General features: G+C 32.1%; 1 protein-coding gene, 13 long non-coding RNA genes and 1 other non-coding gene across 16 annotated transcripts in view; 2 read left to right on the top strand and 13 right to left on the bottom strand.

The window, feature by feature from the left end:
* The window catches only part of LOC136271709 (uncharacterized), a 12,837-nt gene extending 6,515 nt beyond the window's left edge, over positions 1-6,322 (bottom strand). The window contains exons 1-4 of the long non-coding RNA XR_010709655.1: positions 6,195-6,322; positions 5,870-5,947; positions 3,107-5,716; positions 2,922-2,986 (exon numbers count right to left, since the gene is read on the bottom strand). This is a non-coding gene — a long non-coding RNA (uncharacterized lncRNA). The remainder of the gene's footprint in view (positions 1-2,921; positions 2,987-3,106; positions 5,717-5,869; positions 5,948-6,194) is intronic.
* An 897-nt stretch (positions 6,323-7,219) lies between these two features.
* On the bottom strand, positions 7,220-8,544 carry LOC136271949 (uncharacterized). The gene is made up of 3 exons (XR_010709871.1): positions 8,478-8,544; positions 8,276-8,347; positions 7,220-7,770 (listed from the first exon to the last, which is right to left on the bottom strand). It is a non-coding gene; the product is annotated as an uncharacterized lncRNA (long non-coding RNA).
* Positions 8,545-15,053: 6,509 nt separating this feature from the next.
* Positions 15,054-15,961, bottom strand: LOC136271508 (uncharacterized). Its single transcript, XR_010709390.1, has 3 exons — positions 15,861-15,961; positions 15,637-15,774; positions 15,054-15,223 (listed from the first exon to the last, which is right to left on the bottom strand). It is a non-coding gene; the product is annotated as an uncharacterized lncRNA (long non-coding RNA).
* A 1,655-nt stretch (positions 15,962-17,616) lies between these two features.
* LOC117691056 (uncharacterized) lies at positions 17,617-21,269 on the bottom strand. The gene is made up of 5 exons (XR_010709770.1): positions 21,101-21,269; positions 18,955-19,019; positions 18,730-18,870; positions 18,263-18,331; positions 17,617-18,013 (listed from the first exon to the last, which is right to left on the bottom strand). It is a non-coding gene; the product is annotated as an uncharacterized lncRNA (long non-coding RNA).
* Positions 21,270-38,028: 16,759 nt separating this feature from the next.
* On the bottom strand, positions 38,029-40,302 carry LOC105319116 (uncharacterized). The gene is made up of 4 exons (XR_010709389.1): positions 39,797-40,302; positions 39,441-39,502; positions 39,213-39,350; positions 38,029-38,784 (listed from the first exon to the last, which is right to left on the bottom strand). It is a non-coding gene; the product is annotated as an uncharacterized protein (transcript).
* Positions 40,303-49,209: 8,907 nt separating this feature from the next.
* Positions 49,210-55,269, bottom strand: LOC136271833 (uncharacterized). Its single transcript, XR_010709819.1, has 7 exons — positions 54,184-55,269; positions 54,028-54,085; positions 53,780-53,905; positions 53,578-53,648; positions 50,413-50,477; positions 50,195-50,335; positions 49,210-49,372 (listed from the first exon to the last, which is right to left on the bottom strand). It is a non-coding gene; the product is annotated as an uncharacterized lncRNA (long non-coding RNA).
* An 8,319-nt stretch (positions 55,270-63,588) lies between these two features.
* On the bottom strand, positions 63,589-65,816 carry LOC105323469 (uncharacterized). Of its 2 annotated transcripts, XR_010709647.1 has the most exons (6): positions 65,208-65,816; positions 65,024-65,088; positions 64,776-64,901; positions 64,573-64,644; positions 64,177-64,252; positions 63,589-63,987 (listed from the first exon to the last, which is right to left on the bottom strand). It is a non-coding gene; the product is annotated as an uncharacterized lncRNA (long non-coding RNA). The 2 variants fall into 2 exon arrangements; XR_010709648.1 differs by lacking the exon at positions 64,177-64,252 and having other exon boundaries at positions 65,208-65,811.
* A 13,171-nt stretch (positions 65,817-78,987) lies between these two features.
* Positions 78,988-81,065, top strand: LOC117681800 (uncharacterized protein KIAA1958-like). The gene is made up of 2 exons (XM_034447778.2): positions 78,988-80,127; positions 80,507-81,065. Exons 1-2 carry the CDS (start codon positions 79,119-79,121, stop codon positions 81,022-81,024), a joined length of 1,527 nt encoding a protein of 508 aa, XP_034303669.2. The 5' UTR covers positions 78,988-79,118; the 3' UTR covers positions 81,025-81,065.
* A 4,071-nt stretch (positions 81,066-85,136) lies between these two features.
* Positions 85,137-87,315, bottom strand: LOC136271857 (uncharacterized). Its single transcript, XR_010709852.1, has 3 exons — positions 87,195-87,315; positions 86,993-87,064; positions 85,137-86,443 (listed from the first exon to the last, which is right to left on the bottom strand). It is a non-coding gene; the product is annotated as an uncharacterized lncRNA (long non-coding RNA).
* An 8,746-nt stretch (positions 87,316-96,061) lies between these two features.
* Positions 96,062-100,506, bottom strand: LOC105343677 (uncharacterized). The gene is made up of 5 exons (XR_010709766.1): positions 100,372-100,506; positions 97,229-97,293; positions 96,999-97,139; positions 96,666-96,743; positions 96,062-96,521 (listed from the first exon to the last, which is right to left on the bottom strand). It is a non-coding gene; the product is annotated as an uncharacterized lncRNA (long non-coding RNA).
* A 375-nt stretch (positions 100,507-100,881) lies between these two features.
* On the bottom strand, positions 100,882-102,327 carry LOC136271948 (uncharacterized). The gene is made up of 5 exons (XR_010709870.1): positions 102,206-102,327; positions 101,951-102,015; positions 101,803-101,850; positions 101,601-101,672; positions 100,882-101,124 (listed from the first exon to the last, which is right to left on the bottom strand). It is a non-coding gene; the product is annotated as an uncharacterized lncRNA (long non-coding RNA).
* Positions 102,328-109,620: 7,293 nt separating this feature from the next.
* On the top strand, positions 109,621-118,167 carry LOC117692131 (uncharacterized). The gene is made up of 3 exons (XR_010709660.1): positions 109,621-109,812; positions 112,259-113,125; positions 117,045-118,167. It is a non-coding gene; the product is annotated as an uncharacterized lncRNA (long non-coding RNA).
* A 1,227-nt stretch (positions 118,168-119,394) lies between these two features.
* On the bottom strand, positions 119,395-121,220 carry LOC136271713 (uncharacterized). The gene is made up of 3 exons (XR_010709661.1): positions 121,132-121,220; positions 120,603-120,689; positions 119,395-119,985 (listed from the first exon to the last, which is right to left on the bottom strand). It is a non-coding gene; the product is annotated as an uncharacterized lncRNA (long non-coding RNA).
* A 4,216-nt stretch (positions 121,221-125,436) lies between these two features.
* On the bottom strand, positions 125,437-128,043 carry LOC105341179 (uncharacterized). Its single transcript, XR_010709642.1, has 4 exons — positions 127,843-128,043; positions 127,649-127,713; positions 126,551-126,631; positions 125,437-125,956 (listed from the first exon to the last, which is right to left on the bottom strand). It is a non-coding gene; the product is annotated as an uncharacterized lncRNA (long non-coding RNA).
* Positions 128,044-136,618: 8,575 nt separating this feature from the next.
* LOC136271705 (uncharacterized) lies at positions 136,619-138,640 on the bottom strand. The gene is made up of 3 exons (XR_010709644.1): positions 138,389-138,640; positions 138,185-138,252; positions 136,619-137,418 (listed from the first exon to the last, which is right to left on the bottom strand). It is a non-coding gene; the product is annotated as an uncharacterized lncRNA (long non-coding RNA).
* Between the last annotated feature and the right edge of the window lie 5,539 nt (positions 138,641-144,179).

Raw genomic sequence — 144,179 nt, 5'->3', positions numbered from 1 at the left:
ATTCTCGAGATTTTGGGCTCCAAAGTTCTGAAGCGAGAGTCCGCGTAGCTCAGTCGTTAGAGTGGTGGACTTGTGTCCAGGCGACCCGGGTTCAGTCCCCGAGTGCCGATTATTTTTTCTTGCTTAACTGTGTTTTGTTTAACGATTTTATCTTTATAATGATGGATTTGAATGTTTTCCGTTTTCTTTTTGTCATAAATAAAATAATAGCGGCTTTTTTCAGTACAAATATAGAGCTCTTTTCTGTCAACTACTCGCTAAATTCGGACGATTGTCGCATTGCCGGCATCAAAGACATGCCGCCGTAGCACCCCTGCAGTTCGACCGCATTAGAGTTCACTGGATCGCTTTGTCGGCATCAAAGAAATGCCGCCATTTCAATGATTGTATACACACAACATTTAGCAATACACCAACGTTTTTAGTATTTCACATGGCTTAAAAAGAAAGGTTGTTTTGTATTTATTCAAACATTTAGATATGTACATGTATGCATGTATACATGCGTTTATTGACAAATGTTGCGTTTATATTGAATTCCTGAACACTAAAATCTCTCTCTCTCTCTCTCTCTCTCTCTCTCTCTCTTTCTCTCTCTCTCTCTCTCTCTCTCTCTCTCTCTCTCTCTCTCTCTCTCTCTCTCTCTCTCTCTCTCTCTCTCTCTCTCTCTCTCTCTCTCTCTCTCTCTCTCTCTCTCAAAGATCTACTACAGGTAACATGGAGTAATGAGGCTAGAGGCTAATGTACATTTGACGTCAAAAAAGTAAATACGTATTTTTTTCTAGTTACGGGATATTGTCTACGGATGTTATTTTTTGAAATTCACTGTTCAATGATTTAATAACAAATCTATTGACTGTCTGGGATTAAAAAAAACCGATTTTTATTATCAACTGAATGCTTAACATTGGTCATTTAGACATAACACTTGGGTATCGTTTGGATTCGGGAAAATGGGGAATAAATAATCATACTATATTTTTAATGATGTAGGTTATTTTATTTGCTGACTTACCAGAATTTTTTTATTATGCAGTTATTGTCGGCAAAGAAAAACTTGAGAAAAAAAAGAAATATAATTCATATGAAAAAGCAGATAAAACAATTATAAATTTCTTTATCAAATCAGAGACGTAAATGTTATTTATGTCTCTGATCAAATCGATTTCTGATTAATCTCTCTCTCTCTCTCTCTCTCTCTCTCTCTCTCTCTCTCTCTCTCTCTCTCTCTCTCTCTCTCTCTCTCTCTCTCTCTCTCGTCATACATATGTAGTGTTTAGCATGTAAATGTTATGGCATTTTATATATTTTATTTGTGAAAACTTTAAAAGTAAAAAGTAAATCCATAAATTGCGTTTGATGTAAGATTTTAAAAGATTATTGCAAATGTTTCTCGACTTGTTGCAATACTGCTGTTGTCATAGGCAAAATCCCATCGTGAGCTCTGGACCGGTAAATGTCCGAGTAAAAATAAACTGGCGACTTCGAGAGAATAATGCGTATATCTCCCCTATTGTAAGACCCATCAACTTAAAATTCGGCAGGAGTGTATCTCAGACATTACTTTTATGAAAAATACATGCACGTTGCGAGTGTTTTAAAGATTAATTGATTTTTTAGGATTTTGAAGCGAGCTGGTAGTTTTCTATCTGGGTCAGAGTTCGACCTCTTTCTTTATTTATGGTTTCATTGAAATTAATGTTGAAATGGACTTGGCCCCTGTGCAGCCGCGTAATATTTCTGTTGCATGTATATTTCTTTTTTTCCGTTTAGTCTGAATCTACGATAGCGTGTGAACTACTTATGAATGTTAGAACTGTGGAAATTACTGCATCAAATTTTTACCGAATAAATTTACGTGTTACTGATTTCGTTTTTTCTATTTTTATAAAGATTCTATCAATCCTGCTGAAATAAAACAGTCAAACATAATAGTAAACGACACGAACAAAAATTCTCAACACTGAAATACATTGGTAAACTGCATCAGTCATTGTTTTAGGACTTCCCCTAATAGTTGTTACACGAATCCGAGATCCACACCTCAAAATTCTATTTTCGATTTATTTACGACGAAAATCAAGCTCGGGTCTTTTCACCCCCCTCCAGACAAAAACACGCGTCAATATTTCAAATGACCTCGCACTGTTACCAAACCTAAATAGTCAGACATCTTACACTTTGTTTTTCATCTCATACAAAAACTCAGCTCTTCTCCCGGGCGAAAACGCCCCAAATTCAAACACAAATTCGGGAATTATTTCGCGTCAGCCATGTTTTGAGACACCTGCAAAGGCTGTGTGTTCTAATCTCGCCGGAGCCAAGATTTGTTCTTTCTCTCTATTTCTTTCTCTGCTATTTATTTAATTTTCTAACTAAAATAATCAACATAAAAGGGTTGTTGGACTGTAGTACAAGTTGAAAAACACTCTTCAATTAAGATTTAGACAAAAACAGTCTTTTATTATTAGGGTCTTCCGTCTTCAGCGGAAGACCCTTCTATTCTTATTGTTATTAGGGTCTTCCGTTAACAAAGGAAGGCCCTCTTTTTTTCTTCGGTTTCTTTTAATTACAGGTTATTAGACCTGTTATTAAGTCAAAAGACCTCTTATTTAATATGAAATAAAATGGGACTGGTCCTTAAAATTAAGGATCCTACAGGTGTATAATCCTTCATCCATCGCTCTTTTAGATCACATCTGCATTTCCTGATATGTTTCGTTGATGATGATAAAAGGCAAGGTCATTTCCTGTTCTAAAAATCGGACGGAAGACCTCCTCGTTGCTCGCAACGAGATCGTGTCTAGTTAAGATTGATATTTACACGAGGAAAGATGCATGATTTTTATGTTCATTTGTTTAAAAACAACATTTGGAATTTGGATTTAAAAGATATGTTAAATATATTACATAAAACTGACCTATGCATCTATTTTCTATTTTATTCCAGAAATACCCAGGACAACACTCAACAATTCCTCCCGTACTGATAAAAAAGAAAAAGAAAAACAGTGTTGGTATATCTTTTCATATATGTACATGCATGCATATATTCAGTAACAGTTGTTTAAATTACAATTTGAAATTTCAAAAATATATATCTCACCTTCTGCAGACATTCGCATGTAAGGTATCAATACACAAGAAAATAAACTGCACTACTTTCATTACCAGTACAGACGACTTCATAGTTTCGTTCAAGACAAGATAAAAAAAAATTAATTCCCTGCAACATATTATCAAGTGAGTAACTTTCTGTAATTTATTTCAAAGTTTTTCATATGTCCTGTTCACTTCCTTTTCTACATAGATCGTCAAAGTAGATGTCAATGATACGATTTCCTGAACATATTCAGTTGTATACCGAAATCAGCTTACAGCATATTAGGGGGAATAAATTATGCAAATTACTGACGCCAGAGTCGATCAAAATCACTCGATCTGAAAAGTGTTTTATTAGTAAACGATCCTATCCATTACAAGTACATTTCAAGTTCCCCAAAGTTGTTGCATACTTCCCATTCCTTTCCAATTAATTGAATAAATTTCCATAACGCTCCAGCGCATTAGAAGGAAACCAGCGCTTTATTTAAACGAATCGATTTGAAACCTTGAACATTTATATGATATATTACATAATTTGAAGTTACATTGTATAACGAAAAACAAAACATATTTCATTTTGTAAAAGTTTTCTAACCATTTGTTTTTTGTGGGTAAAATCGTTTTTTCCTGTTGTATACCAGAATGAAAGTTGAGCAAATAGGAAAATTGCTGAGCAGTAATAGCATACCATGTTAAGTAAAGTAACAGCAGAAATGTTTGAAGCAGAACTTGATCAGAGTAGTCAGGAACTTAAACACATTAAAACTATTTATGGAAAGCGAAGAAAGTGACAAGGAGTTAACTTCTTCTCTGCAAAATTCCGAAATTTCGTAAAATCGTTTTTCTACTGTCGTTTAGTAGATCAAAGTTCTTTCTTTTCTACATGGTCTAACTAAACGTAAAACATTTCAAACATACTAATTATATGAGTGTGATTTCGACATTAATCGCAAGCAGATATGCATGTAATCGACTGTCGACTCAATGTGGCAAATTTGAATAAATTAAAAAAAGACAGCTTAACACAAAGTGTCTTGTTCGAAATAAAAAAGAAAAACAAACTTAAAACAATGTATACAAGAGATGTTTTATAATGCTAGTGTCACATTTTATATTTGCACAAAATGTGTAACATCTGAGCCTAGGTTCGTAAAATCCATAAAAAATATCGGCTCGGAAGCGATTAATTGTAAAGTAAAATATTTGTATTTCAATAAAATTTAACCAAATTAATCGCTCCTAATTACAGTGTGCTCGTCAAACATATCAGCGGTTTGCTTAAAATTTGGAAACAGATGAAAGCTGGTTGTTGATTTTGCTCATTACCGGCCTCTAGATGGCGGTCGGTTAAAAAAAGTAGCTGTGCGTTTCTGTAGAGGCATTGATTACGAAAGTCTCGGTCAGTATCATAACGGAAATTCTATAGAAAATGATTAAAATACATGCGTTATATTCGTAGATAGCGTGTGTTTATGTTCATGGAAAAATGTGTTATTAAATCCAGTGATGAGCCTGTCGACGCCGGGTCAGAAGAATAGGTAAAATGCTACTACTGACCAAGGTGCGTCAGATCATTAGTATGCCCTTGATCGCATTTACTAGTTAGGAGGAAAATGTTGTAGCGCAGTGTCCGTGCGCATAAAATTGGGGTGCGGGAAACACACATCTCCGATAGTAATCTGGAAGCTATCTTCCTGCCTCCTCTTTTTATACAGGTAAGATAAATTATAACGCTTGCGCACATTCTTAAAAGTAAGTTTAATAGATTTAAAGGGTTCAAATAAAACTTTATTTTCTGAGCTTTTTGTAATAAATATTAATGTTGATAAATGTCATTGTAATTAATATTGATATTTATTGTTAAAATGTCATATCAAATTGTTATATCTGAATGAAAGTGTAGTCATTCGGAAGCTGTCTTTCTGCCTCCTTCTTTTATACAGACTGGGACACGGGCTACTCCCCATGTAGAGGAGACATTATGGAAACACTTTGGCTAGGGCACCCGCCAGGAGTGGGCATGGTGGAACAGAGATCTCGAGGATCTACATGTATATGGAATAGTACTGGTGTCGTTATGATATCGTCTTGACTTATTGCCCCGAGAAGCGTGTGGTAAAATTATGAACATTTTCTTCTAAAAATTAAATTAAAATAAAATGTTTGTGAAGATATTGTTAGATTGTATTTCTTTATATTAAAGCATTTTTAAAACCATGCAGAAATCACATAAAAGGGAAGATTTTCCCTTTTTTGCATCATGATTACTTTTTGAGTACATGTAAGTATGTAACGTGTAACATGTTAATTATATATAAAAAATGTAATATACTTATGTCTAAAACTTACAAAATGAAGTATCTCGTTTTCCACCAAAAGTTAATTACAATTATAATTTTAATTTTCATGTAAAAATAATCAATGTACACATGTAAGCATATGTACGTTTAATCTTAATATTTAGAATATAAAAACAAAACGATGTACAATGCGAGAAGAAAAGCTGCAATAAACACAAGACTAACAATAGCATAATACATGACAAGTAGTGATGAGGAATTACCAAGTTGTTTTGATTTGTTTTCTGTGGAAACAGCGTTGGATGTATTATCTGTAAAATATAAAGAAAACTCGTTAATCTTCTTTCGTACTGATTCCTGAAATAATATACTTAAGATTATATTTGTATTATTCAGTTTAATTTATAGCTTTAAAGGTTTTGTTTTTTTCCTTCCTAAGACCAAAAACCTGTAGCAATATTTACCAATTACTTTAGATGTTGACGATTTGATGGTTAAAACTCGAATCGTTTTCGATGGTAAAATAGGTAGACTCATTATGCCTAAAACATAAAAACTTCAAAACAAAAGGAATTTAACCAATAAAACAGTTACTGTAAAACCCACCGAAAATCCTAATCTCTGTTAAGATCATCGAGTTGTTTAACATTTAAGAATCATCCAAATACTAGCAATTTAAATCGCTACAGCTGTTCAGTTAAGACAATAATTTTTTTTACAAATACAGAAACCATGTCCTATCATTTGTACCAAAATATAAAAGGTATACACAATGAATAAAAACCATACCTTCTGATGAAGACTTTGAACATCCAGCTATATGATTGCATTGATCTTTGGTACAATCGCATTTTAGTCGACATCCTTGACCATAGTGCAGTCCAGGACACTTTGTACTACAGTGTTTCCTATATAACCATCATTGCAGGCTTATAAAGCGGAGAATAAATGCTCATTATCAAAATCTTTAATTTGAAAAATGTTGATTACATCAAAGGTTAAAAAAAAACTTGTTAGTACCTGAACATTTTCCAAGAGTCTCATTCCAAACATATCCCAGACAACACGTTGTTGTTTTGTCTTGTCTAAATATAAAAATATTAATTTTTACAACGACGTCGACTTTCTGTTAATGAATGACAATTAAAGTGTTTTTATCATATATAATATGGGTTGTTTCACAGATATTGATGAAAGCCTCCAGCGTCGATTTCATTATATATACTGTCAAAGAGTCCTTTTAACAAATCAACAACCTTGAAAAAAGGCCAACATTAATTTAGACTGATATATTGTAATATATATCAAAAGCTAAATCCCCTCCTATGAAATTACATGTGTGCATGTATATGTGTCCGTGTTTCATAAGGTATGGGGGGGGGACTCATCCAAAAAACAATTTGACTTAAAAAAAATTAAAGTGAAAAAAAGTCAAATTCGATATTCATGAAACGTCTAATTCGTCGGGATGGGAGGGGGCAGGAAGAAAGTAAGTATACCCATAACTTCAATTTCACTCTTCATTTAAGTATATCAAATTTGTACATGCTTTAAAGGGGGATTAATTGTTTCTATGTAAATGCAAGAAAAATGTTTGCTGTGAGAAAAAGTGTCAACGTTTTTTTAACACGTACTACGTGTCTGCTACGTTATCAAATAAATCCTTCTATTTTTTTTTTTTTACAAAAAAGTATACAAATGTTATGATTCGTATCAAAACTTACTTACCCTAAACATAATTTAGAATATGCTGGAACAACGCAAAAAGAAAACAATGCTGAGTATAACAAAATCATCGTGTGTAGCAAATAAATAATGGACTATTCTTTCCTTATTTTCATAATTTACATGTAGATACATGTAATAAAATGTAAATGTCATCTACAAACAGGAAATCTTTTAAAAAATAATCCATGATGCGTTTCCGTGTTCTTATTTATTTATAGAACATACAATTGATTAGATCATCATGCCTTTTTAATACACATGTTTTTCGTGATACCGGAGGACTACTTAATGCTCGTTGTTTTAAAAGTTTATTACCATATAACAAAATTGTGGTATCAACATTATCATAAACAATGTCAAATCGATAAATAAATCTACAATGACTACAATTATACTGTAATACAATAAGTTTTATTTGTTGATAAATGACCACTTATTGTGTACTTTGTTTTGTAACGAACTAATACTATGTATATAATAAACATGAAAATTGCCAGAAAGAAGAGACTGACAACCGCATCGCGCATGTTCCTTGAAAGGGGGGAGTCTACATGCTTCTTGGTTTCTTCCACTCGACAAGTGTCGTCGCCATTGTTAGAGTTAGTAGTAGGTGCATCCTTTGTGATCAAATCAAGATCTGTAAGGAAATTATACATACATGTAGTTACATGTATATACTGTTAACAGGACATTCGATAAATGTTCACATGTAACTAACGAGGAAATTAGTAAAACAAATTACTGTTTCCCATACACAGGGTAGTATATTCTTTTTTTAGAAACTTAGATGGTTTATTATGTTACAGCATACAATTTTAATTGCAATTAAAAAATTCAATATCAAAATCTATGAAAAATTGAAATTCAAAAAGCCAGTAATTCAGTTGCGTATGTTATCGTTTTTGTTATGACCGACCAATATTCATTTCTATATATGCAATACATTGTATTACTGCAATGACAGGAGACTGGATATGTAAAAAATAATGTCACACTGTCACGGTCTTTTGGTTTCTTATGAATATAATTTTCATTGGATTTGAAAATATTATTATAATTCTAAATCGAAATAGAAATAGCGCAATCAAAGCAATTTTAGGAAATTTATTTTAAAATGATAAAAGGGGTAAATAAATGCTTACCATCATTTTTATTTACTGATGACATAAATGTGCTGGTCATCACTGAAGAAGTTGCCGATTTACTGGTCCAGTCTAAAGGAATCAAACAATATTTCATGCAAAATGTAGTCGTCACTGATTTTATACTACATAACCACTAAATATAAGGTATTAAAACTGTTTTTAAAGTCATCAACAAACTTGTGTAACTAGTTTTACTTACCGGGACAACCTTCAGCGGATTTACAGTCATCTTTGCTGCAGGGACATTCTAAAATGCAAAGAATTCGAATTCGCGGGAAGAAATATGCATGTACATTATAAGCCAAGAAGAAGTAGTAAGTTTGCATTTGCAAATATATGTATTCCAAATATTTTTTTTAAAACTAACTTGTACATCTATTCTCTATTCTATTCCAGTAATATCCGAGGCAACAATTAAGACTTCCATCATAACTGTTACATGCACATGTAAAAGAACAAAACATGTCGCTCAATTATATACTTTAGCATTTTTGTACATTATACATACACAAGTACATAAATATTATATTCGGTAATATTAACATGTTGCTGTTTTTTTTTTCCAATTACTATTGCCGTTTTCTGTTGGTAATGTCTAAATAAAATGTGCTTAAAATTCAAAACGTATAATATCTCACCTTGGGCAAACATTTGCATGTAAAGTTCCAATATATAAGAAAAGGAAAGGAAATACCCACAGTACCAATACCAATAGCTTTATATTTTTGAATACGTCAAAACTGAAACAAGTTACCAGCAGCAACAAATCAACAAGTTGATAACTTTCATAAAACTATTTTAAGTAAAAAATATATTTACGATCACTTCCTTTCTAAATAGAAGGTCGTATTTAGCTGTAGGACAACGTGCTATCAGAAGATATATATAGTATTTGACAAGGATAATAACTTCATTTTAGTCACCGATTTGTTTCATGGCATTGTTCAGATGTGTCTCTGCATATCCAATTTTACAAACAAACATTTACGGGAATCTCTCTTTATTTTAATAATGCTTGATAGCAAAAGTAAATATAATAGTAAATGTTAAGAAAACAGTTTTTTGACCATAGCAAAACCCTTTTAAATATTTTTTGATTACATATCTATCTATCTATTCGGTCCTTATTTTATTCTTTTCTTTAACCGACGTATCTTTAAAAATTTAACATACTTTTGAGTAGATAGAGAAAAGGTAGTGCTACAAGTAAGGGGATCATAAATTTGATTATTATACTTTCATGTTAAATACTGAAATCTGATTGGTTTACACGCAGTTGATAATGCGTTCTATTACCCTCAGCGTTAGCAACACACTTGGCAATGGGTGACACAACGAATTGTTGCATGCACGTAAATTTTACGCATACGGTTCGCCATAAATATCACCCTATTTGTATAAAGAGCAGCAATAATTTCTCTAAAAATGATGCAATGCATTCAGTATGATAAAATAAATAGTGCCTGTTTGGGAGGATAACAATTGAAATTGACAACCCCTCAAAAACAGTTGTCAACCTCCGCTTCGCATTGGTTGACAATAGTTTTCTCGGGTTATCAATTTCGACTGTTACATGTACCCTCCAAAACAGGCATTATTTATGTAGTGCAAAATGAACCACGGTAACCCAATACATGTAGTGTAACAACAATCAAAACTGTTAGTTCCGCTAAGTCAATGAAAATAAAATAAAAGAGTCAACCAAAACTTTTATGCATGGTAGAGATATAGTTAGAACTGACATATCAGCTGCAACAATACTTATTGAACTTGCTGATAAATACGCATCAAGTTCAACTTGTTGCAAGATTTGTTTGACCCAACGGTCAGTCGGTCAGTTAGTCAGTTAGATAGTCTGTCCTACCTTTTTTGCCAGTGCAACTCGTCTTAAACCGACGCAGAACCCTTGTGACAAAAAAGGATTATAAGAATATTCAGTAAAATATGCAGGAAATTCTGATTTTACTTTTTTCTTTATAATTGCGACTCTGTTATTTGTTCAGTTTTACTTACAAGTTAAAACATTAAATAAACTGATAAAATAGTGTTTATGTGCAACTCCCCTGATTATATCTTCAATATTTTTGTGGGGTTTTTTTACGCTAACATTTTTAGTGTCAATATTTACAAGAAATTCCGATCACTGTTTTGTCCTTAAAATGTTCCGTAAAATCCTACATAGTAATAAATATTTAAAGGAAATTCCTGGTTTTTTTGTGTGTGAAATCTTCCTTAAAAACTGAAAAGATGCAAAGTTTTTGTATATTATTGAAAAATAGTCAGTCAAATTGAAACGAATTTCTAAGCACGTATTTTAAAGAGACAAGTTACAATCATCTTTAAGTTGAAACTTTAATTAAGGTATTCTTGCATAAAAGTATTTATGTATCTTTTTAAAAATACCTATTCGTTTTCTGAGAAATGAAGAGCTTAATTTATCTTCTCAGTACCTGTGTATTACATTAAACATTGCATATGCTTAAACCCAAAGAGAAATAAACAAGAATAATTTCATCGTCAGATAAAACGAATCCAATGCTTAAAAAGCAAAAGTAAATTAAATCTATTTCCTTATTAGTATGATCTATACATAATTGCTGTACATGCAGATGGCCCTTGTACCATTAAGTAACATATTTTAAAATATTATTATAAATATATCATTTTCGATAGTATATACGAGTGGAAATCAAAGCGGATTGTGCTTTGCAAAACGACATGACAAGAACACGGGTGATAATATCATAAATTGTGCGAGGAGCTTGGGGAATTTCTTAATAAATTAAACATACACTAGACTTTGACTAGTGCGAGCACGGGTTGACAATGCATGTGATATCGGACATTTACGAAATAGATACATCAACACACCGTATTGTTGACATTTACATAATCAAGCTTTAAGCCTACAATAATACTTAATCTATAAATTTCACTACACTATGCTTAGTTAGAACAAACTTACTGTGTCTCGGGACAGGCCATCGCCACAGTTAAAATGCCTCCCATATACCCGTAATGTAGCAAAAAAATGCAGAATCACTCCAAATCGATTTTGGAGTAAATTAATGAAGCTGCATTGAAAATAACATAACAAACCATTTTGAGGCTGTAAATATCTTTCATCCAAAAATTTAATTTATATCAATGAAGAATTCAACACTTTTTCATCAACGTTTATTACTAGCTTCGATTTTACATATGATGTTGACATTCAAAATTCTCGGGTTTTTTCATATCAAATGCACGTAGTAAGGGTTATCTCCCGTATTTTCTTTTATGAACAGAATGTATGACAGATTTTCAATGAAAATTTACATGTATTTGTAATATAGTTTCTGAGTTTATCCATGTTAATGTGATATTGTGGAAACATAATGGAAACATAAACTATAGAGCTCCCGTGATCTAGCGTGAATGTAATGCGCATGCGTATTACATGAGAACAAATAAAAAACAAATTGGTAATCTTCAAGTACCAATGATGTTTAAATTTTATAAAACAAAAGACAGTACTCTTCCAAATTCTCGGTATTAAAGCCCAAAAATTCGAGTTTATTATTTTAATATAGTAGTATCGATAGATATACTCCCATTATACGTACATTTTTGTAGGAAACATATTTTTGTTCCTGTGAAAGGTTCGTTTTCCGGGGAAAAAGAGGGGAAGTGTTAAAGGCAAATCTAAGAACGTTTGCCTTTATTAGTTATCCCCTCGCACAACCTGTTGCAAAGGGGATATAGCATCACTACCGTACGTGTGTGTGTTCGTATGTGTGTGTGTGTGTGTGTGTGTGTGTGTGTGTGTGTGTGTGTGTGTGTGTGTGTGTGTGTGTGTGTGTGTGCGTGCGTGCGTGCGTGCGTGCGTGCGTGCGTGCGTGCGTGCGTGCGTGCGTGCGTGCGTGCGTGCGTGCGTGCGTGCGTGCGTGCGTGCGTGCGTGCACTCCATTTCAATTTTCTAGTAAATTGAAAAAGAACCTTCCAAAAGAATTTCCTAAACCATTGCACAAATATGCCTCATTGTAAAAGATTAAAACAAATGCAATGTCATATTAATTAGTCAAGTTTTTATGCAAAAACTTGGATAAAGTTACACCATTGTAAAGGAGGGGGGTATACATTGTACATTGTTACAAATTTCGTTCAAAACTAAAAATATTTATCATAGATTGCACACTTCTGTAAAATAACAAATAAAAAATGCATACGCCTTTCCAAACCATTAATACTATTACAAATTATTATTTCATTAAATCAATGTCATAATCAACTTTGTATACGAATTATCAACCGAAATTTCTGAGTAAGAGTTATCAATCACCCAGAGCGAAAGTAGCGTGACAGAACAATGATACGGTGAGTTAAAATAACACAATTTTTTCAAATTTTATATGACTTGACTTTAACTACTTCTGCGTCTCTTCTGTGAAACCAAAGTGAAAGTATGCAGTTTAAATCAACAACGTGAAATTTTTTGAATTTAGATCGAGTACAGTTAAAGAAAAAGTAGTTTTTGTAGTAATGGAGGGTTAGTAGAATGTGGTCTGCCATTTATATAACTATATATTCCTAAACAATGCATCCCCCACACAATAACTTTTGTCGCGAGGGGATGCTCCGCTTAGCGGTGCCCTTGTTTTAATTGTTTTACGATGACAGATATGTGTTTTTATTAAGAAAATCAACGAAAAGTGATTGAAATAGTTATATTGTACACATTATTATATTGTATTTTCATGATTTCATATAGTATTGAAACCAGGAAAACATGGACAATGATTAGAAATTTTTTATACAGTAGATGTTAATTAAATGAATAATTGTACTACATAATTATAGTTTCTTACCATTTAAAAAGAGATGGGATGTTGTATGAATGTTCTAGATTTTGTTATTAAGGTATCTCACTGCTCACATATTTATTTCATAGCGCAAATGTCCATAATATTTTAATGGAATATGATTTTATTAATTTAAACCTCACATAAAGATCATCATTTCATAATTTAACATTATTCATAAAGAAAATATATTTGATTTCAATCAACAATCAAGTTTTGGGGGAACTATTTTTGTGTGCGGAAGGTAGTCTAAGATGTTGGATACAAGCAATTTTATGAATTTTCAATATACTTTTCTTTTATTATACTTTATTCAATATTAACATTTTTAACATCTGATAGGTTTGTGACATGTTTTTTAGGTCCTATGTGACTTGTACAAAACTAAATTTTGAGAGAATGATAGATGTGTATCATAAAATCATGCATATATATATAAGTATTGTCTGAATTTTTTTAGCGAAATTTTGCAAAAATTCTACCTTTGAAGCAATATATCTAAAATTTGACATCACTGACCTCCATGTTTTATTATGTCAAAATGATGCTGAATACTTATCTAGGCAAACCTGATTAATCTTATAAAGTTCTTGATATTCAAAATGATTTTATTCAAGTTAAATTGTAAATAATATAGAAAGTGTCTATTTTAAGTGCAAAAAGGTCACACAAAAATTTATGCAGATTCGTGAAAATTCTTGTCGTAATCTTCTATTCAATGTGACCATTGTGCATTATTAAAAACAATACCTCAAGAAAAAAGTTTGCTTAATCAAAAATACTGACAAGAAATCACAATCAGGCTGAAATAGCATTTTGGGTTCAAAGAGGTAAAATTAAATTGGCCATAAATCAGAGGGCTGAAAACTGACATCTCTTTATCTTTGTATTTTTTAAGTATGTTTTGTCGTCAGATTTCAATGATATACTTCTCAAGAAATTCTTGATACACGAACATTGAGGAGTGGGATACCTTAATAAATGAAGACTAATTTATGGCAAATAAACTCTTTTTACCTTTCCTTACTTGAAAATTCTAGCATTCTGAATACGTGTTTTGTCACTTCTGTTTTGTTTATCCTATATCATGGAAATGTTGTTGATATTAAATGTAACAGAATTTTGTTCTTAGTTTACATAATGATGTCGTATTGTTACATACCTTGTTTGGATATTTATTACAATTTGGTGCCATTAAAAAAATGTTTTTCATAGAAACAATTTAACAACACAAATTATGATGTTATAAGTTGTTTGTGACTTTATAGTGTTTAGTATTTCTGAAATGAGAGGTTTATACATGGTATATACATGTATGACGTAGGTTATTTATGACATCATATGCATCCCAATTTGGTCAAAATAAGATTATTTGGTCCGTATATTTACTTTATGAATTGATCAAACATTAAATAACTTAACATAATATGTATCAATATAATTCACATCTCTTTTTTCTAATCAAAACTATTTAAGTAATAAACAGCTCTAGCAATGGGCTGTAATATCTGCTATGACATGCAAACTGTCCAGTTGTTTTGGTTAAACAGCTATGTAGACATTCAAGTGCATTGTTTACAATTGACTAGTATAATTGCCTATATATTAATATCTTTTACATATAGTACCCTCATTGAGTTACAAATAATCTAAAGTGAAATTTAACACACGAATCTAAAATTATATATTAGAAAATTCCGGTTTCTATAACATCATCTTAATCTTATTTTGAACAAAATGTAAGTGTTCGTTCTGATGTATCATTAGCGGAAAGCGCTTGTTTACGATAATTAAAACCTTAGAGATGTCTTTTTAACGTTGCCACGTTTATTGCTTACAAGTGCACCTACAGGTACCGGTATATTAAAAGATACATGTATTAATGAAGACTACACTCATACACATTGCTGTATATGAAACGAATTTATTAGTTCTTACAAAGCTTGTCGCAAATCTACATATTGTTTCATTCTGAATCTGATGTACACATATGAAGTGAAACAGATTACAGATATGATCAACAGACAAACTACTGCAGCACACATAAGAGAAGTGACACTTGGGTGTTTCTCTGGTTTTAGCTTTGTTTTTTGACAGGCATCACCTGCAGGATAAATATTTTTAAACACTTTGTTTATTACCTTAAATATAAAACTATATGGATATTGAATTTTCAGAACAATAATGAAATAAAAAACAAAATTTTATGAGCGAGATATACGGAAGTTTCTAATATACTTGGAAGTAAAAATATATGCTACTTTTGATAGTGGTTTTTATCAACAATTGTAAAATAAAAAGAATCGTGGATTTCGTTGTTGAGTTTATTCACGAAATTAAATGTAAGTAAACGTTGTGATGCAATTTCTAATAAAATATGTATTGCTGGAATTATTGGCAGAGTATCCTTAAAACTGTGATTTTCGATTTATCCACAAAAATTAATGCCCACGAATATAAGTGAAATCATAACAGTATGTAGAAAAAGGGGAAGGATCATCATTCCGTGACATTTACCTTGTGGTTGTATACATCCATGTACGTGATGACAATACTGGTTATCAGTACAGTTGCACGTTGACGCACACTCCTGACCATAATATGGAGGAGGACAAGGGTCACTACAGTTGTGTCCAATATATCCTTTGTCACATGCTGTACATTAAAACAAATAGATATGAGCGACAGTGAATATGCATGCAAATACATATTGAATATCCAGAGTCTGAGTTAAAACTTACGAATACATCTGTTCTCTATCTTGTTCAAAATATATCCAAGGCAGCATTCCAGAACTCCGGATCTTAATGAAATTATTTTTCACGTTATATGTTGAAATATTGGACAGCATATAAACAACAATAATATACTGAACGTTTCGATAAAAAGTTATAATTATATACTGGGTATGTAAAATACAATGTAGGCGGTTGATGTTGTAAAATACAGGTGAAATTTGTATAACAATTAAAGACGCATTAATGCTAATTCGTTAAATGAAATGTGCGCAATTTTTTATATTAAATTGTTTTACTATAATCGATAAGCAGATAAACAAACGATTCAATTAAACAGATGATAATAACATACAATAATTACCTATCGCAAAGCTTTGAATTGGAAAATCCAAGATGAAAAATGAATATGATCATTGTTATGACCATTTTTTCTCCACACATTTTGAAAACTCATCAAATTTAGTAGATGAAATTCCCATCACGTGTTATTATTAATGAATTTGCCTTGTTGAGTCTATTGCCCGTCTGATGGCCACATAACACTGATTTTCTTCCGTGTAAAAATATCAAATGTCTCCTTCCGGTGGAGCAGAGCATTGCAATTAGGTTCATTTAGCACGTCATTATGTCTTTCACGCTTGGATAGTAAACACTTTTTAATTTCAAGATTACGAATTTATAACTCATAAAAAGGCAGTTAGTCGCCAGTGAAATCAGTTAAACCAACAGTTACGAGCACGTTTCATAACTCAACAACTCGGTATTTCCAGTGCCACTAAAATTCATTGATCAAATGTTATCAAGAAATAACCGTACACAGATATAAGCTCTGTCATTCAGTCAACCTTCTGAGTTTAAACACAAACCGTCATTTTATTATATTTTGACACCTTTAAAATCCCTGATTTGATGAACATGAAGTGACCTTTGGACCTCTTACTTAGTGAAATATTGTATTTCCAACAATTCCGATATTAGTTATATTGATTTGTGATATTCAGTAGTATATTCTCACTATATAACTCTACATAGACGAATAGGCAATAATTGTAATATTAGCTCGTCAAAAAAAAAAATTGACCGGTTGATATTTTTTTTTATATTGACCGGCTAGGAATAATATCTAGAGAACATTCCCTCTATCTCAAATTATCGCCTCTGATTTGTTGATTTGTAAACAATGACGTAAATACCTTTCGCGACTCCAAAACAAGGTGACGTCATAAAAGACAGTCAGTCAAGGCAAGTAAAAAAAACCGACGCGCAATGCGACGGTTTGCTATCATAACGGATATAAGGATTTCCGAATTACTGTGAGGGAAAATCAGGTAGAACAGCTGTATGCTAATTCGTACGGTCGGCGGAATATCACCAGTCACTGTTTGATAATTAGGATATTTTGGAAATGAACTTTGCACAAAATTGAATTCGTGAATTTTTTGTTGAGCTGAAAAAGTTACGGCGATCTGTTTTCAATTACTTTCTTAAATTTTAGTTTTTTTCTTCATATAACAAACCAAATGTTGACTGTGTTTTTCAGGCAACATTGGTTATATTAGCCCCCTTTGCACAAAAATATTGCCCTCCGCTTCGCGTCGGGCAATATTTCGTCCCTGGGGGGCTAATATAATCAATGTTGCCCTCAACCCCAGTCAATATTTGTATAAAATTGAACAACAATTACAAAAATAAATATCTTGCTTTTTCAAAAATGATTTATTACAATGAAAAAAAGGCAATAACAAACTGTGAACCGTCTCAAAAATCTATATAGCGAAATATAAATTATATTAAAGTAAATCCGGATCTCTAAAAAGATAGAGATGGGATCCGTTGCCTAGGAGGAGTTCATGATTGAATTGATAACTTGGATTTTGATTGATCAATGTAAAAACTTTAGCACATTTAACTTCAACGTTTAGCTAAATAAAACAAAGCTATATATAACACGGCAAAAAGAGCTGCAACACTCACAAGACTAAAAACAGCATAGTACATGTCCTGTATTAGTGATGAAAAACCAAGTTCTTTAGTTTTCTCTCCTGTGCAAAGGTTAAATTCTGTGGAAATGGGGGTTGATACATTACCTATCCCTTTAGATGTTGATGACGAAGTTCGATTTGTTTTCGATGGTGAAGTGACATTGCTCATCGTTCCTACATAAAGCATAACCCAAAACAAACTGAGTTATATAGAATAGCTGAAAATAAAAACCACCGAATCATAAAAAAAAACAAGTTGTGAAAATTTAAGAGTAATGCAAAGTATTTTTACTCTAGAAACTGGGTTTTTAGAAGGAAAAATATTGCATGATACTTCAATTACAAAAAAACCCACAACATTTTATTCAATTTTCTTTCCTGTGCAAAGGTTAAATTCTGTGGAAATGGGTGTAGATATAATACCTATCACTTTAGATGTTGATAACGAAGTTCGATTTGTTTTCGTTGGTGAAGTGACATTGCTCATCGTTCCTACATAAAACATAACCCAAAACAAACTGAGTTATATAGAATAGCTGAAAATAAAAACCACCGAATCTTGAAAAAAAAAAAAGTTTTGAAAATTTAAGAGTAATGCAAAGTATTTTTACTCGGTTTTTAGAAGGAAAAATATTGCGTGATACTACAATTACAGAAAAACCACACCATTTTATTCAATTTAACAACGTATTTGAATCACACACCACCCGACAAAATATTTTTGTTTTTATGGAAAGAAATATACATGTAAAATTGATTTTAAAAAGAAAAAATCTGATTGCGGTACAGGTTCCGAATTATGTCGTCAATATGTTTTTATTATTACTATATCATATTAAATGCCAATCGTACCAACATAATAAAGTTAAGCTTTGATAAAAAAAAAATACCTTCTGATACAGACTTTGAACATCCAGCTACATGATTGCATTGCTCTTGTGTACAATTGCATTTAAGTCGACATTCTTGACCATAGTACAGTGCAGGACACGTTACAGTACAGTTTTCCCCAATAAAACCATCATTGCAGGCTTAAAAAATAAAATAAACGCTCATTATCAAGAAACATGGAAAATGTTCATAATGTCAAAAGTAAACAAAAAGCTTGTAAGTACCTAAGCATTCTCCAAGAGTCTCATTCCAAATATATCCCAGACAACACTTTGTTGTTTCGTCATGTCTAAATTTAGAAATTGTTGTTAATTGTAAGGAAGCTTTCATTAAATGAATGACTGTTTTATTTCAAAACATATGATTTGGAATGTCGTCGAAGAGATTTGATAGAGATTTTGATGCGATTTCAGTGTCTAAGAATAAATGTTGAAACCCATTGATTAAAATAATATTCACAATCTGCATAATTCATTCATGAATATAAATAATAAAATATATTAATTTGGATAATAATGCCTTCAGGTCAAATTCTAGTAAACGATTTCATAGTGTGTTTTCGGTGCTAAAACTATCATTACGTCATAATTGATTTGAAGATGTTTTCCCCCGTACTTTATGGCTTAAAAGGCTTTATGTAGAAAACTAAATAATTTCCTAAATTATTTGTTAAATCATGAGAAAAGTAATCCCGATACTCTATTTGACAACATTTTAAAGAGGAGTCAAAAGCATCTTTATTTCCTTTTTTGGGGAGACTGTAGGCATTCTAGACGTATTTTATTAGCAAAAAATGGACAAAACTCCTAAATTTGTGCCTCAATTCCTTTATATTTCATTGAAAATAACAGTTTATAACATGATTGTTCATTGTGTTTACCAAACATTTTAGCCCCGGTACACCCTATCAAACAAAGCTATTGTTACATGTATGAACAAAATCTATATCTTGAATTTTATGAACCTGTAGGCAACTTTCATTTACTAGATCTTGACCTTAATTACTGATTTATTAAATCTAATGTTTGAAAAAAATGCAACTCCAAAAACAAGATCTTTACACTTCCACTAATAAGTAACAATTTTTAAAGTAAAATTCAAAATCTAGTAAATTTTATCATTTTTTTTATATGGAAAGTCTAACAAATAATTTGAAGCGTTTTCATGGGCATATTGTGCAAGAAATAACATTTCCACTGAAAGTTGCAACGTTGTCATGTATCATTTCCAAGACCCTGTTTATAGTGTATGTGGTGAATTCACGGGCCGCCCTTTTTAAAATTGGCAATTCACAAAATTAGCCCTCACAATTTTCAATATACATGTACCTACGGTATAAATAAAAAGCTTAATTTGACTTTCGTGTACTTATTTCCGTATGTTGTTCCATGTTTTCTTGTGCAGTTGTATAGTTTAGAGATATCACTTTTAGTTGATATTTGAAATCTGCTTAAACGTATAAATATGGATGTAAATATCATATCTCTGTACTTTTGTTCTGAATTTGAAGACTAGGAATACCAATTGTATTGGTTGCTTTTATTCTCTTGAACGATTCTCATTAGCATTACATTTACGTCAGTGATAAAAGAACTGCACGATAAAGGAAGTACATAATCAACTAAACAAACGAGAACATTCAAGTACTTACACGAATATTGTAAAACTAAGAATAAGAGAATATAGTGCACCGTGCAAATGAAAAAGTAGCAAGCCTAATACGTTGAGATGAAATAAAAATTGTGGCTTAGGCGACACATATTTGATTTCTTGGTCGCCAAATCCGTGCGCACGTGCAGAAGGGCTTTCCAAAAAATAATACTAGAAAATAAATCCTGCACCCGGAAATTTCTGCTCTGTTTCCCGCTACATTTTTGGTTCTTTTTATTTGCTATGATTGTGCTTAATTGATTTTTTTTACATTGGTTTTACCAAAAATTTTCCGGTAAATTGTGAGCAAGGTTTACAAGTAATTAATGCCTGTATGTGTGGATAGAATTAGCGATCAGGAGGGGTCTGGTACAATGACGAATACAGTCATCAACTTTTTACTTCTTTTTGCTTGTATTTCAAGGTAAAAATGATATCTTAAAATAAAATGTAATTGCTCGCCTCTATTTTTTTTCTATGTGGCTTCAACATTTTCAAACTTTCTTTTATTTTAATTTTAAAGTTATTAAATCGTTCGCTCGCCCCAAATATTTTTCTGCCTAGGATCCGAAGACCAAGAATTCAAATGTGATCATAATTTTTTTTACAAAGTTTTATCTGTCTGTACATTTAAACTTACTCAAGTCGATTGTTGTAATTTTATTATTTTGACATAAAAGTATGAATATGTTATCAAAGTTAACATCAAAGCTAACTTACCTTTTACATATCTGCGAACAAGATGAAACACCACAATAAGAAAAAATTAATGAACATAACAGAATCATTGTTTGCAGTAATTCACGATCAATTATATGAAACAAATATTTCACTTTTTCCTTATTATTACGTTTCAAAAAAAGTGCACATGTAAATGGCACTTTCAAACGGGAAACAACTAAGGCTATGTATTTCAAAAATACGTAGTACTTTTCCTCGTTTTCACTTTATTTTTACAAAACCAGATGTTTAGGAAATTATAACTTGTAAGGAAATTGAATCAATGAATTTTGTAAATAATTTGTCGTATTACATCACAAAAGGAGTACATTTTTTACGTTTGTACTTATTGTTTTTAATTAACATTCCAATTCAAGTGGATTTTTATTAATTTATAGAATTTATTGATGTTGGATGGCTTACTGATACATGTATACGTTTCGAAGGGTTTTCGTGGGTGCCCCACATTATCAACGAAATATAACATTCCCAAAGAAAGTTGCAACATTGTCATGTATATTTTACACGAACTCGTTTTTATTACGTGTGGCAAATCCACAAAATACCATCCCAACAACCATTGAAAAAAGATACTTAACAATAATTTGCCGATACAAATTAAATTGATCTACAACATGACTCAAAAGCTTATTTTACTTCCTAGTAATTATATATGTCTGTTATTCCGTGTTTTGTTATGAAATTTTCTAGCTCTCGTTTAAAGTCATCTTTTTGTAAGTTCTACGGTCAATACGATGTAGACATTAATAACATTTTCATACCTTTGGATAAAAATACATAATAGCAACAATCTACTTGAGTAAGCTTTATCCTTAAAAACATTTAATTTGGGAGGAAATATATCTTTAGAGAGCCGTTATCTATTTTAACGGTTTTAGGCTTGGTACTTACTGAAACATTTGCTCTGTTGTGTTTATAATTATTACATTTGCTAATTCACTAATTTTTACAGCATTTCTAATGATATTTAAGTTGTTTGTATACAGTGTAATCTGTACTTCTTTTTTCGTGAAGTTCATAGATTAGGGAACATGTTATGCTAATAGTCTTAGTTTGGAAAAGAAAAGCAAACTTAAAGCCATCAAACTCAGCGCAGAAAATATCAAGAGTAGATTAGTATTTCTTAAAGATTTCAAAAATCAACAAAAAGTGATTTCTCTTAATAAAAAAAAAGACAAGAACAAACTGTCAGCCATCTCAAAAATCTATAAAACGAAATGCAAAGTCAAAGCAGAGCAACAAGGACCTCTAAAAAGATTGAGGTAGGATAAGGTGCCATGGAGGAGTGAGCATCCTCTGCTGACTGGTCACTCCCGCCGTGTGCTCTTTGTCGTAATCGGTGGAAAAAACGGAAAACTCCGTAGACAATAAGGTGATTAGTTACGGTCTAACAATTAGTTTGAAAAACGACAGTCAGCATGCGATCCAGTGGAGTACATGTATTGTATTTGCTGACAAGGTCATAAAGACTAATCATGTCGTTAGACACATGCTGTTACAATATTAGGCTTACTTGTATCCTTGAAAACCGTTTAAAACAGTTTTATCACTATCAGTTACGGGTACATTTCAAGTTCGCCAAATTAAAGTTGTTGCATACTTCCAATTCCTTTCCAATCAATTGAAGAAATTTCCACAACGCCTTAGCGCATTCGGAGGAAACCAGCGCTTGAATCAATTTGAAACCTTAACCCCCTTCCCGCAGTAACGCTCTTTAACGCATATACCGTTGCCCCACAATTACGCATATTGACACACATACATTTTCCCTGCAATCACGCAATTTAACGCACTTTTCGTTGTTGACTGTTAAGGCTCCGATAACTCGTAATTATTGTTTTATTTATCAAAATATATTGATGGTTTTATAATAAAAGCTTAATGTAATAAAGTTATGTCATTTAATTTCGAAATCTTTTGCAAATGATATTTTTTTTAATTCTTGAAATGTCATAGTTGCCGGATTAGTTCGCACACTTCGCGTGACAAAAGTTTTGATGGCGGCGAGTGAAGTTGATTATTCACACAGAGAAAACTTACCCCAAAACATATTATGTTTAAAGATTTATTTGGCGAGTATTGGCCGTGGCATAAATAAAATGTGGGATGCCATTGACAACACCTGGGCAAACCCACTCAAACAAAAGTCACAACAAATATTCATCAACAATCAACATATCATCAATATTACAGTTTGAAATTGACCACCCCAGGTTTACCGCGGATGGTCACCTATTTAAGTACTTTAAACTTATTTAATTATATGTTGAATTATTGTTAAATGAAAATTATATAATAAGACAAGTACAACTTTACACAATTCACTGGTTCAACAGTTCAGCAACTTCACATGCACAAATCAATTGTCACAATGTTTTTCAATAAGTCAGCACAACAATACGTAGGCATCAGTTGATTTGGTGCGCGCGAACGCCACATGGCTGCAAATTGCCTGAGGAAACTCGCAGTCATCCCACACTTGGGGGGGGGGGGGGGGAGCCACCAATCAACTGACCCACGACCAATCTCGCCTATTCAGAATTCGTTAGGATAAACATGTCCCATTTTCAGAGCAAAATACTCTAGTCCCCCCTGAATGTTGTTCAGAAAAAGTTTATAACCCAACTGAGTGAGATGAACCCCATCAGATCTCAAAAACTGATTAATGTCTTTCAACAAGTTTGGGTATTTGATGTAGCAACCCCCTAATGCTAAAACTTTCAGAGCAGCTGCTCTGTTAACTCGTACACGGGACCTGTTCATTGCCTGAACATCCTGCGAATACCTCCAAGTTTTACGTGGAAGTATCTGAGACCAAACCAATACTGAATTAGGAAATCGTTGCTTAATAATTTCTAAGTGATCACAAACAATCTCAATCAACTCGTATAATGGAATACGTTTAAGACCAATATCGTTACCCCCAGCATGCATTACCAGGAAGTCTGGAGCAGCTTCAATTTCTCTGAGTAAATGCAGCTTGCTCTTAAGATGTAGAAATTTCAATCCAGAATAAATGCATGTTTGATGATTGACGAACCAACACACCAGACCTTAACATCAATTTCTGCAATACTTTAGAAAGTTAATATGGAGTTTTGTTTTTTTTTTAATTTTTTTTTTTTATTATTTATTATTTTTTTTTTAGCAATGAAAACATGTAATCTTACTAATGCGATATCCTTTTCTCTCTTAATGCTACTTAGCAGCTATTGACATGAATCCAAGACTGGACAACGAATATATGATTTGTACACCTTAGATTTCCAGCGACCTGCTTCCATTATAGCTTCTGGAGAACAACCAGCCTCAAATGCAGCTGTAGCTGCCCAAATTCTAAAGGAGTGAGCCTTAAACCTTCCTTGTATCCCAAGGGTGTTCAACGCCTTTTCCAACACGGAAGAAAACTGATACATAGTTAAAGCCCTGCCTCCTGAACATGCTGAATGGATGAACAGTGGGCCATCACTTTTGCCTCTAACTAACAAGAAAGCATTTAAACACCCAACTGGACATAAAATACCACCAATCTTATTTATTGCCACTGTTACACCTCTGCTATGTTGATCAGACTTTGAACTTCTTATTCTGATACAGACGCTAAAGAAATTCAACTCAAACTGTACATCAGATACTTGAAGAATTGAATGTACGCTGTTGCCTACTGACAAAGAAAATTCTCCAACCCTAAAGAACCCATGGAAGGCTAATACATACGCAGCTCTAAATAACCTTATTTCATAGGAATTATAACAAATTGCTGGCAAAATCTGAAAAATTTTTGTAAGCAAAGACAATGTAATTGGTAGCCGTGAATCAACGCTTTTCTTAATTCTTTTCATACCCTCGAGAAGCTTACTCACTATAAAGTTTTTTGTAATGTCTGCAATATTGTGAATTTTACTCTGAAAACTAATAGCCGATACATAGGCCCTGGCTGTAGAATAAGTGTTATCTTTACAGGATAAATATGCAATAAACTGCACTACATGATCAAGGGGTGGAGGCCAGATTTGCTGGTACCCAAGGTCAAGGCGGAAATTTTCAAAAGCTGTCAATCCAGTTTCATATGACTTCTTTGTGCTTTTTGAAATAGATGCCGCCAATTGTTTATTTGAAGTTGTAGATCATGCTGACTAATGGTCTTGGTATTGGCTCTGGAAAATTGTTTCCGCTTGGTGCCAACTTCCTGAATTGCTGCCACTGCTTGCGAGAGAGAGAGAGAGTCTGCAATGTTATTGTCAATACTAGCTATGTGTTTATCTTTAAATAGGACATTGTGCAACATTAGTCTATACACGAAATGTCTAACTAATCCATGACCCGCTTATTTTTTGAAGACTGCTTATTAATAACACTAACAAATGATAGGTTATCTACTCTGAATGAAACTTTTTTATTCTGTAAATCATGACCCCTATAACTCTATTGCTATTACCACTGGGATAAGCTCTAAAAATGTCAGGTCCCTCATAATATCCTGATCTTTCCAATGGTTAGGCCAAGGGAGAAAAAACCATCTACCCTGAAAATATGCCCCACATCCCATGTCAATTGATCCAGCACTATCAGTAAAAAATTCTAAAATGTTTAAATCACACCAATCTGTCTCTGGAAAATATGTTATGCCATTAAAACTATTTAAAAACATAAGCCACATCTTGAGGTCACTTTGAGGCAGTTTTGTCTTCAGCTAATGGTACTCCAATTTCATTGGTCAGTGATGTAAACTGTGTCATCAGAATTGCACAGTCCGGACTTCCCCCCTTACCAGCAAAAATAAAATTATCTAAATAAGGATCTAAAGTATCTAATCCTGTCTTATACTGTGTTAGCCAATGCAAATGTCTCCCATTTTAACAACTTATAGCGCAGCCCATAGGAAGACATTTATCCACATAATAAAGCCCATCAATTGAAAAAACCTAATAGATCAAAGTCTGCTGGATCAACAGGAATGAGACGAAATGCACTCTTGACGTCTAGTTTTCCTAATGAGGCCCCACTTCCCAATTTTGATATCATATCAACAACCCCAACAAATGAAGCATATTGGACCGTACATAATTCAGGGTCTATAAAAAAGTTTATTCCACCCGAGTCTGGGTATGATAAATGAGTAATCATACGCCACCCCCATCTGATTTTGGAACAACTCCTACTGGTGACAAGTGTAAATTGGCTAATGGTAATTTATCAAATGGACCCATTATACGACCAAGTTCTATTTCTTTACAAACCTTATCTAGTAATTCATCATGATGTTGTAAAGCTGACTTTAATTTTTTTGATGTGACATGTAACCGAGGTCCAGTGTAATTTAACTGAAACCCTTTTGCAAAACCATTCCTGAGAAAACATGCTGCCCTAACATCTGGGTACTCATCCAAGTATTTTGAAAGGTTTTGAACCCTAATAGGTGTTCTTCCTAGTGCCTATAAATCTTTGGGGTCGAAAAGTTAGCCGAAATGAGGTAGAGATGGGGAGGGGAGGCTGAAAACGGGGTCGACTCTGTCCTATAAAATGTGGTGGATGGGTCCCCCTTTGGGCTTGAAAGCTAGAACTTGACAGGGGGCAAGAGTATTGAGGATGACCCTCCCCACATCTGATGCATTTATGCATGTATTGACAGCCTAGCCTATCGCAGTTACCTTGGAAATTAAAATTGTAGCATTTGTTGTGAGTGGCATTTGTAAGACTAGTGATTGTACGGGGTTGAGTACTGTGTTGCATAAACATCAACCATAATTCATAATCTATTTTTGACCAGGAGATTGATGTATCAACACTTCGCCTTAGCCTAAACTGCTCATCATACTTTTTTTAACCATTGTCCCCCTCATTACATCGCGAGGCCCCTAATCTGACATCATGCATGTATTTAAGTAGTCCTTGAAATGAATTTGGGTGGGCAGTAGTGTATATACAGCTGTATAAAATAAAAGCATCTGTCCACTTGCTAATTGAGTTGGTCTTAGCATTAGCCTTGGAATACCCTTTTGTAATCAATTCCCCTTTTTCATTGAAACATATTTGTTTTTCAGCATCCTCATGGAGGGATGTATTGTCGAGAAGCAGGGACAAGTCAATATAAGCAGAACTGATAATCTTGGCTTTGAGACTTTGAGAAACATTGCTAGAGAGATTGGAATTAAAACTCTCTATTGGCAAGGGACAATTTTGTAATGCAACATTTAGAGCACATGCATTCATACATGTACCTGTTTCTTGTCCTGCCGGCGTCCCTGGTACATTGTGACTTTGGGGTGGCCCCGGTACATTGTGACTTTGGGATGGCCCTGGTACGTTGTAACTTTGGGATGGCCCCGGTACATTGTGACTTTGGGATGGCCCCGGTACGTTGTAACATTGGGATGGCCCTGGTACATTGTGACTTTTGGATTGCCCGGGTACACTGTGACTTTGGGATGGCCCCGGTATGTTGAAACTTTGGGATGGCCCCGGTACATTGTGACTTTGGGATGGCCCCGGTACGTTGTAACTTTGAGATGGCCCCGGTACATTGTAACTTTGAGATGGCCCCGGTACGTTGTAACTTTGGGATGGCCCAGGTACATTGTGACTTTGGGATGGCCCCTGTACGTTGCAACTTTGAGATGGCCCCGGTACATTGTGACTTTGGGATGGCCTCGCCTGGCGAGAGGGACTAGGTTGTTGTACACGGTTCTCAGCATCCTAGGATAGTCCGTGCTGCGCTTCTATCCCTTTCCTCTTGGGCCGCGTGGTTCCGGTTGTCCATGACCCTATCGGCCCCGCTTGGTTCCTCTTTTTAGGTCACCTGAGTCACTCAGGTGACCTATTGCAATTGGTCTTCGTCCGTCGTCGTGCGTCTGTGCGTCGTGCGTGAACAATTTTACATTTTTAATTTCTTCTTGAAAACTACCAGGCCAATCGTTATCATTTTTGGTGTGAAGCATTTCTATGGTAAGAAGAATCAAAATTGTGAAATTCATGGCTCTACCACCCTTGGGGTGCCACGGGCGGGGCCAAATATGCAAAAAAAGCCAAATTTTCAAAAATCTTCTTCTCTACTCCCACGCATGTGAGGAAAAAACCAGTGGCATGGTTATGATGTCCATGAAGCCCTCTACCAAAATTGTGAAATTTATGGCCCCAGTGACAGGGGTTCTGGCTCTAGGGTGGGGCCAATATGGCCATATAGTAAAAATATATTAAATCTTAGAAAATCTTCTTCTTTACTATCATATATATTTTAAAAAAACTAAATGCATGATTATGATATCCATGAAGCCCTCTACCTAAATTGTGAAAAGTATGACCCCTGGGTCAGGGGTCCAGGATCTAGGGTGGGGCCAATATGGCCAAATAGTAAAAATGTATTAAATCTTAGAAAATCTTCTTCTCTACTCCCATATATATTTGTTAAAAACTAAATGCATGATTATGATGTCCATGAGGCCGTCTATCAAAATTATGAAATTCATGACCCCTGGGTCAGGGGTTCAGGCTCTAGGGTGGGGCCAATGTGGCCAAATAGTAAAAATGTATTAAATCTTAGAAAATCTTCTTCTCTACTCCCATATATATTTGTTAAAAACTAAATGCATGATTATGATGTCCATGAGGCCCTCTATTAACAGTATGAAATTCATGACCCCTGGGTCAGGGGTTCAGGCTCTAGGGTGGGGCCAATGTGGCCAAATAGTAAAAATGTATTAAATCTTAGAAAATCTTCTTCTCTACTTCCATATATATTTTTTAAAAACTAAATGCATGGTTATGATGTCCAAGAGGCCCTCTACCAAAATTGTAAAATTCATGACCCCTTTGTTAGATGTTCAGGCTCTAGAGGGGGGGGGGGCAATATGGCCATATAGTAAAACTGTTTTAAATCTTAAAAATCTTCTTCTCTACTCCCACACACGTGAGCAAAAAACTGAATACATGGTTATGATGTCCATGAGGGCCTCTACTAAAACTGTGAAATTCATGACCCCTTTGTTAGGTGTTCAGGCTCTAGGGTGGGGCCAATATGGCCATATAGTAAAAGTGTTTTAAATCTTAAAAAATCTTCTTCTCTACTCCCACACATGTGGGCAAAAAACTGAATACATGGTTATGATATCCACAATCTCCTTTACCTAAATTGTGAAATTCATGGCCCCTTGGTCAGGGGTTCAGGACATGAAAGGGGGGGAGGGGGGCAATATGGCAATATAGTGTTAATGCATATATAATTTTCTTCTCTATTCTCTCACATCTGTATTAAAAAAACTGACTAATAATTATGTTTACCAGGAAGTCCTCTACTGAAATTTTAATTTTCATGTCCCCTCAAGGATGGGTTTTGACTCTAGGACAGGGCCAAAATGGATGTATAGATGTTAATGCATATAACATTAAAAAATTATCTTCTTTACTCTCACACACCTGAAAGGAAAACTGAATTCATGATTGTGTAGACCAGATCTTAGTTTTTCACCAAAATTATAGGTTTCACAGTTCTTTTTCAAATGTGGTCGTCATTACAAATTTATAATTTTTCTACTCCAGTATGAAACCTAATTAATTAGATGCATATATGAGGCTCCGTGACAAGTTTGTGTATGGGATGTATGCTACTCAGGTGACCGTTAAGGCCAATTGGCCTCTTGTTCTTAGGTGGCATCTCTCGCTCATAAACATGTTTTAAAATATCTATAATTAAAATATATTTTATATTTTTCTAAAATTTCAATATTTTGTCACTTTTTGTATGCCGTCATGAGCATGCATACGAACTGTAGCCTAATCTACATTTGTGCAATCCAAACCATCCTCATCAACAATTTGCTTTACGTATCAAACTTTTATGAAATATGTATAGAAATAAGGTTAATTTAATATGTTACACTATAATTTTTTTTTTTACAGATGCATAAAATGAGCTTAATTTTTTGGAAAATACATTGCCCGCCTTTTTTGGATGTTTTCATCCAAGAGTGATGATTTGAAAGGACGAACCCGATCCCAATAAGTTGTAAAGGGGGGGGGGACCCCAACCGATCCCGATTTTATTTATGTTTTGCATACAATATACAGTAATTCAAATATTTTCTCGTGAAATAAAGGCACCTATTTTCTATGGAAGAAAATAAATGCTATTATTTTAACATTAGCAATGGTAAAGAGGTCTTCATACAGCTCCCTTTAAACAGCTGGTTTCTCAAATGACGTCTGCATTAGTCACTCTGGTAATATCCTTATTTAAATTTGACAACCCCCTCAATTTACAACGTAAGGCAAATGAGAAAAAAAATCATTGAGTTGTTTCTCGATGAAGATTGATCAAGAATATATAAATACAGACAATTTTAACAAATCTTCAATACAATGTTGAGATCTTTGATTTTATTATTGTGATATTTTTAATGATGAATTAAATTCTAGTATTAATATTGATCCCGTTAAAGAAATTGTTAATCAATTTGATTATAATACTACAAAATGTATATGTGTTTACTTACTTTGATTCCATTTTTACTGTATACCAACATGGTGATGTCAATAAACCATTGAATTGAATAAATATTACCATGCTTCTGAATTGAATTAATATTACCATGCTACTGAAACAAAATGTGTCACATCCACGCCTAGGTTCGTAAAACTCATAAGAAAGTATAAGCCTGGCGGTGATTAAACGTAAAGTAAAATATTTGTATTCCCATAAAATTAAACCAAATTAATAAGGCATTGATTACGAAAGTTTAGGTCAGTTTAACGCTTTGTTAAGGCAACGCAGCCTTGCTCAGAGAGAGCGTGTGGTTAAATTATGAACATTTTATTTTAAAAAAAGTTTAGTGAAAGTATATTGTTTCTTTGCATTTAAGCATTTTTAAACCAGAATTTAAATATATATATATATATATATATATATATATATATATATATATATATATAATAAGCACAAACATTGCAATAACTCTCAAACTGACATGTACCTGCCCATTGTGAATGATATATATATATATATATATATATATATATATATATATATATATAAAGCACAGAGAAATTCACTTTTGTTGGAGCTCCACCTTCCGCTCCGACCGAGGCTTGAACTCACGACCTCTGGAACCCATTCTCCCAGCAGTGAGCCACCGCGCTCCCCACTCGACTATCTAGGCAAGACAAAAAATTTTGCTTTCGATAACAAACGAAACCTAGCGTTCATTATTTGAAGATCCAGATATAGTTAAAGTTCTGCAGCTAATCCAGATACACTTCCGATAAATCCACATGCACCCCCCCCCCCCCAACCTAGATAAATAGATAGATAAGGGATATTTAAAGAAAACAAATATCAACTTCTCCCCAACCTTTAAATGCATCAAAGTTATTTAAGCTGCAGAGAGGCAAATTTACAAACATGTAACAAACAAAGATAAAGATTGTCAAATTCAATTCATATGTTTCCACAATTTTGGGGCATACACGAGTTTCTTTTCAAAAGGAGAAATGTTCATTCATTTTGATCAACCTTTTGCGCGGAAAATCGCTTATTTACCGATATTACTTTTTAAGTATCTTTATAGTTCTGAAGCAAGTTTAAAATCAATCAATAGCTGTTTTTGAAACTCAGAAGTTATATGGTGTTAATTTACTTTCCCGATTTCTCTTCTCTTTTATTCGTTATCAATACTTAATTCTTATGAAACTACCGCGGTGAAAAAAATCGCTTTGACTGTCTCACTGAAAAGTTCCAACTACAAAAATGTGGAGAAAAGATTTTAACAAAAATGGCATCTAATATTTATAGATTTAAATTTACATCCACCAAGAATGATTCCCTCTTTTTCTTACGAAAATTGATTGTAATTCACAGCTGTGTAGAAACAGACAAGACTGAAATCTCCTCGGTCCAGTTTTAACCATGCAGTTTATCGATCGGTCGAAATCTTCAGCAACCTAAGAAATATCACGGATTGCACGAAGTAATCATGATGATGCCAAACTCAAATTCCCATATAAGACGCTTCATCTAACGTACTGGTGTACATTAACAATAATTTAGTGACTTTTAATTACTTATTACGATCAATTCAACTCATTAATTTGTTAAAAGAAAGATGTAAATATAAACAATAAAATGCTTTCTTCGGTGATACATGCGGGCTATAGAGACATCCACATTACAGAACATGGGTTACGTTAATTTTTTCGGTATTGATCGCTACCTTTTGTTTATGTTTATTGTTTAAACATACTCATACACACCTAATCAAATACGACAGACCAACTAAATACAACACCCCCCCCCCCCCCTTTCAAAGTACTGAATCTACAATTCTATTCAATCGCTTTGTAAGTTCATGCGTACCGTTGTATTTTTGTGATGCGATTTTTATAAACCATAATCGTTAAAATATTTAATTATATATAAGCATTATTTACATTTTTTTTTTCAAAATGCAAGATTTTTAATAAGACTTCTGCATTTATTATGTCCATTTTTTTTTACACTAATCGATAGTATAGTGCCGATAGACGTAGCTTATATTCAGTGAGTAGTAACATTTTTACATGTTGACTTAATTTAATTTTCTTATAAATGAATAAATGTATCTGCACTAATTTATTTCTCTCTCTCTCTCTCTCTCTCTCTCTCTCTCTCTCTCTCTCTCTCTCTCTCTGAATACGAATATCGGCCGAGTGATTATCAATTTAAAAAAAAAGATGAAAAATAAATAAAAGTAAAAAAATATCGCGATTCTCGGATTTTGTTTTATTGCTGTACATTGTACATTGTAACATACACACATAAACATTGACTTCAGTATCATCGTAATTTGTTTCTTGTATAAAAAAGAAAAGATGAGAAACTATCATCTATGAAGATGAATTGTACGTCCATGCATGTTATTAATTGTAAGTGTCGCACATCTAGTGTTTAAATTATATTTATCGATAAACATGAATTGTTTATTCATAAAACAGCAATTTTTTCGACTTGATATCAAAAGTATAGTAGTATAATGACTGTATTCACAAACCTGTTTAGTTTTAAGGAATTTTGAATCTTGTACGTTACTGATTTGAGATGAATATTAATAATCATATAAAAATGCTAGAAATCCATGATAATGTGGTGAGTTTTCAGGCATGCTATGATTGATTTTTTTTTAAAATTTTATGTAAAATAGCTCAAAAAGTACACACAACACGTAGATTTTGGTTGTTAAATTGCATAAGAAAATAAAATATGCTGCCCTCAAATAATACACAAGTTTTTCAATCGTACAGGCAGATATAATTTTATGTTGTTTCATTAAAGGCACTTTACATGAAAATGTCACTAAGAATTAGATTTTCCCATGAAATCAAATGCAATACATCAGAGAAGATTTTTAAGCTGTAAAAAAAAATCTCAAACTTTTCGAATCCGTTAGTTACATGTATGCGTTTTAATTCGTTAAATAATTCAAAATTTGATCGCAAATTCTTTAGTAATAGAATGATACGAGAATTTGTTTTGTATATTGGTCGTAGCACTATAATTGAGACATAGCCGCTTCTCTCGTGTTCCTTCTGACTTATTTAAGAAGTGGTGTAAAATCGTCTCCCGTGAGGAAAATTATTAAAAAAAAAATCTTTTGAAATATTTAACTTGTATTGTTCACAGTAATTACTGCGCAGATAATTGTTTGATTTGAAAAATACTGCTCTGCATCGATTCGGTATGCCTTCAACCCCTCTTATCAACAACGAGTATGCAGTGTAGTTTTTGTATTTCACTTATAATGCAAACTAGAGTATTTTATTGATCATCAACGTAAATCAACGATCTGTCGCATTCATTCATACGCAATAAGTAAGCGTATGCGAGACGGGACTTTGGTTTCGATTTATTAAACTGATATCCCAGTTAGAGCATATATATTTTCATCACACACCAGAATGGAAAATATGGTATTTAAGTTTCATAGCTGATGCAAAAGCAGCATTTTTATGATATTTCAGCATCAACTTGTGTGCAATATTACGCGTTCGAAATGTGTAGATTTTGACGTTACATGTGTATATTTCATTTATTAAATCTTTATTAAATGTTTATTTTTAAAATTAACATGTAATATTTGATTGAAAAAATATTAATCGCGGTATAAAAACAAGGCCAGACTTTAGTTGTCCAAAAAGCAAAACACAAACGCAGAAAAAAAATTAGAAAGAGCAAATAGAAAAACTGCGTTTATAATGCCGCTACTTTGACGTCGTTTTCTGAGCATTGTGACGTCAAAAGATAAGGGCCCTTTTCTCATGACGGCAGTCATATATATATATATATATTTATATATATAAAGGAAGGTTTTTTTCCATTACGTTTTGAGTAAGTAATCATGTAATTTAAGAAAGTTCTTATTATGATTGGATTTTCCGTGTAATGCAAAACAACGTGATATTTTGAATTTCCAATATTTTTTTCTTAAGAAAACCAAATGGTTTGCGGTCGTTCTTTTGACGCTTGCAGCACGTTATATGAATCATATATACTAGTATGTCCTTATGTGTAGTTTATTGAAAAAAGCACTTGTTCCATCGATTTGAAAAGTAAGGAAAACAACATACCTATTAAAACATTTGACTTTTTCTCTTCTGATAAATTCCCATATCATTTATCTACTTCATTCATATGCTACTTCTTTCATGAAAATGACAATTCCTTCAACAAACTTTTCTTTTCAATATTTTTCTCAAAATATGCAAAAATGATAAAAAATGTGATTGCTATCTAGGGGGGAGGTGTATTAAGTTTAATAATAAAATCTGCGCCTAAAGCAATCAGGAATGTTTATAATTATTTGACAGAAAACTCATATTGGCAACACATATTTTGAAGATTTTAGTTTACAACGATTAAACTTGTCAATAATGTTAAAAAGAAAAATTATAATATTTTGGCATTGAAATAATGAATTCTATATAATTCTTTTATAGTATGTATTTTCAGAGATCAGCTGATTGGTTCGCAAACTCCATGGGACCAACAGTTTGTTTTACTATAAATAAATTTTACTCTAAATATAAAACCAATTATGAGACAATCAGAACAGCAACAACAATCAATATACTAACAACACTATCATACTTGTCAAACCAATATGTCGAATGTTCATGATGTTTCGTTTTTCTTTAGTGCAAATGTGACTATCTGTGAAAATGATGATAGTTGTTAGGTCACGTGGAAAAAACCCCAACGATAATTATAATAATTATTACTGATCCTTTCTCGCAATTAGTTGCAGCAGTTGCAATCTTACTTGAAACTTTTGATGATGAAGATGTATCTGGTAAAACTGGGAGATTTTGTGGCGGTAACATGCGTCTCTTCACCTGGTTTAAAATATTGATATATTTGTAAAACATTGATATTTTAAAACATATTTACTGAAACAATAAAAGTTTATTTTAAGTAATCTAAGCGTGAAACCGGAGATGGGGGGGGGGGGGGTTGTTGGTTGGTGGGTTTATACTCTTTTAACAATATGTTAGTCATTTTTAATTATGGTTTGACAAATTAATTTCAAAAATGTGCAACTTAATAGTGATGCCGGCCGGGCATATGAAGTTTAAATTAATCTACTTTTAATAAACAGGTATTAACACATTAATCTTAAATGTGACTCTTATTTACAATCGTGCTAGCTCTGCACTCAAGTAGTCAAATGAAAAAAAGAAGTCCGCACGTTATTGTGCAGATCCCAATGTACCAATGCATCAAACAAAGTAATTATCACTTATCCAGTTTGACTTTGGTTATATTTTATCAACGGAATTTATGGTAATTTACACATCTTTCCTATAAACATGCATGATCGAAATAGTGCTACAGCGGTGCGTCAATCTACCCGAAAGAATCAAAGCGAACGAACATTTAATACAGAATGTGTATTATGCTCTAGTTGGAATTGTCCATTAAAAAAATCTATCTCCGATATTGTCATACATATTTAGCACATTATACAAGAATTGCTTTAAAGTGTAGGGTGTTGCATTGGACATGTACATGTATTGCTTTTTCAATATTGTTCTTATTTCTATTCATTATATCTACCAAAACTGTTTTTATAAAAGTGAAATTTTATGTCATGAACTAAATCTTCTTGAAATATATTTGTATGTAGTAATTACTACTGAATTCAAAATTTACTGATACTCCAAAAAATTGACTGTCATTGGCTGACACCTTTTGTACATTGGCTGACATATTCTGTACATTGTCCGTACCTCACTGTACATTTTATTGACTTCCACTGTACCCCGCTGCACGCTTTTATACAATTCTACTGAACAGCACTGTACCCCACTACTGACTTCCACTGTATCCGACTGTACGCCGCTGTACATAGCACTGATAAGCACTGTACCCCACTGTGCGCTACTGAATCATTTTTAAAAGTAAAACCTTCAGTATGATATTTTCTTTGATATTCATTCTAGGTTGTTTATTTTATTCAAATGATTTTTTATGAACTTCTATTGATATTGAATGTTACAATCACAAATTTGTTTTATATGTTAATTATGCCAGTCATTGCATCATTATCATAGAACAAAAGATGTTTGTGAAACACTTATGCCCTCCTCCCTTGGAATCATCCACCAAAAAAAATGAGCGGTAACTGCAAAAAACTAGAATTTTTCTACGTCCAAGGGCCATAACTCTGTCGAAAATTGCTCTATCATACCCAAAATCAAACGACGTAGATATTATCATGATAAACCTGCTTACTAAATTTCATTTCAATATGTTCATCCTCTGCGAAGAAAATGAGCGGAAACTGCAAACAACTAGAATTTCTCTAAGTCCAAGGGCCATAACTCTGTCAAAAATTGTTCGACCCAATATCGAACTTGACTTAGATATTATCATGATAAACCTGTATACCAAGGTTCATTTCAATATGTTCATCTTCTGCGAAGAAAATGAGCGGAAACTGTTGGTGGACCGACAGACCGACCGACAGACAGCAGCAAAGCAATATGCCCTCCCTTCTTCGAAGGGGGGCATAAAAAATAATTTCCTTAATCAGCAAGGTTACAAAATTCGTTTATCTTTATATTGACGATATTTTAAGAAAAACTGTACAGCTACGCATATACATAATATAATTTCGTTCGTTTTATTTTTTGCTGGTATTAACTATACAGTTTATTGCTTATAATGCCAGTGACTTGTTTATTTATTTAATTTTTTTGGTGGTTGATACACAGCACACTAAATTCAATAAATCAATAGCTTTTTTACAGTCCGATCATTTAAACGATGGCTTGTCATTATCAATAAGAAAGAATTTTGTTAATATACATGTAATTATACACATCCTAGATAAAAATGGTTCTTGAGAAAGCATGCATTTAATGTTTTTTTTTTCAGTCAAAAAACCGTTGGAAAAACGAATTTTATAATTATAGAAATATAATTTGTTTTAAACCACCACCCCTCCAAAATTGTAACAGGTTCAAGGAGAGGTTTATAAGTCAGTATACGAATGTGTTGGTTAACATGTTTGAAAAATATTCTTATTAAGAATTGCATTGATACAATTTTTTAAATGATTATTTAAAAGCATTCAACTTTCTTAATTCTTAATTCTTAATACATGCATATATGGTACAATACTTTAAGTTTTAATAGATAGAAAAGAAACACTCCGCCGTCACCAACGGACATATTTTTTCCTAATTTTTTTTTTATTTTTTAAGAATTTGAGTTGACAATTGAAGTGGGTTCTTTAATGTCAATGTTGTTGACGACAGGGCCAAGTGACTCTGATTGTTAAAATATGGAACTTTCCCATAAACCAAAAAATACTGGATAATATACAAAATTTTGATGCTATACATTAGGGGCATATACTGGAACTCCTAAAGTAGACGTAAAACATCAGCCAATGGTTCGAATAATATCCTGGGGATAATAAAATCGTATAATGTATATAATTTTATACTTTAATATATCATAAAAACAATTTATTTATTTCTTTAATAGCAGAAAAGCTTATGCAATGTTAGAATCGGAGATACATTGTATATACCAGATGTAGGTATTACATAGTGATGACATTTGATCAGTCATCGCTATTTGACTTAAATATGATCATTTGGTCAACATATTTACTTTATGAGTTTACTAAACATGAAATATATCTATTTGCTTTTACTTAAGAAAACAATTTAAATGATAAACACAATCTAAGCCCCAGCAAAGGACGAACATCTGCTATGACTTGCAACATGTCAAGATATATCACTGAAATAACAAACATACTCTCTTAACTTTAATAGAAAGGAAGAAATATCCGTTTCCCAATAAAACAATAGCGGAAAACGTATATTGATGATATTTAAAATCTAAGATGTTTATATTGTTTTGACCACAATTATTGCTTTTATTTGCAAATATATAAAAATAAAATTAATGGAAAATACACCATTAATCATAAATGTAAATAAAACAATTTATTAGCTTTACAAAATATCTGACACATTAACGTTTGGTTTCTTTCTGAGTTTGAGGTAAAAGTATGTACTGAAAAAAGTTACAGATATGACAAACAGACAAACTAAAACAGTCCACATAAGAGACGTGGTATTCATGTATTCCTCTGGCTTTAGCATTGGATTTTGACAGGCATCCCCTGCAAGATGAATATTTTTGAAATGTTTGTTTGTTATGTCAATTAGGAAGAAAAAAAGATTATTTTGAAATTACAGAACGACAATGAAATTACGCAGTGCAAAATGTTTTAGCGCATGACGGACGCAATGTTGAAATTACGAAATGTATACATGTACTATTTCTAATACTGTGTTTTCATCAATATTTGTAGAATACAACTTTCGTGGATTTCGTTTTTGAATTGATCCACGGAATTAGATGTCAGTGAATTTTGAAGTGCAATTTCTAATAAAATATGCATTGTTGAAATTATCGACTAAGCCTCTTTAAAACTGTGATTCTTAAAACTGATTTTAATTTTTTCCACGAAAATTAATCTCCACCAAAATTAGTGAAACAATTTTAGTATGTAAAAAAGGAGGAAACATATTATTTCGAGACATTTACCTTGTGGTTTTATACATCCATGAACGTGGTTACAATACTGGTTATCAGCACAGTTGCACAGTGACATACATTTCTGACCATAATGCGGAGAAGGGCAGGGAATACTACAGTTTTGACCAATATAGCCTTTGCCACATGCTGTCCATTAAAACAAATAACGATGAGCACCGGCAAAAATACATACAAATAATTAATGAACGGCCAAAGTCCTTTTGATTTTAAACTTACGAATACATCTGTTCTCTATCTTGTTCCAAATATATCCAAGACAACATTCCAGAACTCCGGATCTTAATGAAATTATTTTTCACTTTATATTTATATGTTAGAAAACTCGACAACGTATAAAACCAAACGTAATATATTGATCGTTTAGATAAACAGTTGTGATTATGTACATTACATGTCAAATGCATTTATAATGTCACGAAATACAAGTGAGATTTGCATAAAAATAAAAAAAAAACACATTAATGCTAATTCGGTTAAATGAAATGTGCGTATTTTTTTATATTAAATTATATAACTCTTTTTCACAGACATATAGCCAGACAGAAAACAAGACGATAATAAAATAATACTACCTTTCACAAAACTTTGAATTGGAAAATCCAAGGTAAAAAATGAATATAATCATGGTTATGTCCATACTTTCTCTATACATTTTGAGAATTCTTATCAAATGTATTAAATAAAATTTTCATCACGAGTTATATTTAAAGTAATTGAGCTTGTAGAGTCTACTTCCCGTCTGATAGACATATTACACTGGCTTTTTCTCGTGAAAAAATATTAATTGTCTCTTTCCGGTGAAGAGGAACATGACAATGAAGTTCATTTAGCACGTCATTATTTCTATATCGCTTTGTTATTGAACACTTTTTTTATTTCAAAGACTACACATTTATAAATCATGAAAAAACTTTAAATCAACAGTTTAATCAGTTTAACCAACAGTTACTAGCACGTATCATAACTCATCAACTCGATATTTCCAGTTCCACCGAAATTCATTGATCAAATGTTATCAATAAATAACCGTACACAGAAATAATTTCTGTCATTCAGTCAACTTACCAGAGACTGACATGGCTTTATCTCGATGTACATAAAGCGATAATATCACATTTCTATTCAGCTACTCTATCAAGAGGTGCCACTGTATGTCTTATCTCCAATAAAAATAACATGGACATGTATCATAAAACAGGAATCACATATACCAATATGAGCATATCCAAATATCTCAAGATAAAACCAGCTACAACAAAGTTAAGCTGGATTGAAAAAATATTTAGAGAGAAACAAAAGAGAAACAAAAATTAATTCCTATATGGATGGACAATTTTTACCAGTCGGAACTGACCAGACTAGTGGATGGCTTAAGGTGGAATGTCCCTCTGATAAGAGATATAACTTCTGTAGAAAATAATATCACTTTGTTTCTGTAAACTCACAATTATTAATGCATGTAACAACAAGGGAGGTGGTGCATGGTCCCAATTTATGTTGGAAGGCGATACACTTATTTGAATTCAAAGATAGAAAAAGAAAATTAGAACTGAACCCCATGGCTCTTTTGAAGCAGGGGGGCAAAAAAGTAAACAAAACTTTTACAAAATATTACAAAAAATGTATCATAATGATAAAGTATTTATTAGGCAATATCTACATGACTATTCCTCCCCCTCTCCCCTCCCCCCTCCCGATGGATTTATTCTTTTTTTAAATATAACTAAATTTTATGTACTTGTTCAGTACATGTACGGTACATGTTTGATGTTTTAGGCCAGAGAATATTTGGATTGAATATTTTTATTTCTCTATCTATAGCTCGTTCACAGAGCTGAATGAATTATAAATGGGGAAAATGTGACCAAGACAATTACAAATTCTAGACTTAGTTGAAATCGTTCAATTAAAACTTATAACATTTCAAATGTTTAAAACATGAATAAAGCTTTTCTATTCTGAGGGAGCAGATATGGGAAAACGAAATTGAAAAAAAAAACCTAATATCTAAGCTCATTTGATTCAAGACAGTATATCCCTGTATTGATATCATACCAATTACGGGAAGATTATTCACTTGATCCCCTTTTTGTGTTACATAACAAAATGCTCTGGTTTACATTTCTAGGATTTCTTAAATATATATATATATATATATATATATATATATATATATATATATATATATATATATATATATATATATATATATATATATATATATATCCATTCACTATTATCTTATCCAAATTTAAAGAAAACCTTTTCTGAAATTTAAGAAACTGTGGCAATTTTTCTTGCACTGTATGTAAAACATGTATGTAAAACCTTCAATAGTATATGATAAAGAAAGATAACACTTGCTTATTGAAGCAATTTTTATTACAAACCTATACAACAAAGTGCTATTCTGAACTAAAATGCAGCGCTTCAAATTGTTTTGTAATATGAATTGAAAATGTATATAACTATATATTATTTTCATATACATTTTGGATTTTTAATTTTATGCTGCGATGGTAAAATTTTGCTTTTTCTAATCACTATGTCTAGTTTTCTTCATATCAAGATTAGACAGTTTATCAATTTTTAAAAAATCTAGCAGCGCTTCATCACTTAAAATTTGTTTCATATGAATCGATTGATATTGACTTTGATGAAAATCAATATAAAATTTTTTTTAAAAAATTATGGCAAAATTAATAGCAGAGGGATATTACACCTTAAAAAACAGATACAAGTATATGACAACATGTGTGCTCTCAATCCAATGTATTTTCAGTTGAAAGAGTTCGCCATATTTATAACGGATAAGATAAGGTAACTTCGAGATCATTGTCTTGTCATGAATTTATCAACCTACTCACAAAAACACTATTTCTACTTACATGTATGTTTCTTTGAATACTACCATTGAAGTAACAAGATGGGTCTTAACGGTCACCTGAGTACCATAGAAAGCCTATACACAAACTTGTCAAGGAGTCTTATATACGCATTGAATTAAGTTCAATTACGGAGTAGAAAAATCATAATATTATAATGACGACCACCCCATGCCTTAAATCGTTTAAGAGAGGACTAGAAAACCTATACTTTTAGCGAAAAACTTAAAAGATCATTATACAGTGCATAACCTGATATTGAAAATGTGCAATACTCTGATAGAAAATAATGTTCTCATATTTGTTAACTCTCAAGATAGATTTAATGTGTATATGTTTTCATAGATAAACTAATACAAGGTGGCTGGCATGCGTGGGCTATTTATAACAACCTCCTATCTCCCCAGGGCGGACAGTAGCTCTACCTGTGGGCATTAAAGCAAAAAATAAATAAATAAATAAACAAACAAAAAAAACAAAAACAGCTTAAAAACCATCATGAGTTACTTACTTCTCCTTTTCCAGAATTTGAATTCACCATCTGGCATTTATACAAAACCATTCTACAGGTACTGCTTATCAGATGTGGGTAATCTTATTGTTACTTTATTATTAACAAATATATTTGTTTATTTAGAAAGTTCATGAACTGGTTTTGTTTCAAATGAAAAAAAGAAACTTGCATAACTATTTCTATGATACATCTTACTTTAGTATATTATATTGATTAGTTACTAAATATGACCAAGCAAATGACGATAACTTCATTATGAAGAAACACGGGAAGATAACTCTATTAACTGTAACCCCCCACCCCCATCCCCTCCCCTTTGGACTTTTTGTGCTTTCACGATATATTACTTTGAGAAACCGCTCTTTTCTAAATATGTGCATGTGCATTTACTGATTTATTTCATTGAAATTCCTGAGCAGAAAAATATAGTAAGACAAATATATACCCCCTTCCAAGCCATAACCCTTGCTTTACATGAAGATGATATGAAAAATTATCAAAGATGATGGCTGAATGTTTTTTTCTAAAAATGCAGTCAGTTTTTATTCTGAATTTTAAACAATATATACACTAACACTAAATGACCATTTTGGCCACACCCTGCCCTAAGCACTATTTGAGTGTTTTGACCCCGCCCCGGATTCAAATCCTTGTATTGGGAGACATGAAATGTGAAATTATGATAGACGGCTTTTGCTTTTTTTTATATATGCAGTCAGTTTATGTTCAGTATCAGCAAAAGTAAAGAACTGAAAGCGATTTTTAAACATTGAATGCATTAACACTATATGACAATTATGAAAATGTACAAATTGCAGAAGAGCCATAGGGAGAATTACCTTGATCTTGAAAGTTAAATGAGATACCACCGCCACTCAGATTTATAAGAAGGTTTGCTCTGTTTGTTATGAAAATTAAGCAATTTGGAATATATATATTTGTGATCATTTACATTCCAACAAATGTAAGGCTTAGTAAAATAGTTTGGAACGTCTGTTTAATCTACTGTAAGCTTTATATAACCGATCAAATGTATAGCACTGTTGAGAACAATGACCAACTGACCTGTGCCAGAAACTGTCCTCCATAAGTTCGATATTTCGCTTCTGATGTTTGAAAAGATGTTGGGCCATTTTTGCTTTACTTCTGCTGGGCCTTCTCCCCTCGGGCCCATCTTCTGTGCTACCTCCTTCCATGCTTTAGTCTTTATAACGACGTTAGCGCATGACTATATTTTCCCAGTATATTATGTTTATAATCATCAACAAGCAATGCTTATGCAAGAAATTCGTCCGTTCCAGTTTGGCTCCCTTTTTGTGATCGGCCGTAGCCGATCACAGTTGTGTCCATATGAGGCTTCCGGCAAATATTACTACTTGCACACGCATTGTGCCTTGTAGTACTTTATTTACTATGGAATGACAGCTTAATGTAAACCTTAAATTGCATGTAGAGAACTCAAAACGTTGTTTCAATGCGATTGACTTAAGAGTAAACATTTATTCAGTTACAGTCATTTTAATGCAATACTATGATATTTGTAGGCTATGCTATGAGAAATTGAAATGAAGGGCCTAATGATATGGTATGCTATGCTATGCTATGGTATGCTAATATGAAATTTAATCAAAAACGTCTCAATACACATAAGAGTTCCACATATTTCGAAGTAAAATGATAAGAAGCCGAAGTTTATTACTAATAAGCACTGTGAACATTTATTATTTCAAATAAAAACAAATTAAAAATCATGTTGAATGCTATGCTATTACGAATGAGATTCTGTGAGATTGTATGCTATGGTATGAGATTCCGATGCTATGGTATGAGATTTCAGTGCTATGCTATGCTTTGTTGTATGTTGTAAAAGATATGCTTTAACTGACCGTACATGCGTAGAAATATTACTTGGAAACACCATTCGCCTACTAAAAATTTATTCATGCCTCGCTAAATTTCAGAAATCAACAAAACGGTGCAATATAGCTTTTATATCATGTTGATTGCATTTACCATAAATAATGTTTTGCATTACATTAACAGAGCTGACCAATGATACAATATTACATGCCAATAATTCCTTTAAAAGGAATACTTGTCTGTTTCCCTTTCACTTTGACACTGCCAAACGACTTTGTTTACACCCGTCTGCAGTGTTACATGTACGTAACACAACAAAATTGACCTCCTTTCCAAAAGAGCGCTCTTTGTTACTATGACGCCGAACTTAATATTAATACTTAGCTAAGAACGATGCTGAGTATTTTGATGAATATATTTTTTCCTTATGGAAGGAGTCTTTTCTGGTTAACGACTTGTCAAACGTAAATTTGTTGACATCAAAATAAACAAAATTACATAAAATCAAGATAAAAATAAAATAAAATATCATTTTTTTTACTATCATACAAATTGACATAGAAATGGTAATCAAAGTGCAGAATCTAAAAAGGACTATGTTTTTGGCCGAACATTGGCGTAAGAAAAATTAGTAAACATGTTTTTTTGCAATTCAGAATCGGATTTTTCCTCTTATTAAATGGTCAATACAGTACCGTTTCTGCGAATATATATCTTTATATAAGGTCTTCATAATATGTAAAAATCAGGAATATTTTGATATTGGAAGCATAAAAAATAATAATAAAAATCTATAAACTTTAAGAAAAAATACAGGTAATGCGGGCTAAGCGATATTGATTTTAGTTTAAATATTTTTTTTTTCCAATTTAGTAGTATTAGCCGATAGACATTCTGATATCACATCTTTTCATTGAATAATAGAAATCTAATATCTTAAACAGATGTCTACATGACTGCAGATTACTATATTTATTTTTATCATCCTTTAAGTTAAAAAAAAAGTATTGACCTTTTCCTGACCTTGATGCGAAATTAAGATAATCAAATTTGATTAAACTGATTAAATCGTTTGGTTATACATGTATGATCGGTTGAACTGTGTCAACATTTCATAAATTTCTTATTATAATAAGTAGGTCCCTTAAAAAACACTCCTTCCTTAACTGAAAATTTATTAAGCATAAATTAATGTGCAGTGTAAAAAAAATCTTAAATTCTTAATGAATCCTGGCCCATATTTATATCTATACATTTACTACTGCATCAGCCGATGTTTTAAATGTAGGATATTACGCCGTGAATAATTTTGGAAAAAAAAACCCTTAAAGTCCCTCAGGTCTTGGCGGTCACTAAAGGAACATAGTCCGGGTGTGGGCCTGTACGGTGATCATTTTTCTGCTTCATTGTGGGGTCTAAACCCTTTTCCGAGACTCCACTGGCTTTTACTCCTGCATGTTATTATTTGACGTTGTTAACATCAATTTATGATGGGGAGAGGGGCAAGGCTCGTAAATGTTTAATACCTTCTTTAAATTATAAATATGTAGATTGTAAACTTTTGGTAAAAAGGATTTTGGTCACTCCTTTAAAACAAAGTCACAATTTTATCTATAATGCTTACACTATGCATACATATTATTGTTACAAGCATACCATGCACCGAATTTTAAAAAAAAAATATTTCCTAAAAACAGAACACATTTATTAATTTAATATTGCCAGGTGATGACTTACCTTGTATTTTTCAAACGAAGATAAAAAAAATCTTGAACGGACGAAACTTTAAACCAACATAAGATGTTATCAGAGTAACTAAACTTAAAAATATATGTCCACCAGCTATATGGCCTTATCTGTTCCCCCATCCCCAAAAATGTCTAAATCCACACTTTGCGCATTGGATTTCACAATTTAAGAAAAATATAATCTGCAATAAAAATAGGTAATTTGTGAAAATTCTAACTTTGTATGCATTATTATTCTGAAGTCATATTGTCCCTACCCAAAGGCCTGCATTTCTGATCCAGGGAGCCATGGATTTCACAATTTTGGCAGAACGCTTCGTGGACATCATAGCCTTTAATTCATTATACCCCCCTTGCTGTAGAAGTAGAAAATACCATTTTCTAATATTTGATTTTAAAAAATGCGCTGTATTGATACGTGTATAATGACCCAGCCCTTGCACCTGATCCCCTGACAAAGGGACCATGTACACACAATTTTGGTAGAACGCTTTTTTTTCATATTTTTCTAATTTTTTTTTCAGTTTCCCTGCTTACCATAAACTATGTGTCTTTGCTGCATGTTCAATGGTAGGTTATACATTTTGAAACTTGCATCTTTTTTTTTTTTACAGTTTTTACCTATCATAATGATTTATGGTCCTTCGGAGGTTGGGGTCATGAATTTCAAAATTCATTTTATACATCATTATTGTTAAATAATAACATTTATGTAAACTTAATGAGATTTCTTTTAATGTGATTTATTAGTATGTATAGTGCCTTCTGGGGTTCAGCATCAGGGGTTACCCGCAATGCTTGTTGACCAATCAAATTTGTGGGCCTGTACGCGTGACAAGTTTCAGCGTCAATTTGGCGGACTTTAGTGTTCAGTGTCAACGAACAGAATTTATCTTCAAAATTATTATTTTTTGTTTAATATAACCTTAAAGTTTTATTTGTATTATTGTATTAAACTGGTATTTCATACTCAGTATTAACAGGGGAGATTATTAGCTGAAGGGTTAAGATTTTTGTCGTAAATTTTATGCAAGTTGATGTAAAATAATCTCCCCTTATCTTGGTTAATTTCTAGTCATTTAGTAATATGACTAAATTCGTAATACATGTGTTGTCTCATCTTGTAAGCTTCTAGTCAGATCAGAAAGTATTAAATAAATTCATTTTTCAGCAGATGCTACACACCAAATATTGTAAAGATATCCTTTGCAGTTTCAGAGAAGAAACCAAAATGCTCAAAAGTTAACACATGATGACGAACAAACGCGGATATCGTGGTTAGGTCCAAATACTGTTTCAATTCCGCTTTGCCAGAGTAACTGCATAGGAGAGTTGATTAAAATTAACTCCCAAAACTTAAAAGACCACAACTAAAGCCTGGTACAAGTTTACAAGTGATTGTCAAACACCTCATATTTGAAGTATACTTGTCTCTAAGAGAAAGACATTTTTTTTTAAAATCTGCAATCAGTTCGTATAAGTACATCTTTGATGAACGTCGTAGATACCTTCAGATACACATACATGTAATTAATACAGAAGACTGGCCACTGCATGCATTTGAAATTAAGACACCTTTTTAAAGAAGAAACCCACTATTTTAGGCTGAGATTTGTTTTTAGCGTTATGTTCTTTACTCGTTTTTAAAACATATTTGCTGTTTTATAAAACCAACTTTTAGAGAGACACAGATCGGCTTTGAATTATCAGTAAATGCTCTGATTTATCATTTCTTTGATCTTGATCTTCGGCATCGACATTTTGAACACATACTGTCATTTTACAATATCAAACTCTTATACATGTACCCTCTGCTGGAGGGGTACTAGTATATTCGAATCACTTCAAACGTTTGCCTTTCGTCCAAAGCCAATGGGTTAACTTTCACGATACTTGGCAGAAAGCATTTTTTGAAGACAATTCAAGTTTGTAAAATTGAATAGTCACTATTTTTCAAAGAGAGATGATTATAACTATAAAAAATCTATTAGCATTTTAAATAATCTTCTTTTTTAAAGTCATTAGGTCCGAATATTTTAATCTTGTTAAACTGGTTGGAAGCATCAAGTTCTGGTCATGTAGATATAAGTTCAAATCATTATTATTGAGGGTAGGTGTGTGCTAAACTTTTGGTAACTTTTTGTTTCGTTTTTTTTTTTTTTTTTACAAATCATTAAATATCATTAAATATTGAAAAACTTTCATACACCAGATAAACTAAAAAAATGTGGAACCTCCTGAGATAGTATGACTATGTAATTTTGTTCAAATTATGATTATAATCCTCAGAATCACAGATGGGCCGCAATGGTGGGGGTGTAAAAGTTTCAACATTAAATTTGAGAAAAAATTTTTAAAAGATATTCTATTCAAAAAATATTCGACCAGGAAGTGTGAGAGCATTCTCAGGAACTGAGCTTATTCAAATTACTTGGTAAGAGTGTGGACACGATAGGGGAATCTTAACATAGGCAAACATTAGTACAATATCTTTAGTACGTTTATTTTTTTTTCAAAATCAATATGGCCAGAAAAGCAATTACTTTTGTGGAATCATCGTTAGGAAAAAGTGGGTTCAGGTTTGTTAAAAACATCAACTTTGGGAGTAGTAGGATCTGGCAAGCAGCTTACATAGAATTTTTAAATAATGTTAACATAAAAATTAAAAAAAAATGAGATCCAACTAAATATGATATACTGTACTTAATTGAGAAGATAGTTTACATTTGTATGTGATACTAAAAAGTTTATTTGATTGGCGTTATGACTATTGTTAATCAAATGACAGAAGTGGCTCCTGGGCATTTTTCTTTGTTTAAAAAACAATGCATCAATTCTAAAGGTGAAAATATAAATGCATATAAACTCATAATGATGTTTAAAACATTGATATAAAGAATCTCCTTTCCAACATTGTTTATTCCAAAAATTTGAATTTTCGTGTGAAAATAATCAATGTTGACTTTCAACGTTTAGCGAATAGAAACAAAGCTATAGATAATATGATCATAACAGCTGAAAAAATCACAAGACTAACAACAGCATAGTACATGCCAAGTAGTAACGATGGATTACCAAGTGCTTCTGCTTTCTTCCTTGTGCAAGGGTTTTGTTCTGCCAAAAGGGTAGTGGATGTATTATCTGTAAAAAAAAATATTTAGAAAACTAGCTCATCGGTTTGCATATTGGCTCCGAAAAATATTAGTTGGATAGTAATTGTATTACAGGTATAACATAACTTTAAATATTTTTCTTATACCAAACTTTGGAATACTTAGCAATGACTTTGGGTGTTGATTATTTAATAGTTGAAACTCGAATAGTTTTCGACGTTGGAATTAAAATGCTCAAATTTTCTTAAATCAAATAAAAATCTCAATCAAAACATATTAAAGTAATAAAAAGTAAAATCAGCAAAACTATTTATCTATGTCAGGCACATACTAATGTAACATCAAGTTGTTTAATATTTAAAAGTCATACCAACAACTATGTGCAAACAATACGTACATACATGTAATACGTACATGTACATATTAATAAGGGTTTCAAGGTGATTCAAATCATAATGCAACTTCGAGTTGTTTAATATTTTTAAGTCATGCTAGCAACTATGATCGGTACATCTGTGCAAACAATACATACAGAATACGTACATATTAACAAGGGTTTCACGGTGATTCAAATCCTAGCGACAGCTGCGACGCAAAATGAAACAAGCTATTTTATTTATTTTAACAAAGTATCCGAAACACACACACACACACACACACACACACACACATGTCGGCATTCGGTTTGTGTGCTTTTGTCAAAAAAAAAAATTATAAAAAAAATAATAAATCGCAGTATTAGTTACCTGATTACGTCGTCAATATGTCTTAATAATCACACATACCATATACATGTATTTTATCATTTATGCCAAAAAAATAAACTTACACAATACTTAAAAAAGAATACCTTCTGATGCAAACTTTGAACATCCTGCTATATGATTGCATTGATCTTTGGTACAGTTGCATTTAAGTCGACATTCCCGACCATAGTACAGTTCAGGACAATTTGTTGTACAGTTTTCCCCAATATAACCATCACTGCAGGCTTACAAAAATGAAAATAAACGCTCATTATCAAGAAAATGTCCTTACGTCAGAAATTAAAAGAAAACTTGTGAATACCTGAACAACTTCCAAGAGTCTCATTCCAAATATATCCCAGGCAACATTTTGTTTTTTCGTCCTGTCTAAATTTAGAAATATTCGTTTATATAAATAAAGCTTTCAATAAATCAAGTCTGTTAAGGTGGACTAAATCATTTATGATATGGAATTTCGTACAGAGATTTGATGGCGGCCTTTGGTGATTTTTTTTATAGTATTCACGATATGATACATCTTAATAAATGTTGAAGCCTTCTTATTACAGTAATATTTAGAAATTACATATATAATGAATGCTAAAATATTTTCGATAAGTAACCCAAAAAGACAAGATCATCATATTTTTATGTAGAAGTAAGACTTTTTAAAGTAAAATTTAAATTCTAGTAGATTTTGTTGAATGTCGTTAGATATTTGAAGGATTTTCGCGGGTACCTCTTTCACTGAATGTTTCAACATTGTCATGTATATTTTACAAGGCCCCGTTTTTAGTGCGTGTGTCAAATTCAAGAAATGTCATTCCAACAGCCCATTTGAAATTCACACTTTACAAAAAATAGCCCAAAAATTGTATCAAAACGAGTGCCTACGATGTCAATGAAAAGCTTAATTTGACTTTCCTGCACTGAAAATCGTCTGTTCCGCGTTTTTTAATGGAATTGCCGACCTTTTAAATATCACTTTTTGTTGATATTTGAAATCTGAATAACGGAGAAATACGAATAATAATACTATCGTTTTATACTTTGGTGCTGAATTTGATAACTTAAGAATTACAATTGCATTGGTTGCTTTTTATCTATTAAACGATCCTAATTAGCATTAGATTTACGTGGTCAATAATATATAAACTGCATGGTAAAGGAAGTATGTAGTCAACTGAACATACATGTACTGACAAGAATGCTGTAAAATTAAGATTAAGGTAATGAAGTACACTGTATTGCAAATAAATGAGTGACAATCCTAAACCGTTCAGATGAAAAAAAAGTGGCTTATTAAAATTATTTCTTATTTTAGGATTAAACTCACACAAGTCGATTGCTATAATCAAGTATTTTTTTTAACGAAAGCATGAACATGTTATTTAAGTATACATCAAGACAAACCTACCCTTTACATATCTGAATACAAGTTGATACACCACAATAAGAGAACAACAATGAACATAACAGAATCATCGTTTGCATCGTTGCCCTTTCAATTATTTGGAAATATTATTAAATTATTTCCTTATTATTATATTTTACATATAGTACACTAACATGTTTATGACACGTTCACACCGGAAATGTCACTAAAGCTGTATATGTTGGAAAGACGTGATACGTTTCCTCGTTTTCACTTTTTTTTTTTTGGTTGAAAAAACGAATGATTAGGGAATATTGACTTGTAAGGAAATTAATCAATAAATCATGTAAATTTTTGTATTATATCTCATTCATTTTTACATAGTTACTTATTGTTAAGAATTGTAATTCCAATTCTAGTGGATTTTTATAATTTATTGATGACAGGTACAGCTACAGGTACAGATAAATGTATTTGAAGGGTTTTCGTGTGTGTCTCATATTAAACACGAAATGATAGTCCTGAGGAAGTTACAACATTGTCATGTATATTTTACACGAACTCGTTTTTATTATGTGTGGCGAATCCGCGAAATATCATTTCAACAACTTTTTTTTCTAAAATTGATTATTCACAATGATTTGCCTACACAAATTTAATTGATTTGCAACATGAACCGAAAGCTTTTTTTTTACTTCCGTGCAAATATATCCGTCTATTGTCCTTTGTTTTAGTAAGAACTCTGCTAGTTTAGAATTTTTTTTATTATTTTTGAAATCTTCTTCAAATAATTACTAACCAACTCTCGACATTTTGTCGCTAAATTCAACAACCTACGCTTACAGATACCAACTGTGTTGATTGCTTTAATTCTCCAAAATAAGCATAAAAGCATTACCTGTTCACTACTCTATTAACTTCACGAAAAAGGAAGTACAGTATACGCTATATACAAACAACTAATAATTTTCAAAATGCTGTAAATTTTACCGAATGTAGCACAGTATTAACACAATAGAACAAATGTTAAATTAACAAGAGCAAAACCGTTGAGTCAACAGAAAAAAGTATCTCCAAAAATTTATTTTTTGTAAAGTTGTACTAAAGATTTATATAATTATTAATAAATGAATATTGTGAGAAATCTAGCTATAAAAGACATATGTGCATAATGAGTTTATTGTTGTAAGAAACCGTAAATGTACCCTGTTATTATCGTTCAAATTTCAAAAAGCGGTTATGCCTGTACCAATTATATTATACACAAATATTTACGTACATGTATGTACACACATTACGTGAAATAAACGAATATTCACAATTTATTATTTTTTTTCCTTCGATTAACGACGTTTTGCCATGATATTAAAGTCTTGTGACTGGTTTTAGACTAATGTTACTTTGAGGCACATAGCTTCAAATTGGATATACAAATTAAATATAGACAATTTCGATCTTAACAATATTGATTAATCAACAATAACTACAATCATACTGAATTATAACAAATGATGTTTTTTGATAATGGGCCATTAAGTGTGATCTTTGATTTATAACAATCCTGTGTATAATATAAACATGAAGAGAGCCAGAGAAAAGAGACTGATAAACCTCGTTAGCATGTTCCGGAAAAGAGGAGCGCCCCCATGATTTTGTGTTTTGATTCCTTGACAAGTGTGAGTGTCATTATGGTGGATGAATTGAGTCGATCCTATTTTGTAATTGAATCAAGATCTATAAGATAATAACTGAACAATTTCAAATTATACATGTAATATTTACCAACGGAATTCAATTTATTTAATTTGAATGAAATTTATTAAAAAAAAAACAGTGATGGGTTATGATACGAATTAACAAAGGAACACAATTTTCACTGATAATAATACACTTGATATATGTACACATGTAATAACTGGAAAATCGGGTAATGCTTTGCTGTTGATCACAAGTGGCTCCCAGTATATAGGTGAATATATTTTATGTAGAAACAAGGATGTTAATCATTTTTAGTTTAAAATACAAACTTAATTAAAACGAATCATGAATCAAACTTTATACAGTTAAATTAAAAACACACATGTTTCTGTTAATTTTATTATTTATGCATACCATTCTTCACCTCCACAGATGAATGAAAATGTGTGTGCTCTGTGGAAACGTTGTTGAATTATTAGTCCAATCTAAAAATAATAGAGCAGTGTTTCATTTAGAGCTTGCTGTTTAAATACTGTTTTATGATTCTAGGTAAAATTATTAAAAATTTCAAAACGTCATTGACATACTCCTTATACGTATTATGCATGTGACTTACCGGGACAACTGTCAGCAGGATCACAGTGATCCTCCGTGCAGGAACATTTTGACAAGCAGTTGCGTCCGTATTGTGGATACGGACATGGCATATCACAATGTGGTCCAAATGTACCAGCACGGCATCCTGAATTTTAAGATTTATATTTAAAATAGGAAAGATGCATGACATTTCGTGCATTTGTTTAAAACATCGTATGGAACTTAGACTTGAAAAGATATATAAAGAGTACATTGCATTAAACTGACCTATGCATCTATTTTATTCCATGAATATCCAGGACAGCACTCAACAATTCCTTCCGTACTGATATAAAAAAGGAAACAAAACAAGTGTTGGCATATCTGTTCATATATGTACACGCATGCGCATATTCAGTAACACTTATTTCAAAAATATATCACCTTCTGCAGACATTCGCATGTAAGGCAGCAATACAAACGAAAATCAACTGCGCTTCTTTCACTTCCAATGCAGACGACTTCATGGTTTCGTTCAAGACAAGATTAAAAAAAAGTTAATTTCCTGCAACATATCAAGTGAATAACTTTCAATGATTTATTTTTAAGTTTTTAATACGCAGTGTTCACTTCCTTTTCTACATAGATCGTCAAAGTTGATGTCAATGGTACGATTTCATGAACATATTGAGTTGTATACCGGAATCAGCTGACAAGTGCCTATCTAATAAGACAAGCATATTTGGGGTGGGGGTAAATTATGCAAATTATAGGCGCCAGAGTCGATCAAAATCCCTCGATGTGAAAACAGTTATATTTATAAACGCTCCTATCAATTACGGGTCGTTCTTTTGACGTTTGCATAAATTTCTTGCAGCACGTTATATGAATCATATATACTAGTATGTTCTTATGTGTAGTTTATTGAAAAAAAGCTAATGTTCCATCGATTTGAAAAGGAAGCTTTTGTTTACATGCATAAAGGAAACCAACATACCTATTAAAACATTTGACTTTTTCTCTTCTTCTAAATCCCATATCATTTATCTATTTCATTCATATTCTACTTCTATCATGAACGTGACAATTCCTTTAACAAACTTCATCCTTTGAATATTTTTCTCCAAAATCTGCATATAATTATGCAAACATGGTAAAAAAGTGATTGCTAATAAGAGGGGAGGTGTATTAAGTTACATAATAAAATCTGCGCCTAAAGCAATCAGGAATGTTTATAACTATTTGACAGAAAACTCATTTATATTGGCAACACACATATTTTGAAGAATTTTGTTTACAATGATTAAGCTTGTCAAAAATGTTAAAAAAGAAAAATTATAATATTTTGGCATTGAAAAAATGAACTTTATTTAATTATATGACAGTATGTATTTTCATAGATCAGCTTATTGGTTCGCAAAATCCATGGGACAATAAGGTTTTTTTTTACTAGAAATAGTTAAAACCAATTATGAGACAATCAGAACAGCAATACTTACTTTAACAACACTATCATATTTGTCAAACCAATATGTCCCTAGTGCAAATGTGACTATCTGTGAAAATGGTAATAGTTGTTAGGTCACGTGGGAAAAAACCCCAAATATAATTATAATAATTATTACTGATCCTTTCTCGCAATTAAATGCAGCAGTTGCAATCTCACTTGAAACTTTTGATGATGAAGATGTATCTGGTAAAACCGGGAGATTTTGTGGCGGTAACATGCGTGTCTTCACCTGGTTTAAAATATTGATATATTTGTAAAACATTGATATTTTAAAACATATTTACTGAAACAATAAAAGTTTATTTTAAGCAATCTAAGCGTGAAACCCAAGATGGGGAGGGTTGGTTGGTAGGTTTATACTCTTTTAACAATATGTCAGTCATTTTTAATTATGGTAAGACAAATTAATTTCAAAAATGTGCAACATAATAATGATGCCGGCCGTGCATATAAAGTTTAAATTAATCTACTTTTAATAAACAGGTATTTACACATAAATCTTAAATGTGACTCTTATTTACAACTGGCTAGCTCTGCACTCAAGTAGTCCAATGAAAAAAGAAGTCCGCACGTCATTGTGCAGGTCCCAATGTACCAATGCATCAAACAAAGTAATTATCACTTAATATCCAGTTTGACTTTCGTTTTATTTTATCAACAAAATTTATGGCAATTTACACATCTTGATCAAAATAGTGCTACAGCGGTGCGTCAATCTACCCGAAAGAATCGAAGCGAACACACATTTAATACAGAATGTGTTTTAAACTAGTTGGAATTGTCCATTAAAAAAAATTATCTCTGATATTTTTATACATATTTAGCACATTATACAATAATTGCTTTTAAGTTTAGGGTGTTGCATTGGACATGTATTGCTTTTTCAATATTGTTCTTATTTTTATTCATTATATCTACCAATAATGTTTTTATAATAGTGAAATTTTATGCTATGAACTTAATCTACTTATAATATATTTGTATGTTGTAATTACTACTGAATTCAAAATTTACTGATACTCCAAAAAATTGACTGTCATTGGCTAACATCTTTTGTACATTGGCTGACATATTCTGTACATTGTCTGTACCTCACTGTACATTTTATTGACTTCCACTGTACCCCCTGCACCCTATTATACAATTCTACTGAACAGCACTGTACCCCACTACTGACTTCCACTGTATCCGACTGTACGCCGCTGTACAGAGCACTGATAAGCACTGTACCCCACTGTGCGCTACTGAATCATTTTTAAGAGTAAAACCTTCAGTATAATATTTTCTTTGATATTCATTTTAGGTTGTTTAATTTATTCAAATGCTTTATTTATGAACTTCTATTGATATTGAATGTTACAATCACAAATTTGTTTTATATGTTTATTATGCCAGTCATTGCATCATTATCATAGAAATAATTTCCCTTATCAGCAAGGTTACAAAATTCGTTTATCTTTATATTGAAGATATTTTAAGAAAAACTGTACAGCTACGCATATACATAATATAACAACCTTCCTTAATTTCATTCGTTTTTGCTGGTATTAACTATACAGTTTATTGCTAAATATGCCAGTGACTTGTTTATTATTTTTTTTGGGTGGTTGATACACAGCCCACTAAATTCAAGAAATTAATAGCTTTTTTACAGTCCGATCATTCAAACGATGGCTTGTCATTTATAATAAGAAAGAATTTTGTTAATATACATGTAATTATACACATCCTAGATAAAAATGGTTCTTGAGCAAGCATACATTTAATGTTTTTCAGTCAAAAAACCGTTGGAAAAACGAGTTTTATAATTATAGAAATATAATTTGTTTTAAACCACCACCCCTCCAAAATTGTAATGGGTACAAGGAGAGGTTTATAACTCAGTATACGAATGTGTTGGTTAACATTTTTGAAAAAATATTCTTATTTAGAATTGCATTGATACATTTTTTAAATGATTATTTAAAAGCATCCAACTTTCTTAATTCTTGACAAAACAACAACTAGAACAAACTGGTTTAAATATTTGTATTTGAGTTCATAAAGCGGTTTTGATTAAATTTATCTGCTTTGCTTGCCAATGGACAATTTTATGGCAAATGCTACTCAGGTGAGCGGCGCAGTCCCTGTGGTGTTATACTATTGATTTAAGAAAATTATAGACATGTATACATGCATATATGGTACAATTCTTTTGAAGTTTTAATAGATTAAAAAAAGAAACAATCCGCCGTCACCAACGGACATGTTTTTTCCTCTTTTTTTTTCTTTTTTTTTTAAGAATTTGAGTTGACAATTGAATTGAGTTCTTTAATGTCAATGTTGTTGACGACAGGGCCAAGTGACTCTGATTGTTAAAATATGGAACTTGCCCATAAACCAAATAATACTGGATAATATACAAAATTTTGATGCTATACATTAGGGGCATATACTGGAACTCCTAAAGTAGACGTAAAACATCAGCCAATGGTTCGAATAATATCCTGGGGATAATAAAATCGTATAATGTATATAATTTTATACTTTAATATATCATAAAAACAATTTATTTATTTCTTTAATAGCAGAAAAGCTTATGCAATGTTTGAATCGGAGATACATTGTATATACCAGAAGTAGGTATTACATAGTGATGACATTTAATCAGTCATCGCTATTTGACTTAAATATGATCATTTGGTCAAAATATTTACTTTATGAATTTACTAAACATGAAATATATCTATTTGCTTTTACTTAAGAAAACAATTTAAATGATAAACACAATCTAAGCCCCAGCAATAGACGAACATCTGCTATGACCTGAAACATGCCCAAATATATCACTGAAATAACAAACATACTCTCGTAACTTTAATAGAAAGGAGGAAATATTTTTTTCCCAATAAAACAATAGCGGAAAACTTATATTGATGATATTTAAACTCAAATAATGCGGAAAACGTATGTTGATGATATTTAAAACCTGAGATTTTCTTTTTTCTTTGACCACAGTTATTGCTTTTATTTGCAAATATATAAAGATAAAATTAATGAAAAATACACCATTAATCATAACTGTAAATAAAATACTTTTATTAGCTTTACAAAGTCTCTGGCACATTTACGTTTGGTTTCTTTCTGAGTTTGAGGTACAAGTATGTACTGAAAAAAGTTACAGATATAACAAACAGACTCTAGACTGGCACTAGTATATGATTGTTACACACCTAAAATTTTAAGTACATGTATATATGCCTTTTATAATCACAAAATTGTCTTACTGTTCTGCAACCACTTGGTATAACTACAGTAATACCAATATTATGAAAAACTATGAAATTCTTAACCTGTTTACAAGATGACTAACTACAAACCTTAGCTTGTCCACTGAAATTTAATTGAATCTGTCGTATCGTTCTCGTTGTTCCTTTGTATTTGTCTATGAAGGTGAGGGTTGATAGTCTCTCTTGAGGCTTAATATTCCTCCATGCAAGTGCCGATGAAATATATGTATTCCAAATACATGTACTACTGATTGACATATCACTGCATATATCTTCTCACTATGTTGTAGTTTTCTACTAGCTTACATGTACATTACTAATACTGTTCCTTCGCTCTCAGTTTAAAGTATGCGCCAAACCCATGTTCGTTTTATCACGGCCAAAACAGAGCACCACTCGGTACTGTATGTAGCTTCGATGGATGCCACAGATATACATATGCACCTTCAGGTACTCAGAATATTACGAAAGACTGGCACCTGCATACATTTGTATTTTGAGACACCTTAATCAAGTAGAAAACCCACTATTTAAGGCTGATTTAATTTGTAGTTAGCGGTATGCCCATTTACTCGTTGTTTGAATATATTTGTTGTTCTATAAAACTAACTTTTCAAAACCATAGAAACGCATAAATCGTTTGGCTACCTATATGTGCGAATTTGACTTTGATTTCTAAATATTGACATTTAAAACACAAACCGTCATTTTATTATTGAAACCTTTAAAATCCCTGATTTGATTGAAATGAAGTGGCCTTTTGACCTCTTGCTTAGTGTAAACTTGTATGCAACAATTCTAATATTAAATATATTTATTATTGAATAACAATTACAAAAAAAAATATCTTGCTTTTTAACAAACTGTGAGCCGTCTCAAAAATCAATATAGCGAAAAAGAAAATCATAGCGGAGCAAATCCGGACCTCTAAAAAGATAGAGATGGGATCCGTTGCCAGAAAGAGTTCATGATTGAATTGATTACTTGGATTTTGATTGATCAATGTGAAAACTTCAGCACATTTAACTTTAACGATTAGCTAAATAAAACAAAGCTATACATAACACGGCAAAAAAGCTGCAACACTCACAAAACTAAAAATAGCATACATGTAGTACATGCCATGCATTAGTGATTAATAACCAAGTTCTTTAGTTTGCTCTCCTGTGCAAAGGTTAAATTCTGTGGAAGTGGTGGAAGATATTTTACCTAGCACTTTAGATGTTGATGATTTGATGGTTAAAATTCGATTTAGTTTCGATGGTGAAGTAACATTGTTCATCGTCCCTACATAAATAAGAATGACCCCATACAGTATGAGTCTAATAGGAATAACAATATAAAACCCACCAAATTCCTTTTTAGTTGATGAAATAGAAGGTGTGTAAAATTCAAGAGTCATGCAAACTAATTTTTCTCGGCTCTTGGATTACATTTTTACTACATAAATTGAGTTTTTTGTTCTTGTTTTATTATAATCTTAAAATACTGAAACATAACAAACATTTATTCAATATAACACTGTATTCCAACCACACAAAAAACAATATTTTATTTGTGTTGTCATGCAAAGCAGTATACATGTACATGTAAAACTGATTGCAAAATAAAAATCGGATCGGGGTATAGGTTCAGCAGTTATGTGATCAACGTTTTTACTATTACTATACTATATCTAATGTCACTAGTAAAAAAAATAAAAACGTTACACTGTGATTACAAATTTATACCTTCTGATACTGCAGACTTTGAACATCCAGCTATATGATTGCATTGATCTTTGTTACAATTGCATTTAAGTCGACATTCCCGACCATAGTACAGTTCAGGACAAGTTGTTGTACAGTTTTCTCCGATATAACCATCATTGCAGACTGAAAAAAATAAAATTAACACTCATTATCAAGAAACATGGAAAATGTTCATTATGTCAAAAGTAAACAGAAAGCTTGTAAGTACCTAAGCATTCTCCAAGAGTCTCATTCCAAACATATCCCAGGCAACATTTTGTTGTTCCGTCATATCTAAATTTAGAATATTTGTTTATATTAAAGAGTATTTCATTAAATGAAAATCTGTTTCAATGTATCATATATGGTTTGGAATGTTGTACAGAGATTTGATGGAGCATTGGATTTGATTTTCTTATGGAATTTACGATATAATATCCCCAATAAATGATGTAGCCTGCTGATTAAAATGATATTTAGAATTTAAATACATGAATAATGCTAAATATTTTAATTGGGATAATAATGTCTTAATATCTAACGTTTGAATAAAAAGTAATTCTCAAGCAAGATCATTATACTTTTACTAACAAGTAACAATTTTTTAATGTTAAATAAACATTTTAGTGAATTTTATCATTTCGTTGATGTGGAATGTTTTACAGATATGTAAAGAGTTTTCGTGGGTGTTCCATACTGTCTACGAAATAAAATTTCCACTGAAAATTGCAACATTGTATTGTATAGTTTTCAAGACCCCGTGTTTCGCATATGTGGCGAATTTACAAAATGTCATCCTAACAGCCCATTTTAGAATTGACAATTTATAAAAAAAATTATCCCGCACAAATTTCCTACAGTATAAATGAAGAGTAATTAATCTTCCGTGTACTTATAGCCATGCAATTGCCTAGTTTAATGGCATCACTTTTTGTTGATATTTGAAATCTTCATCAACGGATTAATACGGATATTAAGATTATCTCGTTGTGATTTTGTGCTGTATTTGAACACTCAAAAATATAAATTGTGTTGGTAGTTTTTATTCTCTTGAACGATTCTCATTAGCATTACATACACGTGGTCAGTAACATATGAACTACATGTTAAAGAAAGTACACAATCAATTAAACATGTATTTACACGGAAAAAAACTCCTTAATAGTTGTGATGAAAAAAAATGCGTCTTATTAAAATTGTATCTTATAAAAGGGATGGGAGACAATAAGATAATCAGATAAAAGACGGGTCTACTTCACATTTCAATGTTGAATGAGGTACCCAAAAGCAAACTGCGAGTAGACCCAAAGTGGACCCGAAGTTAACCTCAACTGGACTTAAATTTTCAAAAAGTAAAGCCCAGTAACCCCCGAAAGTTAACCCGGATTTCAGTTGGGGTTTACTCTGGTGTTAGGTTGGGTCTGATCGGTACTGTACGTTTAAACTTACTCAGGTCGAATGTTGTTATTATATATCTTTTCACATACGTATGAAATGTTATTAAAGTTAACATCAAAACTAACTTACCCTGTACATATTTCCGAACAAGATGAAACACTAAAATAAGAACAGATAATTGAATATAACAGAATCATTGTTTGCAAAAATTGACTATCAATTATATGGAACAAATATTTTATTCTTTCCTTATTATAACATTCCAAATATAGTGCACTAACATGTTCATGGCACGTTCAAACTGGAAACACTTAAGGCTATTAATTTCAGAAACACACGATATTTTTCCTCGTTTTCACTTAATTTTTAGAAAACCAAAACTTTAGGAAATAATGACTTGTAAGAAAATTGAATCGATTAATTATGTATATAATTTGTCGTATTTTATCTCAAAATAAGTTTATTGTTTTACGTTAATTTTTTACTTATTTTTGGGATTTTTTAAATTCCAAATCAAGGGGATTTTTAATCATTTATTGCTAATGGATGGCTTACGGATACATACATTTGAAGGGTTTTCGTGGGCGCCCCATATTAACCAATAAATAACACCCCCCCCCCCCCAAAAAAAAAAAAAAGAAAGAAAGAAATTGCAACATTGTAATATATATTCTACACCACACGCCATTGTTATTATGTGTAGCGTATTTACGAAATATCAACAAAACAACCCTTTTTAGAAATTAATAATTCCCAACAATTAGCCTACTCAAAACATAATTGGTCTACAACATAAATAAAACGCTTTTTTTCACTTCCGTGTAATTATATACCTCGACTGTTCCGTGATTTGTTATAACTTTTTTTTGTTTAGAGAAAATACTTTTTGTTCAATTTTGAAATCTTTAAAGAAATCTAATTAACTGTCCACATTTGTTTCAGCTAACGTTGACAACCTACGCTTAAACATACCAATTGCGTTGGTTGCTTTCATTCTTCAAAATAAGCATAATTATTATAGCATTACATGACTGTTCACTAATCTTTGAACTTCACGAAAAAAGTACAGTATACACTGTCTACAAACAACTGAAATTATTCAAAATGCTGTAAAAATTAGCGAATGTTGTACACTATGAACACAACAGGGCAAACGTTGAGATAGTAACATGAGGCGATATAATTGGTCAGGGCATGATCAAATCCAATAAAGCCCGAAGGGGTCTATGCTAGATGCGATCACGCCCCGACCGAAATTATCACCTCATAATATTTAAGGAATGATTTCTCATTACTTATATTTATATAATTTTAAGCCATCGTACGATTAAATATTTGAATATAAATAAGCAAACTTGGCTGGCGCCTAAATTTGGCGTCAATTGACTTTTGGGTTATATACATGTAGTACAAAATCAATACATAGTGTTATCAAAGGCAAAGACACTGGAAAATGTAAATATAAAAATTAATCCTCTTTAAAAATATATTTTTTGTAATGCTTACTTAAGTCGATTGTCAAGTCGATCAATTTATTTTGGTCCAAATGAATGAAAATGTTATTAAAGTTTATATCAAGACAAATCATGTCAATGAACGCATGTTGTTTAAATGCTAAGCTTACATGAAAAATCATTTAAAAACAATTTTATTTTTTAAAATCGGAAGGAGCGTACAAATATACATGTTTAAATGCGCGCAGGCGATTATACATTTTTAGGATAGTCAGAAGATTATGCAATCATTATTATATTATCTTAATGCATTCTCAAAAAATCTGTTTATATGATAAATTAGCGATATCTATGGTTCTTGTGTGCATGTACATGTAGAGTTATGCCTATGTTTATGATGTTCAGAAAAGCATGTACATGTAAAACAAAACTTCACATAGAACATGTGTAAACAAAATAGGAAAAAGAAATCTTATTCCATTTTCACAAATTCATTTGATTAACGCCGGTTTCTTGAACAAAAAAGATACCCATGTACTAATGTTTATTTGAGGCAAAAAGCTTCAAATTGGATATACAAATTAAATATAGACAATTTCGATCTTTACAATATTGATTAATCAACAATGACTACAATCATACTGAATTATAACAAATGATGTTTTTTGATAATGGGCCATTACGTGTGTTCTTTGATTTGTAACAAACTAATCCTGTGTTTAAAATACACATTAATACAGCCAGAGAAAAGAGACTGATAATCGCCGTAAGCGTGTTCCGGAAAAGAGGAGCGCTCCCATGCTTCTGTTTTTTGATTCCTTGACAGGTGTGAGTATCATTATGGTGGATGAACTGAGTCGATACATCTTTTGTAATTGAATCAAGATCTATAAGAAAATAAATGAACATTTTCAAATGATACATGCTATATTTACCCAAGGAACTCAATATTTAAAAGCGGATCATATTTTGATTAATATGAATGAAATTTCTTTTTAAAAAACAGTGATAAGGTGTGATACGAACTATAAAAGGAATACAATTTCCACTAATAACAAAACACTTGATATATTTACACATGTAATAACAGGAAAATCGTGGACTGTTTTGCAGGTGATCACAAGTGCCTCCCACTAAGTGGGTATATTTTATCTAGAAACAAGGATGTTTATAAATTTTTAGCTTACATTACAAACTTAATCAAAACGAATCATGAATCAAACTTCATAAAGTGAAATTTAAAACACATGTTTGTGTTAATTTTATTGCCGTTTTTTTGACAGTCCAAATCTATGTACAGTGTATACGATAATTCAGATGTATTGTTGCAATGGTAAAGGTACTGATTATGTCAAACAATGTGGAATATATTCGTTTTAATTTTTATTTGATTGTGTCATTACTCTTTTTAAATTATATTTCTGTGATAAATATTTCAAAATAACAACAACAACAACAAAAATAATGCATACCATTTTTCATCTTCACAGAAGATATTAAAATGTGTGTGGTCTGTGGAAACGTTGTTGAATTATTAGTCCAATCTAAAAATAATAAAGCAGTATTTCATTTAGATCTCGCTGGTTTAATACTGTTTTATGATTCTTGGTAAAATTATTAAAATTTTCAAAAAGTCATTGACATACTTATTATACTTATCATAGACGTCACTTACCGGGACAACCGTCAGCGGGATCACAATGATCCTTCGTGCAGGAACATTTTGACAAGCAGTTGTGTCCGTATTGTGGGTACGGACATGGCATATCACAACGTGGTCCAAATGTACCAGCAAGGCATCCTGATTATTTAGATTGATATTTACACGAGGAAAGATGCATGATTTTTATGTTCATTTGTTTAAAAACAACATTTGGAACTTGGGCTTGAAATGATATGTTCAAAATATTGCATTAAACTGACCTATGCATCTATTTTCTATTTTGTTCCAGAAATATCCAGGACAGCACTCAACTATTCCTCCCGTACTGATATACAAAAATAAAAAGTGCTGGCATGTATGTTGATATATGTTCATGCATGCATTTATCCAGTAACACTTTTTTCAATCACAATTTAAAATTTAAAAAAAATTAATATTTCTCACCTGCAGAGATTTGCATGTAAGGTATCAATACACAAGAAAATCAACTGCACTACTTTCACTACCAATGGAGATGACTTCATAGTTTCGTTCGTGACAAGAAAATAACAAGCTAATTTCCTGCAACACGTTATCAAGTGAATAACTACTTTCTATCATTTATTTTCAAGTTTTTCATACGTCCTGTTCACTTCCTTTTCTACATAGATCGTCAAAGTTGATGTCAATGATACGCTTTCCTGAACATTTTGAGTTTTATACCGGAATCAGCTGACAAGATTACTGCCTATCTAATAAGACAAGCATATTTGGGGGAACAAATTATGCAAATTACTGGCGCCAGAATTGATAAAATCACTCGATCTAAAAAATGTTATATTTGTAAACAATCCTATCAATTACAGGTACATTTCAAGTTTGCTAAAGTTGTTGCATACTTCCCATTCCTTTCCAATCAATTGAAGAAAATTCCATAGCGTCTCAGCGCAATAGAAAGAAACCAGCACTTTATTAAAACGAATCAATTTGAAACCTTAAACATTTATATGGGAAATAACATGATTTGAAGTTACGTTGTATAACGAAAAACAAGACATATTAGTTTGCTAACCATTTGGTTTTCTGTGGGTAAATTCGTCTTTTCCTGCTGTATCCTAATATTAAAGTTGAGCAAATAGGAAAATTGCTGAAGCAGTATTAACATACCATATTAATTAAAGTAAAAGCAGAAACGTTTGAAACCGAACTCGATCAGAGTAGTCAGGAACTTGAGCACACATTAAAACTAAATGTTGAAAGCAAAGAAAGCGCCCAAGAAATTAACTTAGATCTAATCTGCAAAATTCCGAAATGTTGTTAAGTCGTTATTGTACCATCATTTAGTAGTTTTTTTTTTCTTTTTTACATGGTCCAGCTAAACGTAAAACCTTTCAAACGTAATGATTATACATGTATAAGTGTGATTTCGACATTAATCGCAAGCAGATATGCATGTTAACGACTCTCGACTCAATGTGGCAAATTCAAATTAAATCAATAAAGACAGCTTAATACAAAATGTCTTGTTGGAAATTAAAAAAAAAAAAAACAACACCTAGATTTAATAATGCTAGTGTTACCTTTTAAAATTGCACAAAATGAGTAGCATCTAGGCATAGGTTCGTAAAATCCACAAGAAACTGTCACCTCGGCGGCGATTAAACGTAAAGTAAAATATTTTTATTCCTATAAAATTAACCAAATAAATCACTCCTTATTAAAGTTTCCTTTTCATACACATCAACGACTTGCTTAAAACTTTGAAACAAATTTAAGATGGTTATTGAATATGCCCATCACTGGCCACAAGATAACGGTCGGTTAAAAAAAGTAGCTGTGCGTTTCTGTGGCGGCATCGATTACGAAAGTCTAGTTTAGTTTGATGCTTTGTTTATGCAACGCAGCCTTGCCTAGAGAGAGCGTGTGGTTAAACATTTTATTAAAAAAAAAAAAAAAGATTAACTGTTTAGTTAAGGTATTGGTGATTCTTTGCATTTAAGTATTTTTAGAACCAAAATTCACATAATAAAGAAAATTTTCCTTTTCTTGCAATACATGTTGAGTAAGTAATCATGTTATTTACAAAAGTGTCTTGTGATTGGATTTTCAATGTAATGAACAAACAACGTGATATTCATTAGGTTGTTATGATATGTTGTGTAAAATTTCATGTCATGACATAAATATACTTAAAATACATTTGTTTATAGCAAGTAAAACAGTTAAGAGAGTTCACCATGCACCTTTAGAAGAAGATTGCAAACATCCGATAACGTGGTGACATTGATCTGTGATACAATTACACTGTTATAAACAGCCAGGATCAAAATACATTGCAGGACACTTTGTAGAGCAGTTATCTCCAAAGAATCTATTTTTGCAAACTTTGCGCATGTAACATAAAGAAAAAATTACAATCATGATGAAGCACAATTGTTAAATTTTAAAACGTCCATTGTTTCCAGAAAACATTTCATGTAGAACATGTATCTGTACAGTCTCCTATGGTATCATTCCAGATAGATCCAGTACAACACCTTGATCCACTAAGAAAATATCATATAAGGTATGATAAGCTTTCATATAAATATCACACATATGTTTTCAAAACATGATATCATATTAATGCCTGTTCAATTTACAATGATGTCATTCCAGTTATATCCAAAACAACAACTATTTTTTTTCGTAGAAAATATCACAGAAAGTATATAATACTTTAATTAAAAATCAATTTTGATGGGCAATCATTTGTATAGTAAATATTTTCGCGTTTCCACTACGAATTTGCATTACATATACATTACATTAATGTCTTACAAGAACAGTCTGTTTTGATACATCTGTTAAAAGATATAAAACAAATCATACCTGCCACATCGCTTAGAATATGATGAAACAATACAAAAAGAAATTAACAAGAAAACTTTTATTGCCAGATATATCGAATGCAACACTTAAAGAGACAGTACGGCACATGTTATCAAAAAACTGACTTGAAAAATTTTTCCGATCGGGTTTGGTAGTTTTGTACTACTCATGAATGTAAAAACTTTCAGAAAATTACAAAGTTCTCCATGCAATAAATCTAATTGTTTCATTGAAATTAATAATTACGTATAACCTATCACATAAATACATTGCAACGTGTTCGGGGTTCAGCCTTCTATACTATTACGCATGCGTATTCACTGTAAACAAAACACATGCAGGGCTCGCGAAGAATCTCCTGGACAGGTTTGTTGATGAAAATATGTCTTTTCTACTTCTCATATATAACTGTTCAAAGTTTTTAAAATAACCACAATTATTATTTTGTAAGCATGTATTTTTCATGTTTATCATAGGAGTTCTACAACCTAAATTTATTTTTATAAATGAGGCCCCTTGAGGGGTTATTTGACATATTTATGTCTATTCATTTTAAAATGAACCTAAATTGGTAAACCGTTTATGAATCATCGAGTAAGTAAGGATGTGTTTCATTTAGAGAATCGCCTTAACCTCTTTTTCCTTGATGACCGTAGTGGGACGAAGATCTTGTAGTTTCCAGCACGTGTCAATTACTGTCAATCAAAGTCCACATGATACAAATAAACGATATAAGATTATTCCGGTTTGTACGACCCTTGAATTTCCGGAAGCTCATAATTATGTTAATTAAGTATGTGAAAGGGATTTTCATGTATGACAACTATTACAATACACGTTATTTCTTATTTCCTAACTATACAATAGGTAAATCTGAAATTACTGACACATATGTTTTCAGCTGTACTGTCTCTTTAAAATAAAAAAAAAGCAAAAGCACATTAATTTCCTTATAGGCATAATATATACAAATATGAACTATTTTGAAAATTACAGTTTGTAACACTGGTTTAGACTTTGTACACTATAAAGGTTTTAATTGATCATTATTAGGTCCAAAGTTGAAAAAGTAAATTAGTCATGTTTACCCCGATTCCTCTAGTATACTAAGGAACGAAAGTTATTTCAATGAATCACTCTCAGAAAAACAACGATTAAAACTGTCAAAAATGTTTAAAAGAAACATAATTTTATTATGGCAGTGAAATAATGAATTTAATTTTATTCTTTAACATATGTATTTTCATAGATCAGCTAATTGTTTCGCAAACTCCGCGGTACAATTGGTTTTTTTACTATACAAAATTAAAACCAATTTTGAAACAGCTACGACAATCATTACACTATTAACACTATAATAGTTGTCGAACCATTATGACGAATAATCCCTATGTTTTGTTTTCTTCTTAGTGCATATGTAACTATCTGTGAAAATGGTGATAGTTGTTAGGTCACGCGAAACAGCCAAATGTATATATAATAATTCTTACTGATCCTGTCTCGCAATAAGTTTCAGTAGTTGCAATCTAAGTTGATACTTTAGATGATGAAGATTTATCTGTTGATACATTTTCGACATTTTGTGGCGGTAAGAAGCGTGTCTTCACCGGCTAGAAATATTAATATATTTGTAAAACACTGATGTTTTTAAATGTACTAAACTGACACAATAAGAGTTTATTTTAAGTCCTCTAACAGTGAAACCGGAAGTGGTGAGGGTGGGTGGGTGAATTTATAGTTTTAATAGCAATATGTCAGTCATGTTTTGTTATGTTATAACGAATTGATTTCAAACTTCCTGTGCAACTTCATAATGGTGTGCATATAAAGTTTAAATTCATTTACTTTTAATTTACAGGTATTTACGTATATACAAACATGATCGGAAATGTGCTACGGCGATGCGTTGATCTTTCCAAAGGAACCCGAATGAGCCCAAAAATAATGCAAAATGTTTTAAGCTAGTCGGATTCGTCCATTAAGAATCTAGCTCCGATTTTTTCCATACATATTTAGCCCATTAAACAACAAGAATTGTTTTAAAATTTAGGGTGTTGCAGGGGACATGCATCGTTTTGTCAATATTGTTTTCATTTGTATTCATTATGTTTTTATGATAGGTTGTGTAAAATTTCATGCATGACATAAACATTCTTAAAATGTATTCGTATATAGCAAGTGGAACAGTTAAGAGAGTTCACCATGCACCTTTAGAAGAAGATTGCAAACATCCGATAACGTGGTGACATTGTTCTGTGATACAATTACACTGTAATAAACAGCCTGGACCAAAATACATTGCAGGATACTTTGTAGAGCAGTTATCTCCAAAGAATCTATTTTTGAAAATTTTGCACATGTAACATGAAAACAAATTACGATTATGATGTAGCACAATTGTTAAATCTCATAACGTCCATTGTTTCCAGAAAACATTTCATGTAGAACATGTATCTGTACAGTCTCCTATGGTATCATTCCAGATAGATCCAGTACAACACATTGATCCACTAAGAAAATATCATATAAGGTATGATAAGCTTTCATATAAATAGCAAACATATGTTTTTAAAACATGATATCATATTAATGCCTGTTCAATTTACAATAATGTCATTCCAGTTAAATCCAAAACAACAAATATTTATATTCCTAGAAAAAATCATAGAAAGTATATGATACTTAAATTAAAAATCAATTTTGATGAAAATACATTTGTACAGTATATATTTTCGCGTTTCCACTACGAATTTGCATTACATATACATTACATTGATGTTTTACAAGAACAGTTTGCTTTGATACATCTGTTAAAAGATATAAATCATCGCTTAAAATATGATGAAATAATACAAAGAGATATTAACAACAAAACTTCATGCAACGCTTAAAATAAAAAGCAAAAGCATATTAATTTCCTTATAGGCATAATATATACAATTGAAATATAATTTGAACTATTTTGAAACTAACAGTTTGTAACACTCACTGCTTTAACTTTGTACAGTATAAAGGTTTTAATTGATCATTATTAGGTCCAAAGTTGAAAAAGTAAATTAGTCAATTTTACCCCAATTCCTCTAGTATACTAAGGTACAGAAGTCAATGAATCACTCTCGGAAATTTTAAGTGTTTCCTGTGAAATTTATTCAAATCAAAAACACTATTAAAATGACCAAATGCTTTTAGGTGATTCATTCGGAATATAAAGGTAGCGAAATTGCAGTAAAAATACATAACTGCTTTAGCTGGTTATATAATCTACTTTTTTTCTATGGCATTGATTGCTACCATAACTTGCATGGATCACCAAAAAAAAAAGCATTCTATTTCTTCTATAGGGATGTAACTTAAGAAAATAGCTTCAAAACGTATTTTTGAAAACGACGTTGAATTCACATCCTAGTTTTGGTCATAACGCTGAGTATTTCCTCTCGGAGTTTATTCGGCAACATTCACGAAACTCTTAATTTCTTAATTTTTTAATTAATATATACACAAACATATAATAAAGAAAACACTGTAATCAAAGTGAGGAAATATATTAAATCAAATTGTTGCAAATGATTTAAGGGAAAGGGAATAATTCTTTGAATATCAATTTTTGTCAATAGATTTGATTTCGCCCCGATCATAATTATGACCGCATAGTATTCAAAGAATTTCCATACTACTAAATATTAAATAAATGACATTTTATTTTTCATGTTATCTGTATTTCGTATAAATACTGCGCTTGCGCTGCATCAGTAAGTCATTTGCGTTATTGATAAAAAAACAATCAAATCTTTTTAAAACAGTACACAGAGGATATATATCACATAAGTCTTGATACGTCATCAATGTCCAGTAGCTGTTTACATCAAATGGCTACTTCCTGCAACGTGATAATATACATCATAGTTTAAAATAGTACTTGCGCAGACATGCGCTCTATGTTTTCCAGTCAAGAAACCGTCGAAAAAATTCCGAAAATTTTGCCTCCAAACATCAAATTATCAAAAAAAGATGTTTATGGTATAACTTCTATATCACTGGGGTGATAAACATTTTAATTACTTATTTTTGATATAACCCCTACTATCTTTAACCTTATTTTTGAATAGATAGCTCCATGTGACATTATGAAAAAAATAAAGGGAGGTAAACTGCGACAGTCGAAAAAATAATTTTGTATGTATTTTCACAGTTTTTTATCCTTGCGTATTTAACTTTGTTAGTTTCTGATAGTTAATTTCATTTACTCAGAGACTTGTTAAATAAAGTTCATTTACGAGCGCTTTTGCACTCAATATAGAGTGGTTTACCAGAGAATGATTGATTTTGATGTTCGTTACAAAGCATGTACATGTATTTACAGGTTGTAGTGTGCCTTTGGTTTTCCTTGCCTACCAAGTAATTGTAAAGATCTTTTTACGGCAAATTTTCAATATGTTTTAATTTGGTTTCATTTGTTCTGATTAAGGGTAAAGAAAATCTATTAAAATTTTGAATACAAAATTATCAGGTTATATTTAAATGAAGGGACATGCTTGCAAATGAGATAAGCAAAAGTAACACGAGGTTAGAATATTATACTGCAGTGTTGATTCTAAATATTTCAAATGATGACTGCACTTAAGGACATGCACTATTTCAAAAAAAAAAAATAGACTATTAACATATTTTTTTTTCTTACAATTGCAGAAATGGTCAACATCTAAACTGCAACTTTACGTATTTTCGTTAGATAAAAGTATGTTGTTGCCAAGTACAAACATGTTTTCATAGGCGGAGGTCATCACGATTTCTTGAATCTCCATACGATAATGAGACCCTCCCACACACACACACGCACACTTTTTTACTGCATGACTTCATACATAGTCAGCGCATGTATGTCTATTGTTCTCCGTTTAACAGTAGTTGTATATTTGCACTTTTTAAGTTTTGTAAACAATTGACAAACATGTGTTCATGGTTTAAATAAGTAAAAAAAACTTTTTCAGTTTACTTTCTCTTTCTCTGTTGTAACTAAAGGTTGATACATGTTGAATATCATAATTCACCTCGTGATTTCTCAACTTTGTGAATAAAACTTATATAACGTGACGTGTAAGGTAAAATGTTATGTGCTACAATGTATAACTAGGACAATGACTTTCAACACGTTAAGTTGTCAAGCATTGATTTAAAGTCTTCTGTACTTATATGGGCGTGGTTTCTTGTTGAAACCATAGTGTATAGTATAGTTGTACCATTTAGAATAGAAAGGACTATGGTAGAAGCGTGATCACATAGCATTGTTATTCATGCTAGTCTAATTCTAGTACCATTCTGATAATGTCAAATCCACCTTCCATGCAATAAATATCAATCTTATATTATCATAGGAAGAATAGCGAAAATTATATTTTTTTCAAAAGTTGTAAGAAGAAAAACAAAGAATGAGTTTATTGTATCACAGTCTATAATCTTAATTTATTTGGAAACTGACAAGACTCTTTAATTGAATTAACAAAAGTGATATTAGGTTCCTAAGAATGGCAGAACTTTATTCCGTTGTATAAAACAATCGACTTTAACAGATTCCTTTACTGCTATCAAAATTAACATTTTCTTATCTACAATAAAAATAACATGGACATGTAGCATAAACTAGGACGTACGTGCACAGGAAGTGTATATATTGGTAGCTTCTTAAAACATCTACCAAAAAGAAAAAAATAAAGAAATAAAAAAAAATATTCTAAATGAAAACAAAATTCCTATATGCATAGATTATTCCTTTTACTAGTAGTTGAAACTAATCAACTTAGCGGATGGTGGAAATAAACCAGATACAAGTACATATGACTACAATGTAATTCTGGTTAAAATGGTTCGCCTTTTTTTTTTATAACTGATAAAAAGTAATTGCTGTATCATTGGCTTGTCTTAATTTTTTCTACCCACTCACTAAAAATATCTCATTTCACAATTCACATGCATGTTATTTTGACGAATACCTTTGAAGTAAAAATTATGCATTTTGAAATGAAATTCATAGTAATAATCAAACAAAATTGTCCCTATCTCAGGATAAAAATACCTCTGTATATGTTCTTATAAAACCAGGAGATTGATTTCGTAATCAGTACTACAACCCTTATTCAAACTAAATAATAGGAAACTTGATTGGCAATTGTGATTCCTATTTTACGCAAATTTAAAATGTATGAGTTAAATTAATTACATGCATTGCTTATATAAGAGAAACATGTGCAGTTTGTGCTACTCAACACTTTTTACTGTATTGAATGAATCAAAATCATTTTCAACCCCTTGTCTTTGACTTTTATGTTCACTAATTGTTTTTCTTTAATTAGTACATTTTCATTTCCCATTTTTATTCCTTCGATTTGTGCTTCATTACAAGACAACTTTGGTATGGTCTCTAGTGTAGAGTCGATTTTGTGTTCTCTTCGTTTTTATGTTGAAGGGTCCACTTGGAGAGAATTTATCCTTAAGATCAGTTTTTTACCGGTACAGGATCAAGTCCAGTGTGTACTATTGCTAAAATGATAAACATGCATAAAGCATGGTGTCAGGTCAACTGTTGTTTAATGGGTCATGCAATTCTAGGAAACAAGCGAAGAGATGAAGTGAATTTAAATACGCAACCATAGACTAAACAAAATATCTTTGAGCAAATGCTCATTAGTGATATTCCAGTCCTATGTGAATATGCAATTAAGCAAAGTCGACATTTAACAGAAAGTTGGCGTCCAACTATTAAACAAAATATAATCCACAATATGGCATGCTAAACAAATAGTCCATTAAAACTTAAAGCATCTGCAATAAATAGTTGCTGAGAAATCGTTTACGAAAATTTTGACTAAAAATCATCAAAGTCGTCATTTAACAGGGAGTTGATGTCTGATTAGTACAAATATATATCCCACAATGTGGCATGCCTAAACAAATAGTGCGTTAAAACTTCAAGCATCTGCGATAAATAGTTGCTGAGAAAACTTTGACGAATTTTTGTTTGAAAATTAGAGTTAAAAATTAAAAAAGTCGTTATTTAACAGGAAGTTGACGTCCGATTAGTTAAAAAATATATTCTATTATATGGCATGCCTAAACAAATAGTATGTTTAACTTTCAAGCATCTGCGATAAGTAGTTTTTGGAAAATCTTTGACGATTTTTTTTGGAAATTTTTTGTTGTCCTATAACAGGAAATTGATGTCCGATTGGTACAAAAATACATCCCAAAATATTGCATGCATAAACAAATAGTGTGTTAAACCTTAAAGCATGTGCGATAAATAGTTGCTGAGAAACCTTTGACGAAACTTTGTTTGAAAATTTAGGCTTAAAATAAACAAAGTAGTCATTTAACAAGAAGTTGACGTCTAATTGGTTCAAAAATATATCATACTATCTGGAATGCAAAAACAAATAGTGTGTTAAAATTCCAAGCAACTGCAATAAATAGTTGCTGAGAAATCTTTGACAAAAAAATTGTTTTAAAAAATAGTATATTAAAACTTTAATGCATAGGAGATAAATAGTTGCGGAGAAATCTTTGACGGTTTGATTGAAAATTTAGGCTAAAAATTAAAAAAAATCGTCATTTTACAGGAAGTTGACGTCCGATTGTTAAAAAAAATACCCTACTATATGGCACGCCTAAACAAATAGTGTCTTAAAACTTCAAGCATCTGCAATTAGAAGTTGCTGAAAAATCCTCGACGAAAATTTGTTTGAAAATTTAGGCTAAAAATAAACAAAGTCGTCATTTAACAGAAAGTTGAGGTCTGATTGTTATAAATTATTTTCTACTATATGGCATGCTTGAACAAATAGTGTTTTAACATTTAAAACTTCTGCAATAAATTACTGCTGAGAAAAATGCGGCAGAATTTTTTTGTTACGTACGGAAAGACAGAAGGACAAACAAACAAGTGTAAAACAGTATACCCCCTTCTCCTTCGGATTGGGGGTATACATATGTGACCATTAAAACATTTGCAAGAAATGCATGGCCAAAATTCATGAACATAAAATTGAAATATTGAAATGTATAGTTATGTCAATATACATCCATGCATCCATATTAAATACAAATCAGAAATGTGTTTATTTTTTTTTAAATTTGTTTGTTAGTATTTTAAAGGGTTTTTAAGTGGTATTAGCTGCGTGATAAACAGATGAAAGGGCCGTAGCTCTGAAAAAAATACTGGGATCCGTAGTATACTTTTTGACAGAATCCGTGATAACAAACCATTCTTTACAGTAATATAAGTACCTAATGCAAGTTTGGAGTTTACGTCAAATGCCCATTGGCTCATCCTAGATCTTATATCGATTAAAAGCCCAGCAAACATTGTTTTTGCATAGAATGAACAGTATACTTCCAAGTCAATATCTCCTTTCATTTTCGATATTAGAAGAATGAGGCGGGCTATCACATGATGCACAAAACATATGCTTCCCTACTACATCCAGTTCAACAATTCTACTGCCCGATTTCAAGCTGTCGTCTGAAATAGGTTTAAATTGACATGTTTGGTGTACATCAACATTCGCCCAGAGACTGAGGTCTGACATATCTGGATTTGGCAGTTTGTCTCTACTGCACGTTTGATCTTCTTAAACAATGTCGTCTATTCGGTGTGTATCCAAACTTTTCTTCGCTTCCTGTGCTTTTAGGTCCTTATAATGGGATTTTTTTTACTTTTTGTGATCGGCTTCGGCCGATCACTGTTGTGTCCATATCGGGCATCCGGCAAATGCTTCTACGTGCGCACACATTCTGCTTGCATAAGTAGTTCTTAAAAAAAACTTGAAGCTTTGGTTTAGTATTTATATAACATTTTACTCAGTTTTATTTCAATTCATTTACCTTAAGAGATGGAAACATACATTAAATACAGTTCGACCTGGTAATTCAAGAATGCACATTTTGTCTCACGCGTAAGAATTTCGATCGAAAGATTCATTCAGTAATGCCGTTGACCTCGATGAACTAACCTCGATCATAAGAATTACTCCATGAACTGACCTTGATCTATTGGTGTTGCATAATAGTAGCTAGGAAGGAGGCTTGATTTATAAACAAGGTTACATCTTTAAAGAGCCCTACCTAGTATTCTGAAGAAAAAGATACATTAACATGTAATAATTACGTTTATAAAAATATAAAACTAGACAACCAGTTTACGAACGGCTTTCCCCAAATTTATTTCAAAATTAAATTTGTTGACGGTTTGTAATGATGAAATTATGGTGTACAGATTCAAAATATTCTATATTTTATAAAAATACAGTACTTTTTAAATTATTGTACATCAAACTGACCACGTTGATTGCTTCTAGCTATCTATATATCATTATTGCCGATCATTCCTTTAAACGGAATACTTGTTAACTTTCCTTTACTGTCTCTGTAGTTCATTGTAATTTTTTGACAGATCCGGATGACAATGCTTACCAATTAGTTCTTTAATTGCTGCTTAATATTTTGCATCATCAAAACACGCGCAAGTGATTCTTTTTGTTTACAGTGCCATCTTGCGTAGATAATTAGAGTCATCTTCCTGTAATCGCAAACCTTACTTTAATATTATTGTAGAAAATTACTCCTTGAAAAGATTTTTAAAAATCAAACAAAAAACAACAGTCCCACAGATCTTGGCGTTCACTTAAGTAACAAAGTCAGAAGATTGGCCCGTTATGGGGTGCCCGGTTTGCATTTTCTGCTTCAAAGTGGAGTGTAAAACCTTAGTAGAAATCCCACTGAATGTTGCCCCCGTATGTCATTGTTTGATGTTTACAATCATCAATTCATGAGGAGGAATTGGGCAAAAGTCGGAGAAAATTTCCATTCCTTCATTTAAGGGGCAAACATTTTAAAACTTCTGGTAAAAGGGGCATGCATAATTTTAATTCTTGGTCTTTTAAATATTTACACTTTTACCGATAATGCACACACTATGCATAAAGTTAATCGCTACAGGAAAACAATGCACAGGATGTTAACGTATAGGTTTCCTAAAACTGAACATACATATTTAATCTAATATGGCAACGTGATGATTTACCGTGTAGGTTTCTAAATGAAATTACATGTATAAATGTACCATTTAACATTTTTAACGTACGATTTACAACCATCGGTAATACCCAAATAGCAAGCTTACGTTGGCCCAAGGTTGGCTTATTGTTGTACGGTTGGCTACATATCGGTGTTGGGACGTTTGACATACATAAAACCAACATTGTATATATCAATGTTGGTGCATTGACAAAGTTCTTAATTGGACCAACGTAGTTCATCAAATGTTGGTTCATGGAAATTGTTGGGTCAATATCAAATTGATCTCCGCTGGCGCTAATACACTGTACCGATACCGGGCCGACGGATTAAAATGTGTATTATGAATGAGTAAATAAATGGTATTTTTACAGATGAACAAAGTATATACATGTATAACTTTGAAATTGGTTTATAATTTTTAAAAACTATTGACAAAAAAAAAAGTGTTTAAAAACTATAAAAATATTTATAGATTAAAGGGGGACAGGATACTTATCACGTGACTATCATTGCAATGATGCTTCAATGTGCTAAATCTATTATGACGTCATAATTGCTATGATGTCATTAATTCATTGTGACGTCATACAGAATTTGATGGATCTTTTTCCCGTTCTTATCGGCTCTACAGTAGTCATTGTCACCACATGAGCAGGAGGAAATTTAACATTTTTAATTTTAGAAATGTAAATGTACAAAATCATAAGCGGTTAATATAATCAGATATATATTCTGATAATGATCTGTTCATGTCAATTGATAAATCTTGATAATGCATTACTTATTTTGGTGGCTCCAAAGAGAATTTGTCACAAAAAATCATAATTCCAGGATAAAGGGTAGGGTGATTCCTATTGTAGTACCTCTCTTAAATACCAAGAAAGTTGCCATGAAATTTCATAAGCTATAATGTACATGCTTAGGTTGATATATGACATTTTTAGAAAAAAAAATCATTGAAAATTCTTTGTGCCATCACATTTTATTCAAATTTAGAATACAAAACTTCAAAATGTGAAGTGCTGATTTAAGCAATATATTGATAAGTTATAGTTAAAGTACATTTTATCGAGTATATCATGGATACCCAAGAGGGCGGTGACGAGTTTGCGCAGCAAACGAGTCTCCGCCCTCTTGGGTATCCATGATTTACGAGATGAAATGTACTTTAACTGGCTTGTATCAAGGACCAATCAAATCTTTCGAATTATATGTCCGCGAAAAAAAAAAATATCCGTAACATTGCCCGCGAAATGATCGACAACATTCTTAATATTCCGGTGAATTTTCCCGCTTCATCATCTAGTTAATTCATTGTAGCCGAAGACCTTCGGAATATTCCGTGACTAAAATGCCGCCAAATGTATCATTTTCGGCAGATCACGTGCATCAAATCCCGATCAATTTGAGTCATTATTAGCCTAAAACCGGACGAAGATGGACATGGAGGATCAACAGAGCTTGTTGACGATAGACCTGGGCGATCTCGACTTTTTATGCGGGGATATTATAACAGATGAAGACATTCAACTATCACAAGTTTGTGAAGAAATAGAGCAGGAACATGATATTTCCGAAGGTTTGTGCCAAATATTAAGCCTCGATGTTGATGTAAATACGGACACGAAAGGGGGTGCTGAGTTCGGTTCATTTGAAATGGATTATCATAATGCTTGCCCAGAAACGACGGATTCTGCCCCGAAACTACCAGCTGCAAAATTGGAACCCAATGAGAATGACGATACCCGTTTCGGAGAACCTGCGACGGATGAGGACATTTCCAAGCTAATCGCATCAACTGAAAATGCAAACACCAAAAAAAATACTGCATGGGCTTTGAGGGTCTTTGAAGAATGGCGAAACCAGCGACTTCGCAATTCTGATACTGAAATCCCGTTTTTGCACGTGATGACTGCGGAGCAGCTGAACTTTTACCTTGGACGGTTCATCGTGGAAACCCGTAGGAAAGACGGCGTCGAATACCCACCTCGATCCCTATACCTTATTACCTGTGGATTATTGCGCCATCTTAAGGACAAAAACGTCTTTGACAAAAACATCTTGGACAACAATGACTGTAGATTTAGTGAGTTCCGGAAAATTCTCGATAGCAAGATGAAAGACCTCTTGAAGCGCGGTTTTGGAACATCGATAAAACAAGCGGAGCCCATCATGCCGCAGGATGAAGAAAGCATGTGGAACAAAGGAATATTCTGCGATAAAGATTCGGAAACTCTTCAGCATAACATGTTCTATTACAACTGCAAACTCTTTGGTTTACGTGGACATGACGAACATCATGAACTTGAGTGTAGTCAGTTTGTTCTTGGGACTGACAACTCCGGAAAATATGTAGAATTCATCGGGCGTGCCAGCAAGACGTACAAGGGCGGTTTGGCGCAAATGCAGCTAACAAATAAGCGCATACGACATCACAGTTCAGCTGGTAAGTTAACATTAAAAATAATCCATTTATCTATGTAAATCAATGACTCATTTATGAATAGTAAAATAGTTGAATACATGTAGTGGTAAATGCCCTATTTTTGTTTTGACCCGACCCTCCACCCCCTAGAGAATTTTAAAATTGACAGTAGAAGTTGTAAAGAGAAGGCCTCGACCCCCCTCCCCCCCTCCCCGACAAAAACAACTATCTAGTATGGGACACCAACCCCGGGGAGTTTGTTTATCTGCACGTGTTGAAAGATTGTGTAAAGAAATTGAGGTTTCGATATGATCTGATTAACTATCAACTCATTTATCGATATTACATGTTACTTATTTTGATTAGGTTTCAAAGAGTTTTGCTTTTTCTTCCAACTTAGGTGAGCGTTGTATCGCGAACTACTATAACATGTATTTGGATGGTCTGGATAATGCAGGGTCATTCTATCGACGCCCATTGCAAGGAAGCCCGCCAAAATATGGAAACCAACTGGTCGATGTGAACAAACTGAAATCAATGATGAAAGTGATCTTCAAAAAAGCTGGATTGGAGGGAAATTACAGTAACCACTCAGGTAAACGCACCTGCGCAACACAATTATACATGGCAGGGGTGGACGAACAAGAGATAATGAGGAGGACGGGTCATCGCTCAGAAAAGGCAGTAAGAAAATACAAACAACCATGCGACGATATTCTGAAGAAGGTGTCTGCAGTATTGGAACCTATTCCTGGGGTGGCAAAATCCTTGGAGAAAAGAAAGCGCGAGGACGACATGGAAACTGAAACCGACCTGCCATGTCGTCCAACAAAAACATTACGCTCCTTTGGTTCTGACATAACTAATTCCAAAAATGGACAGTATTTTCAAAACTGTAATATTTCTTTCAATTTTTGAAAAGTTTGAGAAATTGTACATTCTCTTAATTTCTAAAAATTCGTTTCTTTTTGTTTTTGTTTTTCTTTTTTTTTTTTTCTTGTTGCTTGTAAGACAATTTTTCAAGCTAATAAATTGATGTTCTTGGATTTTGTTTTCATGTATAAAGGTGGAAGTTGTTGTACAGCTACCTGTACAATAACTTCCCGACACTGGAAGTTATTGTACAAATGGTAGCTCCGCCTCCTCAAGGTATCATGATTTATTGAACAGCCACAAACGAGAGAAAATGCACAGGGCCGTGATACAAATTTATGATATTGCTATGTAACAAAACCAATGTTGTAAACTATTTTAAAATTTGCTTTCTTTCTCAAAATCATGAATATGATTTGTAAATAAATTCCATCAAATAAATTAATTATTGCAAACAATTGATATTGTTAAAAACAACAATGATGCCAAAATATAGAGATAATTCCCTTGTAAGGTAAGAAAGTAGTCATGAAAATGATATATAGTGTAGTGGATATCTTAATGTACATGGTTTAAAAAAGCAAGAAAAAAAAAAAAGAAAGAATCATTGACAAATAATTATACACTGCGACCCCCTGTTCCCCCTTAATTTAGGATAATAATATATTGAACATCTAATATAAATAATTTTGAAATTATAATGATTACTATAAATATAAATGTATTAAAATTAATTTCAGATTTAGAGTTTCAGTTGTTTATTATTTAATTTAAAAAAATCTACATGACTAAATTAGGCCTATGTTTGTCCTTTATGAATCATTTTTTGTTGACTCAATTGACATAAAAAACATAATTAATCTTCCACGATCGTAGAAATACTGAAGAAATTTTATTAAAAAAATACACAATTTAATTATATTGTCGGATCGACCTTAGCAAAATCACTGACCCCTGATCTAGGGACCATTGACTTAACAATTGTGGTAGAAAGCTTCATGAACATTATTCATACGTTTAATTAAGGTAGTCCATCTATAACTAACGCGAATTTTAACAATTTTGATTGATCAATACTACATCAAATACATATTTTAAAGTTATTATGAGGCTGACATAAATCCAACTCGGGGGTATGTATGTAGTCAATCAATTGAATTTTTTGCACGTGTAACTGTTTTAAAGAGTTATCTGCCCTAAACAATTTTTTTGGAAAATTAATATTTTGAAAATATGTATGGTAAATTATGAATCATTTTAATATATTCACATAAGGAGGAACATTTTGCAACGTTTTACCAAGAGTAATTTGGAGAAACTACTTGTACTAAAAATACTTTAAAAATGCAATTTTTTATAGACTTCAATGTAAACGTCAACATATGATAAATTTGTTAATATTTCCTTTTTTTTAATTTCAGAGGGAAATCTGTATTATTCAATAAAGCCCATAAAATCACACTAAGATTTTAGTGATCGAACTAGTAATCTATTAGATATGCATATAATTTCTCACTACGACGTAGTTTGTCTACTGGCATACATTACTGGTAATTGTATTTCAGTATCAGTTTATAATTACAATGAACCAATTCCATATTCGTTCCATCAAGGCCGAAACCAGAGCATTACTCGGTATTGTATGTAGCTTCGACGAATGTGGTAGATATTTTCAGGTAAACAGAATATTACGGACGACTCGCACCTGCATCCATTTGTTTTCTAAGACACATTCAAGATTATTAGTAAGATATTAAGGCTGATATAATTTGTTGTATTATGATACTTTTTATTATTTAAAATTATTTGTTTTTATAAAACTAGCTTTTTAAAATCATAGAAATGCAGATGTTATTGGGTTTAGTATATGTGTTAGTCTGACTTTGATTTATACATAAAGACATTAATTTTTAAACACATGCCATAATTTTATTATTGACAGAAAACGAAGTTAAGAAGGGGTAGAATAAAATCACTTAGTCTATATATTTGTCTCTCTTCGTGTCTTTCAAGTGTCATACACGCCCCCTCCCTTTTTTAAAAAGCTAATCGGTTTTAAACCAAATTTTGCACAAAGCAATCTTTTGTAGAGGGAATTCTACAAAGTTTTTGAAAATAAAGACCCATTTTCATTTGAAAGAGAGATAATTATAATATTGCAAGTTTGTTGAAATCTAGATGGGGGACACACCTGGGGTTGAAATTTTACAATGTATTAAATATACATTTTTTAAAAAAAAATCAACATCTCTAAAACCATGGGGCCAAAAATACTGAAACTTCTGTGGAAGCATTTTCAGATAGATCCTCAGGGGTACGTGCATAAGGTTAGACAAAAAAGTTTGAAGGGTGGGGGTAAATTTAGATAACTCTTTTAAAATTAGTCTTATTAAGTCTTATTAAGACCATTTGGCTAGGAAAGCTGAAAAAAATTAAAGTTCAAATTCTAGTATATTTTTATCATTACGGGCCGCCGGAAGGCGGTCCGTTATTTGATATACATTTAGATATTGTTACAGCGTTTCTGCGGGATAGTTCTTTTTTAATAGAATTAATATTATGCTTATTTTTATGACTTAGAAGTAAATTTGCATGTAGAAATATGTGTTATGCCTTTGAAAAAATATCACACATTTTTTGTTTTACTGGTAAATGAAAAATAGGTCATACTAAGTGGATTGTTGTGTTTGGCGCTTTTTTATCGATACTATAATTTATTCGGAAAATTTCGTTGTGCTTCATTCTTTTCAAAACAATGCATCAGGATCGGTATGCGGGACATACTAAAGACCTGAATGTCATTAAATTTAATGTAAATGATATATTTGAATTTCTATGTGCCGTGTCAAGTAAAATAACTGTGTGTGTATTTATCATATTTCCATGTAAAATGTGGTAGAATCATGACATCCATATCAATTAGTTACGCAAAAATATGACAGAAATAAAAATTGGAATTGACTGGATAATTTGAACTACTATGTAATCTATTTATATTTGATCACGTGCTCCCTTGAAATCATATAAACTAATGCATTAAGTTTTCATTCAATACAATGCAACAACAAGAAAACCAAAATGGTTTGCAATACATTATCTCCAAGAGAAAAATGATGAATTGAACTTTGTATTAGAGAAATGTACAAATCAATGTGTTAGAACTCCATTACTTCATCAGTTCATATTGTGGCAATGATCATACAATTACCGTTAGATATGCTTACAGTAACGAACTCGATTCTTTATGATAATAGTAAAATGTTAAACTTCAAAACAAGTTGCTGAAAGTATATTAAATTTTACCATTAAAATTAGTTACGGGGGATGTCTACACCAAATAAGTGTAGGAGATTTTTGTTGCATGCATTTTTTACTAATAATAGGCAAAGTATTCAACTCTAATAGACCTCAAAGTACAATACTCTATTTTTAAGAGAATTTTTAAAATATCAGTCTGCTTCCAGATAACCCTTTATATGTCAAATTTTTAATCATTTCTGTTTTAAAACTCTAATGAAAGTGAAATGTTATAAAGTTTGAAAATGAAAAACAAAATAACCATGAATGAAGTTTGTATGATTTTTATTGGAATCCACATAAATATGAAACTAAAATATTTAAAAATTCTTTTAAGGCAAACTGCTGAATGAAATCCCACAGAAATCTGAAAATAGAAACAATATTCGTTGGTTAATGAGATGAAAAAAAGAAATTGAATGAAATTGAAAAATTAAAAGAAATACTGAATGATTTCAAAAATCTTGGTTTGAAAGATCCTGTTTAAGAGTTGTCTTTCTTGATTTTACTTGGTCTCAAATATCTTGGGACCAATTTTCTAATTTAAAAAAAATCACGAAGAAAAATTTAAAAAAGGTAAAAGTATATGCTAAAATGTAGGAATAAGGTTAGTAGTGCTTATGATAAAGTTTGAATCTGAAAAATTATATTTTTGATGAATGCATTTTATTTATAATTAACTCTTTAAACAACTTGTTAGTAGTTACATTGCCTTTCACTTTTTATATACAATACAAATTATAAACAACCATATGCATATTTATGCATACATAAGATGTCCATAGTGATACACATGTATGTGTGGTAATTAGAACATGCTCTTTTTCAAGATTCAAGATTTTCAAGATTCTGTGTTTGGCTTGCAAATCCTGCTTCCACTGCTATTGCTAGCCTACCTAGCTACATGTATATCTATTTAAATCAAAATACATTAGTTAGGTTTCAAACTTTCAATGCAAGTCTTATACTGCAAGTGTTTTAAATGGGGAGTTGGAATCAATTAATACAAGAGATGGTACAACGGAACTTTAGTTTTATAGTAAGCATGCATATAGGGTTCAAGTGAAAATTATCTGCTCACCTTTATCGATAATCCGTCACAAATTTATGATCGTCTGTTGCAGATGACATGACAAATATGTATTGCCATTAGCAGGGAAACAGTATATTACTTCGATTTCACGTTTTCTCTACATAACAGCTGATAATCAATGTTAGTTGAAAGCTTTAGTCACGAAGGGAATTGACATATTCTCTAAGCGTTTTGGTGAGAGTCATTCTTATCTCATCCCCCTCGTTAGAAGAGTTCAACTGAACGGTGTATAGCTACATGTATTTTGTACCACGACATAATACTATCAATCCGGAACAAAATGGCGTTTCAAACGGATGTCAGACATATTGTGACGATGTAGCCTTCCACCTTAAATCAACTCTTATTTTCTTCTTTGTGGTGTGTGTTTATGTAAACAACCAATGATTCATACAACAATTATATTTCTTGCGGCCCTTTTGACTCTTGCGTCAATATGATTTCTTGTCTGTTTATGTGGAATGTCTTACAGATGTTTGAAGGGTTGTTCAAATGGGTGTTCCATATTGTCCACGAAATAACATAACTGAAAGTTGCAGCATTGTCATGTATGTTTTACAAGACCCTGTGTTTAGTATATGTGGCGAATTCACAAAAGGTCACCCATACAGTCCTTTTTTAAAATTGACAAATCACAAAAATTTGCTCGCACACATATTTTAATATAAATGTGTGGTATAAATAAAAAGCTTAATTTTACTTAATTAACTGAAGATTGTGAGGAAAATAGCTATAGATGACATCTGTGCCAAACGAATTTTATTGTTGTAAAAAACAGTAAAGCTACATTGAATAGTGGCTCAAAATGTAAACTTATATATGTTAGTAGGTGGCTTACTATACCTCAAAATAATTTCTCAAATCAGGAGAAAATTACTTGACTATCATGATAGATAGCAGTGATGCGTTAGAAGTATAAAGGTCGCATATGTGTTAAAAACGCAAGTTTGAACAAAAATAATTGTAATGATATTTAAAAAAAACTGCATTCATTAAATATAAACAAACCCCAGGGCAGATTCGATTTCGTGATCTGTGATTGAGTCGATGCATCTTTTGTAATTGAAGCAAGACCTATAAGAATATAAATGTACAATTTTAAATGATACCTGTAGAATTCACCAAAACAATTCAATATTTTAAAGCGATCATATTTTGATTAATTTGATCAAAACTCTCTTTAAAAACCAGTGATAGGTTGTGATACGAATTATAAAAAGGAATACAATTTTCCCTAATACATGTTACCTCACAGTTAATAACACTTAGTATATGTACACATGTAATATCAGGAAAATTGTGGAATATGTTGCTGTTGGTCACAAGTGACTCTCACTATAATCTATCCCAAGTTATTGCTTCCACAACCACCAACGAATCATGAATCACACTTTGAAGTGATATTAAAAACACACATGTCTCTGTTACTCTCATTATCGTGACGGATCAACTCTACGTACAGGGTATACGATACTTAAGAAGTTTTGTTGCAATGGCGAGGTACTGGGTATGTCAAACCATGTGAAACGTATTTAATTTATTTTGTTATTTCCTGGAGTAATTCTCTCTTTGATTTAAATTTCTGTGATAATTTTTCCAAATGGCTAAAGAATTAATGCTTACCATTGTTTATCTTTGCTGATGATTTTAAATTGTTTGTGTTCTGTGAAGACGTTGTTGATTTAGTAGTCCAATCTACATGTAAAAAAAGAACATTTTTCGTTTAGAGTTTGCTGGTTTAATACTGTTTTATAATTCTTGGTAAAATTATTAAAACTTTCAAAAAGTCATCGACATACTGACTACATGTATACATCTGACTCACCGAGACAACCATCAGTGGGATCAAAGTGATCCTCCGTGCAGGAACATTTTGACAAGCAGTTGTGTCCGTATTGTGGGTACGGACATGCAATATCACAACGTGGTCCAAATGTACCAGCAGGGCATCCTGAATATTAAGATTGATATCAACACGTAGGAAGGTGTATGACTTTTGGTACATTTGTTTAAAAACAACTATTAGAACTTGGACTTTAAAAGATATAATCAAAATATTTCGTAAAACTGACCTATGCATCTATTTTCTATTTTATTCCAGGAATATCCAGGACAACACTCAACAATTCCTTTCGTGCTGATATAAAAAAAGAGAAGTGTTGGCATAGCTGTTCATATATGTACATGCATGCATATATTTAGTAACACTTGTTTCAATTACAATTTGAAATTTCAAAAATATATATCTCACCTTCTGCAGATATTCGCATTTAAGGTATCAATGCACAAGAAAATCAACTGCACTACTTTCACTACCAATGCAGATGACTTCATATTTTCGTTCAAGAGAAGTATATTTCCTGCAATATATACACTGTAACCAAGTGAAACATTTCCTATATTTTATTTTTATGTTTTTCATACGTCCTGTTCACTTCCTTTTCTACATAGATTGTCAAAGTTGATGTCAATGATACGATATCCTGAACATATCTAGTTGTATATCGGAATCAGCTCACAATTGCCTATTTAAAGCAGTCTGAGAGTATTGCATAAGCAATACAGGTCCCCTACCGGTTTATAGACATTTTTGAAAACAATGCACTGTTATGCAGAATATCATTTCTTACCGTCTTCTGTACCCCGAATCAACAGACCAACCCAATAACTAACCCAATTGTAATACTACAAAAAACCCTTTCGATTTAATTTACAACACGATGCTTGACACTATTTTACAGAACTTATTTGTTTGTTAAAAACAATACAAGGAATGGTCCAAGTATTGCACGACATTATTACTGACTACATACTTTCTCGCAATTAGTTTCAGTAGTTTTAATCTTACTTATTACTTTATATGATAAAAGATTTATCTGTTGAAACCGGGACATTTTGTGGCGGTAACATGTGTGTCTTCACCTGGTCTAGAAATATTAATGTATTTGCAAAACATTCATATCTTAAAATGCACTTTACTGACACAATAAGAGTTTATTTTAGGTTTTCTTACAATGAAACGGAGGGTAGGTAGGTGTGTTTATAGTCTTTATACATGTAGCAATATGTTAGTCATTTTCGGTTATTGTTTGACGAATTGAGTGCAACTTCACAATATAATGCCGTGCATAAAAATTTTGAATTAATTTACATTTAATTCACAGGTATTTACCTCATTAATTTTAAATGCGAGTCTTATTTACAATCGGGCTAGTGCTGCACTGCTCCAATAATTAAAGGTTGAACAAGTTTTGCTTTTGAATGAATTTACAGGGAGTTGAAAAAGTGTGATTCCTTGATGTACATGTTTGTCTAAAATTGCAGAGGAATGACAACAATTTGTAAATGCAAGTGTTGTTCTGTCAACATATGTGATGAGTTTAAAATAATTTCAGTTACATTGTTAATTTGTAAAATAAAAATCAACTCGTTACCAATTTTCCATAGATTTAAGAATAATTTGAATTAGACTTACCGGAAATGACTCGTGAACTTTGCTTTAATTGTAATCCGCTTAAGGTTGCAGAGAAATGACAGTATCTTTTGAAAGTAAGAGTTGATTTGTCAGTGTGGATAAGTTACTACATGTAGTAATAATGTAAAAAAAATCATAAATGACTTCAAGTTTAATTAGTTGTAATAAAAAAAACTACCCAGCATAGACTCGCATATTTTAGTATGGGATAATGGTAACTTAAATAATGAAACTTACGTAAGTACGTTCACTGCTGTGCAGAAATTCATAACCAATTCTTGCAGATATGCATTAGTATAATATTGTGATTTCGCATGTTCTCCTTACTTTTTATTGTTCTGTAGATATATTTGCATTCATCACCATATTGTGATAAATGCTTTTAATTCCTGTGCAAGCGCGACAACTCTGCATCATTGTTCAATTCAAATGTCCTTGAGAATATGATCTTGGCATATATACAATATACCCATTGTTTCATACGATTAAGCCTCTAATAGATATTGATTTATCACACAACAGTTACAAGGCAGACGGGCAGCTTGAAAAAATTCACCCACCCACCCTTCCCATTACACATAAATTATGGACGTATACTTGCTTCTTTCTTGTTGTGTTTTCAGTAACTTTCGCATTTGGAGTAAACTGTGTACCTTGCCAATCTGCGTTGCACACATGTGGAATGGACTTGAGCACACCTGTTTTGATAAATTCGGACTGGACTTGGGACCTGTGTTGCATAAAGGTGAACCGGACTTGGAACCATAGAGTCTCCTAATTATCGGTTGTGACTATTCCTGGATATGGGCCAAAGTTGGTCAGTGTGCAATTTGCTGCGAGTTTGACGCTGAGCTTATAGTGTATATTCATGGACAATAAGGTAACACTGTTTTCTGTGTAGTGGGTGGTTTGCTTTAATTAAGGCATTATTGCAACTTAGTTGGCTTTTTCGTTTGTCTCGCACAGGCACTGGATCACAAGCAAGTAATTTGTGTAATATTTAACATGAATACTAATTTTTCGTGGGATTAGGGTAAATTCATATTGTCACAATCTGGGTTTAGGGCGGCGAAATCTGGGGATTACCACGAAGGAGGATTTCTCTAATGTATGTCTCAAAACTCTGGGAGGTGTCCATCCTCAGTGCTGGGGAGGATTCAGGAGTCACCTGATTGGTACATGAAGGACTGGTTTGACCCTTGGTGCCAAGTGCAAGCTTGGGGGAGGGGAGGCGGCTACCCCTGTGGGGTGTGTTATCCCCAAGTGGGTTATACAATGGCAGGCAGATAAGAGTTTGGGCCCGAGTCAGAACTTGATTTCCTCCTTGGATTGTTGCAGTCACTCTGATGGGCAGCTAGAAACTGTTCCCATCACAGTCGCCTGTGGGGGCACTATCGCTCCAATGACCAGTCGATGCCACCCCTGTTATGGTATGTTAAGCCACGGATGCTAGCGGATTTTGGTACATCACAAATAACGCCATTTCTAACTTTTTTAAATTTTTATCTGCGCATGCTCAATAAACAAATCAAGTCGTACATAGAATATTTCTTATAACATGACATCTCCCTTTTTTCAAAGGAATTGGGAATTAACTTTAATTACACAATACATTTGATGTATTAATTACACTGTACACAAATAATGACAATTAACTGAAAAGTCAAAATGGCAGATGTTGGTTTGTAAATATATTGACAGTAGATTGTATCAAATGTCTAGATTACATTTCATCATTGTTAATATATTGACCGATATGATATATATAATTTCAAATTAAAGACAATAGAGTGTTCAAAGATTCAGTATCTGTTTTGGTTTTACAATCCTGCCTGATCTGGTAACATATGGCTTGTCATTTTGTACTGGTTTAGGGGAGGCAAGATTTGGCTGGTCACCAAATGTGTTAGATGTAGTAGACATGGGTTGGACAATGTCTGGGTCAAATGTCTCAGGCTTTGGTTCAGGTTGAGTAATAGGCTGTGGGGATATTATTGATAGGTTAGGGGTTTCAATATCACTTTCTGCCTTTTCCCTGGACCTAAAGATTTGTCTTCTATTTCTCCTATAGACAGAGCCATTGTGTGTTTTAACAATATATGATCTATCATTGTGAGGTTCTAAGACAATTGCTGGGGTCCATGTCTTTAAAATTAGCTGAACTCTAACGTTATCTCCCTTATCCAAAGGTGGTGATACTTTTGATCTCTTGTCATAATTTTGTTTTGATTTCATCTTATCACTCATCATGGAGTGTTTGACATCAAACTGGTCATGGACATGAGGTTTTAACAAGGAGGGGTGTAAGGGCAAATCTGATCGTAACCTTCTAGACATTAGTAATTGGGATGGTGAAAGACCAATACTGAGGGGTGTTGAACGATAAGCAAGGAGGGGCATAAATATGTTGTGTCCACCTTTCTTAGACTTTATCAACAGACGTTTGGCAGTTTGGACAGTTCGTTCGGCGAGTCCATTAGACTGGGGGTATCTGGGACTAGAAGTTCTGTGGAGGGCAAAATCCCTAAATTCATGACTAGAGTATTGTGGCCCATTATCTGATACTACTTTCTCTGGAATACCCTTTCTAGAGAATGATTCTTGCAGCTTAGAGATAATACTCTAACTAGTTGTGTTTTGAAGTTTAAAGATTTCAAAATATCTACTGTAATAATCTACGACTACAAGAAAATCCTGACCTTCCCATGTGAACAGATCAGTGGCAACAACTTGCCATGGGTATTCAGGTACTTCTGTCATGTTCAAAGGTTCCCTAGGTTTTGAGTTGCGGTGGGTAAGGCATGTAGTGCAAGTAAGAATCATATCACGTACTTGTTGTGATATACCAGGCCAAAACATAGAGTCTCGGGCCCGTCTAAGGGTTCTCTCTACCCCTGGGTGACCTGTGTGAAGTTTTTGCAACATCTCATATTGCATTGACCTTGGAATGACAATTCTTTTCCCTTTCATGACTAACTGATCTATAACAGACAATTCATCTCTAAAATTTCAGAAATCTCTTACAGAGAGTGGACACTGAGCCATGTGCTCTGGCCAACCATTAAGAATAGTGCTCATTAAGGTAACTAACTGAGAATCTTGAACAGTTTCTGACCTGATTCTGTCAAGACATGTGTCACTCATGGGTATAGTGTTAGATATCATCTGAACTTGGGCTTCAAGATCATCAGATATAGATGGACACGTATCAGGTAAGTATTTTTGGAGACAAAGTGTCAGCTACTGGAATTTTCTTACCAGGAACATGTGTAAGGTGAATAGAATACCTTTAAAGCCGTAATATCATACGATGTAACTTAGCTGGCGCTGAGTGAATGGGTTTTTGCATAATCGATACCAAAGGCTTGTGATCAGTTTGAACTGTCACATCTCTACCATAAATGTACTGGTGAAAATAACTACACCCAAATACAATAGCATACATCTCTTTCTCTATCTGAGCATAATTTGCTTCACTAGGAGTCAGTGCTTTTGATGCATAACAAACAGGTTTGCCATCCTGCAATAATGTAGCTCCTAGACCATACTTTGAAGCATCTACTTGCAACACTGCGTCTTTACTGGGGTCAAAATATGAAAGAATAGATCCTGGAGATCTTGTAAGAATGGACTTGACCTTGTTAAAGGCTTCATCTTGGGCTGCATCCCAAACAAATTCAGACCTGGACGATAATAGCATCCTCATGGGAGCAGTTACCTCTGACAAGCTTGGCGCAAATTTTGCTAAATAGGTAATCATACCTAAAACAGTCTCAAGCTCACTGCGATTCTTAGGGGGCTGCATCTCGCTGATGGCTTTGACCTTTTTGGGGTCAGGCTTAAGACCTTGACCTGATAGTATGTGTCCAAAATAGTCTACTTCGGTTTCACAAACAGCTAGTTTTTCTGGATTAAGCTTTATGCCCGTTGCAGAACTGCACGCAAGTTTGTATCATGTTCTGCTTTGGTCTTGCCATATACAAGAACATCGTCAACTATAGCAACTAAACCTGGTAAATCTTCAAAGCATTCATCAATTTTGCGTTGAAATTCATCTTGTGGTGACTTCAGACCAAAGGGAAGTCTTAGAAATCTATACCTGCCATAAGGGGTATTGAAAGTAGTCAACATGCTAGACTCCTCTGTGAGTTTCAAAGTCCAATAGCCACTGCGAGCATCTAGTTTCGTAAAGTACTTTGCTTTAGAGAGCTGTGGAAGAACATCATTGGGAGTTCTAATGAGGTACATGTAGTGTGGGCGACGAATAGCCTTATTTAGATCTCGTGGGTCTAAACAAATTCTAAGTGTTCCGTTAGGTTTTTCAGCAATAACCAGGGAATTAACCCATTGGGTTGGTTCTTTGACCTTTGTAATTACTTTGACCTTTTCCATCCTATCCAATTCTACCTTAAGCTTTTCAGATATGACGTGCGGGACCCTACGGCGTGGGTGAATAACTGGTTGTATAGTTGGGTCAACTTCAATTTTAACTTCACCTGGGAACAGACCTATACCTGTAAATATATCTCGGTATTCGGCAAGTACTTGATCTTTATCAAGGGACTTGGAAGGTGGGGTCAGATTAACTGAGTCAACTAGTTTTACAAGTCCTAAGTTTAAACATGATGGTAACCCCAAGATAGGCAGAGCCTTTTTCCCCTTTGGATCAATGACATGAAAGTATGTCTGTACCCTTTGACCCTTGCAATCAATATCTAGACTGCAAACACCTACCGACTTAAGTGGGGAACCCCCATACCCCAAGATATTTTGAGCCGGACGGAGAGGGCATGACACTTGCATACGTCTATATACATTGATGGGGAGTACATTTACTTGTGAACCTGTGTCTAGTTTACAATTTACAGTGCTGTTTGACCCTGCATGCAATACATTCAATTCAGCAAATGCTTCACTATTTGTGATACTTGTAAATGATTTTGCAATACAATCAATAAAGAAACCATCATAATGATCATCTACATCATCATATTCATCAACATTTTTAAATGATTGACACAACTCATCATATTCATCTACACCACTATATTCATGAATTTCACAAACACTTTTGCACACTTTGGAGAAATGATTCCATCGTCAGCCTTTGGTACACTGCTTTTCTTTTGCGGGACACCGGACTTCTTTGTGATGGTCGAAACCACAGTTCTGACACTTATCTTGATGCGCGTGTGCGTTGTCTTGTCCCCGGTGATCGTCTCGTCTTCTATGAGAAGTTCCTCTTCTACGTGACGGTACTGTGGATCTGTGAGCTCGAATGTTTCCTCGGCTGCGTCCCCTGGAATAAGGTCTGTCACGAGTCATGCAGTGACATCCTTCGGAATGGTAGAATTATCTGTTCCAGGTGGCCCCATCGTCTTAAGCTGCTGCTGCGAGTATTCAAAATTCTGAGCAATTTGGATTGCTTTCTCCAGTGTGAGTTGTGCCCCTTCGTTGATCAGTCTCTCTCTCACCTTAGCTGAGTTTGTGCCAAATACAAGGCGATCTCTAACCATCTCATCTTCTGCTCTACCAAATGCACAGTCTTTAGCTAACAGACGCAAGCGGGTAATATATTGCTCCACTGGTCGTGCACCTTGTGTCTCGTTATTGAAAATATATCTCGAAAAGACTGGATTATGCTTGGGCTGTACGTATTCTTGAAATTTCTTGAAATGTACTAGCGATTTACCTTCATCTTCGCTGAGGGTCCAAGTATTGTAAACATCTCGGCCCTTTTCTCCTGCCCATAGAAGTAAATATCGAATCTTCTGCTTCTCCTCTTTTTCAGCGAGAGGTCCTTCAAAAATGAGTTCAACGGGTTGTCTGAATTTCTTCCACGCCTCGAGTGGGTTTGATGCGTCCCATTGCATCTGCGGTTACGGAATACCTGCTAGATCCATTCTGCGATTATTTTACTATGTAAAACTATAATTCTGACACCATGTTATGGTATGTTAAGCCACGGATGCTAGCAGATTTTGGAACATCACAAATAACGCCATTTCTAACTTTTCTAAACTTTTATCTGCGCATGCTCAATAAACAAATCAAGTCGTACATAGAATATTTCTTATAATATGACAACCCCTGTAGGTGGATAGTGTTTTATGCGTTCCGCCGGTATGGGCTTGCTTTGTATAAAGTGTGACAAAATCGCCACTAAATGATATTACAGTCTTTTAAAAATGGGAAATAAATTCTATGTTAATTTACTTGTTGTGTTAATTCTAATATTCGGTGTATCTGGGGTTAAAATTTTGATAACCATTGTTAGTTACTTGTATTAAAATAAAAACATCCTAAGTTGTCAGAACTCGTGTTCATACCAACTGTTTATTATATATACAATAAAGATATATTGACACTCATTTATGATCCCTGCAATTGACAGTTGGGGAGGGGAGGCTTTTAACTAAACTGGACACAAATCATTCTACTACAAAAAGATTCACGTTTATGAAAATGAAGGGTCACTCTCTTTTCCAATGGATGATCATGTAGAAATACTGAAAATTACTGGCAAATTTTTACAACCTTCTTTTCAAATGCCATTTCGGCCAGAAAAGCTGAAACTTATTTGAAGCATCGAGATCCGGGCATTTAAATTTAAATTTTAAAATCATTGGTAGGTTGGAGCCTCACTTTGGATTGAATTTTTGCAAAGTAATAAATAGAGGGAAAAGCTTAAACCGTCTTCTCAAAAACCATTTGGCAGGAAGTACTGAAACTTGTGTCGAAGCATCCTCGGGTAATATCAACTCGTGATTGTTCAAATTATGATCCTCAGGGGTAAGGTCGGGCCACAATACATAGGGTGTTGAATTTTAACATTGAAATAGAGATACGTCTTTTAGAAATATTCTAATACTATTGGGCTAGGACAGTTGGGATCTGTGTAAGAGCATCATTAGGTACTGGGTTAGTTAAAATCCATTTGGCAAGGGTGTGGTAACAATAGGGGATGGGGTTGAATATTTACATTAGAAAAAAATGAGTACAGTCTATAGAAAGTTTAAGCTCATTCGGCCGGAAAAGTTGAATTTTTTGTCTTTAGGTAGATTATATTCAAGCTTGTTTAAAACATCATACATGAAAACCCCGTATATAGGTAGGTGACTCAATGGGAGTTAAGATTTTAAGATCCTTCTAAATATGATCTTTTCATTCATTCATCCATGTATTCCTTAATTCCTATTAGAGGATCACGAAGTAATATTATAATGTGTTAAATTGTCAAGAAATTTTATTTTCATACCAGAGAGCTGACTTGATACAAGTAGGAATTATAACTACTGTTGTTAACAAAGAAATGTGACCCCAGAGCCTCTTGCTTAGTTTAAAATTCATTGCATCAACTCTGATGTTGAATACATAAATGTAAATATATTTATTAACACTGATGTATAAAAATTGAAAGAATAAATTATCTTGTTTTCCAGCAACGGTTTATAACAATAATTTTAATTTTCATCTGAAAATAATCATTGTATACATGTAACCATCTGTACGTTTAATCTTAACATTTAGAATATAAAAACAAAACGATGTACAATGCGAGAAGAAAAGCTGCAATAAACACAAGACTAACAATAGCATAATACATGGCAAGTAGTGATGAGGAATTACCAAGTTGTTTTCTTTTCTTTTCTGTGGAAACAGCGTTGGATGTATTATCTGTAAAATATATAGAAAACTCGTTAGTCTTCTTTCGTACTGATTCCTGAAATAATATACTTAAGATTATATTTGTATTATTCAATTTAATTTATAGCTTTAAAAATATTTTTCCTAAGACCAAAAACCTGTAGGAATATTTACCAATTACTTTAGATGTTGACGATTTGATGGTTAAAACTTGAATCGTTTTCGATGGTGAAATAGGTACACTCATCATGCCTAAAACATGAAAACTTCAAAACAAAAGGAATTTAACCAATAAAACAGTTACTGTAAAACCCACCAAAAATCCTAATCTCTGTTAAAATCATCGAGCTGTATATTATTTAAGAGTCATACATGTACCAACAATTTAAATCGCTACAGCTGTTCAGATATAAGACAATATTTTTATTTATTTTACACAAATAAAGAAACCATATCATATCATTTGTACCAAAATAAAAAGGTAAACCCAAGGAATGAAAAGTATACCTTCTGATGAAGACTTTGAACATCCAGCTATATGATTGCATTGATCTTTGGTACAATCGCATTTTAGTTTACATCCTTGACCATAGTACAGTCCAGGACACTTTGTACTACAGTTTTTTCCTATATAACCATCACTGCAGGCTAATAAAGCGGAAAATAAACCTCATTATCAAAATCTTTAATTTGAATAATGTTAATTACATCAAAGGTTGAAAAAAAATTGTTAGTACCTGAACATTTTCCAAGAGTCTCATTCCAAACATATCCCAGACAACACGTTGTTGTTTTCTCTTGTCTTAATAAAGAAATATGAATTTTTATAAAGACTTCCTGTTAATGAATGGCAATTAAAGTGGGGTTTTATCATTTATAATTCGGATTGTTTGACAACAGATATTGATGAAACCCTTTGATTGTATATATATATATATATATATATATATATACATATATATATATATATATATATATATACATATATATATATATATATATATATATATATATATATATATATATATATATATATATATATATATATATATATATATTTGTTAAACGTTGAGAAAATATATATATATATATATATATATATATATATATATATATATATATATATATATATATAAATCATTTTTTTTAATTGAGTTTAATGACTTTGTGTTCATGTTTTCTAATCCTCTAAATTGTTCTTATTAGATTTGTATGTTATTACCACGGAAGGCTATAGAAAAAAAATAACCAAAAAAATCCAAATATGATCCAAATACATTGTTAAAGAATAAAAGGAAGAATTATAAACATCATTGAGGAAATGTTTAATTAAGTTTCAAACCTAATACGGAGGAAAACTGGCCTTCCTACATTTTATCCTCTTACAATATTTAACAATGTGGACAGTTTATGGATTTTGTAGCATCGTTTCTAGCTCACATGAGCTGAAAGCTCAAGTGAGCTTTTCTGATCACATTTTGTCTGTCGTCCGTCTGTCTGTTTATCCGTTTGTCCGTCCGTCTGCCCGTAAACTTTTCACATTTTCAACATCTTCTCCAGAACTGCTGGGCCAATTTCAACCAAACATGGCACAAAGCATCCTTTGGCAAAGGGAATTGGAAGATGTGAAAATTACGGGCCATACCCTTTTGCAAAGGGAGATAATTAGAAATTCATGAAAAAATTTGAAAAATTTCAAAAACCTTCTCAAGAACCATTATGCCAGGAAAGCTGAAACTTGTGTGGAAGCATCATCGGGTAGTGTTAATTCAAAGATGTGAAAATAATGACACCCCTGGGAGTAGGGTTGGGCTACAATGGGGGGGGGGGGGGTTAGGGTTCAAATTTTTACATAGTAATATGTAGTTAATCTTTAAAAATCTTCTTCTCAGAAACTAATCGGCCAGGAAAGCTGAAACCTGTGTGGTAGTATCCTCAGGTAATGTAGATTCAAAATTATAAAAATCATGATCCCCAGGTGTAGGGTTTGGCCACAAACAATGGGGGGGGGGTTAAAGTTTAACATAGAAATATATAGAGTAAATCTTTAAAAATTTCCTCAGAAAATAATCAGCCAGGAAAGCTGAAACGTGTGTGAAAGCATTCTCAGGTAGAGTAGATTCGAAGTTGTGAAAATCATGACCCCTGGGGGTAGGGTGGGGCACAATGGAGGGTCGAAGGTTTACATATAATAATATAGGAATATATAGAGTAAATTTTTAAAAATCTTCTTCTCAGAAACTAATCAACCAGGAAGGCTTAACCTTGTTTGGAAGCATCCTCAGATAGTGTAGATTCAAAGTTGTGAAAATGATGACAACCCTGGGAGTAGGGTTGGGCCACATTGGGGAAGGGTCATTGTTTTACATAGGAATATGTGGAGTAAATCTTTAAAAATGTTCTTCTCAGAAACTATTCAGCCAGATGATTTTTATTATTTTTAAGACTTTGGCCCCATGACAATTCTTCGGCCTCATAAGAAGGTTCAGAGTTTGATGTAGGTTTACATCCCATATATAAACAATTGCTAAGGATCTTTTTGGGAACTGGGAGTAGGATTGGGGCACAATGGGGGGGGGGGGGGGGTCAAAGTTTAAATAGGAATATATAGAGTAAATCTTTCAAATATCTTCTTCTCAGAAACTAATCAGCCAGGAAGGCTTACCTTGTTTGGAAGCATCCTCAGATAGTGTAGATTCAAAATTGTGAAAATGATGACAACCCTGGGAGTAGGGTTGGGCCACATTGGGGAGGGGTCATTGTTTTACATAGGAATATGTGGAGTAAATCTTTAAAAACGTTCTTCTCAGAAACTATTCAGCCAGATGATTTTTTATTATTGTTAAGACTTTGGCCCCACGACAATTCTTCAGCCTCATAAGAAGGTTCAGAGTTTGATGTAGGTTTACATCCCATATATAAACAATTGCTTAGGATCTTTTTGAGAACTGCAATACTCAACATGTGATATGACTATAAAATCATCCTGTTAGAAAAGGGACTAATGATTATAAACATAAGAATATCCAGGGGGGAAATGGATTTTATTTATACAGGATCTACATGTATTATGTACATGTAGATGAAAGCTCTATGTTCCTTGTTCAGTCGAGTGCGCGGACTAGGTCGTATGGTGACAGGCGGTTCGACGTGGCCAGTTGTACATTGTGGAACAACCTTCTCCAAAATCTTAGATAAGAGGGAAATTTTATTCGTTTTAAAAATTATTTAAAACTTATCTTTTCAGAAAGGTTTATCCAGACTATTCTTAAGTATTTACGCATTTCAAACTTTATTTTATTGAGTACAGAGACAGCACAGTATTGATTATACATGTAAACAAAATTGAGTGTTATATAAGTATGTAGCTTTATAAATTTTGTATAATAATAATATTATCATTATTATTGTTCATTGTCCAGATAGTTTGTATTATGACTCCATTAAGCTGATTTTATCATACCTATTGTTTCTCAGGTGAGCGATGTGGCCCATGGGCCTCTTGTTTCAAGTATGTTTGGGGGGGGGGATCATCCAAGAAACAAATTGACTAAAAATGATAAAGTGAAACAAGTCGAATTCGATAATCATGAAACGCCTGAATCGTGGGGATGGGAGGGGCAGGAAGAAAGTAAGTATACTTTTAACTTCAACTTTATTCTTCATTTAATTATTTCAATTTTTTAAATGCTCTGAAAAGTTGAGAGGGGGATTCAATTTTCTCTATGAAAATGTAAGAAAAATGTTTGCTGTGAGAAAAAAATGCCAACTTTCTACCCCCGTGCTACGTGTCTGCTCCTTTATCAAATTAATCCTTATAATTATATATCTTTTTGTTACAAAATAGTATACAAATGGTTAAATTCGTATCAAAACTTACCCTGGACATAATGTAGAATATGCTGGAACAAGGCAAATAGAAAACAATGCTGAGTATAACAGAATCATCGTGTGAAGTTAAAATGTAATGGATTATTCTTTCCTTATCTTCATAATTTACATGTAGATATGATGTAATGACATGTAAATATGATCCACAAACAGGAAATGTTTAAAAAAAAAATAATCAATGATGCGTTTCCGTGTTTTTATTTATTTATAGAACATACAATTGGTTTGACCATCATGCCTTTTTAATGCACATGTTTCTCTTGATACAGAAGGACTGCTTAATGCTTGTTTTAAAGGTTTATTGCCTTAAAACAAATTTGTCGTATAAACCTTCACATTAAACAAATATAACAGTCATAATCATCAATTTTATATATATATATATATATATATATATATATATATATATATATATATATATATATATATATATATATATATATATATATATATATACATTGTCAAATCGATAGATAAATCTACAATGACTACACTCATACTGTAATACAATAAGTTTTATTTGTTGATAAAGGACCACTAATTGTGTGCTTTGTTTTGTAACGAACTAATACTATGTATATAATAAACATGAAAATTGCCAGAAAAAAGAGACTGATAACCGCATCGCGCATGTTCCTCGAAAGCGGAGAGTCTGCATGCTTCTTGGTTTCTTCCACTCGACAACTGTCGTCGCCATGGTTAGAGTTAGTAGTAGGTGCATCCTTTGTGATCAAATCAAGATCTGTAAGGAAATTATAAATACATGTAGTTATATAATGTTAACAGCACATTGGATAAATGTTCACATGTAACTAATGAGGAAATTAGTGAAACAAATTACTGTTTCCCATACACAGGGTAGTATATTTTTTTTTAAGAAACTTAGATGGTTTTTTTATGTTACATCATACAATTTAAATTGCAATTAAAGATTTCAATATCAAAACCTATGAAATATTAAAATTCAAAAAGCACGTTATCGTTTTTGTTATGACCGACCAATATTTATTTCTATGCAATTCATTGTATTACTGCAATGACAGGAGACTGGATATGTAAAAAAAAATGACACACTGTCACGGTCTTTTGGTTTCATATGAATATAATTTTGATTGGATTGGAAAGTATAATTATTCTAAATCGAAATAGCAATAGCGCAATCAAAGCAATTTTAGGAAGTTTATTTTAAAATGACAAAAGGGGTAAATAAATGCTTACCATCATTTTTATTTACTGATGACATGAATGTGCTGGTCATCACTGAAGAAGTTGCCGATTTACTAGTCGAGTCTAAAGTAATCAATCAATATTTCATGCAAAATGTAGTCGTCACTGATTTTATACTATATAACCACTACATGTAAGGTATTAAAACTGTTTTTGAAGTCATCAACAAACTTGTGTAGCTAATTTTACTTACCGGGACAACCTTCAGCGGGTTTACAGTCATCTTTGCTGCAGGAACATTCTAAAATGCAAAGAATTGGAATTCACAAGAAGAAATATGCATGTAAGTTATTCATTTTAACCACAATAAGTAGTAAAACCTGCAATTTTTAAAAACTTACTTGTACATCTATTCTCTATTCTATTCCAGTAATATCCAGGGCAACACTTAAGACTTCCATCATAACTGTTACATGCACATGTAAAAGAGCAAAAAACATCGTTGACAAATTATAATTGTTTAAGCATTTTTTGTATGCATTATATTCGGTACTATTACCATGTTGCTGGGTTTTTTTTTTAAATTATTTATGACCATTTTCTGTTGGTAATGTCTTAATAATATTTGTTAAAATTTAAAACATATACTATCTTACCTTTGGCAAACATTTGCATGTAAAGTACCAATACATAGGTAAAGGAAATGAATTACTCTGAGTACTAAAGCCGATAAAATCATAGTTTTGTCTATGACAAGAGTGAAACAAGTAATCCTACTGCAACAAATTAAAAGTTAACAATAACTTTTTATGAAGTATTTTTAGATTAAAAAATAACCTATTACTTCCTTTTCTAATTAAAAGGTCGTATCTAGATCTAGGACAACGTGATGTTAGACAAAAATATAGAGATATTTGACAAGGATGATAAATACATTCAAATCATATACATGTTTCATAGCTTTTTTCAGATGTGTCTTTCAATAGTCAACTTGGGAATCAAACATGTATGGGAATTCAAAGTTTATCTTTCTATAAACTATGCATCCTATCCTAGCGAGGGCTAGCGAGGATGCGAAATGAAAAATGTAGTGAAAAGAATTTTTTGTCCAAGTAAAGCCCCCTTTAAATATTTAAAAAGAAGGATTATATCCGTCTGTTTAGATTCTTTTCTCTGAAAATTTACCTTGCACTAGATAGAAACAGGTAAATGCTTCAAGTGAGATATCATAGTTAAAACAGTGGAAAAATGAACCACGGCAACCCAAATTTCTCTTGCTATAAGTATTTTTTTTAACTGAACTTTATTTATTTTACAACAATTGATAAGCAAGTTCTACAACTTATATTAATATCTCACGTTGGCATGGATGTTAGCGCGAGGGGGTCATTGGTTTGGGAAGAAGCTGGAGTACCCGAAGAAAACCCACGTGTCGAAGCGGGCGATCGCCATACCTTATCACATACAGGCACTTTCGATTACGTGGATCGAACTTGGGTCGCAGCGGTGACAAGCAAGTGCATTGTCAATTGCATTGTCAATGCGCATTGCTATAAGTCAATGGAAAAACAAATAAAAAAACTTTCATTTACGATTAGTTTTATGCAGGAAAGAGATGCATATAATTAGATGTCTCATGTCAGCTGCAACAATACCTGTTTAACCTTGTTGATAAATATGCAACAAGTTGCAAGGGATAATACGTTTTTGAAACAACCATCGGTTAGTCAGCCAGTTAGTCGGATGGTCAGTCAATTCTACTTTTTTGCAATTCTCCTTAAATCAATACAGATACATGTACCGTCTTTTTACATCGAAGGTTATACGGATATTAATTAAGGGGAGATATGCAGGGAAGTCTGATTTCACAATTTTTCTGGAACTTTCTGATAATAGTTCTATAATTCTTGGTATTAGTGGTTAACGGTTCGTCAGCGCAAATCCTCCTGTATTAAAACTCATTGTAGGTGAGCATAATTTTGATTCCGTTATTTTTTTCTAATACATTTTAGTCAGTGTTTCATACTTGAACGTACATGTACAAGTTGAATAGTTACAAAAAAGATATATGTGAGGCAATGCTCACTAGGATTAAATCTGCTCTGATGTGAATAAAAAGAATAAATAAAATCGACATTTAACAGGAAGTTGACGTCCAATAAGTACACAATAAATCAAATGTATTACATGCCTAAATAAAGAGTGTGTAAAAATTTCGAGCATCTGCAATGAATAGTTGTTGAAAAATCTTTAACAAAATTTATAAATGTATATGTATACCTTGCATATATATATATATATATATATATATATATATATATATATATATATATATATATATATATATATATATATATATATATATATATATATAGGTTTATAATAAACAAAGTGACTGTCGTTATTTAACGGGAAGTTGACGTTTAATGGTACAAAAATAGATCCCAACGTACGCCATGCTTAAACAAAGAGTATGTTTAAATTTGAAGCACCTGTGATGAACAGTTGTTGAGAAATCTTTGATGAAGTTAGTTTGAAAATTATATAACGGAAAGTTGACGTTAAATAGTACTATATAAATCCCAATATATGACATGCTTAAACAACCAGTGAGTTTAAATTCCAAGCACCTGCAATAAACAGTTGCTGAGAAAAATTGGACAACATTTGGTACGGACAGACAGACAGAAGTACGAGCAAATACACAGACATGCACATAAGGGTAAAACAGTAGACCCCTTCTCCTTTGGAGCAAGGGTATAATAAAGTTATGAAAATTAAAGTGTTTTTCCGCAACTCCCATGGTTCAAATAATATTTTGTTTAAGTGCAGTGTAAGAGTACATATTTACAGGAAATTCCGATTCCTTTTCTGTCCTTGACATTTTGTTTTAAAATTCAAAAATTCATATATTCTAGATCTAATTAATAATAAAAATGCCTTAACTAACAAATTTTAGTTATAGAAAGAAAATTTGATCCTTAGAGAAATGTTTTAACGGCAGATTTTATACAAACGCAACTCCTATAATATGATCGTTAAAACTGATATAATGAAAACTTTAATATGAAAGTACTGTCTTTTAGAAATACATATTCGTTGTTTTGAGAAATGCAATCCAAAGTTTATTTGATTCTCTAAGTATTGGATAAAATAATACATTCTAGGTTACATGTACATGTATAATAAAACTCGGATAATATACTTGATATTAATGAGTAACACCAACTAAGCTAAATATGTTTTGTAGTTTCGTACATAAAGTAGTGTTGTAATAAATATATGAATATACTATTGTTCTTGCCTTTTAAAATGTATTTATGTAATTTTAAGATTAATAAAATAACAGTCAGTGTGATAACTTAAAGCATAACATATTGTCAGACATTGTAGTACATTACATAATAATCAATTGTTTTCTTTATTCTAAAAATGACAAATGTCAAGTGGTGTACGTCCAGTCAATAAACATTGCACGAAATACATATTTTTCTATACTGTATAACATTCATTAAATTAAAGTTTCTTTTGATCACAAACATGCATACGATTACCAGTCTCAAAGTAGTGTTGGTTTGTGACATACTGAGAAATTATTTAAATTCGTGGGGACTAATTTTCGTGGATTGTGGGTTCTTAGTTATTCCTTGGGATTTTTTTTTCGTGGATGCGTCGGTTTGTAGTGTTGGTAAGAAAACTGAATAACAATTTATTTGTTTTCGTCGAGTATATACTTGTGGGGAAGGGCTGTCACAAATATTGAGCCACCACGAAATCAAAAGATTCCACAATATATTAAACAATACGCATTTGAATCAAAATGAATCAAAATGTATTCATGAATAAAATACAAATAGGAACATTCTATTAATAAAGCATTAGATAGTATCTCCATATAACTGTAATCGTATTGAAATATTAGTTTTTTAAACGAACAATGTATTTTCTTCAAAACATTATAGAACAATTGTGATGCATCTTCATAAAATAAAAATTTCAACAGAATAAATTCAATATCAAAAACTGTAAATAATAATAAGCCTACATGTAGAACGGTTTATTATAAAAAAATATTTTAAACGACAATTTCTATCTGTGTGCAATAAAAAACATACTTCTTTCGCAAGAAACTTGCCATAGAAAACAATGTGATTCTAATTTTTTAGGTCACCTGAGTAAACTAAATTTAGGTGACCTATTGCTATCCATTTGCGTCCGTCGTCGTGCGTTAACAATTTTACATTTTTACCTTCTTCTTAAAAACTACAAGGCTGATTGTTACCATTTTTGCTTTTTTGGTGTGAGGTACTCTCTGGTAAGAGAAATCTAAATTAAAAAATTCATGGCTCTACCACCTCCGGGGCACCACAGGTGGGGCCAAATATAAAAAAGGACATTTTTTTTTATCCTCTGCCCTACTACCACACATTTTAGGAAAAAAATGGTTGCATGGTTATGATGTCAATGAAGTCCTCTACAAAAATTGTAAAATTCAGGGACCCTGGGTCAGGGGTTCTCGCTCTGGGATGAGGCCGATATGGCCTTATAGTAAAAATGTATTGAATCTTAGAAAATCTACGTTTCTACTCCCATATATATTTGTTAAAAACTAAATGCAGGATTATGATGTCCATGGGCCCTTTACCAAAGTTGTGAAATTCATGACCCCTGGGTCAGGGGTTGAGGCTCTAGGGTGGGGCCAATATGATAATATAGTAAAAATATTTTAAATCTTAAAAAATCTTCTTCTCTACTTCCACACTTGTGGGCAAAAAACTGAATACATAGCTATGATGTCCACTTACTCCTTTACCTAAATTGTGAAATTCATGACCCATGGGTAGAGGGGGGGGGGGCAATATGGCTATAACATTTTAGTTTCCATGTCCCCTGGAGTATGGGTTTTAACTCTAGGGTAGGGCCAAAATGGATGTATAGGTGTTAATGCATAACAAAAGTTGTATCTTTTTTACACACCTGAAAGGAAAACTGAATTCATGATTTTGTAGACCAGATCTTTAAGTTTTTATATAGTTATGCCCCCCCTCCCCCTTTCGAAGAAGGATAGGCATATTGCTTTGCTGCTGTCTGTTTCCGTTCATTTTCTTCGCAGAGGATGAACATATTGAAATGAAAATTGGTATACAGGTTTATCATAATAATATTTAGGTCAAGTTTGATATTAGGTACATGTAGGATCGAGCAATGTTCGACAGAGTTATGACCCTTGGACGTAGACAAATTCATGTTATTTGCAGTTTCCGCTCATTTTCTTCGCAGAGGATGAACATATTGGAATGAAATTTGGTATACAGTTTTATCATGATAATATCTAGGTCAAGTTTGATATTGGGTACAATCGAGCAATTTTCGACAGAGGTATGGCCCTTGGACGTAAAACAATTCCCGTTTTTTGCAGTTTCTGCTCATTTTCTTTGCAGAGGATGGACATATTGGAATGACATTAAGATTACTGGTTTATCATGAAAATATTTAGGTCAAGTTCGATACTGGGTTCGATCGAGCACGAGCAATTTTAACAGAGTTATGGCCCTTGGACGTAGAAAAAGTCCAGTTATTTGCAGTTTCCGCTCATTTTCTTTGCAGAGGATAAACATATTGAAATGAAATTTGGTATACAGGTTTATCTATTAGTAAATAATATCTAGGTCAAGTTCAATATTAGGTGTAATAGATCAATTTTCGAAAGAGTTATGCACCTTGGACTTAGAAAAATTCCAAAAATTTTGAGTGTACGTCCATTTTCTTTGTGGATGTTTCCAAGAGAGGGGGCATAAGTGTTACACAAACAGCTATTGTTTATTATAGGTTTCACGGTTCTTTTTGAAAGATTTAAAGCAGGGAGGTGGTCGTCATTACAATCATTATAATTTTTTCAATCCAGAATGAAACCTAATTAAATACATATATGAGACTCCTCGAAAAGTTTGTGTATGGGTTATATGCTACCCAGGTGACCGTTAAGGCCAATTGGCCTCTTGTTATGACTAAATTTGATATTGGCCAGGTTAATTAGGTACCTACTTTACTTTCCTAATTCATAAGTTACATTGCTATGCCAGCGATTTGAAATAAAAGTATTTTAGGTCAATTGAAGAACGATTTCTTATTGCTTTTTGTGATGGAAGAAAATGTTTGAAAGTGAATATTCTTGAATAACAATGTTGTTGCATCATTCTTCCAGTCAAAATTACCAAACACCATTGCATAGAGAAGTCACCTAATTGTACACTGTATCACCGTCGAATTACCGGTTTTCAAAATTATAGTAAATAATGGAATCAACATACTTTTCTGACATGCTATCAACCTGTACAACTGTTAGCGGGATTGAGACGATTTTTATTGCAGGACAATCTAACGTGCAATTTTGCCCATAATTGGTACCGTTATATCATTACATAATGCAGACAAAAGTTTTCGCAAAATCACGTCATTTTGTAACAAGATTTTTTGCGTATTATACATTCCGAGTCGTCTCTCTTTGCATAGAGATTATAGAAAATCCAGGTAATTGATGGTGACATATAATTATTGGAGTTAATGCAACGTAAATCAACAATATCATACTTAGGCTTAATGAAATCAATTGGTATAGTGTTATAAGTGGAGAATCATACTACACGGATACTTTTCAATCATACTCGGTTGGTTAGAAAACTCAGATGTGTTTTGATAAGCAAAATGGTCGCCAACACAATGTGAAAAAGTTTCACCACAGTCTGCTATACTTAGAATAACCATGGCATGTAAAACAAACTTCTTAAAATAAATGATAATGGCTGTCAATGTTCGCTCTGTGTCTTTTCCCACTAACTTTTCCCTCTCAGTTTGCATCAGCAGCTTGAATTTACAAAGTTGACGTTGACGTAATCATTTGACATTGTCATTCAAATTCATTTGATTATTTAGGCCCTTGACTAATATCATAAACTATACTTCGCCCTCCATTATGTGGACATTGGCAATTACATGTATACGTAAATGTAGATAATTTTTGATAAAGCTTTTTCATGTTGTAAACCATGATTTTAAATAGAGCCCATGTTTTTGTTTTACTATGTTGGTATATATATTAGAATATTATTTCGTATAGAATAGCAACCAGGAAAGTAAAGAATCGAAAATAAGTGAAGAATGTTACAAAAGTTTAGTCCCTTAACTTTTTGTGATTCTTTAGAGCCAATAGCGTAAGCTTCCTATTTTTTTTTATTATAAGTTAGATACTTTATCAATGTGAGCCCGTGCCTTAATTTCAAAAGTCAACATCCTTTTCTTGATAAAATTTCGTATTTTGCAACACATTTTCTTCAACGAGTGTTTAAAACTTATCATAAACAAACACACAATACATCAATGGAAAGTCAAACATTGCAGTTTTTTTAAGTTTCGTATTCCTATATTTCTTCTTAGATTTTAACCTGTTATCGGTTTTGATGTTTTCATGTTTAACCACGTAAGTCTTAAGAATAACACACAAACAATGTACTTTGTTTGACCAAAGAATTGGTGCTACATGTATATGTTCAAGGTTATCTCGTAGGGCACACAACTTTAAATGCTAGCAATAAATGTAAATTTCTAAAATTTCTAAAAATATACACATTTAAAAACGGTTTTAAATATGAAATAAAAAGTGACAAATGGCTAGTAAGAAGATACCTTCTTTGGTTTGATTTCGAAAACTTAGAAATGGTTCTGTCTTGCTGACAGTGTTCAACAACAATATAACACTTTAAAAAGTTATGCTCCGCAAACAAAGAATATTTAATTTCTTTGTTTGTAACAATTAAAATAAATTAGGTAGATATGATACATGATGAATCTGTGTTTTGTTGGTGTTTAATTTCCTCAGTAGTTTTAGGCACTCATCTTAAGAGTTTAGTTATACATGAGAAAGACATTTCTATTTTAGAGATTAAATCATATATAAAGACAGTTTTTCCTGGAAAAAAAAACTTAAACGCAATATTTATTATGCGTGTTCTTTTGTAATGCAAGGTAGCTGTGAAATTAGAGACACTGATATTTACCTGCAGTTTTTAAATCGTATACCTGGAAAATACAAGATTTATCTGGGACTTTTCCTTAAAATAATACTTCCGCTTTTGACTTGTCGGAACAATCGGGAAAACCATTCGAAAGTAAGAGAAGTTCTCGTTTACAAAGTTGGTGCTCTCTTATTAAGGATAATTTCTGAAAAGTTTCAAAATTGGTTGACCGCACAGGGCACAGTGATTTGGTATGTAAAAAGCGATTTTTTTATACAATGTCTTCTTGTTATATGTTTTTGTAGATGTTTAGAATTCAGCCCAATACGGGTAAAAATAAAACTGCTCTTAGATTTGTTATTCAAATAATCTAAAATTAAATTGATTTGATAAACATAATCAAATGAAACTTGTGCTGTTAAAATATTGCTTTCAATTTTTTTTAATATTTGAACTGTAAGAAGTTTTAAAGGTAAAAAAATAATACTGCAAAAAACACAATAAGTCATTAATAAAGTAAGTGGTTGTATAAAAATGAAACATTAATATGTACTGTGTACAAATGAAGCATTAATATGTACAATGTGGTTTAAAAGGGGGAACTACTTAAATCCTAATTGATTCCAAGTTAAAACTAATTTGTTTTTAAATAATTCAAACGCAAATCATGAAAATCTAATAAAGTTTTAGTGTAGTCAGAAAGAATTTCTGGGTTATTATCGTAAAAGTTTACCCGCTTTTGTATAGAAATTGTTGCTTTGAAATGCAAATATATAAGAAAAATAAATATCCGCCGATTAATTTCACAAAATCTTAATAAGCCCGCAAGGCAATGTTTTTCTTTTTAGTCCGCTACTTGTGAAATCGAATAGGGATTATTGTCTTCACGCGATCTATCAGTCACTCTTTTCATACTTTGTTTTTATAACCATGGTTTTTGTTTTCGTTATGGTTTAGTGAATTGATTTAAAACTTGCTGTGTAACTTCATACTGATGATCTGCAGATTGACGTTGTAGTTTAACTCCCGTTTCATGTGCTTTTTGTCATAAGGTGTTGCTTTTTTAAATGTCACTCGTATTGTTACGATCAGTCAGTGTTCCAATTGTACTCGTATAAGACGGTAAAAACCCGTGTACATTATCCTCTTTTAATACATTTTATCAGCAGAACTTTTTTAAAATATTCTTTACCGAGTGTTGTAAGAATTCCTCGAAATCTAGATAAAAATAGGACTATTCCATGAATAACACTGGGGTAACCTAGATACAAATTTCACCGACTCTTTCTCCCGACCTACATGTATTCAGCATTTGAAATTACCTGTGCTGATAGGGGAGAATGCTTACATTTTGTCTATATCAGATATCAGGTATTTTTATACAGAAACAAAGTGCAAAACGTTTAAAGCATTTTAACAGTTCTGCTTTTAATAGTAAATACCCCGATTATCAAAACATTATCTACACGTGCAATGCATTTCACAATTTCAATTGAAACTAACCATGCCAATTGTTCGCATGCTTTTATTGTCTAATAGTGGGAAAAACATTGTTCTACAATTCTAACAAATGAACTATATGTTTTGACAATTGGGTATTTTTATTTTTACAATTCTGTGAGACCCCCCCCCCCCCCCCCATCTTACTTCTCATAAATATTTGTGCAAAGGTCACTTGGAACAATCACAGTTGCAGTTTGACATTTTTTTCAAGTACATTATAAGCTTTTTTATCAGGAAAACAAGTGAAAAGCTGTCAATGTGACAGCAAACCGGGTGTTCTTTTATGTGAACTGTATCCATAATCCATGTCAACCCGTATCCAGTGAAATGAAGTACCCTATATGCAGTATTTTGTCAAAAAAGACTAAGTTCAAAAGCTGGTATTTTAATAAATAATCAGAAATCAAAATCCTAGCCATATACACACCTCTGATATATGTACAATTAATCTGCTTCTTATCTTGAAAACTGTAGGAGGAGTTATCCGTACAGTGAGGGTACCCTATATGCAATATTTTGCCAAAAAATGACCAAGTTCAAAAGCTGGTATTTCTTTCATAAATTATCGGAATTCAAAATCCTAATAATATGCACACCTCTGATAAATGTACAATTGATCTCCAAAGAACAATTTCCTATCATAAAAACTGTAGGAAGAGTTCTCTGTACAATGAGAGTTCCCTTTTGTCAGCCGTCTGCCCGCCCCCCACCCGCCCGCCATTTTCACCATTTTAATAACAGGATTTTTCCGTTGGAAAACCCAGTTAAAAATCACTCGCTGTATCTTTCATCTTTTGTTGCATATCAAGTGTCGGTGTCTTTGGGAACTATTTAAATAAATAATGCATCACGTGATTACAAAATATTTCTTGCTTAGTTTTTAGCCATTAATGCCAATAGTGAGGGATCATATTAACATAGAATCTTTCCTATATATGATCACTACGTAATACATGTACAATGTACTGTGAACATCAATTTATACGAAACAGATATCAACAAATATTAAGCCAGGTTTTTTGGTTTTGTTTTGGGTTTTTTTTCTTCTTCTTTTTTTTTTAGTTACACATTAATCTCAGCACGGCACATATTTTTACACTTTTCCTTAGAAATAAACACAATAAAAACGCTAATACAAAATCACTACATTCTATTTTTTCAGCTATTTTTGGATTGGTTTATTTTTAATTGCAGTGAAATGGCTCTATCATCAGAGAGTTGGGTAGACGAATTAAACAGTAGATGGACACCCGTTCTTTTTCTTGTCTTGGGTATTTTTACCATGATAGGACAGATCTATATTGGTCCAGTTGCATGCAATTTCCCAGGACATTTTTCAGAATCGGATGTCAAGTATGGCAATTTTAGATGTTTTACGGCAACCTATCTTGGCGAAAGCTCATTTAAAGCTTTTTCTACAATTCCGACGGTTTCTAGCGATTTTGAGGAAGACAAAACTTACATACGAACCCTGTATCAATACGTTCCTTTAATTCTGATATTACAAGCAATGTTCTTACGTATTCCGTGTTTCCTGTGGAAATTTGGAGAGAGAAAACTAGGCATGCATTTTGATGTGACGTCCGGAAAATATGGTGACAATGGTAAATCGGTCGGAATAAGACTTGCAGTCCACTTGATGCAATGGATCGAGGCCAGAAGCGTAAACATTTTATCCATTGGGTCGTTTACAATTTTCCATTGCTTTATTAAACTTCTTTATTTAGCGAGTGTTGCAACTCATTTTGGACTATTAGATCATTTCCTTAAAAAAGAAAATCATATCAGTTTTGGATTACAAGTGCTTGAAAACATCCGAGAGAGTGATGCATATTTTTTCCAAAATTCACCTGCATTCCCAAGAGAAATAATATGTACCTATGCCAAAGTGTCTGTACAAAGTATTCAAAAACAAAACGTACAGTGCATACTCCCTTTTAATCCGTATCTGGAGCAGATTATGGTTATTATCTGGTGGTGGATGACCTTCCTTATTGCTTTAACTATATTCGATGTCTTCTGCTACTTTTTTGGAGCTCTTCGACCGAATTCCAGGAGTTGGTAAGAATTTCCGATACCGATGTGTTTGTGAACAGAAGTGTAAAGTAAATTATATTATACTTACGTTAGGAATACAAATCAAATACAAAACGGAGCATCCCCTCGCGACATGACTTGTTGTAGGGGGAAATGCATTATTTAGTAAATACATGTAATAAAAATAATATGACAAGTATTTCTTAAATCCACTTTAAATTCATAATGTCTTTTTTATTCCAATCCCCAAGCTTTGTGGTGTATAATTTGGGGGAGGGGGGTTACATTGATGTGGTTCCACAATTTTCCTATTTCTAGCAGAAACTGAACACATATGCTTTAAAGTTTAAAAATTTAGATTCTTTTAGTGACATTCATTTTTATATAAGCATACATAAACGATCTGTATACATTATGAAACATAGCTGAAGATCTAGTAATCTGTAATCTGCTCTGATGGACAATTCTAGTTGTTTGTCGTATGTCAACCCATAGTAGTAGATATGCAATTATTAATATGAAATAATTTTCGTTTGATAAATGTGCGATATTTTGGACTAGTTCTATTGTAAGTAATACGGGAAAAGTTTCCCGAAAGTCGATCGATTCTTTCGATGTAAGTCGGATGACTTTAATCTCTTGCCCGCTTCAACTTTTAACTATGGGCAATCTTGTAACCCTCTAATACCACAAAACGTTTGTTGTTTTACCTTTACTAGATTTAATCCCCGAAAATGCCAAGTTGTTGATTTGAACTGCATACGGTAGCGATTTACTTCAAGTCGAACATAAAGTTACCGGAAACGTCTGTTGTCAAGTCGAACATAAAATTCCTGTTTTAACTTCGCTTTTTACGATAACTTAGAAATATTGAATCACTTGACTTGGGAATCGATAGGGTTTTTCCTTTTACCATGCCAAAGAAGTGTACAAAGTTTAATGAATATTTATGAGAGGGTTTTCTTGGAATTTCGCAAAAGAGCTGACAATGAACACATACATACACACATACATACACACACACGCACAGCAGCGATGCTATATCCACCTCGCAACAAGTTGTGCGAGGTCATAACAAAGTTTAACCATAACCTGACATCAGTATAGGTAAAATCCACACACAAAAAACAGGTACACGTATGAAACATCGATCCTACAAGGGCTACATGTATTTTTTGGAAGACACTGTTTGGGCATTTTATAACTTCTGCAGTATTTTATACATGATACAACCTGATAAGGTATAACAATCGTCTCTGTGCATATAATAACTAGGTTGACAATTATAAAAAAAATATCTTTTTAAATTAGAATTATTGCACAACATTCAAAGATAATTCATTGAAAATCCATTATCAAGGAAGGTTTCAGGATACCTGTTGCAATTTGTCTTTGTCCATCATCGTGAATTAATTTTACATTTTTATCTTCTGATGAAAAATTAAAAGTCCAAATGTCATCATTTCTTGCTTGAAGTTTCTCTGGGATATGAAAAATCAAAATTTAGAAATTGTTTACCTTACCAATCTTTGAACCGCAAAGACGGGGCCAAATACATGTATATAAAAAAATGTTTACAAAGTTCTTCTCCTCTTCTCCTGTATACATGTAGGAGAAAAATAAATGCATGTTTACAATGTCAATGCACCCTTCTACCAAAATAGTGAAATCAATGGCCCTTGGGTCAGGAATCCAAGTTTAAGCCAGTTGACGGGGTCAATATGGCCATATACTAGTAGTACATGTAACAAGAGGCAAACAGGCCCTAACAGTCACCTGAGTATCATAGCCCTTACACAGACCTCCCGAGGAATCTCATATATGCATTTGAATTAAGTTTTAATTAAGTCTGGAGTAAAAAAATAAATAAATACTGTACTGACTATCCGACCCCTAAAATCTTTCAAAAAGGACCACGTGCTTTAGTACGTAAAACAAGATCTTCAGAAGGGTTGTATCATTTTAATAAAATCGAAGTTAATACAACTGCTTATAGAATCACTCTGTTTTACTAATATTAGTTTTACCGTGTCTAATATACAAACTTGTTAACCGATATTAGCCATACCGTATCCAATTTTCACATCTTTTGTATTTGTTTTATCAAAACAAAACAAACAAAAAAAAAGAAAAAAAATATTTCAATTGATATTATTGAATATTGTTTTCAACTAGTTGTACTGTGAAATTAAAGCCTTCATTTTATTTATAGCCATTTTTATTGTTCTTTTGTTTTTTTATCTTTTAAGATTTCAAATCTAAGAAATTTTTTAAATCTTACGTGAAAACGATCATCAGAAAATAATATCCCTTGCGCCGAATAGAAATTCTAGCAATGAAATAAATGTAAATTTTCAAATCATGTATCATCTATTAATTATAAAGGAGAGGAAGTGCACAATCCTGAGACCGTAAATTATTTCAACTTCCAAGAAGGACGGTAAAAAATCGTAATTTGAGTGTTTTACTAAGATTTTACTCCGAAAAAAAGAGATGCGATGGGCGCGCCGATGCACTAAATATGTTTTAAAGATTTGTGATATTGTTTTAAATAACACATAAAATATCAGAAAAAGAATTAATAGCTTTTGAATATGAATTATTCAAAAGGTCATAGTTAATACCTGAATAATTGATGTCATATCAAATAATTTTTTACGAGTACTATGTAAAACAAACAACTCATATTTTTTTTTATAAATTCAAATTTCATGTATATTTCCGTATTAGGACAAAATCATTTTCACTAGTCAGGGGTATTAATGCTGTCAGGTGTACGTATCTGTTGGGATAAATTTATTTATAGAGGTAGTTGCAGAGTTCCTTCATTTTTACAGCATTTTTATTTCTTTGCGGCATACTGACCAAAGTATTTAATTTTTAATCCGTAACCCAGTAAATGAAAAAAAAAATATTGCGTAAATTGTAAAATTCATGAAACCTGGATCAAAGATTTAAACCAATTGATACAAAATCTTCACCAATGCACCAATTAAATGTTCAATTTTAAATTTATCATTATGTACTTTGGCGATTTTACTGTAAAACGTTCCGTTGTTGTACTCATTTGCATGTATGCTAATGAGCTTAGGGGAACTGTGAGGAATTATAATTTGCGATTTGCCCCTTCATTTGAGGATTATTGCCATAAAGAAAGATATTAGTATGAGTCTGTTATTATGTTCTCTTCTTAAACTGTGGAATTTACAAGCTTGGGCCTTTTGTGGAAGTGGGGGGATGGGGGTAGGAAAATATGGCCATATAGTGAACATGTCTGTTTCAAGTCACACGGGTTACCTACTGCCGTTGGTCGTCCATTGTCCGTTACAAATTTTGCATTAGTTACGGTACTCAGATGACCGTCAAAGCCTGTGGGCCTCTTGTTGAAAAATTGACATCCCTTTTATTCTATCCCTTACACCCATTTTAATTTTGAAGACACATCTAGTATACGCAAGAAAAGATAAAAATGTTTATTTTAAACCATTTGTGTGATTTAAAGATGATCCAGATTTTGGTGAAACAAGGTCATTGAAATATGACATGCACTGTTTACATGTAAATCTCCATGTCTAATCGGATACTTGTACATAATCTGAAACGATTATTGATGTTTTTGTTTCATTTTTTGCTCATAAAAAATCCTGGAAACAAATGTAAATTGAGCAAAAGTGCAAAAAAAGTAAAATTAAAAGTACCATAACTCAAACACATTGTCTGATATGCTTCTCAAGAAATTCTTGATACAACTCTTTTGATAAGCGGGGCACAATAAACTTAAAAAAGATAATGATTTGAGAGCAGATGTCAAAGTATAAATCGAGAACGTTCAATATTAGCGGACAAATTGTGCTTTTAAGGAAATTTCGAAATTCTCAGTTATCATCTACCCAATTTATGTACATGTTCATAGAGTGAGGGAACGATTTTTTCTTTTTAATAGGTTTGTTAAATCTAATTTGTTAAGGATTGACCTGGAAAACCCAAATGATGCATTTGAATTAGATAGGAAAAAAACCAGGAAATTTGCAGACTGGTTAGGCGGAGACGTCATTCAATTTCTCCAAAACATCCAAGACCAAGAAAATGGATGTGTCGTCATGGAAACCATCACAGAATTGTGCAGGATTAGACACAATATTGGGTATTCCACACCTGGCCCTTCAAATGAAGAAATTCATGGCATGGTAACATCATTCTTATCGTATGTTACAGCGCACATCAATGGCCAAACGGAAGGGACAGACGTTTGAAGTCACCATAATGCAATTAATCAGATTCGATATTTCCCTGTAGCATAATATGTAACGAATTAGCAATATGATATATCTGATATTGTACTGTGACGTTATTGGTGTTCTTACCTTTCTTTGCAGAGCTGTGTTCTTTTTTTATAACATTTGTAAATATTTATCGAAAACCTATCTAAAAGGGATGAAGTTTAAAGGGAATATACGCTATTTTAAACATGTAGGTTAATTTTTTAATTACTTAGCAATTATATGTTTAATGACTGTATAATATATACTATAGCCCCCTCATATGTATAAGCAATGCTATTTAGTATACAATAAATGGCATCATTGTAAAAGAGAGCTGTTCAGTATTGTTGATATTTGTTTGTACAGACAAATTGTCTATATGCATGGAAGATGTTAGATCATAATAACATGCGATTAGTTGACTGAAAAATAAGCGTACTTAATAGAATTTATTCTCTCATAATGTTCTTGATATGTGTTTTTTAACCTTGATTTTCAGTAGTTCTACGTGAAAATGTGTCTTATTATTGTTGAATTGAAGAACATTGTTGCTTGAAAAACTATGTCCTCGTTTTGTGTACTTTGACACTTATTTATCAACAAAGTAGAAATTACATAGACATTTGAACGTTTATCCAGCTGGTACCTAGCACATGTATATAGTAAAAATATGAAGTCCTCTTTAAACTTTAACTTAAAACCACGGAACATTAAGTAAGTTTAATCGAGCTTAACATTTACACCAGATTTATAAATTATTGTATATATAAACACAAACGACAATTTACAATATACTACATGTATACATGAAAGTAAAAAAAATTCTCAGTTTATTAAACAAAACTCTTTAAAATATATTTTCAGTTCTACTTTATACTTCCGGAACATATTGTCGATGTTTGGTTATACACATGTTCATAGAATAAAATTATTAATTGGATAGTTATGACAATGTTATCCCTTAGAAGAAAAATTCTTTTAAAAGAAAGAAAGTATGATTTAATTCAACGTTTTATAAATACGCAAACAGTCTCTGATGTAAAATTAAAAATTGAATAAATGAGAGTGCATTTGAAGTGCATGGTTTCATGTACTATTCACGTATCATTATAAAAGTGCATCTATATATTTAATATTTTTTCTTCATCCTTGTTGACTCAACATTTTACAAAAGTCAATAGAATCGATTAATGTCCCTATCATTAAATTGGTTAAAATCATTTTTTAAAATGCTTGAAAATGTATTTTTTCGGTGTTATGATTAGAGAAAAAAAATAGATAATTGAATGTGAAAAACTTCAACGAATAATGCACAACAATTGATTGATGTTTATCTTTACATGAATAATATAGCCAAACTTTTAATGGTGATGAACACAATTTCACTGCTTGTTAAAAAATATTTTGAAGTTAAAGTTCCATTTAATTATACTGCAGTGTTTTCCTATATTTATCATTTACCCTTTTAATGGTATGATTATTTTTTTGATTTTCCTGATAATTTCAAGGAAGAATAGATGAGCAGTTTTCCATCACAAAATTAATTATAGACATTTTTTTGATTAGGCCTGAAAGATATTCTCGGGCTATGTTTAATTATATTTAAACTGAACCTACAATATTAGATACACGGTAAATAAAAGCAATTTTAATTAACCTACATTTCACATCAAAGCTAATCCATAGAAGTTTTCAGGACATTGGATGACAATATTTTTGTTCACATAATGATACATGTGTTAATTTAAAATATTGGCGTTTCTAACGTGCAATTACAGCGAATGTTTACTTAGTAGTTGCCATATTCGAAATAATTGACAAATTTTTCTTAGTTCAGTTCTAATAAAAACATTAATTGATGTACAGCTACCTACTTTATGTTACCGATTGATAGATACATAGAAACATATTAATATAAACAAATGCCTCATCCAGTGGTCACACAGGATACACGTACGACTGTGGGAATCAGTACAAAACAATATAGGAACACTCAAAACAATAAACACTGATCAAATTAACAAAAACCTTGTTAAAACATCAACTTAAGTAAAAAAAAATGAGAACACATGTTCATATCAAACCAAAATTAGCGTATACACTCATTTATCATCATAAAATTGAGGGGAAAACACAAGTACATAAGGAACCTATACTATTTAATACAAATGGATTTCAATTATAAAGAATTGTAACTTTCCTGTAAAATGGTATTCGATTTTGTTGTGGCAATGTTCTCAGGTTTGTCAAAAAAACAAATGACTTAGTCAATCATAGATAAAGATGTAAAACTATTTTAGAATAAAATAAAGAACAAAAATAAATATGACATAAAGTTATAGCACTTTTGCCATTTTATTTTTGTTGGATTTGAATAAAGTTATTGAAAGGACGTAAGCATAAGAAAGATTGAATTTAATAAAATAAGTATGCATACATCTTCACAAATCTTTGATTTGTATTGCTATGCGTAACGAATAATCAGTACTATGTATATGACAAATAATACTGCTGCAAAAATAATGATACTGATTATAAACTTGAAATATGTTGAGGTATTATTCTTTTTCTTTCCATTGCGTTTGCTTGTGTAGACGTTTGTCTGTCCTGTACTTTCTGTAACTAATACAAAATGGTACTTTAGGACATTGTCACTGTTATCACACATTATTATTTCAATTTATTTTTTAAAAACTTTTAACTTTTTGTAAAAAGAATTGTGATAATTGTCTAGTGACATGTATATTCAGAGTCAAATACCTACAAGTAACACTACCTCACAATTGTTTTGTCATGTTACATAACAAGGCTCTGTTTGCATGAGCTTGTATTACATATGCTTGAACGTTCTTTCAGATCTAAAGTCATATTTCCTTTGTTAATTATAGACACAGTAAAGCAGTTTTAAGTGTTTTTGGTGGGTTTTTTTTGGGGGGGGGGGTGAGTTGTTTTGTTTTGTTTTTTTTACATTTGTGTAAACTGTGTAATTTAATTATCTTCTTAAACATTGGTTAACAGAAACAAGAGACGGGAATAAATTACAAAATGTAGCACTCTTAAAAAAATTGCGACCTTTGTATATGCATGAAATTACTTATATATATTCAAACTTTGGTTGACTATTAAAATAAATTTGTAAGCACTGTTAATATAGTTTAACGCATACAATTAAAATTTAATTTCAATTGGAGCATGAAGTCATGGATAACATTACAAATCACAAAGTTTATCATATTTACCATTTAATCTTGCGGTATGAACAATAGAAGTTGACGAATAGCCACTGTAAATGGTCCACCATAAAGTTGACGCATTAAAACCTTGTTCTAAAATGACAACAACCCATGCCACCATATCAAACGTTAACAGTTGATAACAAATCGTATTCATAAGACAGCTTTTGTCTCTAAAAGTATTTATGATATTACCTACTAATTACCCTTTGAAATGTTCGACATAACCTACATGTATATATTGTAGGCGGGTATATCGATCAATAGATTTCCTTAGTACAGACAATGATTAAAATTTTCATCCCCTTGAAATTGTACATTGTAGATCGAAATTAATCATTTGATCCCCATGCAGCGATTTTTAATATATATGATAGCTATCATTCCAGAATCAAAATAGGATATTTTTCATTTAATATGCCAAAAATAGTTACACTGCTTTTCAGATGCTAAACTAAATAAAAATTAAACGGATAATGTTGAACATTGATTTTTTTATAATAAATGAATAAAAATACTATTAAAAAATACTTACGAATACTGGTACATCTGTTTTCTATTTTATTCCACAAGTAACCTTGACAGCAAATAAGGGCTCCATTAGGACTGTAGAGCATATTTGAAATCATTTGGATTGTACAGAAAAAAGTACCATAAACAGGAAAAACCTCAGCTCAATATAATAAGAAATTTTTCGAAACATTAGAATTTCGATTTCTGTTAATTGTGTCTACCATATAAAACAAAATATTAAAAATAAATATGCAGCGTGGACAGTCCTATAATCTTACCTTGTACATAATTTTGAATCTAGAATAGCAACATATGATAATAAGACCAATATTATTTTCATCATCATGACTGATGATTTCTAAAACAAATAATGTTTAGCTCGTTAACAAACGTCACCGATTTACTTCCTTAACACACTTTAATGAATTTTTCCCTGTATGTTTGCTATCAAGTTCAATCTGATTGAAAATTCGCAAAGTTAAAAGCTCACACAAAGTTTGACAAACCATGATATTGGTGAATGCCAAATTATATCATTACAAAATATTGGAGAAGATTCTATTTTCTAAAATAACTTTTTGTCTGATGAAGAGTGAAACAGAAAATTTGAATTATCGTAACATATTTTTACTACCCTAAAAGGTAAAAATGACGAACAACGCACGTTAGTGCCAATCATATAATGGTGAATCGATTAATTCATGCATGTGAAAATAAAGCCAAACTTGTATAGAACGTACAGTTGAAGATGATGTTTTGCGAACATTTTTTCGTTTTTTAGCTCACCTGAACCGAAGGTTCAAGTGAGCTTTTCTGATCACCCGTTGTCCGTCGTCCGTCCGTCCGTCCGTCCGTCCGTCCGTCTGTCTGTCCGTCCGTCTGTAAACTTTTCACATTTTCAACTTCTTCTCAAAAACCACTGGGCCAAATTTAACCAAATTTGGTACAAAGCATCCTTATGGAAAGGGGGTTATTGATTGTTAAAATAAAGGGCACAGCCCTTTTAAAAAGGGAGATAATTGCGAAACAGTAAGTATAGGGTGCATGTTTTTAAAAATCTTCTTCTCAAGAACCACTGCACCAGAAATGCCAATATTTACACAAAAGCTTGTATATATAGTGAAGATTCTAAATTGTAAAAATCGTGACCCTCGGACCAAAACTGGGGCCCCAGGCGGGGTTCAAAGTTTAACATAGAAATACATAGGAAAATGTTTTAAAAATCTTCTTCTCAAGAACCACTGCACCAGAAATGCCAAAATTTACACAAAAGCTTTTATATATAGTGAAGATTCTAAATTGTAAAAATCGTGACCCTCGGACAAAAACTGGGGCCCCAGGCGGGGTTCAAAGTTTAACATAGAACTACATATGGAAAATGTTTAAAAAATCTTCTTCTCAAGAACCACTGCACCAGAAATGCCAATATTAACACAAAAGCTTGTATGTATAATGAAGATTCTAAATTGTAAAAATCGTGACCCTCGGACCAAAACTGGGGCCCTATGCGGGGTTCAAAGTTTAACATAGAAATACATAGGAAAATGTTTAAAAAATCTTCTTCTCAAGAACCACTGCACCAGAAATGCCAATATTTACACAAAAGCTTGTATATATAGTGAAGATTCTAAATTGTAAAAATCGTGACCCTCGGACCAAAACTGGGGCCCCAGGCGGGGTTCAAAGTTTAACATAGAAATACCTTAGGAAAATGTTTAAAAAATCTTCTTCTCAAGAACCACTGCACCAGAAATGCCAATATTAACACAAAAGCTTGTATGTATAATGAAGATTCTACATGTAAATTGTAGAAATCGTGACCCTCGGACCAAAACTGGGGCCCCAGGCGGGGTTCAAATTTTACCATAGAAATACATAGGAAAATGATTTAAAAATCTTCTTCTCAAGAACCACTGCACCAGAAATGCCAATATTTACACAAAGGCTTGTATACATAGTGAAGATTCTAAATTGTAAAAATCGTGACCCTCGGACCAAAACTGGGGCCCCATGCGGGGTTCAAAGTTTAACATAGAAATACATAGGAAAATGTTTAAAAAATCTTCTTCTCAAGAACCACTGCACCAGAAATGCCAATATTAACACAAAAGCTTGTATATATAGTGAAGATTCTAAATTGTAAAAATCGTGACCCTCGGACCAAAACTGGGGCCCCATGCGGGGTTCAAAGTTTAACATAGAAATACCTTAGGAAAATGTTTAAAAAATCTTCTTCTCAAGAACCACTGCACCAGAAATGCCAATATTAACACAAAAGCTTGTATGTATAATGAAGATTCTAAATTGTAGAAATCGTGACCCTCGGACCAAAACTGGGGCCCCAGGCGGGGTTCAAAATTTAACATAGAAATACATAGGAAAATGTTTTAAAAATCTTTTTCTCAAGAACCACTGCACCAGAAATTTACATTTACACAAAAGCTTTTATATATTGTGAAGATTCTATATTGTAAAAATAGTGACCCTCGGACCAAAACTGGGGCCCCAGGCGGGGTTCAAAGTTTAACATAGAACTACAAATGAAAAATGTTTAAAAATTTTCTTCTCAAGAAATGTAATGTTACAAGGAACTGCTGTTCAGGTGAGCGATGTGGCCCATGGGCCTCTTGTTACTCTGCTTTTCTGAATATTTGTTTGAGTGATTTTTATTTTGATTGTTCAAAACGCCCCCCCCCCCCCATAATGCTAAGCTCAATGTCATATATTTTTATGGTACAGACCAAACAAGTATCAATAAAATAAAATATATATGTGGCATGTTCTTTTGAAATACTTGTTATAAATGTCTTAGAATTTTTAACAAGTTACATGTTCATACCTTAACTTAACAGTGTAAAGTCTCTTTTTTTATTATAACTACATTGATTAAGACGAATCTGTTTTTAGATCAATTAAAAAATAAAAAAGCCTGGAGATCAAGATTACTTAATACATTAATCGATTAGATTAGCACGTTATAATAATCTTATTGTTTAATCATGTACTTTGGAATCTAGTTAAAACTATAGATCAACATCCGCTCCCTGGTTTTCAATACCCCCTCCATGCGACGTATTGAAAACCGGGAAGCGGATGGAAGTTTCATTTTTTGTCAGATTGGTGTACTTCGATGCTAAAAACACTTATATCAACTTATTTAAAATTAGTTGACCCTGATACCACCAAGCGAACAGTGCACATATACTTCAAAATGGCGGCGGAAAATTGGTCGGCAGTTTCTTAATCTTTACAAAGATTAAAAAGACATCTACTTACATAACTAACAGTCAATGATTGAGCATCGTCTGAGCTGATCAGCAATAATTTGCCTAAATTGACGTACTGATCATAAGCAATTTGTATTTTAATGTTGTTAGGACCATTAAAGCCTAATTGGTCAACAATGCTCAAAATGTTTGATACAGATGTGACGTGTGCTTTATATTCATAATATTTCAGCGAGTTAATGAATCCCATGCTCTGGCTTGGTGGATGGGGGATATCAAAACTGCAGAATTCTGCAGCTTTAATATGTGGCGGAAGATACCCCATCTATCATACTTTTTTGCAAATAGAAATTGCCATGTTTTATTGTCTTATATTATCTGTTTATTTTACTCACAATACAGTGTTATTTATCTATCTTCTATATATACAGAATTTTTCCTTTGATTAACAGTATTGTGTTTTTGGTAGTTTACATTGTGGCATCTTGTGTTGTATTTTGAACTTTGTCATTTATTTTATTATTTAATAGATGGCAATTCTTATTACTTAATCAATGTCTTAAGCTGTATTGTGTCAAACGGAGTAACACGGAGGGGGGGGGGGGGGGCACTGCTGGTGTGAAAACCCGTTTTCGCTCCGACCTATCGACAGCTTTTCGCTGCAGGCAAGGTTCTGAATTTTATTTTGGGAAAAACTGAGGTGACGTTTCATGATGTGACTAATAACAAGACCCGATGCAAAAACATCTTGGGAATAATCAGCGGAGATCGCTAAACAACATTAGGTGTCAAATATTCAGCTAATGATGGAAAATAAAATAATTCCACTTCAATAAATGTGTGTTAGCGTTAATGCTTAAATACTATTATTGTTGCTTTTATAGAGCAATTGCAAAAAATTTAACAATGAATTTAGTTCTCGGCTGTGACCCTGTCCTTTCAATCTATATACAATAGGCGGACCCTTGTACATTTTGCACCATCCCTTAACGACATGTTGTTTGTCTTAAATTCTCATAACATTTGCAGTTAAACGCAAGTTTTTTTTTATGGAAGTAAAAAGCAAATATCAAATCAGAAATAAGTTAATATAACATGTTTTAATAATACGATTACCCAGCATGTTGATATCAATATTACATGCAATTATTTTGCTAATGTATTTAATATAAAGTCTTTCACTTTCTGAAAAAAAAACATGTAACAACGAGGTCCAAGAATAAAGAAATACATTTGCAACATTAAGCAGATGAACAGTTATACAACATTCAACGTCATTTTCGTTCAAAACAGTACTATAACTGTCTTCTTAGGTATAAGATGGGAACTTGTCCACTTGATTTGATCCGTTTCTTCTACTTTCCATATTGGGATGAAGATTGTCGTCGATTAAATCGTAATCATGAGCTATATCATCTTGTTGCATGGGTGTATAGTTTGCATCGTCTGTACTTACTGTTTCTTGTCTGCGTCTAAGCTGTTTAAATATAACTGTGCCACTGATGATCACAATGATAAAACAGAGTAGTACTATTGTGACAGAAATCCATTTGTACGAAAAATAACTACTGGTGACCGTGAAATCGTCAGGTAAATCTAAAGACACTGTCGTCAGAATGCCTGAAAAAGTTAGTTACAATTGTTCATGATTGGTGCAAAGTATGCAACTGATCAAGAAAACTAGTTGAGTATTAGAGAATTAAAAACAAAAGTAAATAATTCACGAAATAGAAGAGTTTGATAGCATAGGATAAACACAATAATGCAAAAGATAAATTAAAAGGCAGTTTGATAATTATATGATTTTAGTCCGAGTCATGACGTCATCTTGGTAATTAGGGAAACTTCCACAAAACACTTCCTAGTTTTCAAAAAGTATGCAATTATATATAATGATATAATCATTAGTTTGATAATTATAGCTAAATATAGAATATGCCTTTAAAGCCAATGTACTTCCATTCATATGACATTTACATTCATTATATTTCTATGTAACGGCTACATGAAAAAAATTACATGAAATGAAAAAAAAAACGAAACAACATTCTCGTTAAAATCCAACTTCTTGTTAAACTGTAGGGTGCTAATTATACGAAAATGACTTGTACATCTCCTTATACAAACATGTAGAGAACTACACATTCCTATGGAATTTAAAAGGGTTTACACATATATGTCTATATCTTAAAACATTGAAGCACAAAGTCTTACCATTTATACTCTTTGGAAAAGTCGATTGTTCCCTTAGGGTTGGAGAATCACCCGGAGGCATTAAAGCATTACCTTTCCATTCTACAAAAATTACAAAAGCGTGAAAGTTGAATGCAATAGCCGCCAAATAAAAACAATTTTGGTGTAAGTGAGTAAACATTACCTTTCAAATGTAATACATAAAATCTATAATTCCTTTGAAAAAAATCATGTCGTGTTATTATCATGTAATACCTCACATTCCGTTACATCAACGTAAAACATAATTCTTAACTTGGTTTTCCAAAGAAAAAATTTGGTTATTGAAATGGTGAAAATAACTGGCGGACGGCTGCCAACAGGCTTACCAGATAGGAAGTTGGTGTTATTATTTGGATTTTGAACTTTGATAATAAATTTCAAAAATGCAAGTTGTTGTATTTAGTCATTTTTAGTTATTTTTTGCATAAATTGCAAATATGGTACCCCTATTGTACGTAAAATTCGTTCTTCATTTTTGTAAATAGGTTGTTGTTTTAAAGATCAATTGTACATAGATCAGAGATGTGAATATTATTTGATTTTCATTTTTGATCATTTATGAAAAAATACCAGATATTGAACTTGAAGTAATTATTTGGAAAAATGTTGAAGTTCCCCATTTCTCTATTTTCATCAATTCAGGGTTGACAAATGGATTTTAGATACTGTTCACACAAAAGAAACCCGGTTTGCTGCCACAAAAACAGCTATTCTCTTATCTGTCAATGAATAAAATTCTGGACTATTTAGTCGACTAAAATCAAACTAAATATGGCATGTAACTGAATGTTGACTGAATGACATGGCTTCGTCATATAGTCACTTTTCAGGACCTTTCACTATACATTCAATTCCCTGAATAGAATTGCTTAATTTTATTCGTGTGGAAAGAATGTTTCAAATCCTATAGTACAAAGCACTATAAGGACTTACTAACTATACATATATGACTATCCCTTCCATAGGATGTTTAGAATTAACACCGTAAAGGCTTACATGTACCTTTTAAAAAACAATATATGATTTCTTTTTAAAAGAGTAAAGCATACAGTTATTTTTATTGATTAAAAATCATACTTAGGCATCTATTTTCTATTCTGTTCCAAACAAAGCCTGGGCAGCACAACAAGACTCCTCCGGGTCTGAAATATTTCCCAGGCATATACAACAATATTATATAACTTTTTTGCAACATTACAGTTCATGCAGTTTCTTTAATGAACTTGGTTTTAAAACTGATTATGATAACAATCTAAGATTGACAGTCTTACAGTGTGCACAGTTTTGCAGCTAAAATAACGACATACGTGGATAAACAGAAAATTTTCACTAAAATTATCCAGGAATTCATTTTTCAAACGGAAGTTTTGATCACATCAACGCACTCACTAGGCGCTCCTCACATATCATCTACATTTTTCCCGTGATTACAAATAACTGTAATTCCTTTGATCACAAATAACTGTAACACAATTGACTGTGCGTGTTATTTAGTTCCTCTTATATAGGACATTTTTAATATTTTTTTCAGGGGGGGGGGGGGGTCTTAATGGTTAAGCAATATGAAAGTTATTCAATACCAACAATCAATGATTAGGATACATATAATTATTTTTACACCCACGGAGTATTTTTCCTCTACATTTTATGAAAATGTATTGTAATTTTACAATTCTAAACTTGCACGCCAAATATGTGTAATCGATTAAAACGATGCCCACACATTCATACAAATTTTAACTGTGTTAAAATGCATTTTTTACATTTGCTACTTATATGTCAAATTTTAATTCAAGAAGTTATTATAAATAATGTTCACATCGTAAATTGGTGTCCTTTTCTAGCTTTGGTGTTGACTTTTCGTGCACGGCATGACTTTCTTTATTGATCAAACCTCAAGGCTTTATTTATAGTTGCACGGACAGACCCCAGACATCCGAGTAGTTGTAGTTATCTTTGTAATATTTGCATGTATGGACAATTAGCTGTTCCTCTTGTGGTTCGGGTTGACAATGTTGATGATTTACTTTTTTCATTAACTTTTTATGGATAATTATTTTAAAAAGATGACTCATAAAAATATTAAGATTTTAACACTTTAATACTTTCTTTGGTTTTTCATACGGGCAGTAAAAGTAGCTACATAAAGCGTTTTTAAATAAAAATTAACGAAACACGTCAGTGGGTTGTGTATTTTTCCTGACATGCTTATAAGCTAACTTCAAACCCGAAACACCAATGAATGCGTTTTATTGTTTAAACTCCACAATAACCCTTACTACAAAAATAAGAATCCATCTGTACTTTACGAAGCTTTTTGCTGCTATTAGAATGATATTAAATTAATGTATTAATAAATAATGTGTGTCTTAAGTCGTAATAGCAATAAAAAAAATGTCTTAAAGAAATGATCATGATATTTTAGATTTTTTTTCATTCACTTTTATTTTGCGTTTTGTTCAAAAAGATTTTCCTTTTACATTTATTTTTCACCAAAAAAAGTTTGGCTTCGCACTTTCTTAATCGCTTGAATGCTAGCTTATATGATGTTACTGTCACCAGATATCATGAGGACAAAACTCATATTACAAAAACATACTGAACAAAAAAAAACACGAAAATAATGTTTTACATTACAAGAAATTAAATAATAAAATAGAGAGTCGCCAAAGAATTGTGTCAGAAATTTCAAAAACTCTTTGTCATCAATTTAAAGGACAAGAAACTATTGCTTTGTTACAGAAGTTTATTCGATAATCCTGAACAAAGAAACTATGAAAGAAATATATCAATGAAGTTGAATGGTACCTTTTTGATGATTTTACAAATTCATTAATTTCCCAATTCAGAGTAAATAAAATCTAACTGGTCAATACATGTAAAACAACTATCAAATATATTATCATTGGATCAAAATGAAAGTGAAGAACACTAAACCATGTATTCACTATAATCATTAAGCAGTAATGATTGAAATGCATTGCACTTATCCCGCTAAAAAAATAATTAAATAAAACTAAAAGTGATTCGAATTACATATGTAAGCCTGTCACGACTTTACACCATTTATGTTTTGTATCTATATTAATTTATAAAAATAACTGATATAATATTAGACAGGCAACTTGTTCAACTCCCCTTCGAGGAAGGAAACGCATTGATAGGCTTGAAAACTATGTACATGTAGCAGTCTTATATTTTATGATTAAAAATATATAGTTTTATTAGTATTATAATGTTTGTACATATGAGTATACTATCTTTATTTCTTTAAAATAAATTTTCGGACGGCATATATCTAAATGACTTACTGGTTTACTCTTTATGTATGAATTCACTAATGGGCCTTATTTTCAGAAGAGTCATCACATGTAATTGCTTTATATATAGGCTGGTCAATGTTTGAATATGTCTTTTGATTTCATTGAATGTTTCCTAAATAACTGCAATTTCTATACTACATTTATACATTCATTTGATATATTTATAGTCTCATTGAGACTTATTTAGACCTACAATTTACTTAGTTCTCTATTAATTGATTTATTATACCTTCAATTCCGATATCATGATTGAATGAGAAAATGAACATCAAAGTTCTATAATTCTATGTCGAATATTCACTCTTGATAAATGTTTTACAGGGTCAAATAATACTTTTATTTGGATAATAACATAATAAAAGTACTCATAACCCTAACATCGTTGTTCATTGATTAAATTATGCAAACCTCACAAATTATATATACATATATATATTTTTTTTTTAAGGCTTTTGACAAATGTTATTAAATCGTTACATATGGATATTTTTTTTAAACGTTTGAAATCTATACGTGATTGAAAAAAAAATCAAAACATAATTTAGTAAAAATAAGACAGTTATTCCATATGACTACAAACTTTTCAAAATGTTACAACATATACACATGCCAGAGGTCCTTTTCAAACAGGTCAAATCTCTTCCTTTCATTTAGACTTTTTCCACACAAAACTTTCCTTCTATCAAGCCCCTGAAAACAGTCAATGAGTCAATATATATGTAACATAACATAAGTAAACAAAACAAAAAGAGCCCTGGATATTGATTTTTAAAAAATCGGTATTAGTGAATTGTCACATTTAAAATGATAGAGTGATATAGGTATAATACTGCATGTATATAATTATTACCAAAGACTTCATCGAAACAAAAGTTTCTCATATTATAAAATTGTATTTATTGTATAAAATTTTAATTTCATTAATAAAGATGATTTGAAACATTCATTATTGCAAAATATTAAAACTGAAGATTTATTGGTGAAGTAAGCTTATTCAAAGTGTTTTCTGAAGATGTTTGTATAAACAGAAAAAATTGGTCAAATATCAAAACATTTGTATGCAGTGCTAATAAACATTTTATTATTTTCTTCCAAACCAATGCAACATAATCATAGTTCATAATATACAATTGTTAAAGATATGCTGGAAAGTAGTTTTTGATTAATTAAAACAATATATTACAATTTGTTTTAAAAAAGTCAAATAGATATACGTTGATTTGCGTAAAAACTACAAACTAAAATTACACTAAGTCTTACATTTGCCTTGATCCTGGCTTGAAGTTGCTACTCTTAAGAAATCGTATAATGTAATACCAATCCTAAATATATGATGACCAATGGAGCTGCAACGACAAAACGACCAAATACTTAGTCTAGTAGTTTGACTATAATGCCATCTAAAAAAAAATTCTGGATTGTCCTTTCTAGATATATCTACCAGTCATATGACAGGAATAAGGAATTAATTTCCCAATTTAAACACTTCAATGTATACAAAACGTTTATCAAGAATAAAATAAGCTGTGCAGTAATGTACACGTAAATCTACTTCCTCCTATAATGATTGTAATATAAATGCCTTGTATTTTTCCCTTTAAATATTATTTCCAGAAAACTTATGTAAAAATATGTTGTTGTGACAACAGTCAACACAAAACTTCCGGTGGTATAAGAAGAAAGTAACCAATTCCAATGCAAGATCCTATCAAAATGGCATGCTGTAAGCATGCTATCAGTTTTCTTTGGTTATTTAGATATGGTGATCTTTTAGACATGAAACATAGCTGCTGCTTTGAAATACCTATGTAATTGTAAAATTGTTTTATTGAGAATTGAAAGTAAAACAAAATTTCACGTTTCAATCTTTCTTTTTGCGACGAAGTAGTAAACTTTTCTATATGAACTATCAGTGATTGCGTTGTTGGCCCATTAGTCCACTCTACAATTATTAAATAAATAAAGAAAAAATAAATTAATATATATATATATATATATATATATATATATATATATATATATATATATATATATATATATATATATATATATATATATATATATTTATTTATTATAAGAAAAACGACATATCCTAAAGCTATACATGTATATATAAAAAAAGAAATATCAAAGATCAGTATACCAAGACATCCATCAGCGGGATCGCATTGATCCAAACTGCAATAACATTTTGAGAGACATCTTTCTCCAAACCATGGGTACGGACAAACTTTGTCACAATAAGGTCCAATTCTACCAGCATCACATTCTGTAATTTTGCAGTAAGGGTAAAGGTAATAAACAACTATCATCAATCATATTAGTTTACATATTTTTTTATTTTTAGGATTTCGAGCTATCATATTAATGTACAAGTTTTTTTTTAATTTTCAGGATTTTAAATTTTGAAATTTCGAGCGATGGTTGATATTTGAACTCCTTTTGATACTTATTATTGTGATAATTTATAGAAACATTGATATAAAATAAAAGAATTAGAATATAGACAGAAATAATAAGCAAAGGGAATATATCCTAATATTTTTTGTCATTTCAGGAAAGTGTATTTTATCGAATTACGAATGATGCACCACTCGGTTATCATTATTTGCATGTATTAGCATGTCATGCACGATGTCTGATCGTTTTTGTGACGATCACAGATTTCATCAGTAAACAGATATGTGGCGAATCATGAATGTTCAGGTATATAAATCTAAATATACCCTCTTCTAAACAAACTCTTAAATATAACATACTTGCAATTCTTACTACCAAAAATGAATGATGCATCTCAGAATACGAACCTATGCATCTATTTTCTATGGTGTTCCACACATATGCCGGACAGCACTCGAGTGCAAATTTAGAACTGTAATATAGTAAAAAAAGACACTAACTATCCATTTATTATTACTTTATATATGTCATTCAGAGACATTTTATTACAGTGTATACACTAATGGTATATTGTCTGGAGCTCTTAAACTTAATTATTAAAATATAAAAGATAAATAAAAACAAGTCCCTTACCTTCGGCAGATATCTGAATGAGTATAAACAAAGTACAATGATAGAAAAGCTTAATTTTTATTACCACAGTAAACTGTGTCATACTCGTATAACTGTAGATTTTTATTAAGCACAGCCCCATAAATATCAACAGATTACTTTGATCCAATTATAACGTTTCAGATGAATGTTTCATATTTTTTAATCTTCATGATATTTTATATTTAAATGCTTTCATTCATTTCAATTTTTTTTATTTATCAATATCAACGCGTGATATAAAACATAGGCATCGATAAAGTCACTGTAAAGAAGCCCCAATGTTTGGGAGGTTAATTTTCTATTTTAAATTTGGTTATTTACATTAGTAATAAAATGTTTCTAAGACCTCTAACAAATAATTCCTTATCAATAAAATCGAACTAACCTAAGTATTCATTAAACATCTTGCAAATGATAAAAAAGTTACATATTTATAAATATAAATTAATCTATTTAGAACTGATTGTGAATACATCGGAATAGTATTTTGCATTTATGTACAAAACAAGTCTTTGAAATTCAGTTTGTACATTTCGTATTTAAATGACAAAAAAAGAAGTATGGCTCAGACTCGACAAGAAAAAAGATCATTCATCTTTTTTCAAGATTATTGCGTCTTGATTCTTTCTTTTTTCGAGATACATGTACTAGCAAGCTAACAAGCGTTAAAAAAAAATATCAATCAACGTTTTGGACAGGTTTCTTCAAAACCAATTCGTATATAGTACAATTGCTTATCACGAAAAAATTTCAGGCCTTTTTCTATGCACATGTATGTTTTCAGAGTTTAGATATTTCTTTTGGTTTTTGACAAAAAGATCGGTATACTTTTATGGACCTAAAAGATATCGTATTGAATTTAATTGAATTTATTATTTCAGTGTGGCTTATATACCTCTTTGTTGTTCATTTACTTTGACATGGTATAATAATGGTGGAATCTCCAAAGTTGACAACATCACAAGTTATGGTCATGAAACAGTCTTTCGGCAGTTGCTTTTTGTGTATTTGTGTTCTACTTCACTGATTTCTTGTTAAGCTGATAAATATTTTTTTTTAAAAACAGATGCACGTTCTAAAAAAGAAATTTTAAGCATAATTACATGTATAATCATGTTTTCATTTATTTGATATTTAAAATGACAAAATAAAACTGTGTAATATTATTACTTTTTTTTTAAAATATCATCAACTTTTAAACTGAATTTTAAGTTAAGTTCGTCTAAAAAAACGTCTTATTTTAAAGAACCTTTGTAAAAAGATTATAATAATATGCCTTTTTAAAAAACATACACCTATCAATTGTATCTGTCAATGAAAAAAAGTCAGCATATAAAAATAAAGAAATTGAACTTTTAAATAACAAATAAACAAAAATCGTGGCAAATGTGATATTACTTCCAAAAATATTTAAAACAAAGAAAATTTACATTAAAATACCTAATATTATACTAACATAAGAATATTCATTAGCATTGCAATTGGCCATTTGAGTTAAAAGACCCGTTGGGCCACATCGCTCACCTGAGCAACAATGACTTTATTTGGGCCGCGGTTCAAAGGATATTGTACCATATTGCCCATCGATAGAATAACAAAAAATAATTATTATAATTATAAAGTACATTCTAAAATACAATTGTGAGTATTTACTGTGTATATTGTCTACATTACTTTACTCTGATTTTCTCGCAAATAACTTCTACTTAATCAAAAGATTGTTTCTAATGGACTCCATGCTCCAGTTGGAATAATTTCAAACGATTTACATCACTTAACAGTATAGTCCTTATTTGAATAAAACCATCTTAACCACAGGATATTTACATTTGCAAATATGCTTCATGATATGGAATATTAGGAAAGCGAAAACGTTCAATGCTGTGTGAACTCTTTGTTTAACATCACAATGATTATCTAACAGGCTTATCGTTTGACGATTGCAAGATTGTAAACGTAAAAACATCGGATATTAGGAAATATTTTCATTCTCAAATGAAAATATAAGTAATAAACTGCAATGTTAAAAGGTTCGTCTGGATATGAACTTGGTTGGTACGTGATCAAATCTTCCAAAAAGCCCTTCGAGGTTGACAAGATTTGATCACGTGGCCAAACAAGTTTATATCCGGGTGAAATTTTTAACATGGCTGTTTATTTCTTAATTACAATATACACATAGTGTAATTTTCCATACAATCATTAGATTCTATCAACCCCAAATAACAAATAAGCGATATGTGTTTCATCAAATTAAGTTTTGGTCGCATTTTTACGTAGCCATTAACCAAATTATACATATAACGTCATCAATCAGACAAGGTCAATTAACATAACATGTGATAACTCGGAAACAAATAATTTAATTTTATTCTTTCCTTGTAAGCAAGAAGTTAAACGTTTTCAGATATTATAAATTAATCTATTTTTCTAAACATCATACTAAAAGAAGGTTTCCGGTTCAAATTCACTCTAGCACGGTCGTATACATTGCAATGTCCAAAATTCACAATATTAATGCAATTACGCTTTCTTGCCAGTTACTTCCTTTCCCGTATTTCCCTTTTCTTTTGAAATAAAAATAACATTTGGTATATTATGACAGGCACGTGCATGTACAATGTCCATAAAAGGAAGAAAACCCATTTATTTAACATTGATTAACAATCGGGATCAAATCTTAACTTATAAAAACTTATCGCATAAGTTACCTCATCCATTGAAATTGGGTTACATAAATCCATTAAATTAGAGTCATGTCCAGAAGCTCTCAGTCCTTTATCGTTTCTATAGTAACATGATGAAAGTAGATAGGGGAAAGTAACCGTGTAAATATATGGATACATCCCAATAAAGAATGTATGTCCGAGTGTTCATGTCCGAGTCCGGCAGTCAAAGAGATGTTGTGATCTAGACGTGTCCTTGGGACAATTTGTGTCGTGGATAGTTATATCAATGCAACAAAATACATTGGGGTTATTTATTCAGTCATTTTATCCGTTACACATGTAAATTTGTAATTTCAAACAGCAACATTTCTTGAGATGACATTGCGCTCGCTTATTAAGCCAGGCTTGTAAAATACGCAAGCAGAAAAAATTGTAGATGTCTTCTTACATACAAAATTTCACAAAATTGTGTACAGTATTTTAAGAGGAGTTGCGTTGACAGACTATTACTATTACATTATGTACATTTAAGATGAATAAACAAATTTCTATGTTCAGAAGGACAAACATTCAAAGATCAAAAGGAATTGGATTTTCCTTGTAATATTTTACATTTCCTGAAATCTTTTTCCATGTATAAACAAATTGAGTGACAGACAGACAAGTCCAAATATGTCCCCCCCCCCTTCTTGTTGCAAGGTATATAAATACGTACATGTACTTATATCTCTTCGGGAGGCGATACAATATCGCCATTAGTGGGTATGTACCTGTGTTATATCTTCATTTTTAGTATACAAAGGTTCCATGGTTGGATCAGCAGTTCAATTGGAAATCTCGGGTTGAAATGCTACTAAACTACAGCGCTTCTCATACAAAAACTTGCTTTTCAAGACGTACAAAATGTTGATTCAGTTTTGGCCTATTTGCCATAGTTTCCTTCATATGCATAAAAATAATAGAACAACGGAGAAAACAGTAAGTTAATATATAGCAAGCTCTTTGATTCTAAACTTTATTTCTCTTCGGGATAAACAAAGTTGGAAAAACAGTAACTATTAGATATTTTCCATATGTTTACAAATAATAATTATAAGTTACGTTTATCAGAAAGTCTTTATTATTCAAACAAATCAACCTACAGATCGGTTAAAATGTTTCAAAAAATCCTCAAGATCGAGATAAATAAATATTGTGTAACAGTCACCCTTTGGTTTAGATAGTAACATTGTACATAGTGTATGTCTAATATTGTTTGCATGATCAATCATGGACACATCAGATATACCTGTAGGATATACAAATTGCCTAAGATATTTTTTTCGAAATTTTTCTTCACTCCTTCGTTCTCAAGGACTATTTGTTCATTTTTCAAATACATGTAAATATTTTGTGTCAAAATTCCAAAATGCAATTAAAGGAGAAAGAAGAATAACATAAATATTGTGTCATCCAACGTCATTTTCTTATACAATTGTTATATACACGTTTTCCTTGGTACAAGTAGGCAACTTGTCCTGCAGATTCTGCTCATTTTCTGTAAATTCCATATTGGAATAAGGCTTTTTGTTGCAAGGACTATAAGCACGAGTACTATCACCTTGGGAAGTAGCTGTTAAATATATAACGTCTGCATTCACAGTTTCTTGTCTTCGTCTATAATGTTTAAATAGAAATGCCACACTGATGATTCCGAAGATAAAGCACAGAGGTATCATTGTAGCTAAAAGCCATTTGTACGGAAATTGAGAATCGGTTTCATCTTGTAAAGAAACAGTTGTCAGGTTTTCTTTCACAATCTCTAAAAAAAAATCCGAGACTCTTTATTTAATAAATGTTTTATGGCAAAAATACTCACTGTGTAACACACAATTGACCATATAATAAAAACCTTTATATTAAATGTCTGATACAGGTTCTTTGTTAAGTGTTATAAATTATTTCAGTTTATCGCATTATTTTTTTTAATTCAGATGTTTTAGAAGCTTTGTCTTCAAAGTTATAGAATTGCTACTGAATTATGAAAGCAGATTTATTTTATGAACTTATAAAGCTTACAACCAGTATTTCAGAAATTATTTTTTTCCACACAAACGAATAATCTCAAAAAGTTACTTTCTTATCAAATGTAGATTAAAGTCCATGCGTTATGTAAGTGTAAACAAATAGAAAAGATTTGGAAAACTGTGATTTTCTCTCAATCCATGAAAATTGATGCTCACATTGAAAAAACAGTTTAAATCTCTAATTTTTAAATCAGGGATACTGAAAATTAAAACAAACTGCTGCTTACATTGGCGGCAAACATCAAGATTTATAAGCTTTCTTTTTTCCATACTTTGTACATAAAAGTATTCGACATGAATTAAGCAGTATTTGTCATAAAAATGAATAAATGCTTTAAATCGTACGATATTCAATTTGTTTGCACAGTCTGGTGTGTTATAGGACAAACGATATACAAACATAAACATTCGATGCATAAATATAGCGTCTTTGCAGGAATTGGTACATGTAACCAGGAGTGATAGATATTAACATTTTGATTAAAATTATACAGTACTAACCTAGTATGCATCTGTTCTCTATTTTGTTCCACACATATCCTTTGCAACAATCTACGACACCTTCAGGTCTGAATTAAATATTATTATATATTAAATAACATTGCAATTCATGAAGATCTTTTTAAATGAACTAAATCACCGTCTTCTTATGAGATTACCTTTGATAGTTCACTGTCAAAATGATAAACATTTACGATGTCTTACCTTGAACAGAGCTTTGAATTTGAAATAACAAAAAAAAAAACGAAAAACAAATTATGTTAACCGACACTACTGACGCATTCATTTCTGAGATTGTCGCTCAGATTTTTCAATGCGAGTTAAAACAAAATTATGTTGTTTCCTTTATGCCATAAAAGAGAAACGCATATATGTGTAAATAAGCATTAGGATTAGTTCCTGTTAAATATTTTTTTTCGAAACGAGGTATTTGTAATTTCACAAATCTATTTCACGGACAAACGAATCATATTTTGAAACAAAATAAACATAATTTCTGTCAGCATCCCAAAAATTATATTGCTACAAAGACAGTTGGTCCGGGGCCAATTTACGCAAAGCGTTATTTCAGCCTGTCATCAGAGTTTTCTGGCGCATTATAATAATTTATGAATTTTTTACTAGACGTAAAAAAAAAAACTATCCAAAAGGCTTTTGTTTCTTACTTTTTTACTTAATAAGTTGGATTTGAAGATAAATTATTTCAAATATACATGTACATTCTGAACAGTAAATGACAAAATATAATTATAGATATTGAAGATTTTTAGAGTTACTTATAAAACTATAATGCCAGATATGAACATGTTTTTGTTGGATGTTTTGCCTATAAAAGTATATTTGTTTTGTTTGAGATATTGAATGCAAATCAATCCAAAAAGGAAAATAAAATCAATACATTGTAAAAATATGATGGAAGATGGCAGAACAGATTATTTCATACAATGTGAAATGACGCTGTGGTTTGAGGCTTTAAAGTTCTTTTTATTGATTAACTACATTAATCATGTAACTACGGTTTTATCATTATTCATAAAATTCGAAACACATGTTTTTTTTTCATTATTTTTAAATCTTTTGCTATTCCACGCTAATGTGAGTTTCGAATAAGTCGTTAAAACATTGTTGGTTTGTACAAGACTAATGTATTTTGTTCCCCAAGCCATGATATATCTGACAAAAAACACCAGCCAAGAACAGGTTTAGCTTGGCAATTTCGAGGAACGGAAGAGGCGTTGGTTAGCGGAAGAGGTTTGTGTCAGTCGTGCTAAACTACGAATGTCAGGGAAGAGCGTGCTATCATTAGTTCAAAGCTTAGTATTTGATACATGGTCACATTGATGTAGTTTGTAGGGTTCAGCACTTGCTTACTATGTTTTTTTAATGATTTGCATTCTCAAGTTTATACGTAAAGTCCAAATGTACATTGTACCTCCTCTGGCGAGTTTGATTGCTGTGTTATTGTAATTAATGGATTGATTGTATATATTTGTAATCTTTAGTTGTTTATCAATAAGATAATGCCAACAATTAGCAGATACATTTTTCAGTACATTCACATTTTAGCAAGACAAAGAATGTTTTGTTGAAAAACATATTGATGCATGTATTTAATTCTTAAATTGGTTCTTAAACTCATTAAAACCCTGCAATATGCAAAGAAAAGGAAAAAAAGGCCGCTAGATTTAATGAAACTTGATTCTCCTGATTTAAAATTAAACTTCAGTGGAGATATTTGATTCTCGGGGAAGTCTGACATCGTTTCCTTTGCAAAATTCTAACTTCTTAAGATTTTTTATGTTTCTCATAACATCAACAATGACATACTTTTTATTTATTTAATTTTCAAATTTGTTTTGTATTCAATATGCATGTCGTAGGTTTTCCTGTAAATGACCCAAATGCCTCCGCCAGCGACAGCGTTTACCCCGCGCCGAGAACTCCTCCACCGCGGCAACCCTAACCACCAGCAGCAAGGTAGTAGTCCCAGAGTCTCCAGTTTTCAGTCCCTAGCCAAGAAGCTCTACTCTGGTGTTCCTGTCGAATTTGACTAGGGCCATGTATTTTCAAAGGGGAGGGCATACATGCATTACCGAGCCCCCCTACTATATTGAATAACAGATTCGAATTTTTGGGCTTTAATACCGATGAATCGGAAGAGTATTGGCTTTTGTTTTATATATCTTAAACACCATTGGTACCTGAAGATTACCAATTTGTTTTTATGTTTTCTCAATCAAGCTTCGCCAATTAATAATCAACGAAAACTCCTTTAAAAATTCCGGAAATCATCTGGATTTTTTGGATTTTACAATCTTGCACATGCGCATTACATTCAAGCTAAATCACGGGAGGCTCTTTTGTTTATGTTTCCACAATATCACATTTGCATGGATAAACTCAGAAACGATATTACAAATACGTGTAAATTTTCACTTATATTCTGTTCATCAAAGTAATACAGGAGATAACTCTAACTCAGTGCATTTAATATGAATATCTATCCTGAGAGTTCCGAATGTCAACATGGTGTGTAAATTCGAAGCGAGTAAAAACGTTGGGTGAAAAATTATTGAATTCTTCATTAATATGAATTAAGATTTGAAATCAAAATTTGAATGTTATTTTTTATGCAGCCTTATCAATTTCCTCAAAAATCGTTTCGGAACGATTCTGCATTTTTGGGGAGCCACATTACGGGTATATGGGAGGCATTTAACTGTGGTGAAGGCCTGTCCCGAAACACAGTTAGATTAGAGTGTGACAGCATTTCTAAAGCCATTGCGCCGAATATTTAAAGAACAGCCTCCAAGACTGAATTCTTGGCCAAATAGGGAAAAGGCGTTCACGACATCTTAACTTTAATACACAGCTTTTTTATCATCACTAAATTAGTATTTATCTCTTTCATTATCTCTAACAGCAGAACAAACAAAATTCAATTTTAAATATAATGTATTGAATGCCCCCCCCCCCACTCCTTCCCCTGAGCCAGAATCCCTGCCATAGATGTCGTAAAATGTAATTTAAGAAGACAGCAACATTGCCTTTCTAAATACTAGACTAGTATGCAGTTAGTAGCGAATGATATTTTAAAACATGGATGTACATACGCGGAAATTCCTACTTTACATTTTAATAGGCTTTGCATTTTAAACCTGATTTCTTTCAAAGTTTTTTTTTCCTAAAATTACTGCTGGTATGTTATCTTGGCCATTTTTTAGAATTTGAAATAAAAACGCAATTGGCAGGATTTTTTAAAGAGAGCGCGCGAGAATGAAAATTTAACAATTCAATGTTTATAATTTATGTGGCTAAATTTTCATAATTTATGTGGCTTAAATTCGTTTTGTTCCAGTTGACTGAAAATTTACAATATTTGGCTTATGGCTGTTTGCCCCATGTTTGCAGTATAAGTCGTGAAACAGGAAAGTTTGTTATTGCATGCCTTATATATGGTATTTGATATCAACCCTCAATAGAATAAAAATGTATGATTTTTTTTAAATTCAAGACCGGCGGAGCGGTGACTATCACCCCTATAGACACAAGTCCCCCTCCCATGATTTTCTGTATTTTGTTTATTGTAGTCTAAATATACAGTTTTTGATATTAATGATAAACGTATAAATATCTCAACAATAGTAACAAGAAAATTTTAAATGAAATCGTGTAATTAATGGACCATCATATTCAACACTTGTAACAAATTACTCTATTCATATGTACATGTAGCATAACAGAAATAGAACAAGTACGCGTACAATTAGTTGATATTTTATACACATATATGTTTTTAAGGTCTTGAGACTTTTAATATACAAACTGTATTTCCATATACAGCTAAATATGGGGAAGAGGTAAAAATAAGAGACAATGTCTTCTCGAAAAAGAAGCGATGGAGCTTATCTGCTTGATTAAATAATAGGCTCAAAAACGAAATGTCGCATAAATAATCTTTGAAATTACAAGTACTTGTACCCATATATCGCTGATACTTACTTATGTTGTTGAAATTCTACCTCAATACATTATGCAAGAAAACACCCATACCATTGCTTTTTTCGTACGTTTATTTTTAATTATTTGATTTATGTATAAAATGTCGCGTAAAATTTATTTATTGGTGGCGGATTCAAACAGTATTTACTTCGCAGCTCAAATTTATTTAATGTTTCGTTGAAAATACAACATTGATAATGTACATAGATATTGCTGGTTTTTACGTGGTTCCAGAAGTCCACGCTAAAATAAAAAGGCAAGGTTAAAACCAGATCAGATGAGAAAAGCTCGGCTTGCACATCAGCGAGCATGGTTTCTGCGCAGGATTATGGGTTGGCTAGGGAAGAACATGACTAGCACACGTTTATTAAGGTTTTCCGTTTCCAACGGAAGACCTTATAGTGATTGTAGTGTTTCTTCTTATTTTTTTTCATTTTTTTTGTCCACAAGATTTCTCAGAGATGGCTGGATAGATTTTCTTGAAATTTTCAGGACTAATAGAAAGTGATAATATATCGAGGCATATTTTTCATTTTTTCAAAATTCACTTCCTGTCGTTCGTTTCCTGTCCCGCGTCAAAGAACATTGTTTCCTCGAGATCTCAGAATCGGCAAATACTTGAACATCTAAACTTTGTCGGATGATAGACCTATATCTGTAGATGTATTTAAACAATTTTGTCCGGTCGTCACCGGAAGCATTTCAAAAATAATTATTTTTACCCATTAAATTTTTTTTCGATAGAATAAATATATAAGTATAAATCTATACATATGTTATTTATGCGATATTATATCAACAAAAAAATTCTACTTCCAGTGAGATATCTCAATTATTTCAGGTAGCTTTTTTAAAACACATTTTGTACCCATGAGATCTCAGGAACTATAAGTGATCAAAGCACGAAACTTTAATGGATGATAGACATTTGATTGAAGATGTGTTTAACTGGTTTCATTTTGTCTTCCGTCACTTCCGGTCTACACCGGAAGAGTTCAAACAAATCTGTTTATCAGTTAAACTCTTTTCCTTTGATATTTGTAGTTAGCTCGATGAACAATAATGTACAAAAGTCAAATGTACAAGAAATATTTAATATATTTTACATTAAGAACTTCCGTTTGTCCGTTTCCTGTCCCGAGACAAAAAACCTTATTTCGACGAGATCTCAAAAATGGTAACGGCTTGAACAACCAAACTTTGTGGGATGATAGACCTATGTATGTACATGTGTTAACATTGTTATGTTTTATCCGGCGTAACTTCCGGTCGTCACAGGAAGTACACCCCATTTTGATTTTTGTAAAAATATTTTGGTTATTTAGCATGGAAGTAACATTTTAGCTATAGAAATACAAAAGGTCATCTACACATGGTAAAAAAAAGTTCTACTTCCGGTTAGACATCTCAAATATGTCAGTTAGCCTTCTTTTTTAAAAACAAAGTACCCACAAGATCTCAGAAACTGTGATAGATCAAGACACAAAACTTATATAGATAATGGACTTTGATTGAACATGTGTTTAACGGGTTTCATTTGGTCCTACGCCACTTCCGGTTATTACTCGAAGCGTTTAAGCAATAGAAATTTTGTTTTAATCTTTTAACTTTTTTATAAACATCTTACTCAATGTGATGAACAGTAAATGTACTAAAATATCTACTTTGCATTTCTTAAATCACTCCCGTTTGTTCGTTTCCGGTCCCGAGACAAAAACCTTTTTTCAACGAGATATTATAGTCATAAAAACTTGAACATCATACCTTTGAGGAAAGACAAAATGTATATATTATATCCATTTTCTGTTTACAAGATTACTGGATTTTTTTTTGCAGATTAATACATGAGGAACGGAAGACCTTTTTGTTGCTATAGCAACAAGAGTCTAGTTTGACATGGGATCGAGATTTCATGCCCTGAACACATGTTAAAGTTAATAGGTGTTATGGTTGTAAAGATGTCGATAAACAGTATATAAACAAAGTATTTCTT

This window comes from Magallana gigas, chromosome 9 (genome assembly GCF_963853765.1).
Source record: "Magallana gigas chromosome 9, xbMagGiga1.1, whole genome shotgun sequence".
Taxonomy (NCBI): domain Eukaryota; kingdom Metazoa; phylum Mollusca; class Bivalvia; order Ostreida; family Ostreidae; genus Magallana; species Magallana gigas.
The sequence above is the reverse complement of the archived record's forward strand: the minus strand, read 5'-3'. Positions and strand labels throughout refer to the sequence as shown.

Bases quoted from the DNA above. Each gene is read 5' to 3' on its own strand.
- LOC117681800 (XM_034447778.2), top strand. From the start codon at position 79,119: ATGGACATGGAGGATCAACAGAGCTTGTTGACGATAGACCTGGGCGAT. The intron at 80,128-80,506 runs GTAAGTTAACAT...CTTCCAACTTAG, and splicing joins ACGACATCACAGTTCAGCTG to GTGAGCGTTGTATCGCGAAC.